Genomic DNA, 102552 nt, shown 5'->3' on the forward strand with positions numbered 1-102552 from the left:
AACTGTGTAGCAAATCAACTGTTGCAGAGTTTAATTCGTTCTTTTCATAGAATAATAAATGTAAGGGATTTCCGGCAAGACGAATCGTGACCGAAAATGCGCGATCACGCACGCGCACACGCACGGCGAAGATTGGCACCAGAAGGCCTATTTAAGGAGTGTCTCTGCTCATGTTCAGTGCTGACTGGTTTTCAGCTCCCCCGTGTCCTGCTTGTTCCTGTATGATTCCTTTGTTGCTGACCCGGCTTGTTCCTCACCTGACTCTGATTGCTCGCCTGTTACTGGTTCCTGACTTCGGCTCTGCTCCTGACCTTGGCTTTTCCTTCTGATTCTGTACCGTGCTGCCCCACTGTTGATGACCCTGGCTATTCCATGACATTGCTCCTGTCTCTTGTCCTCACTACCTGCCTTGCTCTGGTGCACGCCTGGCAATCTGCAAAACCTGCTCTGCCTACTACTACTGTGCCAAGATCAGAGGATCATCAGCCTTCCAAGGTTTTCATCAGCAAGAGCTGCAAACAACAACTACTGGCACTCTTGTTCCCCTGGGTCCTAGACTCCCTCTGTTCCTTTTCCAGCTGGGTCAGGACTAGAGACACAATTGAGGCCGACCTCGTCATTTCAGTCTCCCATCAGGTACGTGACAATAAGTCCTGGCTGCGTCCTGGAGCCCGGAGGCTTTGTAGAGCTTTGGGTGGGAATAAGCCTCCATTCTTAGGTCTACATCTGGGGTAGGTATTGAAGAGCACCCAGTACACAAAGTTCATATCACTCAGAGATCTTTTTTAAATGTTTATTGGTTAGGAGTATCAAGTAAAGCCAATGTGTTTTCAGGGAAAGGCCTCCCCCTTCCTCAGAGCTGTTCTGAGTCCTGGAGCGTGGAGGTTTTGTAGATCTTTGGGTGGGCATAAGCCTCCTTTCGTAGGTTAATGTCTGGGGTAGGTTTTGAGGAACCCTATCCCCCCTTTTTATTTATCTTCTCTAATCCTCTCTCTGTAACCCTTTCCCCATCCCCTTTTCTTCCTTTTATATCCTAGCCACCCCACATTGGGAATGTGTTTGGGTTTCTGTGTTTTCCAATGTAGCACCCTCCTAGTGTAGAATGCTAGGATAATTTAGTTTTTTGACCCCTTCTGTAGTCAAGGGTGGAGTGAATGATTGTTCTGGTCTGTTCAGGGAGTGTCAGGTGTTCTATTAGATTTAGGTCAGGCAAGCGTGGGGGCCATTCAATGGTATCAATTCCTTCATCCTCCAGGAACTGCCGGCATACTCTCACCACATGAAGCCGGGCATTGTCGTGCACTAGGAGGAACCCAGGACCCACTGCACCAGGGGGAAACAAGGACCCACTGCACCAGGACGAACCCAGGACCCACTTCACCAGCGTATGGTTTGACAATGGGTCCAAGGATTACATCCCGATACCTAATGGCAGTCAGGGTGCTATTGTCTAGCATTTAGAGGTCTGTGTGTCCCTCCATGGATATACCTCCTCAGACCATCACTGACCCACCACGAAAATGGTCATGCTGAATGATGTTACAGGTAGCAGAATGTTCTCCACAGATTCTCCAGATCCTTTCACGTCTGTCACATGTGCTCAGGGTGAACCTGCTCTGATCTGTGAAAAGCACAGGGTGCCAGTGGCGAACCTGCCAATTCTGGTGTTCAATGGCAAATGCCAATCAAGCTCTATGGTGCCGGGCAGTGAGCACAGGGCCCACTAGAGGACGTTGGGCCCTCAGGCCACCCTCATAAATTTGTTTCTGATTGTTTGGTCAGAGAAATTCACACCATTGGCCTGCTGGAGGTCATTTTGTAGGGCTCTGGCTGTGCTCATCCTGTTCCTCCTTGCACAAAGGAGCAGATACCGGTCCTGCTGATGGGTTAAGGACCTTCTACGGCCCTGTCCAGCTCTCCTAGAGTAACTGCCTGTCTCCTGGAATCTCCTCCATGCTCTTGAAACTGTTCTGGGAGACACAGCAAACCTTCTGGCAATGGCACGTATTGATGTGCCACCCTGGAGGAGTTGAACTGACTGTGCAACCTCTGTAGGGTCCAGGTATGGCCTCATGCTACCAGTAGTGACACTGACCCTAGCCAAATGCAAAACTAGTGAAAAACAGTCAAGAAAGATGAGTAGGGAAAAAATGTCAGTGGCCTCCACTTGTAAAACCATTCTTGTTTTGGGGGTCTTCTCATTGTTGCCCATCTAGTGCACTTGTTAATTTCATTAAGACCAAAGTAGCTGAAACTGATGAACAACCCCCTCTGCTACTTACCTGAGCAGATCAATACCCCGGGAGTTTCATGGATTTGATGCTAGACTTGGATTACAAAGTCTTCCTTTCATATTTTGGAGCAGTGTAGTTCAAAGCCCTAGGAAGATTTTTCTTTTCTTGGCAAGGAGGTTTCCACAGCCTCTGCCCCTTAGAAAGCCTGTAGACTGATTTGCTGCTGTTTGAGATCTCAGCTGTGGCAGCGCTGGGGACATGAAGTGGTCTTCAGAGGAGATGGCTGTAGAACTTCACCAGGAGGTGCGACAAACGCGGTGCCCGACCCCTGCCCTTTTCACCAACTCTTGACAAAGAACCGGCCAATCTCACACCGTGCTGTCACGTAACAATGCCACTCTCAGCTGCACCATACATAAGGATTTTCCAGCTCATGGGACAACTATCTAGGTGCCAGCAGCCATTAAGCAGTTAACTCTTTAAGCCACCACCACCTCTTGACTGAGAAGGAGGAGACTCAGCATCGTAGCAAGAACTAATATGAAAAATAAACGTCTGCACGCACATTGTCACCGCAGACAGGTATATTCAAAGATTTGTCATATACAACAGCACTCTTCGAGAGACAGGGATTCTTTTAGTTTGCATTAGCACAGTTAGAGACAATTTCCACACTTTCCAAAATAGGGTTTAATCATGAAAAGGTCAAAATGGTGCCAATAAAATATTTACGTAAAAAAAGGGTGTTACAAAGAAAAAAACAATAAAGCAACAGAGAATTAAAAAGTAGTTGAACATGAAGAATACTTGCAAGGTCCTTCGTTTTAGCAGAGTTCAGTCAATAAGCAATGTGTTATCAGCTCTCAAAACTTGACAGACTTTCCTTCGTTGACGGTACACGAGAGCTGTCAAAAGGTCCTGACATTTCCTTTTTCTGTGGTGTCAAACGGGTGTTGACAAAAGACCATCTTACCAATCATCCGGTTTAAGGGCTGGTTGCTGGGAGGTCACCACATTTATGACCAAGTCTCAAATCCAGTTTCTTATACAGTGGGGCAAAAAAGTATTTAGTCAGCCACCAATTTTGCAAGTTCTCCCACTTAAAAAGATGAGTGAGGCCTGTAATTGGCATCATAGGTAGACCTCAACTATGAGAGACAAAATGAGAAAAAAAATCCAGACAATCACATTGGCTGATTTGGAAAGAATTTATTTGCAAATTATGGTGGAAAATAAGTATTTGGTCAATATCTCCTAGATTGTAAGCTCGAAAGAGCAGGGCCCTCAATCCCCTCATGTTTTGCATTGTATTGGTATTGTTCTGTCACATGTTCTGTCCCCCTCTGTAATATACAGCGCTGAGCGAACTATTGGCGCTTTATAAATACTGTATAATAATAATATCAAAAGTTCATCTCAATACTTTGTTATATATCCTTTGTTGGCAATGACAGAGGTCAAACGTTTCCTGTAAGTCTTCACAAACTTTGCACACACTATTGCTGGTATGTTGGCCCATTCCTCCATGCAGATCTCCTCTAGACCAGTGATGTTTTGGGGCTGTCTCTGGGCAACATGGACTTTCAACTCCCTCCAAAGGTTTTCTATGGGGTTGAGATCTGGAGACTGGCTAGGCCACTCCAGGATCTTGAAATGCTTCTTACGAAGCCACTCCTTCGTTGCCCGGGTAGTATGTTTGGGATCATTGTCATGTTGGAAGACCCAGCCACGTTTCATCTTCAATGCCCTTGCTGATGGAAGGAGGTTTGCACTCAAAATCTCACGATATATGGCCCCATTCATTCTGTCCTGTACATGGATCAGTCGTCCTGGTCCCTTTGCGGAGAAACAGCCCCAAAGCATGATGTTGCCACCCACATGCTTCACAGTAGGTATGGTGTTCTTTGGATCCAACTCAGCATTTTCTCTCCTCCAAACACGACGAGTTGTGTTTCTACCAAACAGTTCTATTTTGGTTTCATCTGACCATATGACATTCTCCCAATCCTCTTCTGGATCATCCAAATGCTCTCTAGCAAACTTCAGACGGGCCCGGACATGTACTGGCTTAAGCAGGGGGACACGTCTGGCACTGCAGGATCTGAGTCTCTGGCGGCGTAGTATGTTACTGATGGTAGCCTTTGTTACGTTGGTGCCAGCTTTCTGCAGGTCATTCACTAGGTCCCCCCGTGTGGTCCTGGGATTTTTGCTCACCATTCTTGTGATCATTTTGACCCCACGGGGTGAGATCTTGCGTGGAGCCCCAGATCGAGGGAGATTATCAGTGGTCTTGTATGTCTTCCATTTTCTAATTATTGCTCCCACAGTTGATTTGTTCACACCAAGCTGCTTGCCTATTGCTGATTCAGTCTTCCCAGCCTGGTGCAGGTCTACAATTTTGTTTCTGGTGTCCTTCGACAGCTCTATGGTCTTCACCATAGTGGAGTTTGGAGTGTGACTGCTTGAGGTTGTGGACAGGCATCTTTTAAACTGATAACAAGTTCAAACAGGTGCCATTGATATAGGTAATGAGTGCAGGACAGAGGAGCCTCTTGAAAAAGAAGGTACAGGTCTGTGAGAGCCAGAAATCTTGCTTGTTTGTAGGTGACCAAATACTTATTTTCCACCATAATTTGCAAATAAATTACAGGCCTCTCTCATCTTTTTAAGTGGGAGAACTTGCACAATTGGTGCCTGACTAAATACTTTTTTGCCCCACTGTATGCCAGGGCAGGTGTTCATTGGGTAGAGGGTCTTTCACATGCGTAGAATATGTAATGGTGTAAATGCTGATTAAAAGGTACCTGTGTGACTGCCTGTTGATTGTGTGCATGCATATGACTTGCTTTTAGTTATTGCACCCAGCATTTGCTGTTACAGGAATCTATGACTCAATATCTGGTAACTTTCCAGTCATTGAAGTGGCTACATCAGACCCTTTTATGGGCCTTGTGATGTATATTGGGGGCTAGATTTTGCTAGTCCTACTACCAGGCTGATAAGGGGTGTCTGACAGCAACTAAGATTTGGATGAGCTCAAAGGAGGTGGGAGGGGAAGAGAGAAAAATGACACATTGACCATTTCTCCTGACAATATGGCATGGAAGACTTGCGACCTAAACAAGATGGATGCCACCTACATCTTTCATGGGTCTAATGCGCACAACCATTACAGAAGGGATCTGGTCTGGAGCAGGATTGTCTCGGGAGGAAGCTGGAAGATGTGCATCTGTCTTGAGGACTTGTGAGTACTGACCCTGAAATGTGATCCCTGGTTATTGTGTGCTTTTGAGATGGTAGCTTGGACTGAGACTCTCAGAGTACTGACCATTCCACTGTCCTCAGCAGAATTCTGGAGAGTGAGTCTAGAGAAAAGTGTCTTCCAGTTTGTTGTGCAAGCAATTTGGAGTATCCCATGGCCTCACCCATCTCCTGTTTCAAAGTTTGCCAAACAATAAATATCAAAAAGACATTCCCTAGACCAGGGGTAGGCAACCTTAAAGAGGTGGAGGTCTACCTGAACATCATGGGAGAAGTCAAAGATCTCCGGGCACAGCATTGCCTCCTCATACCGGATTTAAACCTCTAATTGCCGTACTACCGTGACACAATTGCGGGCGTTGCACAACAATCATGGGTTTAAATCAGGGGCTGAGGGGCAACATATCGCCTCCTCATCAGCTGTCAAATGCACAGAAGAACGGCAGTGCCTACTGCGCCTGTGAATGAGCCCTTAGTTGTCATCGGCAGTGGCACCCTAAGGGCTTGTTCACATGTAAAGTTTGAGGGGAGGTGTGTGTGTGTGTGTAAAACCCTGCGGTTGAACCACAGTTTTACCATCCCCAAATCCCTACCCCCTTTAGCTGCTGAGGCACATGCTGCAGCAGGCATTACGCCTCCTGTTGCTTTTGGCGGGTGCTACAGCCTGTCAACCGAGACCCATTCAATTAAATGGGCCACTCTTTAAGCGCCCAGCAGCTGCATGCTTCTGTGGGGTCCAAGGGCCTAAAGCAGGTGGTGAGAAAGCATCACAACGCTGCCTATTTAACCCCTTGTTTGCTGTGCTGCACAAGTTTGCAGGGCTCTTGAAGAGCAGCCTCATTCACTTGAATGGGTCATGCTTGGCAGGTTCTGCACCCGCCCACCATGACAGGGCATAGGAGCCGACGCTAGAGAGGAGACACCGACTTATGCGGCTCTTGCTGCTTACTCCAGCTCTAACTTTACAAGTAGTCCTTCTGCATTCCACTCGGTTTGATGCTCTGGGATGGCGGGTCAACGAGCCCCGACCAAGATCTACCAGTGACCTGGCCAAGATCTACTGGTTGCTGACCCCAGCCCTAGACCGAGTTATTGGAGCCAACATGTATGGACTGGTTCTTGTGGGGACGGGCAGCCTCTCCACTATTTGGGAAAAAACAGCTATTGCCAGTGGCCCAAACAGCTATTTCTGCAGAATAACAACAGGTAGGAATCTGCAGCAAAGATTGTTAACCCCTCGCCCTCCAGAGGATTCCGCCTCCACTTCCTGACCAGGCCATTTTTTGCATTACGGCGCTGCGTTACTTTAACGGACAATTGCACGGTCATGCAACGCTGCACCCAAATGAATTTTACGTCTTTTTTTTCCCACAAATGGAGCTCGATATAGCGGATATAGTGAATGCAGTGTCCGGGGAGAGCGGATATAGTGAATGCGCGGTCCGGGGAGAGCGGATACACTGAATGCGGGGTCCAGGGAGAGCGGATACACTGAATGCGGGGTCCGGGGAGAGCGGATACACTGAATGCGGGGTCCGGGGAGAGTGGATACAGTGAATGCGGGGTCCGGGGAGACAGGATATAGTGAACGCGGGGTCCGGGGAGAGCGGATATAGTGAACGCGGGGTCCGGGGAGAGCGGATACAGTGAACGCGGGGTCCGGGGAGAGCGGATACAGTGAACGCGGGGTCCGGGGAGAGCGGATACAGTGAACGCGGGGTCCGGGGAGAGCGGATACAGTGAACGTGGGGTCCGGGGAGAGCGGATATAGTGAACGCGGGGTCCGGGGAGAGCGGATATAGTGAACGCGGGGTCCGGGGAGAGCGGATATAGTGAACGCGGGGTCCGTAGAGAGCAGATATAGTGAATGCGGGGTCCGGGGAGAGCGGATATAGTGAACGCGGGGTCCGTAGAGAGCAGATATAGTGAACGCGGGGTCCGGGGAGAGCGGATACAGTGAACGCGGGGTCCGGGGAGAGCGGATATAGTGAACGCGGGGTCCGGGGAGAGCAGATATAATGAACGCGGGGTCCGGGGAGAGCGGATATAGTGAACGCGGGGTCCGTAGAGAGCAGATATAGTGAATGCGGGGTCCGGGGAGAGCAGGTATAGTGAATGCGGGGTCCATGGACACCATGGAAATAAATGGTCACACTTCGTCCTGTGGTGGGGATTGTACACCACTTGGGGCTATCTACTCCCTTCCATGGCAAATATGAGGCTTGTGGGGTTGAAGTTGTTCCTGGGGATTCTTAGATCTTTAGGTTCCCGAGTCTGCATAGCCATTGAGGGCCTACCACTCCACTCCACTGTGCCAGGCACGTTCCAGCACCGGGGGTCCCCAAACAATAGAACTCAAGAGAAGACTGGGACCATCAAACTCAACCTAGGAGTGAAAGGTCACTTTTGTCAGGACGTCCCCCTTATTATCACAAAGAGCTCCACCTGTTAAAAACCATTGTGCGTTTCTCAAAAAGCATCAGCAGGTGCCTTCCTTAGGCTTCTTTCTCTTGTCGAACATTTCCCGCACTCTGAACACAGTGAGGATGCTCCACAGCGTGTCTTCTTTTGTGTGCAGCAAGGTTTCCTTTCCGAGTGAAACATTTCCCGCACTCAGTACAAGAATAGGGACGCTCACCCGTGTGACTCCTGTGGTGTTCGATAAGTTTTCCCTTCTCAGTGAAACGTTTCCCGCACTCTGTACACGAATAGGGACGCTCTCCCGTGTGAATTCTCTGGTGTACAACAAGGGGGGTTTTCTGAGCAAAACATTTCCCGCACTCTGAACAGGAAAAAGGGCGCTCGCCCGTGTGCGTTCTCTGGTGCAGAATAAGTTTTTCTTTTTCAATAAAGGACTTCCCACACTCTGAACAAGGGAAAAAATGCGCGCCCGTGTGAATTCGCTGGTGTAAGATAAGTTTTCCTTTATGAATAAAGCTTTTCTCACACTCTGAACAAGGGAAAGGACGCTCACCCGTGTGAACACTCATGTGTTTATTAAGTGCTCCTTTCCGAGTGAAACCTTTCCCACACTTCGAGCAGGAATGGGGACGCTCACCAGTGTGAACTTTCTGGTGTTTTTGAAAGTATCCTTTTGAAGAAAAACATTTTCCACACTCTGAACAGAGAAAGGGGCGCTCTCCTGTGTGCATTCTCTGGTGTTCCGTAAAATCCCTTTTCTTAGTGAAATATTTCCCGCACTCTGAACAATGGAAAACACGCTCTCCTGTGTGAAATCGCTGGTGTTCTGTGAGTGCTGCTTTCCGAGTGAAACATTTCACACACTCTGAACATGGATAAAGACGCTCGCCAGTGTGAATTCTCTGGTGTTTAAAAAAATTTTTGTTTTCAGTGAAATGTTTCCCACAGACTGAACATGAGAATAGATTGTCCCCTTGGTGAGCTCCTTCATGGGGTGCGGAAGATTCCTTGGGATCAGATGGATCTGTTGGTCTATCTGCAGTGTGAAATCCTAAATGGACATTTGCACTCCTAGTATGTGATTGGTCAGAAGATTCCCCCTGATCAGAGGGATCCATTGATGTCTCCGGACAGGAAGGTCTGTGATGGATATTGGGTGTATTTGGATTCACTCCTGGAGAATCCTGCGTGATGGAATTATCTTCTGACTTCCAATCAGCAGATAATAGAAGACGTCTCTCCGAGGAATTACTGACATCAGCACCATCTGATGGAGAGAAATGGAAGAAATGTAAATAGGACAGTCATAGGAGTCATGTCATAGCAGTCAACAGTTTCCACTAATGATGGCTATTCGGAGTAATGGAAATGGACCTTCCATATGGTGTCCAGTATCTCCTCCTCATTTGTTGGGAACATGACGTTATATTGAGGAATGGAGATGGACCTTTCATATGGTGTCCAGTATCTCCTCCTCATTTGTTGGGAACATGACGTTATATTGAGGAACGGAGATGGACCTTTCATATGGTGTCCAGTATCTTCTCCTCATTTGTTGGGAACATGACGTTATATTGAGGAACGGAGATGGACCTTTCATATGGTGTCCAGTATCTCCTCCTCATTTGTTGGGAACATGACGTTCTATTGAGGAATGGGGATGGACCTTTCATATGGTGTCCAGTATCTCCTCCTCATTTGTTGGGAACATGACGTTATATTGAGGAACGGAGATGGACCTTTCATATGGTGTCCAGTATCTCCTCCTCATTTGTTGGGAACATGACGTTATATTGAGGAATGGAGATGGACCTTTCATATGGTGTCCAGTATCTCCTCCTCATTTGTTGGGAACATGACATTACAGTGAGGAATGGAGATGGACCTTTCATATGGTGTACAACGTTTCCACCTCATTTCTTGGAAACATTGAGTAATGTGGCAAAACAAAGATAAAATATATCTAAGGAAGACTGGAGATTGGTCTACCATATGGTTTTCAACATCTTCACCCTGTTTGCTATGAGCATTAGGTTGAAATGTAAGGACATCTTTGGTCATGTCAACAAAAATAGGTTTTTGTACCCAGTATATAAACTCCCATTCTCCTGTAGTTCATTGGGTGTCACAGCATTGGAATTCTGGATTTATCTCTTGCCTCTAAAAAGCCAGAAACTGGAAAAAGTCAAAGGTAGAGCTTGATGTAGCTGCACTTTCTCCTGTACACACTGTGCAAGCCCGAACAAATGACCAGAAAGAAAAACAGAATTCTGAAAGGATTAAGGCCAACAGGCAGAAAATACTAAATATTATGGGCTTGGTTTGTGACCCCCAGTGATGGTGATGTGCCAGGAACCTGACTGGTCAGCAAGTGGTTAATATGAATTGAACCAAACATTTTTCCGCCCCCCACCCCTCCCCTATGCAATTTCACTGTCCACCTGCTCTGAGACATACAATTAATAGCTGCTAGACTTAAAATCAGTTTACTGTGGCAGATCAGGCAGCGATTGGCTGCTGGAGGTTACAGCACATCATTCCTGCTTGAGGATTGGTTGCTAGAGGTTACTGCACAACACTATTGCTCACTGACTGGTTCGTAGAAGTTACTGAACATCATTACCGCTCACTAACTGGTTGCTAGAGGGTACTGCACATCACTCTGGCTCACTTACTAGTTGTTAGAGGTTACTGCACATCCCTACAGGTCACCGATTGGTTGCTAGAGGTTGCTGCACATCATTACTGATCACTGGTTGCAAGAGGTTGCTGCACATCATTACATCTCACTGATTGGTTGCTGCACATCATTACATCTCACTGACTGGTTGCTAAAGGTTGCTTCACATCATTACTGATCAGTAGCTAGAGGTTGCTGCACATCATTACATCTCGCTGATTGGTTGCTAGAGGTTGCTGCACATCATTACATCTCACTGATTGGTTGCTAGAGGTTGCTGCACATCATTACATCTCACTGGTTGCTAGAGGTTGCTGCACATCATTACATCTCACTGGTTGCCAGAGGTTGCTGCACATCATTACATCTCACTGATTGGTTGCTGCACATCATTACATCTCACTGACTGGTTGCTAAAGGTTGCTTCACATCATTACTGATCACTGATCAGTAGCTAGAGGTTACTGCACATCATTACATCTCAGTGATTGGTTGCTAGAGGTTGCTGCACATCATTACATCTCGCTGATTGGTTGCTGCACATCATTACATCTCACTGACTGGTTGCTAAAGGTTGCTTCACATCATTACTGATCACTGATCAGTAGCTAGAGGTTACTGCACATCATTACATCTCAGTGATTGGTTGCTAGAGGTTGCTGCACATCATTACATCTCGCTGATTGGTTGCTAGAGGTTGCTGCACATCATTACATCTCACTGATTGGTTGCTAGAGGTTGCTGCACATCATTACATCTCACTGGTTGCTAGAGGTTGCTGCACATCATTACATCTCACTGGTTGCCAGAGGTTGCTGCACATCATTACATCTCACTGATTGGTTGCTGCACATCATTACATCTCACTGACTGGTTGCTAGAGGTTGCTTCACATCATTACCGATCACTGATTGGTTGCTAGAGGTTACTGCACATCATTACTGATCACTTATTGGTTACTAGAGGTTACTGCATATATTGAGCAGAGGATAACAGGAGGTAAAGTGAGGGCAGCATGCCAGCATTGGACACAGAGCTCAGCACTCAAAGGAGTTAAACTCACAAATTGTCTCTTTTTCTAACAGTTATCTGCACTTTCTCTCCTTGGCTCATGGTGTCTGTGGCAGGCGGCAGCATTGACACCTATCATGCCATTGGGTGTCCTCCAGCTCCTCCCTCTTCAAGGTCAGCTGACCTATAGCTACCACCTCCACGGCCCCAACGGTTGAACTGAATGGGCCGACCAGCCATGGAGAGGCCGGGTGGGTGGTTGCTTTGCTTTAAGCACTGAGGACATGCAGCCCGGCGGCCTTGATGTCTGAACTGAATGGACTGGCCAGCAGCTGCTTTGAGCCCAAAGATATGTGGCCCAGCGGTCCCGGCCCACCATGAAATTTCCTGGTGTGCCCTAAGGCCAGTCCGGGCCCGCTCTCTAGTATTAGTAAATAACCTCCATAATGTCTGTTACTTACTTGTGTTGATAGGTGGAAAACTTTGACCCTGTTCACTTTTCTTCTCCATCCCAACCTCCTCCTTGGACGTCTGATCACCCCTCACACACATCTGCGCTTCTTGCTCCTTAACCTCACCTTCTATATTGATCAGCTCTTCACTCTAAACTCCAAAATGATACATTAAGATATCATACATCATTAAGTGCATTTTTGTTTTTGTGTATGTACGTAAATGTGAAAAAAGCGCATCAGTCAGGGGAGGCACAAGACCAAGAGGTGTAAATGACCTGCAGCAGAGCAAAATCAGATCTTCCACCCAGTTCCTCTGAGATAAAGTAGCCAAGCCTTCACACCTTGGGGAGCATGGCATTACACCAGCTTGGACCCATGGGAGAAAAGGACAGCACCATGTCATTTAGAATACACCCAATGTTGAAGGAACAGAAGGTAGAGGAATACCCATGGTGTCAAGTAAATATATCAAAGACCCAGAAGAAAGATATCTATGTTGATAAATAAAACACATTGACACTTGGAGGTTCTTCCAACCTTGTAATTTGGAAGCTTTCTAAGGGGGACTGGAAACCTGAGACTAGAGAAAAAGACATTGCTTTAGATTTAAAATTAAATGATAAAACAATAAACTACAAAGAATATTCTCTCACAAAGTTGTGAATCACTTCTGTGTTCCATACCTGATGATGGTGGGGGATGGTGTGACCTTCATGTGTGGAGTCCTGGGAATACAGAGGCCGGGGAAATCTCTCTGGTGGGTTCCCATTACTGGATCCATCTACCTGATGATTGTGAGGGATGGTATGACCCTCCTGTGTGGAATCCCGGGAATACAGAGGACAGGGACATCTCTCTGGTGGGTTCCCATTACTGGATCCATCTACCTGATGATGGTGAGGGATGGTATGACCCTCTTGTGTGGAATCCCGGGAATACAGAGGATGGGGACATCTCTCTGGTGGCTTCCCATGACTGGATCCATCTACCTGATGGTGAGGGATGGTGTGACCTTCCTGTGTGGAACCCTGGGAATACAGAGGACGGGGACATCTCTCTGGTGGGTTCCTATTACTGGATCCATCTACCTGATGATGGTGAGGGATGGTGTGATCTTCCTGTGTGGAATCCCAGGAATACAGAGGACGGGGACATCTCTCTGGTGGGTTCCCATGACTGGATCCATCTGTAGGAAACACACACACTGACTGAATCCATTGTTTCTATGTGTTTATCAGATGATGGGGGATCTAGGTGGACCCTCCGTACTGCTCTCTCCTTTACAATAAAGTCTCCTCTTACCCGGTGATGTGAGGGGCGGCTGATTCTCCATCATGACGTCCTTGTAGAGGTCCTTGTGTCCTTCTAAATACTCCCACTCCTCCATGGAGAAATAGACAGTGACATCCTGACACCTTATAGGAACCTGACACACACAATGATACAGTCACCATCCAGACACATCCCTTGTCTGTTACTGGAGAATGTCCCAGAATTCCTGGCACCGCTCACCTCTCCTGTCAGCAGATCAATGATCTTCTGGGTGACTTCTAGAATCTTCTTGTCATTGTTTCTCTTGAGTTTCAGGGAATGAGGTGGAGGAACTGTGATGGTTAAATGGTCAGCAGACTTCACTGGAGGAAAATCCTGTTTTGAAAAAAAAACAATGTCATGTGACCTCCCAGAATCCTCCTCACCTCTCCGGTCAGGTCTGTGTTTTATTAATAGAAATGAGAGTTATGTCCTGTGACCTCCCAGAATCCTCCTCACCTCTCCGGTCAGCAGGTAGATGATCTCCAGGATGAGGTCCAATATCCTCTCAGTCATGTGACTCGGGTCCTCCTCCATCCTCACTGATGTGATCATGTGATCCATAGAAGACTCTGATCTCTATAGACAGATCATATAACAGCCTTGTTGGTCATTATAACACATTCCCATTCTCTGTAGATGAAACTGCCCGTGAATGTATTTTAAAAGACAGTGATTCAATCGCCACCAGTGAATGTTTGGTGAAAGTCACATTCAGTGCTTTATAAGTAGGCCAATATATGCGAGGTCATATAATAGGTTTAAAATATATATTTAACATTATTATTAATACGAAATTCTATTTGTGGTGACAATATATATATATATATACACACACTATAATGCCAAAAATAATCCCCTCCAAATCATGTGATTCAGGTGTTCCAATCCCCTCCATGGACACAGGTGTATACAATCAAGCCTCTAGGCATGCAGACTGCTTCTACAAATATTGGTGAAAGAATGGGTCGCTCTCAGGACCTCAGTGACTCCAAGCGTGGTCCCATGATAGGTGGTCACTTGTGCAATAAATCTATCCGTGACATTTCCTGGCTACTAAATATTCCACGCTCAACTGTTAGTGGGATTATAACAAAGTGGAAGCAACTGGGAACAACAGCAACTCAGCCACCAAGTGGTAGGCCACATCACATGACAGAGCGGGGTCAGTGCATGCTGGTAGGCCACGTCACAGAAGTCGCCAACTGTCTGCAGAGTCAATAGCTAAAGACCTCCAAACTTGGTGTGGCCTTCAGATGAGCACAACAACAGTGCGTAGAGAGCTTCATGGAATGGGTTTCCATGGCCGAGCAGCTGCATCCAAGCCTTCCATCACTAAGTGCAATGCAAAGCGTCGGACTCCGTGGTGTAAAGCACACCGCCACTGGACTCTAGAGCAGTGGAGACGTGTTCTCTGGAGGAACCAATCACGTTTCTCTGTCTGGCAATCCGATGGATGTGTCTGGGTTTGGCGGTGGCCAGGAGAACGGTACTTGCCTGACTGCATTGTACCAAGTGTAAAGTTTGGTGCAGGAGGGATTATGGTGTGGGGGTGTTTTTCAGGGGTTGGGCTTGGCCCCCTAGTTCCATTGAAGGAAACTCTTATGGCGATATTTTGGACAATTTCATGCTCCCAACTTTGTGGGAGATGTTTGGGGATGACCCCTTCCTGTTCCAACATGACTGCGCACCAGTGCACAAAGCAAGGTCCATAAAGACATGGAGGAGCCAGTTTGGGGTAGAGGAACTTGACTGGCCTGACTTCAACCCCATAGAACACCTTTGGGATGAATTAGAGCGGAGACTTCGAGCCAAGCCTCCTCCCCCGACATCAGTGCCTGACCTGACAAATGTGCTTCTGGAAGAATGGTCCAACCTTCCCATAGACACCCTCCTAAACCTTGTGGACGGCCTTCCCAGAAGAGTTCAAGCTGTTATAGCTGCAAAGGGCGGGGCCAACTCAATATTGAACCCTATGGACTAAGACTGGGGGGCCATTAAAGGTCATGTGCGTGGAAAGGCTGGAGACCAATACTTTTGGAAATATAGTGTACAGTAACACAGTATGTGTGTGTATCAGTATCTGTTGGAGATAAAAGACATCACAGTGATTATGGAAGAAGAGGGCAGACATGACAATGGAGGAAGAGGACGGACATGATGATGGAGGAAGAGGACGGACATGATGGGGGGGGTTACTGAATGTAAATATAAAATAAGATCTTATCACCTCCTCTGCTGCCAGTTCCAGCAATGTCTCCTCTCTACTTCCTCCCACTGTACTTCTCACCCAGAACGTCCCATTTATACCTGACATCACTTCCTGTCTGTATTACATCACTTCCTCCCTGTGCTATCTTGGGTCAGCTCCATCACAACCTTTCTTTTTGTTCCACTCAGCATTATTAAACCCCCCTCCCCCGTAATGACATTAAAGGTAGAGTCCCATCTCTTTTCAGCATGCAAATATTAAAAGATAACATGACTTTGAGGCCAATTCTGACACTTTTTCTTTACAGTTATAAATCAGTGCTTTTTTGATAGAACATTTCATAGAACCCCCAAACATTCTACTTTTTTTTTTTTTTTTTTTAGCAGAGGCCCTAGAGAATAAAATGGTGGGTATTGCAATTTTTTATGTAACACGGTGTTTGCACAGCGGTTTTTCCAAACGCAAGATTTTGGAAAAAAATACACTGTTTTTCTTTTTTGATGCGAGAATACCGTTAGCAAATAGCCGCAACATTTGTCCAGTAGAAGAATACAAAAAGTGAAAGCATACAGTTTGTCAGTATAGTTTGAGGACCAGGCAGTGGTGTATTTTGGTTTTGTGCTGCCCTAGGCAAGACTAAAATTGGGCACCCCCCCCCCCGCATCTAAATGTGTCCCACCCCTTTATCTGCAAACTCCACCCTTTCCTCTTTAGGCTCCACCTCTTCCTATAAGAGCTCCGCCCACTGACAACGATGGGGCGCTATTCCTCCCACTGACACCAATGATGGGGTATGATTCCTCCCACTGACACTAATGATGGGGCACTATTTCTTCCACTGACACCAATGATGGGGCATTATTCCTCCCACTGACACCAGTGATGTGGCACTATTCCTCCCACTGACACCAATGATGGTGTCCCATCATTAATGTCAGTGTGTGAGGAATAGTGCCACATCACTGGTGTTAGTGGGAGGAATAGTGCCCCGTCATTGGTATCAGTGGGAGGAATCGTGCCCCATCATTGGTGTCAGTGGGAGGAATCGTGCCCCATCATTGGTGTCAGTGGGAGGAATCGTGCCCCATCATTGGCGTCAGTGGGAGGAATAGTGCCCCATCATTGGTGTCAGTGAGAGTAATCGTGCCCCATCATTGGTGTCAGTGGGAGGAATCGTGCCCCATCATTGGTGTCAGTGGGAGTGTGATGGATTTGGTAAAATGCCTATTTCGTTTCCTATTGAATATATATATATATACGCTATTTCTATAAGTTTTATAAATATTTACTTTTATACTTTAATACATATGTTGTGTGAATATTTTCTGCCTGCTGGGCTTTGTGGTACTTTAAGAAATCCTTGCTTAAGAAATATTTGCTCACAGGAACAGACCCCCTCCCATCGTGTGATTTGGAAGACAAAAGAATGTTTTTCTCTTTTTAAGATAAGACTGAAGAAGATCACACCTATACCATGACGGAGATTGTTTTCGTGTAAAGTGACCAATCAAAGACTAATATAATGCTTATGCTGTTATCACGTGATGTTCGCATCATTTTTCATATATAAGCTCACGGTTTCATTTCAATAAATTAGAGAGAAGTTTTCACAGACCAAACGTTGCAGTGTGAGTTTCTTAATGTGCGCACATTCCAAAAGCTGGCCAGCATCATAAATTAGGACAGGAACAGATAAGCACTGAACAATTAAGTCCAAGACTAAATCAATTTGGTGCCAAGAAACCCGGGAACTGAGTAATGAACCTGCAGCCAGCCGCCATGAAAAGGCGTTCGGTGTCAGTCAAACTGGACAGGCCGGAGAGCTTGATCACCTCTCGGAGCATGGTAAGATATATTTTGCTATCTTACCATTGCTTATCCTGTCTTTGTTGTTGATTCATACCTGTGCCTAGTATGGCTGCTAAAGATCAATAAAGGCAGGTAACCTTGTATGCCCGGAGTTTATTTACATATACCTGCATGTGCTTATCTGTTACCTGGGTCTCTGTTGTGTGTTTTTATGTATCAGTCTTGAGGTGGAAGAGGAGTGGACCTACTGAGGGTTTTGACACATAATTTCTCTGGGTGTGTGGTAACCTTGTGTGTTGACCACAACAGAGGAGGTGTCGGATATGCGTCACGGTAGTGTGACAGCGGGTGCCGTAACTGTTTGTGTGGGTTACGATGAGTTACTCAGTGATCTGTACTCAGAGCCCACCAAGATAGACTGGCATGTTATGTCCTAAATGTGTGTCTGTAAGCTAATGTTTGCCATTCATAACAGAAGGTTGGGGTTTGTTAAGGGTTAAGGAAAGTCTGGACAGCAGCCTGTGAAGTGTCTTAGATTTGTTAGGAAGGACCAGGGACAGGAGGAGATGGGTCAGACGCTGATAAGACCCCTAGAAAGGAATGTTAGCACGTGACCTGGTTGCACAGAGGGAGGGGGAGCAGTATGTTAAAGGGATTAGTTAAGTTAGAAAGTGTGTGGAATCAAAGATAAGGAGGTATGAGAAAAAAAAAAAGAGAAGAAAGATGTCTTAGTTGACAAACATGTGCTGAAGACAGCAAGAAGTTTGGTATAATGTAGCCGAAGTTATCCACAAAGAGTAGTGGACAGAACAGGTATTGCTACAGGGAAAAAAAAAAAAAAAAAACTGTTTATGTGTACCATTAATGTGTTAAAATATTGAAAAGGATTACTGGCATGTCATATTGTGAAGGAAGTGAAGCAGTTAAAAAAGTTATCTAAAGTAGTGAAAGTTTGTAAGCTGAAGGTCAGGACTGGCATAAATCATTGTAGGAACAGAGAGGAATGTTATGTGAAAAAAGGTTTGCTGAACGTGACAGAAGTTTGGTACAGAACTGGAAAAGTGTTGTATAAAGAAGGATAGTTGGAAGAAATTCAGGAAAATGGGAATTGTATAATGTATTTGTATCACAAAATTGTAAATGGAAGTGTGTGCTAAAACCACCGCCCTATGTTGGAATGTGGGGTGGAGGAGGGGAGGGACAGCACTGCCCTTCATCTAACGCCTACTTTATGCCCACCACCCCAGCCCTGCCCAGCCCACTTCCTGAAGGCAGCCATCTTGCTGCTCCTGTTTTGTCCCTTCCTGCCCTGCCCAGTACACTTCCTGATGGCAGCCATCTTGCTGCTCCTGTTTTGTCCCTTCCTGCCCAGCCCAGTACACTTCCTGGAGGCGGCCATATTGGTACACCAAAATTAGACAAATGGAAGGCCAACACCTTGAGTGAGCCGCCTCTACCCAGTGTGTCCGGTCTTACAAGTCAATGGTACATTCTACGTGGCACCGGATGTGCTGAGCAGAATCCCAAGTTGTCTATGGTCCACAGGACCCGAAGATATTGGACGTTTAAAAAGGTACCCCCAATTATGGTGGAACTGAAGCCTGGAGCTCCCCTACCCAGGAAACCACAGTACCCACTGAAACCAGCGCAATCCAAGGCCATTTCGAAGCAGGTCAAGTCCCTTGTGGCAAATGGTGCACTCATACCTTGTACTTCTCCATGTAATACGCTTTTGTTCCCGATAAGAAAAGAAGACACCCAAAGGAGAACCAGAGAAGTACAGGATGATACAGGACCTCCGAGCAGTGAATGAAGCCACTGTCTTAGAGACACCTATCGTTCCACATTCCCACACTTTACTCACAGGGGTATCTCCAACAGCAAAGTATTTCACCGTGGTGGACCTGGCAAATGTATTCTCCAGCGTTCCCTTGTATCCTCCCTGCAGATACTTCTTCATTTTTATCCATGAGGGGCAGCAATACACCTGGGCAGTTATGCCACAAGGGGGTGAAAAATTCCCTGAGCCAGTTTGCCAAGGCCATGACCACCATACTGGACACGTGGCAAAAGGAACATTTGGCAGTGGTCCTTCTTCAATATGTGGATGACTTTTCCTCTGTGCTGATGACCTGCCCACGGCTGAAGAAGCCTCAGAGAGTTTACTATGTTACTTGGCACACCAAGGCTGTAAGGCCTCTAAACCGAAGTTGCAATGGTGCTCTACAACAGTCGTATTCTTGGGCCACTGTCTCTCACATGGAACAAGGCATCTTATGGAGGAAAGAGTTAAGGCCATCCAGAACTTGCCACTCCCTTTAGGCCAGAAGCCACTCCATGCCTTTCTTGGCCTCATATCCTACTGTAGGTCATGGATTCCTGATGCTTCTTGGTTTATGCAACCACTCTACGATGCTCTCAAGTCTGAGCCCTTCCATCTGTCCGAAGAGGCCGACTCCAATTTTTTGGCTCTAAAACGCTTATTTTCTTCAGCCCCAGCCCTAGGTCTACCAGACTACGAGAAACCTTTCAAACTGTTCATGTCTGAACGCCAAGGCCATGGCACAGGAGTATTGGCCCAGTCCCACGGAGACTGCCTACGATCCGTAGGCTACTACTCATGCCGTTTGGACCCAGTGGCTAGAGGAGCACCGTCGTGTCTGCGTGCAGTTTTCGCTGCTCAAGCTCTGCTGGATAAGACCTCTGATATCGTACTGGGACATGAACTTGTTCTTCTGGCGCCGCATGACATTGCTGCCATTTTAAACCAAGTCCAACCTAAACATTTGTCCACAGCGAGGCATCTTAGACTACAATGTTCCCTCTAACTTCCTGATAACGTCACTCTCCTACGTTGCCAAACCCTGAATCCGGCCACTCTCCTCCCAATTGCTGAGGGGGGTAATGAAGGTAATGAAGAAAGTGGAGAGGATAATGGAGCCACTGAGCCTCATAATTGTCTTGAAGTGATGAAAATGGAAATCTTCCATCTCCCCACAGTGAGTGAAACACCTCTGCAGGATCCAGACTTCACTTTCTTTGTTGATGGTTCCAGATATGCAGATGAAGGAGGCACATATTACAAAGGATTTGCGGTCACTACTGCAGACACAGTCCTACAGGCAAGAGCCCTATCGCCAGCAATATCTGCACAGGGAGCTGAACTTCAAGCACTCACAACAGCATGCCAGATGGCGGAAGGAAAAAGGGCCAATATCTACACAGACTCCAGATACGCCTTTGGGATGGCCCATGACTTTGGACCCACATGGAAGGCAAGAGGATTTATGACTGCGGCAGGTACGTCCATAAGACATGGAGCAGCCATTGGACGACTGTTGGAAGCACTCCTTCTACCCATTCAAGTGGCTATTCTGAAGGTAAAAGTTCATGGGAAAATAAACTCCTCAGAAGCCAAAGGCAATAATCTGGCAGATTTGGCGACAAAACGAGTGGCCATGGGACCACCAGAAATTGAAGGAGAGGTGACCGGAGAGTGGGAACCAATGTTCACCTTACAGACCTTACCTGTGGACAGAAGCTACCTCAAGGAACTCCAAGAAGCAGCAAGTCCAGAAGAAAAAGAGAGCTGGAGACGGAGAGGAGCTATTCTCAATGACGGTCTGTTTGAGTGCAACAAGAGGCTTTGTTTACCCAAGAATATGTTTCCAGCTGTAGTCCAGTGGGCACACGAAGCAGCCCATCTGTCAAAGAGCCTCATGAACTCTCTCATCAACAAGTACTATATAGCGCCTGGAATCACCACATTGACGAACAATTTTTTGCAGAACATGTGCCATCTGTGCAAAGTGCAATCCGGGACGCACAGAGAAGACACCACAGAAATATTGGCCAAACCCCTATACCCTTTTCAAAGGATACAAATTGATCATATCCAGATGCCAAAGAGTGGGCGGTTGAGTACACCCTAGTGGTGTTGGACATGTTTTCCAGTTGGCCAGAGGCCTTTGCTGTAACTAACAGGACTGCTAAAACAACTGTGAAGAAACTCCTCACTGAGGTTGTTTGCAGATATGGGCTTCCAGAGGTGATAGAGAGTGACCAGGGCCCCGCTTTCACAGCTTCAGTAACCAAAGAAATATGGGCGGCATTAGGAGTCACTCTGGCGTTCCATACCCCCTATCACCCCCAAAGTAGTGGGAAAATAGAAAGAATGCTAAAAGTAGCCCAAGAGACTGGCATGAGTTGGCCAGACAGTCTGCTTATTGCCCTATTTAGTGTCAGATACACACCAAGAGAGAACACTCCCTATCCCCTTATGAGATTTTGTTTAGCTCAGCCCCCAGATTTGGTTGTTATTTTCCACAACAGTTGCAATTACAATTTGATGTGTTAACTGATTATGTAACTGTATTATTACGTGAATTAACCCGTATCCATGTCCAAGTGTTTTCTCCATTCCAGATTCTGAGTCAGATACAGGAACTCACAGCCTATTACCCGGAGATTGGGTATTAGTAAAGACATTTATGAGGAAACATTCCCTTGAGCCAAGATATGATGGTCCATTCCACGTTCTGCTGACCACAGCCCCTTCTGACAAGGTGGCCAGGAAGAACACTTGGATACACGCCTCCCAAACCAAGAAAGTCCCGAACCCTGAGGGAAAGGCGTCATCTACACCATGACAACTATGTTGTATATCCTTTTTCTAATGAGTCTGACAGAGGCTCAACAGGTGGATATCACCGAAATAGGTGACACCACTATATTTTGGTACAACTCATCCAACACTCATGTAGCTATTTTCACCTTTGATTTCTGTAGTATAGATCCCATGTGGTGCTATGACCATGATCCATATGATCTTGATACAACGAGCATGTTCCGATAGTAGTGACCAGGTATACATATATGTCATGGATGAATACTGGGGACCAAAAGATTAGAACCAGATTGGAAGGGATTTGGACTGGTGAGTATGCCCTTGCAAAGGCCATTATGCCTCTCCACATCCTAGCAGAGAATACCCTGACCCAACGCCTGGCCGTAGGAGGAAACAAAAAGCTCCTTCTGGCAGTTTTGACCCACATGTGTATAGATGCTATTGGAGTCCCAAGGGGGGTGCCTAATAAATTTAAAGCCAGAGACCAAGTAAAGCAGGTTTTGAATCCCTGATTCCCATGATAGCTGTTAATAAAAATGTAGATTAGATAAATTACATATACTACAACCAACAGAGGTTTGTGAATTACACCAGGGATGCCCTTCAAGGAATCGTTGACCAGTTAGCCCCTACATCCTACATGACATTACAGAATAGAATGGCTCTGGACATGATTTTAGCAGAAAAAGGAGGTGTCTGTAAAATGATAGAAGGAACCGGAACATGTTGTACATATATTCCTGACAATACTGGCCCGAATGGTAAAATTACTCTGTCTATAAAGAAATTGGAAGATCTGTCAGTTGAGTTGAAAAAGAATTCAGGGATCACTGACTTGTGGGATCAATATTTCAGTTGGATGAGTGGGTGGCAAAAGATACTTGCCCAAATAGGGGTAACTGTACTAATAATTCTGATTCTCCTGGTCCTGGTTGTATGCTGTGTTATACCATGTGTGAGGAAATTGATGAGCAAAGCTGTAGACAACAGTACACCTATCTTCCTGAACCAGGAGCAAGAGGATCCCCACATGATAGATGAAGAAAAACCTTATACCCCATTACAGTCCCTCCCCGCCAATAGTAATCTCACAATTTTGTAGGGATAGCATCTGACTTCCTTATGTACAAAGTCTGTGGCAAGGGGGGTGATGAAATAGTCATCACTTGTCTAACGTACAGCATAAAAGAGTTCCAAGGTACATAAGGACAGATGAGCTAGGCTTTATAGGGACAGAGGAAAATAGTCATTTTAAGGGGGGACTGTGATGGATTTGGTAAAATGCCTATTTCGTTTCCTATTGAATATATATATATATACGCTATTTCTATAAGTTTTATAAATATTTACTTTTATACTTTAATACATATGTTGTGTGAATATTTTCTGCCTGCTGGGCTTTGTGGTACTTTAAGAAATCCTTGCTTAAGAAATATTTGCTCACAGGAACAGACCCCCTCCCATCGTGTGATTTGGAAGACAAAAGAATGTTTTTCTCTTTTTAAGATAAGACTGAAGAAGATCACACCTATACCATGACGGAGATTGTTTTCGTGTAAAGTGACCAATCAAAGACTAATATAATGCTTATGCTGTTATCACGTGATGTTCGCATCATTTTTCATATATAAGCTCACGGTTTCATTTCAATAAATTAGAGAGAAGTTTTCACAGACCAAACGTGTCAGTGTGAGTTTCTTAATGTGCGCACATTCCAAAAGCTGGCCAGCGTCATAAATTAGGACAGGAACAGATAAGCACTGGACAATTAAGTCCAAGACTAAATCAGGAGGAATAGTGCCCCATCATTGGTGTCAGTGGGAGGAATAGTGCCCCATCATTGGCGTCAGTGGGAGGAATAGTGCCCCATCATTGGCGTCAGTGGGAGGCCTGGAGGCCCACTTGGGACAAGTGAGGGGCAGTGGGACAGGAGGAGCGCAGAGGGACAGGTGAGGGGCAGTGGGACAGGAGGAGCTCAGAGGGACAGGTAGGGGGCAGCGTGACGGGGGGCATGGAACAGGATCAGGGCAGCGGGACAGGAGAAGTGCAGTGGGACAGGAGAAGCACAGAAGAATAGGTGAGGGGAAGTGGGACAGGAGGAGCGCAGAGGGACAGGTGGGGGCAGTGTGACAGGGGTCATGGGAAAGGATCGGGGCAGCGGGACAGGAGGAGAGCAAAGGGACAGGTGAGGGGCAGTGGGACAGGAGAAGCGCAGAAGGATATGTGAGGGGAAGTGGGACAGGAGGAGCACAGAGGGACAGGTGGGGACAGCGTGACAGGGGTCATGGGAAAAGATCGGGGCAGTGGGACATGAGGAGCACAGAGGGACAGGTGAGGGACAGCTGGACAGGAGGAGAGTAGAGGGACAGATGGGGGGCAGCGTGACGGCAGGGGGGGGGGGGCATGGGACAGGATCGGGGCAGCGGGACAGGAGGAGTGCAGTGGAACAGGTGAGGGGCAGTGGGACAGGAGGAGCACAGTGGGACAGGAGGAGTGCAGAGGGACAGATGAGGGGCAGATGGACAGGAGAAGTGCAGTGGGACAGGTGAGGGGCAGTGGGACAGGAGGAGCGCAGAGGGACAGATGGGGGGCAGCATGACGGGGGGACATGGGACAGGAGGAGCGCAGAGGGACAGGTGAGGGGCAGATGGACAGGAGGAGCGCAGAGGGACAGGTGGGGGGCAGGTGGACAGGAGGAGCGCAGAGGGATAGGTGGGGGGCAGTGTAACAGGGGGCATGGGACAGGATCGGGGCAGCTGGACAGGAGGAACGCAGAGGGACAGGTGGAGGGCAGTGGGACAATGTGGGGGACAGGAGGGGAAAGTAGAACAGGTGTGGGGCAGGGTGACATGTGGAGGAAAGGGGCAGTGTGATGGATGGGGGGCAGTGTATCGGGACAGTGAGACAGGACCAAGGGAGCACCAGTCCTGCAAGCACTTACCTGTCCAGGAGCGGCTCCTGCAGATGGTGTCAGGATCACCAGGTGCCTGTGTCCCTTCTCCTCCAGGATCTCCGGCGGCGTCGGCGGCTGTAAAGGAGTGGGCGGGCTCCGCCCCCGACCCCGACCTTGTCCTCTTCTGCTTCCTCCTTCTGGCCTTCCTGCACATCCCGGAACTTACAGCGGACCCGCCCCTCACGTGCTCCGAGCGCACACCAGGGATCCGCCCACCACTTGTCTCTCCTCTGCAGCCGGTGACATGCGCAGATGTGTTAGGGGAACAGATCTCCACAGGGGGACAGATCTTGCTGCTACACCGGTCCCTCAGCCATGGCGGCCCTGCCCCTGTCCCTTTCCTATGGAAGTGTCCCTTCCGTGAGAAAGGGGGGGGCGGCACTGCCGCCGTGCCACCCCCCTGAAAAGTGCCGCCCTAGGCAAATGCCTAGTTTGCCTCGCAGGGACCAGGGATCAGTGCTGGGCTGAAGGATGAACATTACACCCTGGTCACACCCATTTGACTTCCAGCGAAGTCGCACGATTTCAAAGTCTGGGGGTATTCTGACTTGCGATGCAACTTGCAAGACTTCTGCAAGTCGCACCTAAAGTAGTGCAGGCACTACTTTATTTCTTTATATTTCTTTATTATTTTTTTTTTCTAATATATTCTTCATTTTAACATATATTTTTACATATACTTGTAAATGCATTCCAAAAATGCAGATTTATATTTTTAAAGACATACAGTATACTTGAAATGTATTTTTAAAAATATTTTTCATATTTTGTAATAAAAACACATTTCAACATACAGTATATATTTATTGAAATATATTTTGAAATATATTGAATATGGCCAAAATTTTAGCATTTCAAATATATGGCAATATATTTGAGAAGAACATTTTTTAAATATATTTCAAATATATTTTTCTTCCATATGGGCAGGGTCTTAAGAAACAAAAAGACGGGTGGCAGTTGGTCTAACGACTAGCAGATGGAGGAAAGAGGAGAGGCTTTAGCTGTTAAACAATTTGAATGGGAGGGTAGGATATTTATATATATATATATATATATATATATATATATATATATATATTATATTATATATGATGGAGTGCGAAGCAGTTAAACACAGCAGTTGAACTAAAGCAGGAAGACACAACAGCAAGAAACTCTACTGCACGCTGGACAGACTGCAAGCATACACCCTGGGAAACATCTCTTACATGCCTGGGTCCCACTCTGTGTACCTTTATAATATGTCCCCTCTTCTCCTTTCCATATTACTATCCTCTGTTCCCAAATCTCATTTCTTTACCCCTCTGCTTCACCCCAAAACTTGTACATCTCCCCCTCATTGCTATCATCTCCCTACTACTGCTCTCATCACCTCCTGCTGACCCAAACACCAGGACTGCTGACCACTACCAGATCTGCTTCCCTGCTCCTCACTTTGTATCACACAACTGTGCCCCTGCCACCGCACAGCCCCGAGCCCTGTCCAATCCGGCAGAGGCGAGCCTGGCACGCAGCCTCCTGCACCCACTGACGCCTGACGCTTAGCACCCTCAGTCGCTGGCCCGCAGCATCCACATGCACTGGCCCACGGGCCTTCAGCACCTCCACTCATACCAATCCCCGGCTCAACTTGACCTAAAGACTTGAACCCTTGTTGAAAGCCACCACACCGAGAGACCCCTCTGCACCCCAGACTTTCACCACTCAAGCTCCCCTGGAAACCGTCCATCCACACCTGATCCCCTCCCCCTTCTCCCCTAAACTCCAGCCACCAGAAGACATATCGACAAGATACGCCTCTGCCCGCTGGACTATCGACAACCAAGCCTCCCACCACTCCTATCCGCCCTTCCGGGCACCTCCCCAAAATGCCTCTTCCACTCCTCCTTCTCATTTTCCTCTCCTCCGTTCCCAAAATCCATTCACTATATCCCTCTGCTCCTCCCAAACAATTGTATATTGTGTCCTCACTGCTTCCCTCACCCCTCTACGGCACCCACCACCTCCTCCTATTACTCCACTCTCTCACTGACCCGAAAAACCTCCACTAGTAGTTTCTCACACTCCTGCACATCCCGCTCCCATGCCACCTTTCTCACCCTTCTCCTCCTAACCGCAGGGGACATCTCCCCGAATCCTAGCCCTCCACCACCTCCCTCACTCACACAACATCCTCCCTCCTCCACGTCCTGCTGCAACCCCTGCAACTTAGTATCTGTCCCCCTGCTCCCTAAAATCTCCCCCCCATTTTCATGTGCACTCCAGAACGCCCGATCGGTGTGCAACAAGCTTACCGCCATCCACGACCTCTTTGTTTCCCGCTCCCTCAACCTCCTAGCGATCACGGAAACCTGGATCCAGCCCACTGACTCTACCTCCCCTGCTGCACTCTCCTACGGAGGTCTCACCTGGACCCACTCACCCAGACCTAACGGTCGTAAAGGTGGTGGGGTTGGTCTGCTCCTGTCACCGCAGAGCACCTTCCGAGTCCTCCCAAACCCCCCCTCTCTATCCTTCTCCTCCTTTGAGGCCCACTGCGTCCGACTATTCTCCCCAACCCCCCTGAAGATTGCTGTGATATACCGGCCTCCTGGATCCATATCCCGCTTCCTGGATGACTTCTCCTCCTGGCTACCCTTCTTCCTCTCCTCTGAGCTATCCATCATCATCCTTGGGGATTTCAACATCCCTGTCAACCTCGACAACCCGGCCACATCCCATCTCCTCCACTTAACCTCCTCCTTTGCACTTGCACAGTGCATGCAATCCACCACCCACTCTGACGGTAATATCCTTGATCTTGTCTTCTCCAACCGCTGCACTCCCCACAACCTCACTAACTCCCCCTTCCCTCTCTCTGACCACAACCTGATTACCTTCTCTATGTCCTCATCCTCCAACGCCTACCCCTCCAAATGTCACACTACTACCAGCTGTAACCTCCGCAACCTTAACCCTGCATCCCTCCACTCTGCAGCTGATCAACTCCACGACAGCATCCTCCCCCTGTCCTGCCCCGACTTGGCTATGACTGCCTACAACAACGCGCTGTCAACAGCCCTTGACTCACTAGCGCCTTTAACCACACGCAACATCAGACCCCGACCGCTCCAGCCCTGGCAGACTGATCACGCCAAAACCCCCAAACGACACAGTCGTGCCCTGGAGCAACTATGGCGCAAAACCAAATCCCAACAAGCCTTCACCCGATACAAATCTGCCTTCCACATCTACACCTCCTCCCTCCACGCAGCCAAACAAGCCTACTTCCTGACCCTCATCAAGGCGCTCTCCTCCAATCCTCGCCGACTCTTCTCCACCTTCAACTCTCTACTCTTGCCACCCTCACCTCCACCCAGCACCTCACTCACCGCCCTTGAGATTGCCAATCACTTCAAAAACAAGATTGACACAATTCGCAAGGACATCACAGTAACTCACACGCCCTCTCAACCCGTCCCTTCTCACACATCTACCCCCTTATCCCCCCTCTCCCTCAACATAACCCGCAGGGACTTCGTCGCTGCTCAAACTCCCTCCAACCCCGTTCCCCCTCACTCAGCTACCCCCTCATCACCCCTCTCCCACAGCCCCACCACTGCTCTGACCTCCACTTCCACCCCACCCTTCATTCCTCATACTGAAGCCCCCCCAACACTCCGCACCTTTTACCTTACTACCATCGAGGAAGTCTCCAAGATCCTCTCTGATGCCCGCCTCACCACCTGCCCCCTCGACCCTATCCCCTCACAACTCCTACGACCTCCCTCCCCCTCCATCCTACGCTCCCTCACCCACATCTTTAATCTCTCCCTCTACTCCGGCACTTTCCCCTCTCCTCTGAAACATGCACACATCACCCCCATACTTAAAAAGCCCTCCCTGGACCCCAATGACCCGAACAACCTCAGAGCCATCTCCCTGCTCCCATTTACATCCAAACTCCTTGAGTGCCTAGTCTACACCCGCCTAAGCTCTCACCTCAACGACAACCGCCTCGATCCCCTACAGTCCGGCTTCCGTCCCCTACACTCCACCGAAACTGCCTTACTTAAACTCTCCAACGACCTGCTAACTGCCAAAGCAAATGGCCACTATTCAGTGCTCCTACTCCTTGACCTCTCTGCGGCCTTCGACACAGTCGACCACCCCCTCCTCCTCAAAAAACTACACTCCCTTGGCCTCAGAGATTCTGCTCTCTCCTGGCTCTCATCCTACCTGTCACAACGCTCTTTCAGCGTTACCTATAATGCTACCACCTCCCCCTCACTCCCCCTCTCTGTTGGGGTCCCTCAAGGCTCCGTCCTCGGGCCCCTTCTCTTCTCCATCTACACCTCCTCCCTTGGCCAACTCATACACTCTCACGGCTTCAACTACCACCTATATGCCGACGACACACAAATCTATCTGTCAACCCCCCACCTCACCACCTCAGTCTCCGTCCGAATCACACACCTACTGAGCAACATATCAGACTGGATGTCGTTCCACTTCCTTAAACTGAACCTCTCCAAAACCGAGTTTCTTGTCTTCCCCCCAGCCCGCACACCACCCCCCATTGACTTCTCCATCACATCCAACAACGCCACCATCAAACCCGCCCCGCAGACCAGAGTACTTGGTGTCATTCTGGACTCCAACCTATCCTTCCAGCCCCAAGTCCAATCTTTAGCAAGCTCGGGCAGACTCTACCTCCGCAACATCGCCAAAATACGCACGTTCCTAACCCCAGAAACCACTAAACAGCTCATCCACTCCCTCATCATATCACGACTCGATTACTGTAACTCCCTCCTTACTGGCCTGCCTCGCCGCTGGCTATCCCCGCTTCAGTCCATCCTGAATACGGCTGCCAGACTCATTCACCTTTCCAACCGCTCCGTTTCCACCACCCCCCTCTGCCAATCCCTCCACTGGCTTCCGATTGCGCAACGGATCAAATTCAAAATCCTAACACTGACGTACAAAGCCGTCCACCATACTGCCCCAAATTACATCACCGACCTAATATCCAAGTACCACCCAGCACGCACACTCCGCTCCTCACAAGACCTCCTTCTCTCTAGTTCCCTGGTCTCCTCTTCCCATGCCCGCCTCCAGGACTTTTCCAGGGTGTCACCCATCCTCTGGAACTCCCTGTCCCAAGCCATCAGATTATCACCTACTCTCCTCTTCTTTAGGCGCACCCTGAAAACCAATCTCTTCAGGGAAGCATACCCCACCCCCTGCTAACTTGCCAACCTCCTCCACTCTTCCTACCACCCCTTCCCTCACAGCTATCTCCTCCTGTGCTACCATCCCCTCCCTCCTAGATTGTAAGCTCGAAAGCTCGTAACCTCATGTTTTGCATTGTATTGTTATTGTTCTGTCACATGTTCTGTCCCCCTTTGTAAGGTACAGCTCTGAGTGAACTATTGGCGCTTTATAAATACTGTATAATAATATATATATATATATATATATATATATATATATATATATATATATATATATATATGCACATATACATACACACACACACACTGCATGTTAAAATTCAGTTTTATATATATTTCAAAGTATCTGAAGAATATTTTTAAAAATATATTTTTTTAAAATGTATTCTTTAGATTTTTTTTAACACATAAAAAAGTAATTTTAACATATATTTTTACCTATATTTGTAAATGCATTCCAAAAATTTAGATTAAATGTATTTTTAAAGACATACAGTATATATGAAAATGTATTTTTAAAAATATTTTTCATATAGTATATAATAAAAATGCATTTCAATATGCAATATATATATATATATATATATATATATATATATATATATATATATATATATTTTTTTTTTATTATTTTTATTTTAAATATATTGAATATGGCCAAAATTGTAGTATTTCAAATATATGGCAATATATTTGAGAAGCATATTTTAAAAATATATTTCAAATATATTTTTCTTCCATATGTGCGAGGTCTTAAAAAACAAAAATTTTAATTTGAATGGGAGGGTAGGATATCAATTGGAGGGTCATTGCTTAACAGTCTGGTTTGGAACGAAAAAAAAATAAACTTGAATGTAATTTAATGTACAAAAAACACAATATAATACCCAATTGTTTGCTAAAAAAAAATAACAGATGATGTTATGAGGAGTAAGCCCACATGGAAGAAAAATATATTTGAAATACTACAATTTTGGCCATATTCAATATATATATATATATATATATATATATATATATATATATACACACACACACACACGCAACACACTGCATGTTGAAATGCATTTTTATATATATTTCAAAGTATCTGAAAAATATTTTTAACAATATATATTTTTTAAATATATTCTTTAGATTTTTTTTTTTACACCCCTGGGTTACATTTAGCAATGACAAAAAAAAGCAAAGTGCACATACTCATAGATTTTGTGACTTTTTTAAAAATAAACTTTGCATATATACATATATAAGATTTTTTCAGAGATGTAATACGCTATATTGCCCCAAGTATTGGTCGGCCGGCCTTTCCACGCACATAAAATTTTATAGCCTCCCAGTCTTAGTCCATAGGGTTTCATATTGAGTTGGCCCCGCCCCTTTCCACCCACATGATCTTTAATGCCCCCCCCCAGTCTTAGTCTGTAGGGTTCAATATTGAGTTGGCCCCGCCCTTTGCAGCTATAACAGCTTGAACTCTTCTGGGAAGGCCGTCCACAAGGTTTAGGAGGGTGTCTTTGGGAAGGTTGGACCATTCTTCCAGAAGCACATTTGTCAGGTCAGGCACTGATGTCGGGGGAGGAGGCCTGGCTCGCATCTCCGCTCTAATTCATCCCAAAGGTGTTCTATGGGGTTGAGGTCAGGACTCTGTGCAGGCCAGTCAAGTTCCTCCACCCCAAACTGGCTCCTCCGTGTCTTTATGGACCTTGCTTTGTGCACTGGTGCGCAGTCATGTTGGAACAGGAAGGGGCCATCCCCAAACTCTTCCCACAAAGTTGGGAACATGAAATTGTCCAAAATGTCACCTTAAGAGTTCCCTTCACTAGAACTAGGGGGCCAAGCCCAACCCCTGAAAAACAACCCCACACTATAACCCCCCCCTTCACCAAACTTTACACTTGGTACAATAAAAATATAAAAAAGAAAATTATATATATGTACTCGGTGGTCAGCTACGGCTAGCCACAAAGAAAGGGCTCCGTCAGGCCTTTTTGGTTAGGTGGACCATGTGGAAACCCTTTGTCCATGTCAGGAGTAGAGGTCCCACCCCTTACGGGTTTTTGTTTTTCGCACCTCCGCAGACTTAAAAAAAAAAAACTGGACACACATTTCTCAAAATAATCAGCAGCAACATTCTATATGACCTCCATGACTAAGCTCCGAGGGTGGGACGAAACGCGTTAGCATGCTTCGGAGGAGCCAAAGTTGAGGACGCTTCACATAGCTTTCACATCGCGTACCATTCTCTATGATGTCTTATTAGTCTCTTTTAGGTCAAACATTCCCGGCAGTCTGAAGACGCTCACCCGTGTGTCTTTTCTGGTGTTCAACAAGGTTTCCTTTCTTAGTGAACGCTCTTCCGCACTCTGGACATGAAAAAGGACGCTCACCCGTGTGGATTCTCTTGTGTACGATAAGATCTCCTTTCTGAGTGAAACTTTTCCCGCACTCCGAACACAAATAAGGACGCTCGCCCGTGTGCACTCTCTTGTGTACATGAAGTTTTCCTTTTTCAGTGAAACGTTTCCCGCACTCTGAGCACGAATAGGGACGCTCGCCTGTGTGACTTCTTTGGTGTACAAGAAGGGCGATTTTCTGCGTAAAACACTTCCCGCACTCTGAACAGGAAAAAGGACGCTCCCCGGTGTGACATCTCTGGTGTTTTAAAAGGTTTCCCTTCTCAGAAAAACATTTTCCGCACTCTGAGCAATGGAAAGTACGCTCACCAGTGTGACTTCTCTGGTGTTCTATAAGTTTACCTTTATAAAGAAAACATTTGCCGCACTCTGAACAAGAGAAAGGACCCTCACCCGAGTGGATAGTCTGGTGTTCAATAAGTGCTCCTTTCCGAGTGAAACATTTTCCGCACTCTGAGCATGAATAGGGACGCTCCCCTGTGTGAGTTCTCTGGTGTTTAAGGAGGTTTCCCTTATCAGAAAAACGTTTCCCGCACTCTGAACACAAATAGGGACGCTCACCCGTGTGAGTTCTCTGGTGTATAAGAAGAGCAAATTTTTGTGCAAAACATTTCCCGCACTCTGAACAGGAAAAGGGACGTTCACCCGTGTGACTTCTCTGATGTATAAGAAGTTTGATTTTCTGTGAAAAACATTTCCCACACTCTAAACAGGAAAATGGACGCACGACTTTGTGAATTCTCTGATGCACTATAAGATCTCCTCTGTGTGTGAAACATTTCCCACACTCTGAACATGAATAACGATGTTCACCAGTGTGAAATTTTTGGTGTACAAAAAGTTTTCCTTTGTCACTGAAACATTTCCCGCACTCTGAACATGTATAAGGACAATCACTCGTGTGGATTCTCTGATGTTTAAGAAGGTTTTTGTTTTCAGTAAAGGATATCTCACACTCTGAGCATGAGAATAGATTGTCCCCTCGGTGAGCTCCTTCATGGGGTGAGGAAGATTCCTTGGGATTAGATGGATCTGTTGATCTATCTGCAGTGTGAGATCCTAAATGGACATTTGCATTCCTAGTATGTGATTGGTCAGAAGATTCCCCCTGATCAGAGGGATCCATTGATGTCTCCGGACAGGAAGGTCTGTGATGGATATTTGGTGTATTTGGATTCACTCCTGGAGAATCCTGTGTGATGGCATTATCTTCTGACTTCCAATCAGCAGATAATAGAAGACGTCTCTCCAAGGAATTCCTGACATCAGCACCATCTGATGGAAAGTTTTTAAATGAATATAAAAAGGACAGTCATGAGTTATATATGTTGGTCTAGCAGTCAACAGTTTCCACTAATGATGGCTATGAGGAGTAATGGAGATGGACCTTCATATGGTGTCCAGTATCTCCTCCTCATTTGTTGGGAACATGACGTTCTATTGAGGAATGGAGATGGACCTTTCATATGGTGTCCAGTATCTCCTCCTCATTTGTTGGGAACATGACGTTATATTGAGGAATGGAGATGGACCTTCCATATGGTGTCACGTATCTCCTCCTCATTTGTTGGGAACATGATGTCATATTGAGGAATGGAGATGGACCTTTCAAATGGTGTACAGTATCTCCTCCTCATTTGTTGGGAAGATGACGTCTATTGAGGAATGGAGATGGACCTTTCATATGGTGTCCAATATCTCCTCCTCATTTGTTGGGAACATGACGTCATATTGAGGAATGGAGATGGACCTTTCATATGGTGTCCAGTATCTCCTCCTCATTTGTTGGGAAGATGACGTCTATTGAGGAATGGAGATGGACCTTTCATATGGTGTCCAGTATCTCCTCCTCATTTGTTGGGAACATGACGTTATATTGAGGAATGGAGATGGAAATGATGTAATACATCCTTCTACTTCTCGGGCACACTGGTTAGGTCCTGGTGTCTCCACAACTTACCTGTGTGGATAGGTAGAGACATTTCTTCATGTTCGCTTTTCATGAACATCCCAACCTCCTCCGTGGACGGTCGATCCCCCCCCACAGATGTCTCCACTTCTTCCTCTTTAACCTCAGCTTTTATATAAATCCATTCTTCACCCTAAACCCCAATATAATAGAATACATTCATGAACATTGAACTTTAATATAAAAAAAAACCCACAAATGAATAGCAGCTCTGTTCATTAAATGTTTTTTTTTTTTTTTTTTATGGATAGAAGAAATGTAAGTACCTGAATGTGATCTGCTATGTGACTCTTGCAATCCCTATACAGCAGAGCTCAGATTTTGGGAGGAAGAATCAGCACAACTAGCCAATAAATTGCATTACAGTAATAACAGGGAGGGAGAGCAGGGTGACAGAGGGATGAGCGTATCAGTCTTCTGCTTCTCCTTTCACTGTCCAGTCACTGGCTGGGGGGGAAGAACCAGTAGGTGTTACTGACCTGCAGCAGAGAAAAACCAGGTTTCCTTCCCATTTTCCATGAACCTAGGAAGCCAGAGACTTGCCCTTGGAGGATTTATCATGATGGCCTGGACTCCCAGGAGCAAAAAAAACCCCATTCAATGCATGCCAACTGTTAGACCAGGGTTGTCAAACTGGCGGCCCTCTAGCTGTTGCCAAGCTAAAAATCCCATCATACCTCTGCCTTTGGGAGTTGTGCTTGTAACTGTCAATCTTGCAATGCCTCATGGGACTTGTAGTTTGGCAACAGCTGGAGGGCTGCCAGTTGGACACCCGTGTGTTAGAGTGACATAAGAGGATGTTATGTGACTGGACCTAAGACGCACGGATGAAAAGTACACATAACGATTTCTAACAATGACGTAGGTTTGCTCCACGGGGGGACTGGAAATGGAGGAGGAGTGGAGCAAAGACAGGAGTTTGGTATTTGTAGAATTAGGCAATGAAACAAGAGCAGACATAGAAGAATGTCCTCTCACAAAGTTCAGAATGACTTCTGTGTTCTATACCCCGAGGTCACCTACCTGATGATGGTGAGGGATGGTGTGATCTTCCTGTGTGGAATCCCAGGAATACAGAGGACGGGGACATCTCTCTGGTGGGTTTGAGTTACTGAATGGCTCAATTGCAGCATCCTTGAAGGGGTCTTTATGTGCTTCTGAAAACTTCTCCATCACTTCCTCCTCCTCTTTTATCTCCTCTTTAACAGCATTATTAAACTTGCTCTGGTTTATACCCTGAATATTTAATTAAAATTAGTTTTGTTGGAACAATATAGCCAATGAAGAGGTCAAAGTTAAGTATCAGCTAAGAGTTATTTTCCTACTTAACCACTTCCCGACCGGCCGTTGTATATAAACGGCCGGACGGTGGCAGTGCAGGGTCGGGTGGCTGTTTATAAACGGCCTCCCCGCACCCTGCTTGTGCGTGCTCCCTGGGAGCGCGCAGCACCGCGATCCGGTGTCTGCTGTGTCCTCCGGACACAGTGAAACACCGATCGTTGAACGGAACCTCTGTACGAGGTCCCGATCATGTGATCATTGATTGGCCAATCAGTGATCACATGCAAAGTAGTAAGCAAGATGTCACTTGTGACATCGTTGCTTACTACATGTGAAATCTGTGAATGATCACAGAGGTCACATGGTACAAGGCTATTCACAACAGCCTTGTACCACGTGACAAGCTGTGACCAATCACAGCTCACTCAGTACTTCTCAATGACTGCAAGAATGCAGACAGAGAGAAAGAGAAATGATTGCTTTTACATCCTATATGGGTATAAAAGCAATCAGTGTAAAAAAAAATTTTCATCACCCCCAAGTAGTACAGTGTCACCATGGTGACACTGTACTGCTAGGGTGACAGTATGTAAAAAAAAAAAAATAATAATAATATAAAAAAATAAAATAAAAATGTAAAAAAAATGTTTAAAAATTATAATTTTTGGTTATAAACTAATTTGGATTTTTTTTTTTACAAAAAAGATAACGGAATAAATTTTGCCCAAGATTTATGATAAAATATTATTTATTTGCAAAATTTTATTAAAAAAACACTTTTTTTCAAAGTTTTTGGACTTTTTCATTTACATAGCAAAAAAAATAAAAATCCCAGCGGTGAATAAATACCACCAAAATAAAGCTTTATCTGTCTCAAAAAAATGGTAAAAAATTAATTTGGGTACAGTGTTGCATGACCGCGCAATTGTCTTTCAAAGTGTGATAGCGCTAAAAGCTGAAAATTGCCCTGGTCAGGAAGGGGGTAAAAGTGTCCGGTCTGGAAGTGGTTAACCTTATACAAGATGGTGTGACCTTCCTATGTGGAATCCCGGGAATACAGAGGATGGGGAAATCTCTCTGGTGGGTTCCCATTACTTGATTCATCTACCTGATGATGGTGAGGGATGGTGTGACCTTCCTATGTGGAATCCCGGGAATACAGAGGATGGGGAAATCTCTCTGGTGGGTTCCCATTACTTGATTCATCTACCTGATGATGGTGAGGGATGGTGTGACCTTCCTGTGTGGAATCCCGGGAATACAGAGGATGGGGACATCTCTCTGGTGGGTTCCCATTACTGGATTCATCTACCTGATGTTAGTGAGGGATGGTGTGACCTTCCTGTGTGGAATCCCGGGAATACAGAGGATGGGGACATCTCTCTGGTGGGTTCCCATTACTGGATTCATCTACCTGATGTTAGTGAGGGATGGTGTGACCTTCCTGTGTGGAATCCCGGGAATACAGAGGGCGGGGACATCTCTCTGGTGGGTTCCCATTACTTGATCCATCTACCTGATGATGGCGATGGATGGTGTGACCTTCGTGTGTGGAATCCCGGGAATACAGAAGACTTGGACATCTCTCTGGTGGGTTCCCATTACTGGATCCATCTGTAGGAAACACACACACTGACTGAATCCATTGTTTCTATGTGTTTATCAGATGATGGGGGATCTAGGTGGACCCTCCGTACTGCTCTCTCCTTTACAATAAAGTCTCCTCTTACCCGGTGATGTGAGGGGCGGCTGATTGTCCATCATGACGTCCTTGTAGAGGTCCTTGTGTCCTTCTAAATACTCCCACTCCTTCATGGAGAAATAGACAGTGACATCCTGACACCTTATAGGAACCTGACACACACAATGATACAGTCACCATCCAGACACATCCCTTGTCTGTTACTGGAGAATGTCCCAGAATTCCCGGCACCGCTCACCTCTCCTGTCAGCAGATCAATGATCTTCTCAACGTCATTTACAATGTTTTGGTCTTTGTTCCTCTTGGGTTTTAGGGAATGAGGTGACGATAATACCAGAGGTAAATAGTCACCAGGCTTCACTGGAGGAAAACTCTGTTTTTAAAGAGGAACACTAATGTCATGGGACCTCCCAGAATCCTCCAAGTCTCTGTATTATTAATAGAAATTAGAGTGATGTCAAGAGTAACCCTCCCAGAATCCTGCTCACATCTCTGGTCAGGCCAATATCTTGTAACCCTCCCAGAATCTACCGCACCTCCCTGGTTGGGTCAATGTCCTAAAACCTTCTCATTGTCCACCTTGCTTCTCAGGTCAGGTCAATCTCATGTAACCCTCCCAGAATTCACCTCACCTCTCTGGTCAGGCCAGTGTCTTGTAACGCTTCCAGAATCCACCTCACCTCTCAGGTCAGTTGAATCTCATGTAACCCTCCAAAAATTCTCCTCACCTCCCTGGTCGGGTCAATGTCCTAAAATCTTTCCAGAATCCACCTCACTTCTCAGGTCAGGTCAATCTCATATAACCCTCCCAGAATCCACCTCCCCTCTCTGGTCAGGTCAATGTCCTATAACCTTCTTAGAATCCACCTCGCTTCTAAGGTCAGGTCAATCACATGTAACCCTCCCAGAATCCTCCTCACCTCTCTGGCAGGCCAATATCTTGTAACCCTCCCAGAATCCACCTCACCTCTCTGGTCGGGTTAATGTCCTATAACCTTCCCAGGATCCACGTCGCTTCTCAGGTCAGTTGAATTTCATGTAACCCTCCAAAAATCCTCCTCACCTCTCTGGTCAGGCCAATGTCTTGTAACCTTCTCAGAATCCACCTCATTTCTCAGCTCAGGTCAATCTCATGTAACCCTCCCAAAATCCACCTCATCTCTCTGGTAGGGTCAATGTTCTATAACCTTCCCAGAATCCACCTCACCTCTCTGGTCAGGCCAATGTCTTGTAACCCTCCCAGAATCCACCTCACCTCTCTGGTCTGGTCAATGTCCTATAACCTTACCAGAATCCACCTCACTTCTCTGGTCAGACCAATGTCTTGTAACCTTCCCAGAATCCACCTCACTTCTCAGCTCAGGTCAATCTCATGTAACCCTCCCAGAATCCACCTCACATCTCTGGTCAGGACAATGTCTTGTAATCCTCCCAGAATCCACCTCACTTCTCTGGTCAGACCAATGTCTTGTAACCTTCCCAGAATCCACCTCACCTCTCTGGTCAGGCCAATGTCTTGTAACGCTCCCAGAATCCACCTCACCTCTCTGGTCAGGTCATTGTCTTGTAACCCTCCCAGAATCCACCTCACCTCTCTGGTCTGGTCAATGTCCTATAACTTTCCCAGAATCCACCTCACTTCTCATGTCACCCTCCCAGAATCTTCCTCACCTCTCTGGTCAGGTCAATGTCACGCAACCCTCCCAGAATCCTCCTTACCTCTCTGGTCAGGTCAGTGTCATGTAATCCTCCCAGAATCTCCCTCACCTCTCTGGTCAGCAGGTAGATGACCTCCAGAGTGAGGTTTAATGGCTCCTTAAAAGAAAAAACAAATAAAAAAAATACAATACCCAAAATGGTAAAAATGCAATGCTTCAGAGATAAAGCTCCATGGCGGTTCTAAAATAATCCTTATTATGTGAAAAAATGTGATTGCTTGACCGTAGATTGGATATCTAGCAACCTTATGCATCTGAGTAGATGTTTACCACATTATTTGCTATATAGGATCGGTCTCTTGGCTTTTTATCTCTCGTTTTCTCTGCTCCCTCCTACGGACTTGGAATTCTAAAGGCTCATCTATCAATAAATATTTTTCTACTGGTGTGTATGGCATAGAATATATAAAATAATATCTTATTACCTCCTCTGCAGCAAGTTCTGACAACGTCTTCCTCCCAACTCACTTGGACCTTCCTATTTAAATCACTTCCTCTTTGTATGTAACATCACTTCCTGTCTGTACATCACTTCCTGTCTGCTTTTGACATCCCTTACTGTCTGCTCTTGACAACCTTTCCTCCCTCTATGTGGTATCACTTCCTGTGTCTGTACGATCACACTTTTCCCACGTGTCCCACCATGAATCATCTTTTTGTTCCACTGGATATAATTGGAAAAGTTCTCCAGCTCAAGATCAATGTCATTAAAGGGGGAGTCCAGTCTATTTTCACTGGGGCAGCATAGTGGCTAAATGGTTAGCATTTCCACCTGGCAGTACCAGGGTCATTGGTTCAAATCCCAACCATGGCACCACTTGCCAAATGGTTAGCACTTCCACCTAGCACCACTAGGGTCATTGGTTCAAATCTCAACCATGGCACCACTTACTAAATGGTTAGCACTTCCACCTGGCAGTACTAGAGTAGTTGGTTCAAATCCCAACCATCGCACCACTTGCTAAATGGTTAGCACTTCCACTTGGCAGTACTAGGGTCATTGGTTCAACTCCCAACTATGGTACCACTTGCCAAATGGTTAGCACTTCCACGTGGCAGTACTAGGGTCGTTGGTGCAAATCCCAACCATGGCACCACTTGCTAAATGGTTAGCTCTTCCACCTGGCAGTGCTAGGGTCGTTCGTTCAAATCCCAACCATGGCACCACTTGCCAAATGGTTAGCACTTCCACCTGGCAGTACTAGGGTCATTGGTTCAAATCCCAACCATGGCACCACTTGCCTGGAGTTTGTATGCTCTCCCTGTCTTCTTGGGTTTCCTCACACACTCCAAAGACATGCTGGTGGGTTAATTGGCCCTATTATGTGAGTTACGGACCTTAGATTGTACGCTTCTTGAGGGTTAAGATGTGAATGTACAATATATATGTAAAGTGCTGCCTAAATTGATGGTGCTGTATAAGTACCTGTAATTATATCATAAGATAACGCTGCAATGTTTAAAATAAATACCACCAAATCCTGTAGACATCTTAAAAAATTGCAGGTCAAGATAGTTACATAGTTACTCTGGCTGAAAAAAGACAAAAGTCCATCCAATTCAACCATTACAAAAAAAAAAGTTATAATCCTATACCCACAGTTGACCCAGAGGAAGGAAAAAAAACCCAGCAAAGCATGATCCAATTTGCTCCTGCAGGGGAAAAAATTCCTTCCTGATCCCCCGAGAGGCAATAGGATATTCCCTAGATCACCTTCACCTATAAATGTTATATCCAGTTATATTCTGTGTATACAAGAAAGAATCCAGGACTTTCCTACAGCAATCCACTGAGCTGGCCAGAACCAACTCTTGAGGGAGTCCATTCCACATTTTCACAGCTTTTACTGTGAAGAAACCTTTCTGTGTTTGGAGATTAGGGTCAAAACTGGATTAAGGTCAAAACTCAGAAAAAGTATAGTAAATGTGCCATGTTTTTACTTTTCATAAATTACTTTCCTGGTGTCAACATGGCAGCATACATGTGGTAATATGATGCCCTGGATTGGCATCAGGGAAGGAAAATTATGGTAAGTATTTTTTTTCTATTATTGACTTGCAATATTTATTTATTTCAGGTACTTATTTAGCGCCATAAATTTATGTAGCACTTTACATATATATTGTACATTCATATCAGTCCCTAACCCTCAAGGGGTGTACAATCTAAGGTCCCTAACCCTCAAGGGACATACAATCTATGTAATGTAGTGTGGAAGGGGGGGAAGCTGTCAGAGAATGTAGTGTGGATGGTGGGGGAGGAGAGCTGTCAGAGAATGTAGTGTGGATGGTGGGGGAGGAGAGCTGTCAGAGAATGTAGTGTGGATGGTGGGGGAGGAGAGCTGTCAGAGAATGTAGTGTGGAGGAGAGCTGTCGGAGAATGTAGTGTGGATGGGGGAGGAGAGCTGTCAAAGAATATAGTATGGATGGTGGAGGAGAGCTGTTAGAGAATGTAGTGTGGATGGTGGAGGAGAGCTGTCAGAGAATGTAGTGTGGATGGTGGGGGGAGGAGAGCTGTCAGAGAATATAGTGTGGATGGTGGGGGAGGAGATCTGTCAGAGAATGTAGTGTGAATGGTGGGAGGAGGAGAGCTGTCAAAGATTGCAGTGTGGATGGTGGGGGAGGAGAGCTGTCAGAGAATGTAGTGTGGATGGTGGGAGGAGAGCTGTCAGAGAATGTAGTGTGGATAGTGGGGGAAGGAGAGCTGTCAGAGAATGTAGTGTGGATGGTGGGAGGAGAGCTGTCAGAGAATGTAGATTGGATGGTGGGGGGAGGAGAGCTGTCAGAGAATGTAGTGTGGATAGTGGGGGAAGGAGAGCTGTCAGAGAATGTAGTGTGGATGGTGGGAGGAGAGCTGTCAGAGAATGTAGATTGGATGGTGGGGGGAGGAGAGCTGTCAGAGAATGTAGTGTGGATGGTGGGGGAGGAGAGCTGTCAGAGAATGTAGTGTGGATGGTGGAGGAGAGCTGTCAGAGAATGTAGTGTGGATGGTGGAGGAGAGCTGTCAGAGAATGTAGTGTGGATGGTGGAGGAGAGCTGTTAGAGAATGTAGTGTGGATGGTGGAGGAGAGCTGTCAGAGAATGTAGTGTGGATGGTGGGGGGAGGAGAGCTGTCAGAGAATGTAGTGTGGATGGTGGAGGAGATCTGTCAGAGAATGTAGTGTAGATGGTGGGAGGAGAGCTGTCAGAGATTGTAGAGTGGATGGTGGGGGAGGAGAGCTGTCAGAGATTGTAGTGTGGATGGTGGGGGAGGAGAGCTGTCAGAGATTGTAGTGTGGATGGTGAGGGAGGAGAGCTGTCAGAGAATGTAGTGTGGATGGTGGGGGAGGAGAGCTGTCAGAGAATGTAGTGTGGATGGTGGAGGAGAGGTGTCAGACAATGTAGTGTGGATGGTGGAGGAGATCTGTCAGAGAATGTAGTGTGGATGGTGGAGGAAATCTGTCAGAGAATGTAGTGTGGATGGTGGAGGAGAGCTGTCAGAGAATGTAGTGTGGATGGTGTGGGGAGGAGAGCTGTCAGAGAATGTAGTGTGGATGGTGGGAGGAGAGCTGTCACAGAATGTAGTGTGGATGGTGGAAGAGAGCTGTCAGAGAATGTAGTGTGGATGGTGGAGGTGGAGCTGTCGGAGAATGTAGTGTGGATGGTGGAGGAGAGCTGTCAGAGAATGTAGTGTGGATGGTGGGAGGAGAGCTGTCAGAGAATGTAGTGTGGATGGTGGAGTGTCAGGGAGCGAGGAGCCAGACACACATCAGGAGGTGCAATTAAAGGTAGGTTTATTAATATAAAAATAAGACAAGAGTCTATGCAAGCCCAACAGCGGAAATCGTAGCCAAAACTGGGGTCAAGAGCCAGGAAGAATCGTCGCAGAGCCGGGATCAGGAGCCAGGAAGAATCGTCGCAGAGCCGGGATCAGGAGCCAGGAAGAATTGTCGCCAGAGCTGGGATCAGGAGCCAGGGAGAATTGTCGCCAGAGCTGGGATCAGGAGCCAGGAAGAATCGTCGCCAGAGCCGGGATCAGGAGCCAGGAAGAATCGTCGCAGAGCCGGGATCAGGAGCCAGGACGAATCGTCGCAGAGCCGGGATCAGGAGCCAGGACGAATCGTCGCAGAGCCGGGATCAGGAGCCAGGAAGAATGGTCACCAGAGCCGGAGTTAGAAGCCAGGAGGAGTCTTAGCCAAAGCCAAGTCGGTATCCAGGAAAGCAATGAGTAGCTAAACAGGAGCTTGCTGTTGTGCAACAGACAGGACACGAATGCAATGGACAGCCACAAACAGCAGACTTATATGTGATAAGCCGCCACCTCCTGAGGGAGGAGCTGCAGAGGGCTGAAAGCATAAAGGATCCCACAATGCTTTGCAGACACCTAAGATGGATGCCAGCACATGGAGCAGCACAAGGTCTGAGGAAAGGTAGGACCTTGACAGTACCTCCTCCTCAAGGGCCCCTCCGCGGCTCAACATAAGGCTTCTGTGGAAAGCGGGCGTGGAAAGCGCGGAGGAGGGCAGGAGCATGAACATCCGCGGAAGGAACCCAAGAACGCTCCTCGGGACCATAACCACGCCAATGGACCAGGAACTGCACCCGACCGCGGACCAACCGAGAGTCCAGGATGCGGCTCACCTCATACTCCTCATGACCGTCGACACGGATAGGACGAGGCCGAGGCGGAGAGGCAGTAAAGCGATTACAGACCAGAGGCTTCAACAGGGATACCTGGAAGACATTGGAGATACGCATCCCAGGAGGAAGAGCAAGGGCATAGGCAACCGGGTTCACCCTGCGGAGGATGCGGAAAGGACCAACAAAATGGGGAGCCAGTTTCGGTGTGGGCACCTGAAGATTGAGGTTACGAGTGGACAACCACACCCGATCTCCGACCTGGTATGAAGGAGCAGGCAACCGTCTACGATCAGCCTGGAGCTTCTGGCGCTGAGCTGAGTCCTTCAAGGACCTCTGGATCTGCCCCCACGAGGAACACAGGGCAGCAAGATGGTTATCCACAGCCGGAATGTCCTGTGGCGAGAACAACTCAGGCAATACAGCGGGTTGGAATCCATAGTTGGCCATGAAGGGAGACATCCCGGAGGAGGAGTTGACAGCCGAGTTCCTCGCAAACTCTGCCCATGGCAGGAGATCGACCCAATTGTCTTGATGGTCAGAGATATAGCAGCAAAGGAATTGTTCCAGGGCCTGGTTGGAACGCTCCGCAGCCCCATTGGACTGCGGCTGGTAGGACGAAGAGAAGGAGAGCTTGATACCCAACTGGGAGCAGAAGGCGCACCAGAACCTGGACACAAACTGGCTCCCACGGTCCGAGACAATCACCTTAGGCAACCCATGCAAGCGAAAGATCTCCCTGGCGAAAACCTTAGCCAGTTCTTGCTCAGTCGGCAATTTCTTGAATGGAACACAATGGCACATCTTGGAGAAACGATCAATGACCATAAGAATGACCGTATGGCCTCAAGACGCAGGGAGGTCTACAATAAAATCCATGCCCAGGTGTGACCAGGGACGCTCCCGATTGGGAATGGGTTGCAGAAGGCCCAAAGGAAGATGCCGAGGAGATTTATTCTGGGCACAGTTAGAAATGCCGCTACATATGAGGCGATGTCGGAACGGAGAGATGGCCACCAGAATAAACAAGAAATGACCCAGGACAACTGGTTCCTCCCTGGATGACCGGCGGTCTTGGAATTATAGTAGGTATGCAGCAAGCAGGTGCGCAATCCCTCAGGTACAAAACATCTACCAGCCGGTCTCTCAGAGGGAGAATCAGTTTGAGCCGCCAAAATCTGCTCCCCAAGGGAATAAGTCAGGGTGGTACGAATGGCAGCCAGGATCTGATCCGGAGGTATGACCGAGGTCGGCTCAGAGTCCTCCCTGGACAGCTCAGAGTATTGCCGCGACAAGGCATCAGCCCTGACATTCTTGGAGCCAGGCAAATAGGAGACCACATTGTTAAAACGCGACAAGAACAGAGCCCATCTGGCCTGACGGGGCGTCAACCTCTTAGCTTCCAAGAGATACATCAGGTTCTTGTGGTCAGTGAGAATGAGAACCGGAACTGCAGAACCCTCGAGCAGGTGCCTCCATTCCTTGAGAGCCTGAATAATAACCAACTCCCTGTCTTCAATCTGGTAGTTGCATTCCACAGAGGAAAGCTTCCTGGAGTAGAACCCACAGGGAAATAGGGGTCCAACGGGCGACCGATGCTGAGAAAGGAGGGCGCCTACTCCCGTCTCAGATGCATCAACCTCGAGGACAAAAGGCAACCCAGGATTGGGATGAGACAGTATCGGAGCCGAAGCAAAGGCAGATTTTAGAGCTTCGAAAGTTAAGATGGCCTCGGATGACCACTCGTGGGGATTACTGCCCTTCTTGGTCAGATCTGAGAGAGGCTTGGCTAGCGTGGAGAAGTTCCTGATAAACTTCCGATAATAGGTGGTGAATCCCGAAAAGCACTGAATCGACCGAAGACCACTGGGACGAGGCCACTGCAGAACCGCCGAAACCTTCTGAGGGTCCATGGAAAATCCCACAGCGGAAATGCTGTAGCCCAAAAAGACAACCTAAGATCGGTGAAATTCACACTTCTCGAGCTTACAGAAAAGCTCGTTCTCACGTAATCGTTGCAGCACTCGCTTAACATCCTGGATATGAGACTCCATGGACGCAGAGTAAACCAGGATGTCATCCAAGTAAATCACCACGCACTGCTGCAACAAGGCACGAAAGACATCATTAATGAACTCCTGAAAGACCGCGGGCGCGTTACACAACCGGAAGGGCATAATCAGGGATTCATAGTGGCCGGTTCTGGTGTTGAATGCGGTCTTCCACTCGTCGCCCTCCTTGATCCGTACGAGGTTGTATGCAGCCCTAAGGTCAAGTATAGTAAAGACCGTTGCTCCCTTGAGGCGGTCGAACAACTCGGTTATCAACGGAATTGGGTAAGCATTCTTAATCGTGATTCGATTGAGACCCCTAAAGTCAATGCAAGGCCTCAATTCACCTCCCTTCTTTTTCACGAAGAAAAAGCCAGCTCCTGCTGGAAAGTAGACTTGCGAATGTGCCCCCGGGAAAGCGCATCCGCAACGTACTCCTCCATGGCCTGATTCTCCGCAACTGAAAGAGGATACACCCTGCCACGCGGAGGAGTGGTACCGGGTTGTAAGGTTATGGCACAATCGTATGGACGATGAAGAGGCAGAGCACCGGCGCGCACCTTGTCAAACACGTTCAGGTACTCCCCATAGTCAGTGGGCAACACAGAGTCCGAGGAGGCACAAAACACCTTAATAGGTCCACGGATGCAACTGGCCCCACACTGTGGAGACCACGAGAGAATCTCGGCCGACCGCCAATCAAAGGTCGGATTGTGCTTCTGAAGCCAGGGATATCCCAAAACCACGGTGTAGTGCGGGGAAGAAATTACCTGGAAACAGGCCAACTCCCTGTGAACAGCCCCAATAGCTACTTCCACCGGCAGGGTCTCGTGGGTAACCTGCGGCGGTTGCAGGGGCCTGCCATTTATCGCCTCGAGGACCAATGGAGTAACTCGAGCCTGCAGAGGAATGGAGTACTGGGCAGCAAACGAACTGTCCATAAACAACCCGCCAGCACCAGAGTCTACCAACGCCTGGGACGTCACCGAGCCTTCCGCCCAAGAGAGGACAATGGTGAGTAGCGGTTTATCTTTGCTGGAAACCGGGGACGAGGAAACTCCACCCAAGATCTGCCCCCGACAGGTGCGAGCGTTTCCCGGACGGACCGGACAGGACTGCCGAAAATGCCCACCGAGACCACAGTACAGGCAGCGACCCTCCCGACGCTGAGAGGCCCGCTCCCCCTCGGAAATGCGATCAAACCCCAGCTGCATGGGCTCACCGCCAGACAAGCCATCCCCAGGAGGCGTGGGAGGAGAGGGAGGAACGCGTGGGATAGAAAACGTAGGCGCCAATCGGTTAGGAGGCCTCCGCAGATGCTCCTTTAGTGAAGGCCTCTCCCTAAACCTGGTGTCAATCAGGATTAGGAAGGAAATGAGTGTTTCGAGCTCCACAGGCAGTTCTTTGGCTGCAATCTCGTCCTTCAACGCATCTGAGAGACCACGAGAGAAAGCAGCCACCAGAGCCTCATTGTTCCAGCCAACCTCTGCCGCCAGGGTACGAAATTCTATGGTGTACTCGGCAATGGTTCATGCACCCTGATGCATGGACATGAGCAGCTTAGCAGCAGAGGTGGAGCGAGCAGGCACATAAAATACCGTACGGAAGGAGGCAACAAAACCGGCAAACTCGTGAATCACAGGGTTATTGTTCTCCTATAAGGGATTTGCCCAGGCCAAGGCCTGTCCAAGAGCAGCGAGATTAGGAAGCCCACCTTTGACCTCTCAGTAGGAAAAGCGTTGGGTATCAATTCAAAATATATGCCCACTTGGTTAAGGAAACCCCGACACTGACTCGGTTCACCCCCAAAGCGCTGTGGAAGGGGGGCTGAACCAGTCATACCTCTGGGCACCGCAGGTGCGGCAGCAGATGTGGAGGTAGGCGCAACAACCGGAGCAACAACGGGAGCGACCACAGGAGTGACAACCGGCCTAATAGCACCAGGAGCAAGGTGCGCTGTGCGTGCAAGCAGCGTCTGCAATGCCTGAGCGAACTGAGCCAACAAGAGATCCTGCTGACCAAGTCTGGCAACCAACATAGGGAGCAGGGGTGTACCTGCACCGTCAGGATTCATGGCATTCGTGTAGTGTCAGGGAGCGAGGAGCCAGACACACAAGGAGGTGCAATTAAAGGTAGGTTTATTAATATAAAAATAAGACAAGATTCTATGCAAGTCCAACAGCGGAAATCGTAGCCAAAGCAGGGGTCAAGAGCCAGGAAGAATCGTCTCCAGAGCCGGGATCAGGAGCTAGGAGGAGTCTTAGCCAAAGCCGAGTCGGTATCCAGGAAAGCAATGAGTAGCTAAACAGGAGCTTGCTGTTGTGCAACAGACAGGACACAAATGCAATGGACAGCCACAAACAGCAGACTTATATGTGATAAGCCGCCACCTCCTGAGGGAGGAGCCGCAGAGGTCTGAAAGCATAAAGGATCCCACAATGCTTTGCAGACACCTAAGATGGATGCCAGCACATGGAGCAACACAAGGTCTGAGGAAAGGTAGGACGTTGACATGGAGGAGATCTGTCAGAGAATGTAGTGTGGATGGTGGAGGAGAGCTGTCAGAGAATGTAGTGTGAATGGTTGGGGGAGGAGAGCTGTCGGAGAATGTAGTGTGGATGGTGGAAGAGCGCTGTTGGAGAATGTAGTGTGGATGGTGGAGGAGAGCTGTCAGAGAATATAGTGTGGATGGTGGGGGGATAGCTATCAGAGAATGTAGTGTGGATGGTGGATTAGAGCTGTCAGAGAATGTAGTGTGGATGGTGGGGGGAGAGCTGTCAGAGAATGTAGCATGGATGGGGGAAGGAGAGCTGTCGGAGAATGTAGTGTGGATGGTGGGAGGAGAGCTGTCGGAGAATGTAGCGTGGATGGTGGGGGGAGAGCTGTCAGAGAATGTAGCGTGGATGGTGGAGGGAGAGCTGTCAGAGAATGTAGTGTGGATGGTGGGGGGAGAGCTGTCAGAGAATGTAGTGTGGATGGTGGGAGGAGAGCTGTCAGAGAATGTAGTGTGGATGGTGGAGGAGAGCTGTCAGAGAATGTAGTGTGGATGGTGGAGGAGAGCGGTCAGAGAATGTAGTGTGGATAGTGGAGGAGAGCTCTCAGAGAATGTAGTGTGGATGGTGGGGGGAGAGCTGTCAGAGAATGTAGTGTGGATGGTGGGAGGAGAGCTGTCAGAGAATGTAGTGTGGATGGTGGAGGAGAGCTGTCAGAGAATGTATTGTGGATGGTGGAGGAGATCGGTTAGAGAATGTAGTGTGGATAGTGGAGGAGAGCTGTCAGAGAATGTAGTGTGGATGGTGGGGGGAGAGCTGTCGGAGAATGGAGGAAAGCCCCAACAGCCCATCAGTCCCCGCCCCCAAGGGGTGTACAATCTAAGGTCCCTAACTCACATTCATACATACACATACCAGGGACAATTTAGACAGGAGCCAATTTACCTACCAGCATGTCTTGTGGGAGAAACCAAAGTACCCAGAGGAAACCCACACAGGCACAGGGAGAATATGTAATCTTCAGGCAGGTAGTGCCATGGTTGGGATTCAAACCAACAACCCTACTACTGCCAGGCAGAAATGCTAACCATTTAGCCACTAAATATTCCTTGACGTGGGGACTAAAGATGGCTTGTAAGTGCCACTAAACTAATACCTACCCCCCATACTTAACCTAAGTTGCCACACTGACAACAAATGGAATTAATGGCCCAAAACCGACCTTTTATTACAACCATCAATAAATAAAAATTTTTAAATAACAAAAAACACAGTATAAACATACGTTCTTTCAAGATCCCACTAGGCATAGAGAAAAGCAAATATCTGCGTCCTGCTTAACTAGGCCTCCAGCCGCAACATCACCGACTCGCAGACACCACCGCAGATACCCCCACCAGAACAACTGGAAGCCGTACCTCAGACAGGTTCCTACAAAGTGTCTTTTCTTGTCCCCACATTAACCAACAAGGACCTAGCACCCCGCCGGACGTCCCCCAGCACTAATATGGCACAACCACCAGCAAGACAAACCATTAAACGGGTGGGAGGGATATTTGCCCTGGGAAAACTCTTTTCAGACTGAAAGAGGCTCAGGTTGGACAGTTGGATAAACGGTTCTATATTTAGGATGTATCTGGTCTATAAACCAGAGGCTCTGGATGGACGGTTGGATAAATGGTTCTATATTTAGGACGTATCCGGTCTATAAACCAGAGGCTCTAGATGGACGGTTGGATAAATGGTTCTATATTTAGGACGTATCCGGTCTATAAACCAGAGGCTCCGGGTGGACGGTTGGATAAATGGTTCTATATTTAGGACGTATCCGGTCTATAAACCAGAGGCTCTGGATGGACGGTTGGATAAATGGTTCTATATTTAGGATGTATCCGGTCTATAAACCAGAGGCTCTGGATGGACGGTTGGATAAATGGTTCTATATTTAGGACGTATCCGGTCTATAAACCAGAGGCTCTGGATGGACGGTTGGATAAATGGTTCTATATTTAGGACGTATCCGGTCTATAAACCAGAGGCTCTGGATGGACAGTTGGATAAATGGCTCTATATTTAGGATGTATCCACTCTATAAACCAGAGCCTCTGGATGGACGGTAAAATATTAGTACTTTCACGATCTGGCTGATGCGTTGGTGTCGGGAAGTTTATCCCTGACCCAATGATTCGAACCGAGAGATTGGGTACTTCAGAACACAACATCCTGTGGGCTGGTACAGGAACACCCCCCCCCCCCAGGGTTGATTGGACAAGGGCTAAAGTCCAGCCCACATCCATATTTCAATAAATTGAGGACCCTGAAATATGGACGGGGTGATTCGTACGGAGCTGGTTCCATTTGACTGGTGAATCATGGACTTTCTTTGACTTGCTCCAGTCACAGGATAACTCTTGGTAAAAGTTTTATTTCTGTTTTAATTCCCTTTTTATCTTATAGTGAATAGCCAATTGTGTGTTTTTTTGTATTTTCTGTAACTGTTTTTTCTTTGTACATATTTTATGCTCCGCCCACTTTCGGAATATTAAATCATAACATGAATAAGTGACTTTTGTGTACTAAGCTCGGGCTCATATCTCCGGAGAGATTGTTGTATTGTAGTGTCTATATGCTCAGTCTAAGTTCATTGCCAATCTGTATGCAATTGTACTGTGTGTTGGCAGATTGCATGCAGATTGTAAATTAGCAGATCTGCCAGATGGAGATCTGTGTGTGTGTGGTGGCCCAGCAGACCAAACTGTAGGGTGGTGACAAGCGTATGTTGTGTGTCTGGTGCGGGGGGGGTGTGGACAGTGGAAGAGTGGTTAACACCGGGGTTCTAGCTTGTAGGATAGCTGGAGAATTTTTTATTAAAAGAATCTTGCAACCAGCAAAAAAACATTTTTTTTTGTTTTACAAAAATACAAAAATATATACAAATAAATAAATAAATACAAAATCCATACTTCTGGTTACAACTAAATAGAAAAAACTATCTGGTTACATCACCATCCTAACTAAAAAAACATACCAACACAGGAAAAATAAGCAAGAAGGACTACAAGTCTCCAAAAGAAGCAACTAGAGGCCTTGCTGGTCCTATACATAATAAAACAAATAATATGTACAAAATATTCAAAAGAAACAAAGCAGTAATTAAGCCATTGGGCCCATCAGGCAAAATATCAGGCCTTTATGGCCTATTGATGGCGACTGCATCAGAAAAATACCCAAAAACCCATACTGAAAGGAACATTAATCCAGGCCTTTACAGCCTATTGGGCAAAGAGGCCTTTATGACCCTATCCAATCTAATATAAAAGGGTCACTAACAAATACATATTGCAAAGGCTAAGAAACATAGGTCTTCAGATGCATGTAGCCTCTTTTCAAAAGGACTTCTTCAAAATCTAAGAGAGTGAAAAACACAGAGGAAAAGAACAGCATCCTCACCCAGAGATCAACAGATCGCGGCTACAGACCTGATATTCCTCCACGCCTCTATCCAGGCCCTTCGCCGCAGTCTGTCTTTCTCAAGACCCCGAACTTTCCCAACTTCACCAAGAATGTCATACACCACCACCGAAACAGGAAGGACTTTCTGCCGAATGGAAACCTGACACCGCGCGTTCCAAGTGTAGTAACGGACCACTAGACAAACTAGAAAAAGAGTGTCAAAATCAAAACCCACACGTCTTTCCAATGCCCCATATACCCACTCTGAATAAGACATGCAGTGCAGGAAGGGGATGTCTAGAGCCCTCCCCACCTCTTTGTATACCTCTATATTAAAAGGGCACTGAAGTGGTCCATAGTCTCCACTTCACCTCCCCTTGGACAACCACGGTTATCCAGAGAACGGTACTTCAAGTTCCCTCTCACATATAGCCTGCCATGGAACGCGAGCCAGGCCTGGTCCCTAAACTTTAAGGGAATCCTTTCCATATTTATCAATCTCAGACCCTCCCGCAGACTATGGCCTGGGCAATCCTTCAAGGCCAGAGGTGCGTGAAAGGCGGTGGCCACGATCCACTCCCTGAGAAATTTCCCAGGAAGCAATCTGACCTCCTCCGTAGTCACACACCACCGCCTAAGTATTTTCAAGCTCTGGGCGACATAAACCGGGAGCTTACCGTGCTTAACTCTCAGGCTTCTCACTGGCCCGCCACTCTCCCAACAGCTCAGAAAGGGTTTAAACCAAGTCCAGAACAGACCTACCCATGCAGGCGGCTTCTCTTTCAGCATATTACCAAAATTATGTTTTACAAACATAACAGAGAAGAAAACGATCGGGTTGACCATCCCTATGCCACCCTCCCGCCTGGATCGGTAGGTCACATTCCGCTTCACGAGGTTCAGCCTGTTCCCCCATAAAGCTGGAAGAAACAGCTGTAGACCCTCGTATAGAGAGACTCTGGCAAGAGACAAACGTAACTGACGTACAAAAAGACCGGAATCAGGTAGGTCTTGATCAGATCGACCCTTTTCCTTAAGGAGAGCCGCCACCCCTTCCAGCATCTCACTTTAACCTCAGCATCAGACAACCTGGATTCCCAGTTTTGTTTACCATAATCATCGGGCCCAAATGTGATGCCTAACACTTTGATCTTTGGCTGGGGCACTGGGAAGGCATGCGGAAGCGAGAAGTTCTCACCTTCCCTACCCATCCAGAAAACCTCACACTTGTCATGATTGATCTTGGAGCCTGATGCCTCCGCATACTGCTCCATCTCTGAGACCACCTACTGCGCCTCATCAGTCCCAGAGATGAAAACAGACACGTCATCAGCATAGGCCACAACCCTCAAAGTCAGCCCACCAGTAGTGCCCACCGGCACCCCACCCAACGCCCCGCCATCTAGCATTCTAACGAAAGGGTCAATGGCAAAGGCATAGAGCAAGGGACTCAGAGGACACCCCTGACGCACCCCTGAGCCAACCTCGAAAGGCCGCCCAACCCAACCACTGACCAACATGAAGCTCTCCGCCCTTCGTACAATGTCTTCAACCAGCCAATAAACCTCCCCTCCAGGCCATACCAGTCAAGGAGATGCCAGAGGTACTTGTGGTCTACCCGATCAAAGGCCTTGGCTTGATCCAGCGCCAGCAAATACTTCCCACTGCCATCAGCCCTGCATCACTCCAGAACCTCCCGGACAGCTAACACCGCTGAGAGTGTACTTCTGCCCTGAACCGAACAGTGCTGATGCTGTGAAAGCAACCCATCTGCCACTGACGACAAGCGCCAGAAAAGGATCTTGGCCAGAATCTTTCTAAAAAGGAAAGGCTTAATCCTTGTAAAGAGGCATTTCCTATCCCAAGTAGACTGGGGACCATAGATGTTAATGAGCCTTAGCTCTTGCCCCTTCACAAGGACGTCTAAGACCATACATCTTCCAACCTCCACCTCGATGACCCGCCAACACGTTACCATGCCGGTAAAAAGCACCGCAACTCCGCTGTAAGGCTCGGCCGCAAGAGACCAGAAAGAGGGGCCACTCCTCCACTCCCTTTTTGCCAGATAGACATCCGCAAGACTGCTGAGCCTGGTCTCTTGCAAAAACAAAACATCAGCACAAATACTACTGAGCAAAAATAAGGCCGTACTTCTAGCACCTACAGACTTTATGCTGGCAACATTAATGGTTGCCACATTTATCGGAGCGGGAACTGCCATCAAGGTAATTGAGATGGTCGTTTCTTAACCTTAGTCTTCCTCGGCCTAACCGGAGACCTGTCCCTTTTTTTACATCCTGCCTCCACATCCTCCATAGGGGAAAGGGCATCTCCAGAATCACTCCCACCCCCTGAAAGGATCCCAAACCTATTGGAAAAAAATTCATCCTCCACCTCCAAAGAGAATATGGAAGATGCGGGGGTCAACACCACCCTATTCTTCTCTTTCCCCACCACTGACCATCCCTCCCTCTCAACTCTATCTGTCCTATTTCTTCCAGGATCAGGAATCGCCTGATCCACCCTCCCTTGACCTCCCTCAGAAACCGCCTTGCCCTTTACAGGGTCTTGACGGAGTGGTAGTAAAGTTGGAGGGGGTGTTACAGAAGGCGCCCTGGGCACACTCTTAGCCCCAACACCCCGATTCTTCCGGGCGGGGGGCACAGGAACACTAGGTGTAGGGGTAAACGACACTGGGGGAGACACTTGGGGAGACACAGAGACATGAGGAGACTTTACAGAGGGGACAGTCACAGGCACACTAGGGGATACAGTAGATGTTACAGGTACCTGGGTACCTGTCTTGGCAGAATCGCCAGGGGGAGGAGCTTCTGTGCCCCTTTCCTCGGTCTCCATCCTATCCAGCTCTTCCTCTAGCCCAGGTAAATTATGAAGTGCCTCTGGGCACCGATTGTACGAGTGCCCTAACTGTAGGCACAGATTGCACCGAATGATATTGCACTCACGGGCTGTGTGACCGATACTCTGGCACAGCGAGCATTTTATGACCTCGCAAGTTGCAGCAAAATGCCCTTTATTACCACATCTGTGGCAGACCTTCGGTTGCCCGGCATTGAAGACAATAAGTCGGTCTCTACCAATAAAGGCTGATGTGGGTATATGTTTCACCCTGCCTTCTTCCACATGCAATCTAACTGTAGCAGTCCACCCCCCAGTTCAAATTCCCCTATCATCCACTATTTTTCTAAGGGGAAGAAGTACATCCCCACACCCCCCTAGCCACACTGCTATATCCGCCGGTGGGATCGACTTATTACGTACCATTATAGTTACATTTTTAACCAACGCCTGTCTGGATACCACCTTTGGTACAAGCCCCTCCCACCTGGGGGTCCCCTTACATTCATGCTCATATTTTTTTCAGAATGTGTCCAGCCTTTCAGCCCTCTGGAAGGAGATGTCGTACTCCCCCGTCCCTACTGGAGCTATGAAAGCAAAAATGTCAGCAGCTCGGAACCCCATCTCAATTATTCTATCAACTACCCTCCCACCGCAGCTGCACCACATTTCTCCTCTGTGCCTGCACCCCTGATCCCACACCCTGCGCAACAGGCGCACTCACAGAATTCCCTCCCCTTCTCAGGGCAGCTGAGTAGCTCAAGACTCTTCCTGCATCAGGAGCTGGGGGTTGGGGGGGGAGGATGGAGCCGGGGCCGCGGTGTGGGCGGGGCCTGATGCCGGAGCTGAAGCCATGGTGTGGGCGGGGCCTGCGGGCAGAGCCGATACCTTGGAGTGGGCGGGGCCTGCGGCCGGAGTCAGAGCCGCGGGGTGGGCGGGGCCTTTGGCCGGAGCCAGTACCTTGGAGTGGGTGGGGCCTGCGTCCAGAGTTGAAGCCGTGGTGTGGGCGGGCCCTGCGGTCGGCGCCGCGGTATGGGTGGGGCCTGCAGCCGGAGCCACCATAGTGTGGGTGGGGCCGAGGCTGTGGTGTGGGCGGGCCCGGAGCTGGGGTCATGACTGGGAAAGAGGGGAGGGAGTGAGAGGAAAGGCTCACCCCCTTCACAGGACCTGACAAGCTGGCATCACCGCACCCTGCATGCTGACAGTTCACCGGTTACAGTACTCACAGTCCCCGACAGTCCTGACGGCTCCTCCCCCTCCTTTGGAAGCAGAGAGCTGGGGATCCACTCCAGCAGCACGTACACTCCCTTCTCCCGCATTCTCTACTTCACAGGCTTCGGCGGCTTCTGAGTGCCATCACCCCTCTCCTCCGATTCCTCCAAGGTGAAGGCAAAACGCCGACCTCCCAGAGGAGATTCCATCTCCTGCACAAAGCTCAGCCCAGCCACGCCATCACTGTGAGTCTCCTGTGACTCCCACACTAGCTGCTGCTGAGCAGGGACCCTGCACTTCCTCTTCCACTCTCACTGCTGCGCTCCCTCCGGCTTGCTCTGGGACTTCCTCCTCTGCTCTCACTGCTGTGCTCCCTCTGGCTTGCTCTGGGACTTCCTCCATAGCTGTCACAGCTGCACCGGTGGGATCCGACTGATCCCCTGATGAGGATCCTTCACATGGCTGCCCTCTTGCTGCAGCTAGTGACCACTCCCTGGCCATCTTGAAACGCTCCTCGTTGGAGTACTTCTCCCTGAGGATTCCACTGGCTTGCTTCAGGGTACTCACATAAGAGCTTTTCCGGCGGACTGCCAGCTCCATGGAGTCAAGTTCAGGCCGCATGAGTTGCCTTTTAGTACTCCATACTCTCTCATAGCTCGCTTTCATTCTCTTCAAATCCAGCTTTAGCTTGCTCAGCTTCTCCTCCTCCCTCTTGATCCTGGCCACATGAGCCGTCACCCGTCCTCTGTAGGCAGCATACGATTCACCCTGTTTGGGAGCATTTCCCAGGTCCTCGGTCTCCTTTGGACCGGTACTCTGCTCCCCTGGGGGGGTACCCCCGCCCGGATCATGGCCGGGCTCCGCCATAGTTTGCCGGGCCTAGGCCAAAAATTTAGCCCCAGGCCCAAATGAGGCCTCCAAGCCTCACCGAGCTTCACACGCTCACCACTCTGTGTCAGCAGCACCACACCCACTTCCTCTCTCACAGGCTGCTGGGACCAGACTGTAGGATAGCTGGAAATATTTTATTGAAATAAAATCTTGCAACCAGCTTTCATTTTATACAAAAATACAAAAAATAAATACATACAGTATTCAATAAACTGGAAACATAAACAAGAACAGGATACATCTCCCTAAATCAGATATATACTTTCCACTGAATAATAACAGCCTTTATGGCTTTACTAACTGGGCAGGTAAGAAGCAGAAAAAAAGTAAAAAAACATCACCAAGACCCTTATGGCCTACTTATCAAGTATAAAATGTATCCTCCCCTTGTAGGGGAAGCAACTTCCACTAAACAACAAAAGCCTTTATGGCTTTAAAAAAACACTACTTGTCTACTCAACCAAAGCTAAGAAACCTAGACCTTCAGGTGCACATAGCCTTTCTTCAAAAAGACTTCTTACCAAAATCTAGGGGAGTGAATGAAGAGGAAAAACAGGAAAGCAACCTCACCAAGAGATCAACAGATTGCAGCTACAGACCTGATGTTCCTCCACGCCTCTATCCAGGCCTTTCGCCGCAACCTGTCTTTCTCTAGACCCCGAATTTTCCCAACCTCACCAAGGATGACACACACCACCACCTGAACAGGAAGGACCTTCTGCCGAATGGAAACCTGACACTGTGCATTCCATGTGTAGTAACGGGTCACTAGACAAACTAGAAAAAGAGTGTTCAAATCAAAACCAGTATGACTTTCCAATGCCCCATATACCCACTCTGCATAAGACATGCAGTGTAGGAAGGGGATGTCTAGAGCCCTCCCCACCTCTTTATACACCTCTATGTTGAAGGGACACTGAAGAAAGAAGTGGTCCATAGATTCCACCTCGCCCCCACACTCCGTCCTCGGACAACCACGGTTATCCAGAGAACGGTACTTCAAGTTTCCCCTCACATAGAGCCTGCCGTGGAACGCAAGCCAGGCCTGGTCCCTAAACTTCAAGGGAATCCTTTCCATATTTATCAAACGTAGCCCCTCCTGAAAAATATGGCCTGGGCAATCCTTCAAGGCCAATGGTGCATGAAACGCAGAGGCCACGACCCTCTCCTTCAGGAGTCTCCCAGGGAGTGATCTCACCTCTTCCTCAGTCATACACCACCGCCTCAGTATCTTCAAGCACGGAGCGACATAAGCCGGGAGCTTACCATGCCTGACTCTCAAGCTTCTCACTGGCCCGCCTCTCTCCCAACAGTTCAGAAAAGGCTTAAACCAGACTTGGAAAAGGCCTACCCATGCAGGCGGTCTCACTTTTAACATGCTACCAAGATTATGTTTAATAAACATCAGAGAGAAGAAAACAACTGGGTTGACCATACCTAGGCCACCCTCCCGTCTGGATCGATAAGTCACATCCCGCCTCACAAGGTTCAGTCTGTTCCCCCATAATAGCTGGAAGAAGCAGCTGTAAACCCTCGTGTAGAGAGACTCTGGCAAGAGACAAACGAAACTGACGTATAAGAAAACAGGGACCAAGTAAGTTTTGATTAGGTCAACCCTTTCCCTTAGGGACAGCCGCCACCCCTTCCAACATCTCACTTTAACATCAGCATCTGCCAACCTGGACTCCCAATTTGTTTTGCTGTAGTCATCAGGGCCAAATTCGATGCCTAGCACTTTTACCTTCTGTCAGGGCTCAGGGAAGGCATCCAGAAGCTCGAAGCCTTCACCTTCCCTGCCCATCCAGAAAACTTCACACTTGTCATGATTAATCTTGGAGCCTGATGCCTCTGCATACTGCTCCATCACCGAGACCACCTCCTGCGCCTCACCGGTCCCAGAGATGAATACAGATACATCATCGGCATAAGCCACGACCCTCAAAGGTGGCTCACCAGTAGTGCCCACCGGCACCCCGCCCAACACCCCGCCATCTAGCCTTCTAATGAAGGGGTCGATGGCAAAGGCATAGAGCAGAGGGCTCAGCGGACACCCCTGGCGCACCCCCGAGCCGACCCCAAAGGGCCGCCCAATCCAACCATTGATCAACATGAAGCTCTCAGCCCCTCTGTACAAAGCCTGAAGCCATCCAATGAACCTCCCCTCCAGGCCATACCTGTCAAGGAGATGCCAGAGGTACTTGTGGTCGACCCGATCAAAAGCCTTAGCTTGATCCAACGCCAGCAAGTACTTCCCACAGCCATCAGCCCTGCACCGCTCCAGAGCCTCCCGGACAGCTAACACCGCTGAAAAAGTACTCCTGCCCTGGACCGAGCAGTGCTGCCGCTGCGAAAGTAGACCGTCTGCCACTGACGACAAGCGCCAGAAAAGGATCTTGGCCAGGATCTTTCTATCGACATTGAGCAGGCTAATGGGGCGCCAATTCTCAATCATCGTAGGGTCCTTACCTTTTGACAGCAAGATCACAGCTGACTTCCTCATGGAGGGAGGGAGCGAACCCTCATCCAGACAGCAGTTAAACACCTCCGCTAGGTGAGGTGCTGTCTTGGAAATTCGCTTTAACGAATTTCTCCTTACCGTGAGTACTCGCAGTTGGATGCGCAGAAATCCCCCATAAAGCTGTGTGAATCTCGCTTACCACGACTGTAGCTAAACTACACGATTCCTGCCCATCCAACTACTTTTAGCTTCTGTTGAAATGTGGGGATGATGGAGCTCCGTTACCCTAGAATGATCAAACGACACTCTCAGGATGATGGTTGAATTCACATAAGGGCCGGTTTCAGACTCAGCCCCTGGTTTTATTAAAAATACACACATGCCCCCCACATGAATAAAATCAATCCCCTCCCACCGAACAATGCAATGGGGAGTGCCTATACACAGGATGTACATTCCGATTGGAGCATAGCCTTTCCTATTATCTATCACTGGTCCTCCCCCATGAGCCTTCTGAGGTCAGCAGACTTCCTCCCCTTCCTCCCATGAGCCTTCTGAGGTCAGCAGACTTCCTCCCCTTCCCCCCCATGAGCCATCTGAGGTCATATTTCCTGTCCTACTAGCTCCCATTGGCATGCAAATCCTTTGTACAAGTATTCCCTAAGCTAAACACCAGTCTGTACCTGGATGGGCCCGGTACGATCTTTATTAAAACACATCCATCCAAGATACAGTTTCAAGTTGGTAATGGGTTGTAAGATATGCATAAGCCTACACGTGGAGTTCACACCGCTTGGCGCCTTGCGTTATGAAGCCCATGTGGTACTATGCTGCTGATATGTGGATACAGGCCCACGGTCTACTGCCAGCGACATTCGCATCGAATGCCGTGGTGGTATACACGCCGGTCTATAAGCGCAGATCTGCCATCTCATCCATTACCAAGCTGAGTACTGTAATACATACATTGTACATGCGCATGGCCCAATTGCAGCCTTCAGAGCTTTAATTAAGCCACACGAGAGACATATGAATAACACTCATATATGACACATTTAAAGTTCGACCAACAATACAAAATTTCCATGACATTCCCTCCTGTTTTATCATATTCTCCTCGTGTCCCTTCTTGATCTTCTTCAGCTTGATGGGTGTAGTCTCAAACCTCAAAGAGTTCCTGTAGTTGTCCCTGAGAATAAAGCTCCACGGGGTACCTGAAACAACAAGACCCGACGCAGACTCGACGCAAACAGGCTTGATTGAAGCAATGATCCTCAAGAGCGTTGGAACCTTCACTACAGGAAGGCTCTTGCAAAAACCACAAACAGACTTGTGGTATGAATAAGGCTTGTGATCCCACGGTGGTCTGGGGAGATCCAGCAATAGATTCTCAAATTGCCCCTGCAGACGGGGCCACACAAGGCTGGTCTCGACCCAGACAGTTTTCCAAATCGCAGACACAAACCATGATGAGGCTTGAAGCTTGCTTGAAGGTCTTGGAGAATGTGGTCTTCAGAGAGATAAATTAGAGGGAAGCCAGGACGTAATCTGTAGAGAAGGTGGTTGGTTGGTGAGGTCTTCCTCCGTTCAGTGGTTGGAGTGGAATCCCAGAAGCGGGCATGGAGATGTGGTCGTCTGCCCGAGCTTGGCTTACACGGTCGATGAGGCAACAGGAACATCTCACCGCAGCATATAAAAGGCAGATGAAAAAGAGAAGCATCTGGACATACACTCCCACTTCCTTCAACCAAGATCCGATGGAGAACAGGAAATCTCCCAATCCTCCCAAACCCTTGAACGGATTCCAACCCTCACTAGCTATAACTCTAGCTTTTCCCTGTAGTTCACTAACTTTGTCCATATGGGCCTGGACCTTGTCATCGGTGTCTTCTATCCAAGTACAACAATCCTCTCCGATGAACTCACAGAACCCCCCTTTGGCGGCTAAAAGATAATCAAGGGCCATCTTCTCCTGAAGCACTAAAATTCCCATCTGCCGTTGTTCTTGGGCAATTTCTCTGACAGCCTCTACGGTCTCGTTAAACATACTATCCACGATGACAGAAAAATTGTTCAGGCGCTTCATAAGTTCTATTCCCCATCCTGTCCATGAGGGGAACCAAGCCCATGCCTGGTCACCCTCAGAGAACAGCTCTCTGCGAACTCTCCCTGCCATCCTTACCTTCTTGTGGACCATCAACTCTTCATGATCCATCACTACATAGGATGCGGGGACTAGCTTTATGAGGGCACACGAACCTTTCGCGTTCTGGGGAAATGTTCTATAGGCTGCCGAACCACACAGAAAATAGTATGGACTTGTCAGAGCAGAGCAGGAGGAGTTCCTCGTTCGGCCTCTGGCACTGAGCAACAGTTGCACAGACTGGGGGATTGCTCCCTCAGTCTGCACATCACATCCGTCCTTCCAACACACGTGGTCTGGTCGGTCAATGTGGTTACTCAGAAGGGAAGTCTGGTTAGTCAGATTGACAGTTATACCTCCCTCACAGGTGGTAGTCCCAACAAACTTGTTACCTGTGCCAAAGCTGATGTTAAAGCACACCTGAGGGCTGCCTAGCTGTCCAGTTACCCATAATGGACTGACGAGGGTCCTACAGGAGCTAGAGCTAATATTGGTGCTAAAACTGATGTTACCTGCTAAAAATGTGTCATTAAGTTCTACCGACAAATGTCTACGTGGGGGCTGACCAGGGGTCCCTTGCTTTTTCATGCCGACGCGGATGTCATATAGGGCATGAACAGCGGCCATTGCGGACATGTGATGACTGGGTGGGGGCTTAGAGCATACCCAACAGTTGGTTTTGTTGGCGGTTCTGGCTAAACGCAGGTGCATTTTAAATAAAAGGTTGGGGTATCTGCCGTCTTTTCCTCCGTTCACACACATGTATGACATACAAACAAAAAGAAAAAGGAAAATGACACCCCTCATTCTCTGGTGTAGCTGAAAAGCTTCTTGCAGTGGCTTGCGTGCACCCAGTTGTCTCGTCCCTCGAGTTTGAGTGAGGTAGGTGTCGTCAGCTGGACTTGGTATGGTCCGGTGAACCGTGGCTCGAGTCCGGTTCTTTGATGTTTCTTTAGGACGACCCAATCACCTGGCTCAATAGAAAGAACACCTGTTATTGCATTTGGATCGGGGAGCGATTCGCGAACCCGATGGTGTATCTTCTGCAGCTCCCGTTGCAGAGATTGCACATAACCTGTAAGCTGTGAATGCAAAGACGACAACTGTTGAGGAAAGTACAACCCTGTTTTTGGGAGGTCCCCCAAACAACACCTCGTAGGGTGACAGCCCATGTGGTTGCCGAGGGGCATTCCGGATGGAATAGGGGGCAATGGGGAGACACTCAGGCCAAGGTTTTTGGGTATCGGCCATGATGTTGGAGATCCTGTTTTTAAGGATTCCGTTAAGACGTTCAACCTTACCGTTACTCTCGGGATGATATGGGGTGTGTCGCCGCTGACTCCAGTTCCACCAAAGAAATGCAGTCGTGTCCTTTGGAAGAGAGGTTAGTAGTGGACAAAGAAGACATGTTAGCAGAAGAGGTGTTAGTATTGTTAGTCGTGTTGCAAAATTCAGCACTGTCATTGCTGTCCTCCCCCCCCTTCTCATCTTCCAACACAGGAAGAAGAGAAGCTGGGTTAAGAATAGTGCATCGTTTGATAGTGAGGTTAGTAGGGGTTAGGAGGGCTTTCCCCTGAGAGGGGTACCTTGCCTTGGATGTCCTGTTTTCGCAGGACCGTTCTTGCTGCACCGGTGTCGGTGAGGCAAGGGAGGGGATATTTTAATTCCTCTAGAAAAAGATGGATCTGGGCCGACACCGATTTGTCAACTTCCTATGAGAATTCATAGGAGTTACTTACCATGGTGGTCATAGGGGCGGAGGACTCATCAGGAATGAACTGCCACCGACCTTTAGGTAATTGGGGACAGCTCCTCCTCATGTGCCCCGTTTGGTGGCACTGGAAGCACCTGGGTGGGGGCCTATCCTTCCTGTGACCCAGATCCCTTGGTTTTTCGTGTGGGGTCTGGGACATAAGAACTTTGGCCTTGTCTTGTTTTCTTCTATCCATTTCCCTCTCTATTGCCGCAAGAGTGGAAAGGATAGCAGGGATAGACATCTCATTATATTCGGGTCGGGCCAGAACCAGCCTTTCCCGAATTTTAATATTGATGCCTTCCAAAAATTTGGCCCGCAACAGAATGTGTGTCGCGGTCACCTTTACCCCTTCAGTTGGAGCATCAGGTCCAACTTCCAGATCCGCATCCAGTGCCGTCTGCTTGAGACGGCGCCAGAAGCAGGCGCTTTCCTCATTAGGACCCTGGGTGAGCTTCATCATGTCCGTAGTAGAGGTAGCACCATACATTTCTGGAAGCTTTGCCTTTAGCTGTGTACAGAACTCTTTGCCCCCTGAAGTCATCTCCTCATGCGTGGTTATAGAGCACCCTGCAATCACTGTACTGGCCACTTCCATGCCCACCTTTGCCCGCAGGATCTGCGCACAATCTGACCCGCTCATACCATAGCTGAACTGGTTTTGTCCAAACATTCGAGCAAATCCTCTCGGATTGACTCGATAGTCCGGGAGCTCAGCCAGAATAGTGCGGATCTCTGCCGGGGTGAAGGGGACATGCCAAACTACCCGTTCCCCTAAAGTCCGTTCCCCCTGTGCATTGGGAGGACCTTCAAATTGCTGCACCCTGACTGGATAGGCCTCGGTCCGGGAAGAGTGCAAGGGCTGGCCCAGCTTCATCGGTGGGCTTAGATTAACCACCTCGCTTACTGCACCTTCAGGTTTGAGGTCCCTCAGATCAGGGTATAGCTGGGGGGCAGGGGTCTGATCAGTGGTTCGTAGCGCTTTGATGCAATCCGCCCTGTTTCTTAACCGGGTGTCTATTCCCCTTGATTCACAGATAGTCTGCAAATCGGTTGTTGAGTAGGCTTCATAGTTGGAAACAGAAGGAGCTGGGGTGAAGCAGGAAGAAGGGAGAGGTAGAGGTAGAGGCTGAGGCATAGATACAGAAGACACAGAAGGTACATCAAGAGTGACGTCACTAACAGAAGAGACAGGTGCAGTTATACTTCTCTCAGCCACTGTTGGTTGTTCGGGAACCCCAGCAGACCCTGATCCTGCCTGCCTTAGTAGAGTCAGCCCTGAAAGAGCTTCCTCCACCTCTGACACCGGATCCTCCTGTTTTATTCCCTCTGGAGGCCAGGTATACATCACCTGGTTCTTCCGGACAGACACCAGTTTATGTATGCCCTGCTTCCCTAATCGGATTGACCTGTGAAGCCATAGCTGTGCGATCTCTAGTTCTGACGCCTGCATTCGTGGTCCAAATTCAGAGATGAATTTTTCCCACCTCCATGCGTCAAATGTACCTTCCCGGGGAATTTCCCATCTGGTACCCTTCGACAATTTATTCCACCTTTTGAGGGGTTCTGTAGACTTCCCCCCCAAACTCACCTTCATCAGTTGTGCAGCTGTCCTTACCCTGAAGAGGGCTGGTTCCCCCTCTCTCTTCATGGACTGACTACTGCCCATCGTGACTAGTCACTGGTATATATCCCGCGTCCGGGTACCTGTTTACCCCCTGGAGCACTCGGTGGGATCCTACCGAGAGGCCCGATTCCACCACTTTCCCAGCACAGCGTAATTTATGTGATACTTATCGATCACCCGAAGCGCATCAAGTGGCGGTCAGACTGAGAGCACACCTCCCACTCCCACAGCGCAATTTATGTGATCCTGACCACCCGAAGTGTTTGTGGTAACCAGGCTAAGTGTTATACTTCCCTGGACAGCCCACTCGCACAGCGTAATTTATGTGGTTCTCATCACCCACTGTGTTTGGCAGGCCACACCGCACAATGATGAAAGTGGCTTTTCTCTCCCTGCACACAGTAGCTAACACAAGTCAAAACAAAAAGAGGGGTTCTTGGATGTTACTTAGGGGTCACTGGTTGGCCGGAAACCTGCTAACTGACCTGTAGGAAAATTGTGTAAAGAAAAAACTTTCCTAATACACACAGAAAAACCCTTTTTCAACCTGAAAAACTGTTAAAAAGGACAAAGTGGATCCTTATGAAAAACACGGGACGTGTCACAGTAAAACAATTACACAGAGGTGAACCAAAAAACTGCGCCAAGAATAACCCGTTGCTGACGCGAAAATCAATCCTATCAGCGCCGTTAAACGATCTGCGCTACACACGCGATCTTCACTGCAACCACCTAAAACCGTTTACACAAAAAGTCTGCTGGACGCGAAACACGCAACGCAGCAGCTTTAAAACAAACCCGCTTTACAATAAGGAACTACTTTTAACAAGAAAAACACAAGAAAAACATAATCACTATACAAGAAATCTATGTGCAAAAACCCAGACTTCACTGCGCTCACTAAATGTGGAACACGTGAGGGAAAAACTCGCTTAACACACTTTAAATTGGCCGGCAATACGCAAATTTAAAGCTAAAAGCAAACAAATGAAACTGTAAAAAATTTGGATTAAAAACACAATATGGGTCAAATGCATATAGGAAACTTCATGCACATTGCATAGAGATTACTGCACATGTGGTAGTCAACAAAATGGCCACCAACAGGGAAAGCACATGGTCATTAACAAAATGGCCACCAAACAAAAGGAGTACATGTGGTTAGTCAAGAAAATGACCCCCCACAGGGAAGCACATGGTAACACTAGAATGGCCCCCCACAGAGGAGCACACGGCAGACTCTAGCCTCAAAATTGCCTCTAACCTCTTACATAAAACAGACTTTTGGACAGAACATACACCGGACAATTGCACAACAATATGAAGTACAAATACAACACAATTTGGCACAATCACAGAACAGATATAAAACACCAACATGTCACACTAACATGCACATGTAACAGAAAGGACCCCCTGCTGCATGCTTGCTGGGAGCAGTAGTACCACAAAACATTGCACAGACTACATACACACAGAGATCTTACAGCAGTTAACAATTAACCTAAACCTTTCAGCACTGTAATAATTACCTCACGTGGAGGGGGGTAGAGCAATCACCACAGTACCTACAACCCACAAATACTTACCTAACACTATGCAACAACTTTTACCCACTAAAACATATACCCGTTTAATTTTTGGTTGGAAGATTTTTAAACTTGACCAAATCCAGCCAACCAAACCCACCCCTCTGTTGCTCTCCGCAGAGACAAACCCTCGTCTTTCACCCACAAATCAAGAGTTTAGGACAAAAAACTAGGTCCTTGCTAAGCGGTAATTCTTGTTAGCTAACAGAGAACGAAATCAGCCACACGAACACGCAAAAAGCGATCCTCTTAATGGCAGAGAGACCTGAAATGTGCCGGCATACTTTTTGCTAGTTCATGATGGCCCATTCCCCCCTCGTGCTTGGTTAGCTATGCAAGAATACGCGTTAGTATCCACCAGGCTCGCCAAACTGTCTTGGAAATTCGCTTTAACGAATTTCTCCTTACCATGAGTACTCGCAGTTGGATGCGCAGAAATCCCCCATAAAGCTGTGTGAATCTCGCTTACCACGACTGTAGCTAAACTACACGATTCCTGCCCATCCAACTACTTTTAGCTTCTGTTGAAATGTGGGGATGATGGAGCTCCGTTACCCTAGAATGATCAAACGACACTCTCAGGATGATGGTTGAATTCACATAAGGGCCGGTTTCAGACTCAGCCCCTGGTTTTATTAAAAATACACACATGCCCCCCACATGAATAAAGTCAATCCCCTCCCACCGAACAATGCAATGGGGAGTGCCTATACACAGGATGTACATTCCGATTGGAGCATAGCCTTTCCTATTATCTATCACTGGTCCTCCCCCATGAGCCTTCTGAGGTCAGCAGACTTCCTCCCCTTCCTCCCATGAGCCTTCTGAGGTCAGCAGACTTCCTCCCCTTCCCCCCCATGAGCCATCTGAGGTCATATTTCCTGTCCTACTAGCTCCCATTGGCATGCAAATCCTTTGTACAAGTATTCCCTAAGCTAAACACCAGTCTGTACCTGGATGGGCCCGGTACGATCTTTATTAAAACACATCCATCCAAGATACAGTTTCAAGTTGGTAATGGGTTGTAAGATATGCATAAGCCTACACGTGGAGTTCACACCGCTTGGCGCCTTGCGTTATGAAGCCCATGTGGTACTATGCTGCTGATATGTGGATACAGGCCCACGGTCTACTGCCAGCGACATTCGCATTGAATGCCGTGGTGGTATACACGCCGGTCTATAAGCGCAGATCTGCCATCTCATCCATTACCAAGCTGAGTACTGTAATACATACATTGTACATGCGCATGGCCCAATTGCAGCCTTCAGAGCTTTAATTAAGCCACACGAGAGACATATGAATAACACTCATATATGACACATTTAAAGTTCGACCAACAATACAAAATTTCCATGACAGTGCCAAGCTAGATTTGAAAGTCTTAAAAAACTCCGCTGTCAACCCATCTGGCCCTGGTGTCTTTTTAATGGCCAGACTGTCTATCGCTTTGGCAACCTCTTCAGCTGTGATCTCACTTGTCAAACTTGTGGGCGGGGTGTTATTCTCCAAACCTGGTGTAGAGTCCAGGAAGCTTGACATCCCTGCCCGGTCAAGGTGCTTCTCTTTCAAAAGATCCTCAAAAAAAGCCCTTGAGACCTCCAAGATCCCTGACCTGGATTTCGTCAGGGATCCTGTACTATCCCTCAGGCCGCTGATCGTCTTAATTGCTATGCTCCGTTTACAATTCTGGTAAGGGTCGGGTGAATGGTACTTCCCGTAGTCCCTCTCCAGAACCAAAGAGGCATGCCGATCATACTGATACTTCTTCAAAAGAAGCTTAACCTCTGAGATTGCCCCAGAATCTCCACCCTCTGAGACAAGGCGGTCAAGCTTTCTCCGTAACTGCTGATAGGCAATGTATTTCTCAAGTTGTTTCCTCTTACCTAGGGCCTTGAAAAACCTGCCAATCCGCACTTTGGTAAGCTCCCACCATTCCGACTTACTGCCGCAGAAATCCAGGATGGTCTCCTGAGCCTGAAGAAACTCCTCAAAGGATCGTCTCACCTCTTCGTCCTCCAGCAGAGCCGAATTCATCCTCCAGACACCCCTTCCCTTCAGCGGTGTATCTGAGGCATTCAAAATCAGTTAACAAAAGGTGGTCGGAAAACTCCACCGCCTGACACTCAGGTGCCGAGAAAGCGGAGTCCCCCTTTAAAAAAAAACCTATCTATTCTACTCTCACTTCTACCTCGCCTAAAAGTGAATCCCGTGCTGTCCGGGCTGCGCTTAATTAAGGCATCCTCCAGACCTGCTTCCCTAACTATCGCATTCAAAAAAACGCTGTCATACTCCAGCCTGTCAATGGAGCCCTTCCTGTCCTTAAGCCTAGTGACAGTATTAAAGTCTCCTCCAAAGACAACTTGCCGGGATGTAAAAAGGAAAGGCTTAATCCTTGTAAAGAGGCATTTCCTAGCCCACGTAGACTGGGGACCGTAGATGTTAATGAGCCTTAGCTCCTGCCCCTTCACAAGGACGTCCAAGACCATACACCTTCCAATCTCTACCTCAATGACCCACCGACACGTTACCATGCCGGAAAAAAGTACCGCAACTCCGCTGTAAGGCTCAGCCGCAAGAGACCAAAAGGAAGGACCACACCTCCACTCCCTTTTTGCTAGATGGACGTCAGCTAGGCTGGTAAGCCTGGTCTCTTGCAAAAATAAAATGTCAGCTCCAATACTGCTGAGCAAAAATAAGGCTGTACTTCTTGCACTTACAGCCTTTATGCTGGCAACATTAATGGTTGCCACCTTTATCGGAGCGGGAACTGCCATTAAGGTAGTTGAGATGAGCGTTTCTTAACTTTGGTTTTCTCAGCTTTAGCTGGGGGTCTAGTCCTTTTAAGGGACCCTCCAGCCTCTTCCTCCTCCATGGGGGAAAGAGACTCTCCAGTGTCTCCCTCTTCCCCTGAAAGAACCCCAAACTTATTCTCAAGAGATATAACCTCAACCTCCAGTGAGGAAACTGAAGAAGAAGGGGACAGCACTGCCCTATTTCTACCTCCCTTCCCCACCAAAGACCACACACCCTCCTTATTCTCCTTAGATGTTCCATCCTTCCTAGGGACTAAGCTCTCCTGCCCAGCCTTCACCTGACCCTTAGATGCCGCCGAGCCCCCTGTCCGACCTCTGCGACGCTGCGGGAGCAAAACTGGCGGGGGGACCACAAATAGCTTACACACCCCTGCCCCCTTAGCCGCCTCACCCAACTTGGAACAGGGGGGGGCACACGAGGAGGGGCAGACAACACCTGGGAGGATACAGAGACGGGGGAAGACACCACAACAGGGGGGGTTACAGGCACACTAGGGGTTACACACGGTGCACCTGGCACCAGGGCATCCAGAGCAGTTGCCCCATCAGGAGCTGGGCCTGCACCCGCCTCCTCTGCATCCATCCTGGCCAACTCCTCAGCAATATCAGATAAATTATGTAATGCTTCAGGGCATTGGTTGTAGGAATGCCCCAATACCTGACAGAGGTTACACCGAATTTGATTACAATCACGGGCTACGTGACCAATACCCTGGCATAATGAGCACTTCAGGACCTCACAACTTGAGGCGAAGTGCCCCTTGTTGCCACACCGGTGGCAGACTTTTGGCTGCCCGGCATAAAAGACTATTAGTCTGTCCTTCCCAAGGAAGGTCGAAGATGGGAGATGCTTCACCATGTTATTCTCCACCTGCAGCCTTACGGTCGCCGACCATCCCCCAGTCCAGATCCCACGATCGTCCAAGATTTTCCTAAGGGGTGCTAACACTTCCCCAAACCGATTTAGCCATACAATAATATCCGCCGAGGGGATCGACTCATTCCTGACCAGGATTGTAACGTTTTTGACAAGGGGCTGCCTAGAAATAACTTTTGGTGCCAGGCCCTCCCACCTGGGGGTCCCCTTCCACTCATTTTCATATTTTTGCCAGAACAAGTCTAGGCACTCCGGCTTCACAAATGACACGTCATACTCGCCGGTCCCCACCGGGGCTATAAAAGCAAATATGTCTACTGCTTTGAAGCCCATATCCAGAATTCTGTCAACAACATCTCTTCTATTTGGGGTGGTGCTTCCTCCGTCCCATTTTAGCTGGACAACGTTCCTTCTTTTTATAGTTGGTGGTGATACCCCTGCCTGACCCTCCGGTGGTCTTGCTACCCCCTGTCTATTTTTTAAAGCCGCTGAATAGCTCAGGGCTCCCTTGGCAACCGGGGCTGAGACGGGGCCTGCAGCTGGGGCTGAGACGGGGCCTGCAGCTGGGGCTGAGACGGGGCCTGCAGCTGGGGCTGAGACTGGGGCTGAGACGGGGCCTGCAGCTGGGGCTGAGACTGGGCCTGCAGCTGGGGCTGAGACGGGGCCTACAGCTGGGGCTGAGACTGGGACTGAGACTGGGGCTGAGACTGGGCCTGGAGCTGGGGCGGAGACTCGGCCTGCAGCTGGGGCGGAGACTGGGCCTGCAGCTGGGGATGGGGCTATACTGGCCGCAGCAGACACTGCACCAACCAAATTGGCCTCACATGAAGCACCCATAATATCAATATTTGCATTTGCTGCAGATTTGTCACACACAACCACACAAGTGTCCGACACATCACTTACAGTCCCCGCAGCCGGAGAGGCTTTCAACTGCGGCTTCACCACCTTCCCCTCCTGCGGTTTGCAACTGTTTTCCAGCTTGCTGGGAAGTTTTTCCCGCATTACAAAAACCGATTTCTCAGTCTTTTTTGGCTTCAGTGGCCTAGGGCACTTGTCTACCTCATCACCAGTGTCATCAATTGAAAATGCGAACTGCCGTCCGTGCAGGGGGGACTCTAATGCAGTCACAAATTCCATGGCACCAACCTCCTCCTCCTGCTCCACCTGGGATCCCCAATCTAGCCGCTGTTGCTGAGGGGGGATGGGTTCCGACTCACCCTCCACTTTCAAACATTCTCCAGCACGCTGAGAAGTAACTTTGCTGCTTTCTCCAACCTCAACTGGGGGGTCGGACAGGTCCCCGGATGACACCGCCTCTCCGATCTGGCCCCTCGCGACCGCTAGGGATCTGTCACGGGCCTGCCTGAAACGCTCCTCATTCATGTATTTCTCCCGCATGAAACCGCTGGATGCTTTCAGGGTCTCCATTAGATCACATTGCTGGCGCACTGCCTGCTCCATACGCTCCAGCTCGGGCTTCATAGCTTGCCGCTTCGTGCTCCACACACGATCATAAGATGACTTGAACTTCCTGAGGTCATTTTTCATTCTGACCAGCTTGTCTTCCTCCTTCCCGATCCTTGCCACACGGGCGGCCACACGGCCCCGATAATCCGCATACGATTCCCCTCCTTTTGGGCCTTTTCCCAGGTCCTCAATAGCTGGCATGTCAAGACCGGTACTAGGAGCCCCAGGGGTCCCTCCTCCTGGATCATGGCCAGGCTCGGCCATCCTCTCCTGGGTAGTGCCAGAAATGTAGTCCCTGGCTCAGACTGAGGCCTAGCAGGACCTCACACAGCATACACCACACACTGTCTGTGCAGCACCACGCCCACTTCCTCCTAACGACACTCAGCTGTAGGATAGCTGGAGGGACTCTAGAAGGGTGTGCCAATTGCTAGACTGCTCCCCAACCCTTAGAGTGCACCAGATTGTATATAAGATTCGTATCTTATATACAAGATATAGAAGGTTTGATCTGAGACAATCTCATTAAGGTGCTGCCTGCTTCTGAGCATCAGGTTGTAAGGAGAGCAGGCTTAACTGGTAATGGCAGAGGTAAACCATTCAGGAGATAGGGAAATCCAGGTAAGTCCAGGTAGGTTTGTCCTTCATGAATGAAACAATTGCTCATTTGAGCCAATAACTAAACTCATGTCAGTTCCCAACTAGGATGCCCACCTGGTTACAAGATGTGGACCTAGGGTTGGAGGCTTTACCCCGGCCAAAGCTCTACAAAGCCTCCAGGCACCAGGAACCTCATTAGGACTTACTACATTTCTCAGATAACAACATATCTCTTTACACCATATCAGTAAAAAAATCCTACAGCTCCTCACCATGTGTATGTGAGAAACCTTGGCAACACATACACAAATTTTAATTTATTTTTACAAACAATTTCAATGGGTTGGACATCATTACAATACATGGTCACATAATAGAGTAGGGTTTCTCAACCAGGATTCCTCCAAAGGGAGCTAGGGGTTCCTTGAGCAATGACCAGTTTTTGCCTCTCAGATACGTTCCCACTGACACCATTGATCTTTTTAGCTATCTGAAAGGTAGTAACTCTTCCCAATGACCACAAGTGTAAGGGGCATTCTTTCTACCGACTATATAGTCATCTTTACCAGGGGTTTCCTGAGACCAAAAAGTTATTTCAAGGGTTCTTCTGTGTTGAAAAGGTTGCAAAAGTCTGTAATAGAGGAATGGATTATGAGGAAGTGGGCAAAATGCTGAAACATAACATAGATTGCACTATTTACATTCAACACAAGGCAGTGATTTCTGTTGGAACACGCAGGCAGGAAGTGATATAAAAGTTGAAACTGGAAGTTCCGGGTCAGAGGTGAGTTGGGAGGAAGTAGAGAGGAGACATTGCTGGAACTGGCAGCAGAGGAGGTAATAAGATCTTATTTTATATTTACACCCAGTAACCCCCCCTGTTATGTCCATCCTCTTCCTTCATTGTCATGTCCGTCCTGTTCCTCCATAGTCACCGTGATGTCTTTTATAGTTTATATTAAAGATATTTTCCAAATATAAAGCCATTTATTCTATTGTCCATCCAGAGCCTCTGGTTTATAGACCTGATACATCCTAAATATAGAACCATTTATCCAACCGTCCTTCCAGAGCCTCTGGTTTATAGACCGGATACGTCCTAAATATAGAACCATTTATCCAACCGTCCATCCAGAGCCTCTGGTTTATAGACCGGATACGTCCTAAATATAGAACCATTTATCCAACCGTCCTTCCAGAGCCTCTGGTTTATAGACCGGATACGTCCTAAATATAGAACCATTTATCCAACCGTCCATCCAGAGCCTCTGGTTTATAGACCGGATACATCTTAAATGTAGAACCATTTATCCAACTGTACATTAGGAATAAGGTGAACTGATCTGGGTTATGTTCAGTTTGACCTGCAAAGGTCTAGGAAAAGCAACTTTAATTTTGGGGCACACAATTGCAATAAATTATCCAATTTTTTGGTAAAATATTTGAGATGAGATTGCACCCAGTAAATAGATACCCAACATATCAAACCTTAAATTTATGTGCTCCCATGAAATGGTGCCAAACTTCACTACCCTATATTTTTTACATTTCATTTTTTTTTTTTATTTGTCTTTTTTTCAGCACATGGGGGACAATAAGCCCCCTATGTGATGACTTTTTGGTGACAGGTTCTCTTTAATGAGACATCTGGGGTCTAAAAAAATCCCAAAAGTCTCACCTGATGCATGTCCACTCAGCTCCCTCTCCTCTACCTGGTGGCACCCACCATACAATGCAGGGACGTTCATTACCGGAGGTTTGAAAGCAATCGGCAGCTGAGGATGCACCGGATTCCTTACATCTGACAGCCAGAAGCTGGCTTGGCAGGTGTCTACCCGATCCCGGAGGCTGAAGTCACCAGAGCTATACACACGATGGATGGGAAATGGGTCCCCATCTGTCTGTTTTTAGCATACAGGGTCAGATCTGATGCCGGCAGGTGTCAGTGGACTTGTGTTTGGTGACACCCGCCGGTCCATAGAGAGCTATGGATGGCCCTATCAGGTCCACCTGAAAAACCAACCATTAGTATGAAAGGGGCCTAAATTCTTTGGCTTCCACTGTTAGTTTGAGAGTTGATATTGCTTGTTATTGATAGAAGACTGTTTTTTTTTTAATCATTTTTGGTAGATGGTTGATGTGGTGGCAAACGGCTGCATTCGTTTGTCAGATTGGATTCGCTGCAAATCTTTCGCTCGAGCCAAGCTCAAAGCTTATTCCTAGTTATAGTATATTGACCATTGAGACCGGTATGTGATCTGTCTTCAGAGATCAGAGTCTTGAATTACATGATCACACCGATGAGGATGGAGGAGGACCCGAGTCACGTGACTGAGAGGATATTGGACCTCACCCTGGAGATCATCTACTTGCTGACTGGAGAGGTGAGGAGGATTATGGGAGGTCACATGACATCACTCTTGTCTCTATTAATAAAACACACACCTGACGGGAGAGGTGAGGAGGATTCTGGGAGGTCACATGACATCACTCTCATCTCTATTAATGAAACACAGACCTGACCAGAGAGGTGAGGAGGATTCTGGGAGGTCACATGACATCACTCTTATCTCCATTAATAAAACAGACCTGACCAGAGAGGTGAGGAGGATTCTAGGAGGTCACATGACATCACTCTTATCTCTATTAATAAAACACAGACCTGACCGGTGAGGAGGATTCTGGGAGGTCACATGACATCACTCTCATCTCTATTAATAAAACACAGACCTGACCGGACAGGTGAGGAGGATTTTGGGAGGTCACATGACATCACTCTTATCTCTATTAATAAAACACAGACCTGACCAGTGAGGTGAGGAGGATTCTGGGAGGTCACATGACATTAGTGTTGTTTTTTCATAACAGAGTTTTCCTCCTGTAAAGTCTGGTGACAGTTTAACCATCGCCTTGCCTTCACCTCACTCCTTGAAATCCAAGAGAAACAATGACAAGAAGATTGTAGAACTCGCCAACAAGATCATTGATCTGCTGACAGGAGAGGTGAGCGGTGCCGGGAATTCTGGGACATTCTCCAGTAACAGATAAGGGATGTGTCTGGATGGTAACTGTATCATTGTGTGTGTCAGGTTCCTATAAGGTGTCAGGATGTCAGTGACTCTGAGGAGGAGTATTTAGAAGGACACAAGGACCTCTACAAGGATGTCATGATGGACAATCAGCTGCCCCTCACATCACCGGGTAAGAGGAGACTTTATTGTAAAGGAGAGAGCAGTACGGAGGATCCACCTAGATCCCTCATCATCTGATAAACACATAGAAACAATGGATTCAGTCAGTGTGTGTGTTTCCTACAGATGGATCCAGTAATGGGAACCCACCAGAGAGATCTCCCCGTCCTCTGTATTCCCAGGCTTCCACACATGAAGATCATACCATCCCTCACCATCATCAGGTAGATGGATCTAGTAATGTGAACCCACCAGAGAGATGTCCCCATCCTCTGTATTCCCGGGATTCCACACAGGAAGTTCACACCATCCCCCACCATCATCAGGTAGATGGATCCAGTCATGGGAACCCACCAGAGAGATGTCCCCGTCCTCTGTATTCCCGGGACTCCACACAGGAAGTTCAAATTATCTCACATAAGTTTAAAAAAGAGATAAAAGAGGAGGGTGATAATGTTGGTGTCATGGAGAAGATTTCTGGACACAAAGCCCCCTTCAAGGATGTTATCATGGAACTATCAAACCCACCAGAGAGATGTCCCTGTCCTCTGTATTCCCGGGATTCCACACAGGAAGGTCACACCGTCTCTCGCTATCATCAGGTAGGTGGACTCGGTGTATAGAACAGAGAAGTAATTCTGAACTTTGTGAGATGACATTCTTCTATGTAATGTGGTCGCTTTAATAGATGTTTTATGTTATTTTGGGGTTTAGGATGAAGTACGAATTAATATAAAAGTTGAGGTTAAAGAGGAAGAAGTAGAGACTTTTGTGGGGGGTGATCAGCCATCCATGGAGGATGTTGAGATAATTATCAAAAGTGAAGAGGATGACATTTCTCTACCTATAGACACAGGTGAGTAACAGACACTATAGAAGAGCAGATATGATGTCAGTGAATTGGAAACTGTTGCAGGGAAAGGTTGGGGATAGCTGACAAACTACATGGGAGAGATTGGGGTCATTTAGGAAACTGTACTATATTTCTGATTGCTATCTCTTTAGGAACTCTACTCCTTTGCTGCCTTTTATTTTTTATAATCATGAGTTTATTTGTCTTTAATTTTACTTTGCGGTTGACTTAAGGTTAGTAGTCACTTCTACCACTTCACAATATGTCACTGTCATTCACCTTCTCTCCATTACAAAAATAAAAGTTAGGGATTCCCAAGTTAGGTCTATTATCCCTTTATCCTTGATTAGAACTGTCCTACTTCTGGACAACTTTACTCTGCTGTATCCTTCGTAGCATTTTAATTCTTGTAGTGAAACCCTATCTGTGCTGTTTTTTTCTAGAAATTGTGGGCCTAGCCTTGCTCATTAAAATTGTCCTGCTGCTGACCACTGTTTCAAGGCTGTGTCATATGCGGTCTCCCATCACTAAATGACAGATCCCCGGTTGCAGTAATGTAAATTGACTGCTGGAATTTGGTCAGTGACAATCAGGATTCGTGGTTATATATTTACATTACCACAGCTGACACCTTTTTCAGAAAAAAAGATTCTGCATTACCCTGTTACTGTAAGTGCTGAGATAAGGCGGAGGAGGAGATACTGTATACCATATGGAAGGTCCATCTCCATTCCTCAATATAACGTCATGTTCCCAACAAATAAGGAGGAGATACTGTACACCATATGAAAAAGGTCCATCTCCATTCCTCAATATAACGTCATGTTCCCAACAAATGAGGAGGAGATACTGTACACCATATGAAAGGTCCATCTCCATTCCTCAATATAACGTCAACAAATGAGGAGGAGATACTGTACACCATATGAAAGGTCCATCTCCATTCCTCAATATAACGTCATGTTGCCAACAAATGAGGAGGAGATACTGGACACCATATGAAAGGTCCATCTCCATTCCTCAATATAACGTCATGTTCCCAACAAATGAGCAGTAGATACTGGACACCATATGAAAGGTCCATCTCCATTCCTGAATATAACGTCATGTTCCCAACAAATGAGGAGGAGATACTGGACACCATATGAAAGGTCCATCTCCATTCCTCAATATAACGTCATGTTCCCAACAAATGAGGAGTAGATACTGGACACCATATGAAAGGTCATTCTCCGTTCCTCAATATAACGTCATATTCCCAACAAATGAGGAGATACTGGACACCATATGAAAGGTCCATCTCCATTCCTCAATATAACGTCATGTTCCCAACAAATGAGCAGTAGATACTGGACACCATATGAAAGGTCCATCTCCATTCCTGAATATAACGTCATGTTCCCAACAAATGAGGAGGAGATACTGGACACCATATGAAAGGTCATTCTCCGTTCCTCAATATAACGTCATATTCCCAACAAATGAGGAGATACTGGACACCATATGAAAGGTCCATCTCCATTCCTCAGTATAACGTCATATTCCCAACAAATAAGGAGGAGATACTGTACACCATATGAAAGGCCCATCTCCATTCCTCAATATAACGTCATGTTCCCAACAAATGAGGAGGAGATACTGGACACCATATGAAAGGTCCATCTCCATTCCTCAATATAACATCATGTTCCCAACAAATGGGGAGGAGATACTGGACACCATATGAAAGGTCCATCTCCATTCCTCAATATAACATCATGTTCCCAACAAATGGGGAGGAGATACTGTACACCATATGAAAGGTCATTCTCCATTCCTCAATATAACGTCATATTCCCAACAAATGAGGAGATACTGGACACCATATGAAAGGTCCATCTCCATTCCTCCATGCATGTTTCTCTTTTTACTGACTTTTTTGTAATTATTTATAAATTTCTTTCCATCAGATGGCGGTGATGTCAGGAATTCCTCGGAGAGACGTCTTCTATTATCTGTTGATTGTAACTCAGAAGATAATGCCATCACACGGGATTCGCCAGGAGTAAATCCAAATACTCAAAACAGACCGTACTGCTGGGAGACATCAATGGATCCCTCTGATCAGGGTGAATCTTCTGACCAATCACATACTATAATTGGAAATATTCATTTAAGATCTGACATAACAGACAAATCTTATCCCAAAAAATGTTACTTACCTCCCGACGGTGAGAATCTATTCTTATGTTCAATTTGTAGGATATCTTTCGCAGACAACAAAAACCTCCTTGAACACCAGAGCACTCACATGGGTGAGGGTCCTTTCCCTTGTTCAGCATGCGGTAAATGCTTTATAGAAAAAGAAACTCTTATTTTACACCAGACAATTCACACAGGTGAAGATCCTTATTCATGTTCAGAGTGTGGGAAATCCTTCCCTCACAAAGGAGCGCTTTTTGAACACCAGAGAAGTCACATAGGTGAGCGTCCGTTTTCCTGTGCAGAGTGTGGGAAATGTTTCACACAGAAAATCACCCTTCTTATACACCAGAGAAGTCACACGGGTGAGCGTCCCTTTTCCTGTTCAGACTGTGGAAAATGTTTTTCAGAGAAAGGAAAACTTCTTATACACAAGAGAAGTCACACTGGGGAGCGTCCATATCTATGTTCAGAGTGCGGGAAATGTTTCACTCGGAAAGGAGACCTTGTCAAACACCTGAGAATTCACACGGGTGAGCGTCCGTATTCATGTTCAGAATGTGAGAAATCTTTCAGTCACAAAGGAGACCTTGTGAAACACCAGAGAATTCACACAGGGGAGCGTCCTTATTTATGTTTAGAGTGCGGGAAATCTTTCACTCAGAAAGGAAACCTTGTTATGCACCAGAGAAGACACACCACGGAGCGTCCTCAAAGCGTTCAGAGTGCTGGAAATGTCTTACACGTAAAGGAAGTCCAGCTAGACATCAGAGAAGACTCACCAGGTCGAACTGTTTAGTTCTAAAGTGTAGGATGAAAAAAAACCATTGTTTATAAAGGGCCGTATGCTGGCAAAATGCTGGTTTCCAAAGAAATGCGAGTTTGAAGGTAGGTTAAAAAGCGTTTCCTGAAATTATCGAAACACATTGGTTTGATGTACTTGCGGCTACCTTCTTGTTCAATATGTTAAGAAGGTTAGACAACCCAAGACATCAGAAAATCTAGATTCAAGAGTAAAAGATCAGTAGTACAGCATTAAGAAACACGTAAAAGAGATACAAAATACTGTGTATCAGTATGACATAATCTAAACATACACTATATTGCCAAAAGTATTGGTCTCCTACCTTTCCACGCACATGACCTTTAATGGCCTCCCAGTCTTAGTTTATAGGGTTCAATATTGAGTTGGCCCCGTTCCTTTGCAGCTATAACAGCTTCAACTCTTGAGGGTGTCTATGGGAAGGTTGGACCATTCTTCCAGAAGCACATTTGTCAGGTCAGGCACTGATGTCGGGGGAGGAGGCCTGGCTCGCAGTCTCCGCTCTAATTCATCCCAAAGGTGTTCTATGGGGTTGAGGTCAGGACTCTGTCAAGTTCCTCCATCCCAAACTGGCTCCTCCATGTCTTTATGGACCTTGCTTTGTGCACTGGTGCGCAGTCATGTTGGAACAGGAAGGGGCCATCCCCAAACTCTTCCCACAAAGATGGGAGCATGAAATTGTCCAAAATGTCACCTTAAGGAACTAGGGGGCCAAGCCCAACCACTGAAAAACAACCCAACGCCATAATCCCCCCTCCACCAAACTTCACACTTGACACAATGCAGTTAGGCAAGTACCGTTTTCCTGGTGACCGCCAAACCCAGACACTTCCATCGGATTGTCAGACAGAGAAGCGTGATTGGTCACTCCAGAGAACACGTCTCCACTGCTCTAGAGTCCAGTGGCGGTGTGCTTTACACCACGGCATCTGACACTTTGCATTGCACTTGGTGATGGAAGGCTTGGATGCAGCTGCTCGGCTATGGAAACCCATTCCATGAAGCTCTCTACGCACTGTTGTGCTCATCTGAAGGCCACACCAAGTTTGGAGGTCTTTAGCTATTGACTCTGCAGACAGTTGGCGACTTCTGCGCACTGTGCGCTTCAGCATGCGCTGACCCCGCTCTGTCATTTGACGTGGCCTACCACTTGGTGGCTGAGTTGCTGTTGTTCCCAGTTGCTTCCACTTTGTTATAATCCCACTAACACTTGAGCATGGAATATTTAGTAGCCAGGAAATGTCACGGATGGACTTATTGCACAGGTGGCCACCTATCACGGGAGTCACTGAGGTCCTGAGAGCGACCCATTCTTTCACCAATGTTTGTAGAAGCAGTCTGCATGCCTAGGGACTTGATTGTATACACCTGTGGCCATGGAGGGGATTGGAACACCTGAATCACATGATTGGGAGGGGAATGGAACACCTGAATCACATGATATGGAGGGGATTAAAACACCTGAATCACATGATATGGAGGGGATTGGAACACTTGAATCGCATGATTTTGAGGGCTGGCCCAATACTTTTGGCAATATAGTGTATACAGTAAAACTGCTAGCTGGGTAGATCATGTCTTCCCAATCTATCAAAATCACTGGAGAAATCAAACATCGTATCGGCAAAGAACCCATATTCAGAGTAAAAAGGAAGGAAGAAGAAAAAAGGAAAAGGCAAGAGGAAGCCAAGAGGGAAAAAAGAAAGAGAAGAGTATAAAAGGAGACATAGGAAACTCGCGGGGAGGACTCGGTGAACTCTAAGGGTGGACGTAAATGAATGCACATGAATTTAGCCCAATGGTCCCATGTGTCCTCAAACTGTCATACTCTGTCATTGATTTTACTTGCCATTTGTTCATGAATCATAATGCAGGAGATCTTTTGCTTCATCCTCCGGTGGAAGACCAAGGATTTTCTCCAAGCTCTCGCTATTGTAATCTTGGCAGCAAGAAAAATAAAGAAAATCAGTCGTTGAGAGCCACACGGTACCCCGGGGTGATTGAGGTCTAGGAAATGCAAAATTTCACACTAAGGCTACGTTCACACTAGCGTTGTGTGCAGGCGACAGAGAGGCATTTGGGAAGCGTTTTTACCGCTTCCCAAACGCCTCTGCCAATTCTGCACATTACAGCACATGGTGCTGTTCTAACGGGAGCGTTTGCGTCGCGTCGCGGCAAAACGGACGCCTCTGGTTGAGTCAGGAGGCGTTGAAGCCTCCTATTCTCGTCTATGGTGCCGCTCCGCAAACACCCGGCCGGCTGTGGGGCGTTTGTGGAGCGGTAACACCACTCAAACTGCATTATAGGCGTTTGTGGGGCGTTAACGCTCGGCAACTTCCGCTAAACCGCGCATGCGGCGTTTGCGGTGCATTTGCCGAGCGTTAAAAAACGCTCCGCAAACGCCGGACCAACGCTTGCCAAACGCTATAGGGGCATTTGGCAAGCGTTGGTAAAACAGCCAAGTGTGAATGAGCCCTAAAGTGAATTTTAGGGCAAACAAACGCGATAAATGACCACATATTTGGTAAAATACAAAAGACGAAGTTGAGCTGAGTAAATAGATACCCAACATGCCAAACCTTTAGTTTGTGTGCAACAAACTTCAATACCCAATATTTTCTATAGGCGACATTTCAAGTGTTACGGAGGAGGTCAGGTGCTAGAATTATTGCTCTCACTCCGGTGTGCGCGGCGATATGTAATGTGTATCGCAATGGACGTTTTCATGCGTAGGTGCCCTGACATGTGCATTTACTTTGTACAAGCGTATATGTGGGGGTGGGAGGGCATCAACATTTTCTTGGATTTTTTTCTTAACTTTTTTTTCATCACATCTTGGACACAAAGTCTCCTATGTGATGATTTTTATGTGACAGGTTCTCTTTAATGAGACATGCAGGGTCTAAAAGACCACCAATGTCTCTTCTGGGCCCCGCTGGATGTATTGCAATGCAGAGAAAGTGTCAGCGGTGACCCGGAAGTGACATCACACACGTCGCCTTCTGGATCACAGTCAGAAGGGGAGGAGAGCGGATGTTTGTCCACTCTCCTCCACCATGTTGACCCTGGGCTTGCAGATGGGCAGTTGGATCCCAGAATACATGACGGGAGTGCGCGCGCGCGGGACTGTTACCAGGGGCGAATGTTTGTCCTCTCTCCTCCAAAATGTTGACCCTGGGCTTGCAGATGGGCAAGTGGATCCCAGAATACATGGCGGGAGCGTGCGGGACTGTTACCGGAGGCTTTGGAAACAATTGGGCGACGGGGTCTAAAAGACCACCAATGTCTCTTCTGGGCCTCGCTGGATGTATTGCAATGCAGGGAAAGTGTCAGCAGTGACCCGGAAGTGACATCACACACGTGGCTTTCCGGGTCACAGCCAGAAGTGGAGGAGTGCAGATGTTTGTCCGCTCTCCTCTCTCCCCTGCATCTGCCATGTCAACCCCAGGCTTGCAAATGGGCAAGTGGAACCTAGAATACATGGCGGGAGCACGGGCACGCACGCAGAGGGGGTCACCATTACCAGGGGCTAAGAGTCCGCCTGTTAGTTTTATAGACAACCCCGGCGGATTGTGTATAGAAACCCTCCCCCCCTTGCTGTCAGGTCCGTATGACGTGTGGGATTAGAGGGTTAAATTGGTGGTCATGAGGAAGAAGGACCATTACAACGGTTGAAATTTGGATGGTCCCTGCCAAGCTGGCCAAATTTTGATCAGTGTTCATACACTGTTCGAAATTTTGGCCAGCTTGGCAGGGACCATCCAAATTTTCAACCATGGTAATGGTTCTTCTTCCTGATGACCACCAGCTTTGCAATCCATGGACAATGGTGTGAACAGCTTGTCAGGACTGATTACTCAGATCTGGGCTCCTCTCTGAGCCCTGAATCCCTGGTGATCAGTGGAAGTTCTAAGAAGATCGATTATCCATGAAATAGAGGAACCATTCGAGAATAATTTACAGTGATGTCAAATGTGTAAATTTAGTAGGAAGGGGCGTAAGAAATATTCAATAAACGAGTCCTGTGTATATTGGTAAGCATTTTACAACGTTTTGCCAGCCGTTCATATATTTATACAACTGATGTGTGTACTTTATAAATGTGTACATCGATTTTCAGTTTATTTTTTAACCTTTATCAGAAAGCAAAAAAAAACCGGACAGCTGCCTGTTGAACAATATCCATAGAACGTCCGTAAAAACAAACAAAGACCAATAAAAAAAACACAGCGAAGGGGGTGAAGGATCAGCGACGCGGTTCATGCTTAAGCCTGAAACGCATTGGTCTCTCACACCTCCACTGTGTATTTCTTGGTCTCTGTTTGTCTTTATGGACATTTTATGGATATTGTTCAATAAAAGCGATTTCAGTATGTGGCTGTCTCGTTTTTTTTTCCTTCTGGTATCTCCAGTTACAAGCTGGGCTGGCACCTGTGTCGGGCGACTGCGGCAGACTAAGGCGGACCAGCCTGGAGTGGTGTTCTCTTTTCTACTGTTTCGAATTTTTCATTTTTTTTTTTCTGTTTTGCCGCAATAAAAATAAATATTAACAAGCAGGTGAAGTGTGATCCTCAAGATATTTTCCCATTCTTTGTATTTTAACCATGTGTGATAATAAAGTTGTATATCGAAGATCGTATTGATCCTGTCATTCTTGAAAATGAGATATACAGAAAGTAAAATGCAGAAAGTGCACATCTCCTCTGTAGTTCCAGCCTCACATACAGTGGGGATCGAAAGTTTGGGCACCCCAGCTAAATATTTGTATTAATGTGCATAAAGAAGCCAAGGAAAGATGGAAAAATCTCCAAAAGGCATCAAATTACAGATTAGACATTCTTATAATATGTCAACAAAAGTTAGATTTTATTTCCATCATTTCCACTTTCAAAATAACAGAAAACAAAAAAATGGCATCTGCAAAAGTTTGGGCACCCTGCAGAGTTAATATCTTGTACTGCCCCCTTTGGCAAGTATCACAGCTTGTAAACGCTTTTTGTAGCCAGCCAAGAGTCTTTCAATTCTTGTTTGAGGTATCTTTGCCCATTCTTCCTTACAAAAGTCTTCCAGTTCTTTGAGATTTCTGGGCTGTCTGTCACGCACTGCTCTTTTAAGGTCTATCCATAGATTTTCAATTATGTTGAGGTCAAGAGATTGTGAAGGCCATGGCAAAACCTTCAGTTTACGCCTCTTGATGTAATCCCCCGTGGATTTCGAGGTGTGTTTAGGATCATTATCCATTTGTAGAAGCCATCCTCTCTTTAACTTCAGCTTTTTCACAGATGGCATCAAGTTACCATCCAAAATTTGCTGAAATTTTATTAAATCCATTTTTCCTTCTACTCGTGAGATGTTCCCTGTGCCACTGGCTGCAACACAACCCCAAAGCATGATTGATCCAACCCCATGCTTAACAGTTGGACAGAGGTTCTTTTCATTAAATTCTGCGCCCCTTCTTCTCCAAACGTACCTTTGCTCATTCCGGCCAAAAAGTTCAATTTTAACCTCATCGGTCCACAGAACTTGTTTCTAAAATGCATCAGGCTTGTCTATATGTTCATTTGCAAAGTTCAAACCATGATTTTTGTGGTGAGGACGTAGAAGAGGTTTTCTTCTGATGACTCTTCCATGAAGACCATATTTGTACAAGTATCTCTTTATAGTGGAATAGTGTACCACAACTCCAGTGTCTGCCAGATCTTTCTGGAGGGATCGTGCAGTCAAACGTGGCTTTTGAATTGTTTTTCTCACAATCCTGCGAGCTGTTCTGTCTGATATTTTTCTTGGTCTTCCAGATCTTGCTTTAACTTCCACTGTTCCTGATGACTGCCATTTCTTAATTACATTCCGAACAGAGGATATTGACATCTGAAAACGCTTTGCTATCTTCTTATAGCCTTCTCCAGCTTTGTGAGCGTCAACTATTTTCAGTTTCAGTTTTCTAGACAACTGCTTAGAAGAACCCATGGTGCTGATTGTTGGGGCAAGGTCAGATGAGTCTGGGCATTCAAAACCTTTGAGATTGACATCACCTGGTCTTCCCAGACGATGATTGAGAACAATCCATGACACTGGCAGGTCTCAGCTTTGCAAGGGGGGCAGTGCATGCTATAAATTCTGCAGGGTGCCCAAACTTTTGCAGACGCCATTTTTTTGTTTTCTGTTATTTTGAAAGTGTAAATGATGGAAATAAAATCTAACTTTTGTTGACATATTATAAGAATGTCTAATCTGTAATTTGATGCCTTTTGGAGATTTTTCCATCTTTCCTTGGCTTCTTTATGCACATTAATACAAATTTTTAGCTGGGGTGCCCAAACTTTCGATCCCCACTGTACATGTTGCAACTCCGAAATAATTCTGTAAGTGAGCGGAGCGACATTTATTTAAAGCACTGTGTGGAAAATGTAACTGCTCTGACCACAAACTAACGCGTTTCGCACTAACTGGGGCTTGATCTCAGAGGCGTCTCTGTGATCAAGCCCCCGTTGGAGGGGCAAAATGCATCAAAGGGTGTGGCCGGAGCGGTGGCTGAGGCTATTTCCAATACATCCGACTCTCTGGGCGGGTATGAGCGGCGTCCGTCCTTCTTCTACTGTATACTGGAGCTACTGGAATCACTATGGGACGCTGCTCCCTCTCTCTCATGCTGGCAGGGTGATTTCCATCCTTCTGTTCAGGTTGGGGCGGCGCGGCCTACGTTCATAACGCAGAAAGGCTTGATCTGAGGTGCTCATGCCAACGGGGTGATTTCCAACCCGGTTGGTGGTGCGAAACGCATCAGTGTGGATTGGCTGAGGCCTTTTCCTGTATTGGAAATGGCCCCAGCCAATCCACAATTGACGTGTTTCGCACCACCAACCGGGGCTTGATCACAGAGGTGCCTCTGTGATCAAGCCCCCTTGGAAGGGTCAAAATGCATCAGAAGGTGTGGCCAGAGCAATTGCTGAGGCTATTTCCAATACATCTGACTCTCTGGGCAGGTATGAGCGACGTCCGTCCTTCTTGTACACTGGGGCTACTGTAATCGCTATAGGACGTTGCTTCCTCTCTCTCATGCCGGTGGAGTGGTTTCTATTATTCTGTTCAGGTTGGAGTGGCGCCACAAGCCGACTTTCATGACCTAACAGAAAAATTAAACCACACATGCCTTGATTCTTCTGTTGCTATGATGGCAGTAAATGTAGAAGAGAGTGGTGGCCCCTCAATGTAGGCTATGCAGACCAAGGAACTCAAACATATAAGCGTACCAGTGAACAGTTGCAACCCTCCCAGGCTCCGATTCTAGGGAATCTGGCTCCAACATAGTGGGGCGGATAGTGTTGTCCAGAGGAAAAGAAGACAGCACAGAGAACAGAAGATGGTGGCGGACTAATGTAGGTTCCTATGCAGTCCCACCACAGCCATGAATATCTAATTCACCCCAGTGACACCGACTGATGGAAGAAAAAATGGTTTGCGGATGGCCCTCCATCTAATAAGGTCAGAGATCTTTCACAAGAAAATGGCAGAAAAAACCCATGTCTGAATGTCAGGAAACTAGTGCAGCTCATGCGAATTCTTCTGCAGCTCAGAGGCTGGCCTCTAACTATTCTCTGCCTGATCTCCTGGTGGTGACCTCAGCTTGCCTCTGACTATTCTCTGCCTGATCTCCTGGTGCTGACCTCTGCTTGCCTCTGACTATTCTCTGCCTGATCTCCTGGTGCTGACCTCTGCTTGCCTCTGACTATTCTCTGCCTGATCTCCTGGTGCTGACCTCTGCTTGCCTCTGACTATTCTCTGCCTATCTCCCGGTGCTGACCTCAGCTTGCCTCTGACTATTCTCTGCCTATCTCCCGGTGCTGACCTCAGCTTGCCTCTGACTATTCTCTGCCTATCTCCCGGTGCTGACCTCAGCTTGCCTCTGAATATTCTCTGCCTGATCTCCCGGTGATGACCTCAGCCTGCCTCTGAATATTCTCTGCCTGATCTCCTGGTGATGACCTCGGCTTACCTCTCATTACTCTCCTGTATTGGAAATGGCCTCAGCCAATCCACAACTGTCGCGTTTCGCACCACCAACTGGGGCTTGATCTCAGAGGCGCCTCTGTGATCAAGCCCCCATTGAAGGGACTAAATGTGTCAGAGGGTGTGGCTTGAACAGTGGCTGAGGCTATTTCCAGTACATCTGACTCTCTAGGCAGGTATGAGCGGCGTCCATCCTTCTTGTACACTAGAGCTACTGGAATCGCTATAGGACGCTGCTCCCTCTCTCACATGCCGGCGGGGCGATTTCCATCCTTCTGTTCAGGTTGGAGCGGCACGGCAAGCCTACGTTCATAGCGCAGAAAGTCAGATGTATTTGAAATGGCCTCAGGCGATGCTCCGACCACAAACTGATGTGTTTCGCACCACCAACCAGGGTTTGATCACAGAGGCCCCTCTGGCAAGCCTACATTCATAACACAGAAAGTCAGATGTATCGGAAATGGCCTTAGTCAATGCTCCAACCACACTGATGCGTTTCGCACCACCGACCGGGGCTTGATCTCAGAGGCGCCTCTCTCTGGCAAGCCTACATTCTTAACGCAGAAAGTCAAATGTAATTGAAATATCCTCAGCTGATGCTCCAACTACAGGCTGACGCGTTTTGCATCACCAACTGGGGCTTGATCACAGAGGTGCCTCTGTCTGGCAAGCCTACGTTCATTACACAGAAAGTCAGATGTATCGGAAATGGCCTCAGCTGATGCTCTGACCACAAACTGATGTGTTTTGCACCACCAACCAGGGCTTGATTACAGAGGCGCCTCTGTCAGGCAAGGCCAATGTATTGGAAATGGCCTCAGCTGATGCTCCGACCACAGGCTGACGCGTTTTGCACCACCAACTAGGGCTTGATCACAGAGGCGCCTCTGTTTGGCAAGCCTACGTTCATAATGCAGAAAGTCAAATGTATTGGGAATGGCCTCAGCTGATGCTCCAACTACAGGCTGACGCGTTTTGCATCACCAACTGGGGCTTGATCACAGAGGTGCCTCTGTCTGGCAAGCCTACGTTCATTACACAGAAAGTCAGATGTATCGGAAATGGCCTCAGCTGATGCTCTGACCACAAACTGATGTGTTTTGCACCACCAACCAGGGCTTGATTACAGAGGCGCCTCTGTCTGGCAAGCCTACGTTCGTAATGCAGAAAGTCAGATGTATTGGAAATGGCCTCAGCTGATGCTCCGACCACAGACTAACGCGTTTTGCACCACCAACTGGGGCTTAATCACAGAGGCGCCTCTGTTTGGCAAGCCTACGTTCATAACGCAGAAAGTTCGATGTATCGGAAATGGCCTCAGTCAATGCTCCGACCAAAACTGACACGTTTCGCACCACCAACCGAGGCTTGATCTCAGAGGCACCTCTGTGATCAAGCCCCTGTGGGAGGGGAAAAATGCATCAGAGGGTGTGGCTGGAATGGTGGCTGAGGCTATTTCCAGTACATCTGACCCTCCGGGGCAGGTATGAGTGACGTCTGTCCTTCTTGTACACTGGGGCTACTGTAATCGCTATAGGACGTTGCTTCCTCTCTCTCATGCCGGTGGAGTGGTTTCTATTATTCTGTTCAGGTTGGAGTGGCGCCACAAGCCGACTTTCATGACCTAACAGAAAAATTAAACCACACATGCCTTGATTCTTCTGTTGCTATGATGGCAGTAAATGTAGAAGAGAGTTGTGGCCCCTCAATGTAGGCTATGCAGACCAAGGAACTCAAACATATAAGCGTACCAGTGAACAGTTGCAACCCTCCCAGGCTCCGATTCTAGGGAATCTGGCTCCAACATAGTGGGGCGGATAGTGTTGTCCAGAGGAAAAGAAGACAGCACAGAGAACAGAAGATGGTGGCGGACTAATGTAGGTTCCTATGCAGTCCCACCACAGCCATGAATATCTAATTCACCCCAGTGACACCGACTGATGGAAGAAAAAATGGTTTGCGGATGGCCCTCCATCTAATAAGGTCAGAGATCTTTCACAAGAAAATGGCAGAAGAAACCCATGTCTGAATGTCAGGAAACTAGTGCAGCTCATGCGAATTCTTCTGCAGCTCAGAGATTGGCCTCTAACTATTCTCTGCCTGATCTCCTGGTGGTGACCTCAGCTTGCCTCTGACTATTCTGTGCCTGATCTCCTGGTGCTGACCTCTGCTTGCCTCTGACTATTCTCTGCCTGATCTCCTGGTGCTGACCTCTGCTTGCCTCTGACTATTCTCTGCCTGATCTCCTGGTGGTGACCTCAGCTTGCCTCTGACTATTCTCTGCCTGATCTCCTGGTGCTGACCTGCGCTTGCCTCTGACTATTCTCTGCCTATCTCCCGGTGCTGACCTCAGCTTGCCTCTGACTATTCTCTGCCTGATCTCCCGGTGATGACCTCAGCCTGCCTCTGAATATTCTCTGCCTGATCTCCTGGTGATGACCTCGGCTTACCTCTCATTACTCTCTGCCTGATCTCCTGGTGATGACCTCGGCTTACCTCTGACTATTCTCTGCCTGATCTCCTGGTGATGACCTCGGCTTACCTCTGACTACTCTCTGCCTGATCTCTGCCTGATCTCCTGGTGTTGACCTTGGCTTGCCTCTGACTATTCTCTGCCTGATCTCCTGGTGCTGACCTTGGCTTGCTGCTGACTATCCTCTGCCTGATCTCCTGGTGCTGACCTTGGCTTGCCTCTGACTATTCTCTGCCTGATCTCTGGGTGCTGACCACGGCTTGCCTCTGACTATTCTCTGCCTGATCTTCTGGTGATGACCTCGGCTTGACTATTCTCTGCCTGATCTCTTGGTGATGACCTCGGCTTGACTATTCTCTGCCTGATCTCCTGGTGCTGACCTTGGCTTGCTGCTGACTATCCTTTGCCTGATCTCCTGATGCTAACCTCAGCTTGCCTCTGACTATTCTCTGCCTGATCTCCCAGTGCTGACCTCGGCTTGCCTCTGACTATTCTCTGCCTGATCTCCTGGTGCTGACCTCGGCTTGACTATTCTCTGCCTGATCTCCTGGTGCTGACTTCGGCTTGCCTCTGAATATTCTCTGCCTGATCTCCTGATGCTAACCTCGGCTTGCCTCTGACTATTCTCTGCCTGATCTTCTGGTGATGACCTCGGCTTGACTATTCTCTGCCTGATCTCTTGGTGATGACCTCGGCTTGACTATTCTCTGCCTGATCTCCTGGTGCTGACCTTGGCTTGCTGCTGACTATCCTCTGCCTGATCTCCTGGTGCTGACCTTGGCTTGCCTCTGACTATTCTCTGCCTGGTCTCCCGATGCTGACCTCGGCTTGACTATTCTCTGCTTGATTTTCTGGTGCTGACTTCGGCTTGCCTCTAACTATCCTCTGCCTGATCTCCTGGTGATGACCTCGGCTTGACTATTCTCTGCCTGATCTGCTGATGCTAACCTCGGCTTGCCTCTGATTATTCTCTGCCTGATCTCCTGGTGCTGACCTCTGCTTGCCTCTGACTATTCTCTGCCTGATCTCCTGGAGCTGACCTTGGCTTGCCTCTGACTATTCTCTGCCTGATCTCCTGATGCTGACCTCAGCTTGCCTCTGACTATTCTCTGCCTGATCTCCTGATGCTGACCTCAGCTTGCCTCTGACTATTCTCTGCCTGATCTCCTGATGCTGACCTCAGCTTGTCTCTGACTATTCTCTACCTGATCTCCTGGTGCTGACCTCATCTAATGTGTTTTTTTATCCTTATTTTTTTTACTTGTCGAATTTTATCTGAAGTATAATCTGCGTGTGTAATCATACACGTAACATGACAGAGGACCACCATGCAAAAACTAAAATATGTAAACGTAACATGGACTGCAGTATTTATATTCAACACAAGGGGGTGATCTCACTGGGAGCACACAGAAAGGAAGTGATGTAAGGGAGAGACAGGAAGTGATGTAGGAGTATAAATAGGAAGTTCTGGTGAGAGGAGAGTTGGGAAGAAGTAGAGAGGAGGCATTGCTGGAACTGGCAGCAGAGGAGGTAACAGGATATTATTTTATATTTACACCCAGTAACTCCCCCGTCCTCTTCCTCCATCATCATGTCCGTCTTCTTTCTACATATTTTTTCTGCTGTTTATTTTGGTTCCTCCATAGTCACCATGACGTCTTTTATAGTTTATAGACCGGATACGTCCTAAATATAGAACCATTTATCCAACCGTCCATCCAGAGCCTCTGGTTTATAGACCGGATATATCCTAAATATAGAACCATTTATCCAACCGTCCATCCAGAGCCTCTGGTTTATAGACCGGATACGTCCTAAATATAGAACCATTTATCCAACTGCACATTTAGATCCATTGGTCATCACAATGATCACAAGGTACAAAGCCACTCAGATCTGCTCTGTACATTCTTTGTGATTGGGGCCATCAAATGAATACTAGGTGTTACTGACCACCATGAAAATGCATCATGCAATACTGGGTGAGAGGTGAGGAGGATTCTGGGAGGTCATGTTATTGTTGCTCTTCCAATGCAGAGTTTTCCTCCGTTGAAGTCTGGTGACCATCTAACCATCAGAGTGCTTCCACTTATTTCCCTGAAACCCAAGAGTAACAATGGCAAGAAGATTCTAGAAGTCACCCAGAAGATCATTGATCTGCTGACAGGAGAGGTGAGCGGTGCCGGGAATTCTGGGACATTCTCCAGTAACAGACAAGGGATGTGTCTGGATGGTGACTGTATCATTGTGTGTGTCAGGTTCCTATAAGGTGTCAGGATGTCACTGTCTATTTCTCCATGGAGGAGTGGGAGTATTTAGAAGGACACAAGGACCTCTACAAGGACATCATGATGGACAATCGGCCACCCCTCACATCACCGGGTAAGAGGAGACTTTATTGGAAAGGAGAGAGCAGTACGGAGGGTCCACCTAGATCCCCCATCATCTGATAAACACATAGAAACAATGGATTCAGTCAGTGTGTGTGTCTCCTACAGATGGATCCAGTCATGGGAACCCACCAGAGAGATGTCCCTGTCCTTTGTATTCCCGGGATTCCATACAGGAAGATCACACCGTCCCTCACCATCATCAAGTAGATGGATCCAGTAATGTGAACCCATCTGAGAGATGTCCCCGTCCTCTGTATTCCCGGGATTCCACACGGGAAGGTCACACCATCCCCCACCATCATCAGGTAGGTAGGACTGAGGATGTAGAATGTAAATGTATTCTAACCCATGAGAGGACATTCTTCTATGTCATCTCTTGCTCCTTTTTATACATACAGTATATTCTATCATCTTCGGGGTTTAGGGTGAAGAACTGAAAGGCATCAAAGTTGAGATTAAAGAGGAAGAAGAAGAGACATTGATAAGTGGAGATCAGCAGTCTATGGGAGGGGATGGTCCTCTGTATCCCCAGGATTCCTCACAGGAAGGTCACACCATCCCTCACCATGGTCAGGTAGGTGGACAGAACACAGAAATGATTCTGAGCTTTGTGAGATGACATTCTTCTACGAAGTTTTGTTCCAATGTTGACTGCTACATCTGCAGTGCAGCAATTGCTCCATCCTCCCAACGGCTCCATCATGTTTTTCAACACAATAATTTTTTTGCTTTTTAAAATGATACTAGTGATGCACTGATATATCAGCCGCTGAAAATTATTGGCCGAAAATAGGGTTATCTGCATTTTGCTGATAGAAAAAAAAAGAAAGATGCCGATAATGATAATTGACTTCAATGCAGAAATCACGTCTCATTGACTTCAATGCAAAAATCACGTCCCATTGATCTCAATGCAAAATCACGTCCCATTGACTTCAATGCAAAAATCACGTCCCATTGACTTCAATGCAAAAATCACGTCCCATTGACTTCAATGCAAAAATCGCGTCCCATTGATCTCGATGCAAAATCGCGTCCCATTGACTTCAATGCAAAAACAACCCCCATTGACTTCAATGCAAAAACAACCCCCATTGACTTCATTGCAAAATCGCAACCCATTTACTTCATTGCAAAATCGCATTCTATTGACTTCAATGTAAAAACAACCCCTATTGACTTCAATACAAAATCACATCCCATTGACTTCAATGTAAAAACGCTCCTTATTGACTTCAAAGCAAAAAAGCTTCTATTTAAGTTTTTTTTCATTTTTATATATATTTCATTTTATTTTCTGTCCAATTTTTTTGTATGTTACTTTCAGTTTACGTTACTGGATTATATTTTTTGAAAATTCATATTCATGATATTCATTAAAAAGTTGAATATTATACAGATATATAAAAACTGTCCATTGCGGTTTTCAGCCAAGCGCATCCTGAATTTTCATTTCGGTGTACCACTGCAATATACATTTTCTTCCAAGGGATTTTGGTCCAACCCACGCTATCATGGGTCCTCCTTTCCCGTGTGTTCCTCCATTGATGGGCATGCGCTGAATGACATTGAGATTTTTTGCACCCGAGATTGAACGCCAGCATGAACAAAAAATTCCCTCCTAGCACAATCCCCAGTTCCCAACCGCCCCACCACCATATTATCTTTTCTTGCACAAACCCCCCACCCCCAAAAATGTCCTTTCTTAGCTAAAATACCCCCAATCATTCCTGCTAGTACACCCCCCCAAGAAAAAAAAATTCTGCTCCTAGCACAATCCCTCCCACACCTTATTATCTTTTCTTGCACAATCCCCCCTGCCCCTCAAAATTTCCCCTTCTAGTACAAATACTGCCAGTTATCCCTGCTAGTATAAATTCCCCCCCCCCCAAAAAAAAAAAATTCCCCTCCTAGCACAATCCCCAGGTCCCAACCCCCCCACTACCATATTATCTTTTCTTGCACAAACCCCCCACACCCCAAAATTTCCTCTCCTAGCACAAATACCCCCAATCATTCCTCCTAGTACAAATACCCCCCCCCCCCCCACAAAAAAAATAAAACAAATTCCATTCCTAGCACAATCCCCCCCCCCATACCATATTACCTTTTCTTGCACAAACCCCCCGCCCTCCAAAATTTCCTTTTCTAGCACAAATAACCCCAATCATTCCTCCTAGTACAATTCCCCTCTGCCCTCCCCCCCCAAAAAAAATAAATTCCCCTCTTAGCACAATATCCCCCCCCAAAAAAAAATTTCCTCTCCTACCACAAATACCCGCAATCATCCCTGCTAGTACAAATTCCCCCCCCCCCCCCAAGAAATACATTTCTCTCCTAGTGCAAAACATTTCTCTCCTAGTAAAAATCCCCCTACCCCACACCATATTACCTTTTATAGCACAGCCCCCCCCCCCCAAATTCCCCCTCCTAGCACAAATCTTTTGAGACCATTCCCTCTTCCAACACAAATCCCCTCAAATCACCATTCCTAGCACACCTCTGCAAATTTCCTCTCCTAGAACAATTATTATCCCCTGCCGCCCCCCAAATCCCCCCCCAACACAAATCCCATCCCCCCACTCTCCTTGCGCTGTGCCCCCAGGGCAGCTGCCCCTCCTGCCCACTTATTGTCCCAGCCCTGAGCGTGATGACTTCCTCCACGGGGTGGGTCCCTGGTGTGACGGGTGTGGCGTCAGACCCCAGCCCTTCTCACCAAACTCGTGACCGAAGGACTAGCCAATCTAAAACTGCGTTGTCACGTGCGTAACAATTCCACGTCCAGCTGCACCCTGCACAAAGATTTTCCAGCTCACTGGACCACAATCTGCCCGCAACCTGAGAGCGATTGTTACTGGGTCAGGTTAATTACGCAATTAACCCTTCACACTGCCACCACCTCCTTTTTACAGAGAAGGAGGAAACTCTGCAATATTAGCAATAACACTATGATGTTTGAATAATCGTCTGTATACCACTGTCACCGCAGGCAGATGTATGCAGAAGTTTAAAAACACACAGTAGCGCTCTTCAGAGACAGGGAATCTTAGTTTGCATTAAAGAGCTTTAGAAACAGTTCAACACTATATATATATATATATATATATATATATATATATATATACATATACATAGAGCAATCCCACAACAGAGAGCTAAAGAAGAAGTTTAGAGAGGGAGAATACTTGCCAGAGTCCTTGGTTAAGCAGATCAAGTGTCCTGAACAAAAGGGTACCGTTCTCCCAAGTTGGTTCCTGATGTTAAAAATGGAAAATCTCTCAGCTTACCTCTCTCCAGGCATGACAGCTTTTTGTAGGGTCCCAGCAGGGGGTGTCTCTGAAGCCAAGGGCCAATCACCTCATGTAGGCAGGGGGTTTAGGCGGAGACCCCAGCAGTGACCCAAATCCCTCCCAAGTTTATACCAGGGTCAATAACCTTCCATAGGTACATATAGCATCCTATCCACTGGTAGGATAATATGCAGAATCATCTGCTGAAGGTCCAGACATCAGATATGACATATCTGCTTGGGACGGTTAAGGAGATATCACTTTCTGCTCTCGGGTAGACGTAATCTAGGGGTGTAAGGTATCAGGTGACTCGCATTAAACCGACCTATCTGAATATATGTTTTGTTTTATTGTACGCATTTCCTGCGAGCAGTTATGAAAGTGTTTGAAAAAGTGGTTTACAAATGAGATATGTTTTACTGCTATTCCAGAATGCTTTCAAGTCCAGTGACTGGCGGGTTTATAGCTTTACGAGCAGCTCAGAGCAAGAGTGGGATAGACACCATGGCATCAGCTAATTGGGTTTACAACCATGAATGGTATCCAGCTGTGCCCTGTGCACTCCTGAACTCGGTACGCACCAGACCATTTGCCATTCAACAGAAAGGGAGGGGGGCTGATTTGGAGTGAGAATGTCACAAGATGGAGGATCTTTAGCAAAATGGATGTTCGTGTCATACCTGTACGTACAATTGATACACCTGGCTTCCCAGGCTCACAAAAAATGGCCAGGAGACCTGATTTATCTCTGCTACACGTCACTAATATCTGCCAGTCTTGTGCCTCCCCCAGCCTGTTACTGGACGGTGAAAGGAGAAGCAGCAGACTAATGAGCTCACCTCTTTCTCTTTCTCTCTCTGCTCTCTCCTCCAACCAGCATGTCTCTTGTTAGCACTACAGCTGATGGGCTCTTTGTGCTGCTTCTCCCTCTCCCAGTCTGAGCTATGCTGTACAGGGACTGCAGGAGGCTGAAACCAGGTCACGTTAAGGTACTTGAAGAAAACAAAAAACCCACCATGATGCAGTGATGAGTTCAGTGCTGCTGTCATTTTGTGTTTTTTATATTAAAGTTCAACTTTATTGAATGTTTTCTATTATTTTGGGGTTTAGGGTGAAGAACGGATTACTATAAAAGCTGAGGTTAAAGAGGAAGAAGAGGAGACGTCTGTGGGGGGGGATCAACCGTCCACAGAGGAGGTTGGGATTATGATGAAGAGTGAACAGGATGAGATGTCTCCACCTATCAACACAAGTAGGTACAGGCACTCTGGAAGAAACAGTTCATATTTGGGAAGAGATTCAACTGAAAAAGTCCCCTACCCCATTGTAAAATGAGGGGGTCGTTATTTCCTGATTAGTGTTGGGATGGTTGGGGTCATTTGCAGCTCGAATCCAATGATCTAGATCAGGGGTCTCCAAACTATGGTCCTCCAGGTGTTGAGGAACTGCAAGTCCCATGAGGTCTTGCAAGACTAACAGCCACCAGGCAAGACTCCCAGAGGCATGATGGGACTTGAAGTACTGCAACAGCTGGAGGGCCATTATTTGGAGACTGCTGAAGTACTACAAGACCCATCATGCCTCAGGGTGTCTTGCCTCTGGCTGTCAGTCTTGCAAGGCCTCATGGGACTTGCAGTTCCTCAACACCTGGAGGACCATAGTTTGGAGACCCTTAATCTAGATACGAATGTTTGGACCATGGTTATGGTAAAATGATGGTTTTGAAGTCTTGTCAATCACATTTCCCCTGGCCTAGATGATTGTAGTGGAAGTGGAAGCAGGTACCTGTGAACCCACTCCCCCGGCTCCCCAAAGGTGCCAATCCTTAATGGGGAGCAGGGGGCCAGTCTTTAAAGCAGAACATCCCCTTTTGGGTGGAGCTCCTCTTTAAGTAGTTGAATGTGACCTGGTATCAGTCACTTGTAGTCCCGTTACAGCAGACCTCAGATTGGGGTCACCAACACCTGGAGGACCATAGTTTGGAGACCCCTGATCTAGATACGAATGTTTGGACCATGGTCATGGTAAAATGATGGATTTGAAGTCTCGTCAATCACATTTCCCCTCAAAGGAAGAAATGTCTCTACCTATTGATACAAGTAGGTACAGGCACAATGGAAGAAACGGGTCACAGTTTCATTTTCCTTCCAAGAAGAAGGTTTGTAGAATAAGAAAAATGTTCGATAATTTTCAGATCCTCACATCATCAGATGCAAAGATGAGACTGAATTATAAATTGTAGACCATCAAAAGTTGGGAAGAGATTCAACTGAAAAAGTCCTCTCCCCCATTGTAAGATGAAGGGGCCGTCATTTCCTGATTAGTGTTGGGATGGTCGCAGCAAAAAAACTCGAGTCCAATCATCATAGATCAGGGGTCTCCAAACTATTGCCCTCCAGCTGTTGAAGTACTACAAGTCTCATCGTGCCTCTGCCTCTGGGAGTCTTGCCTGTGGCTGTCAGAGTCTTGCAAGGCCTCATGGGGCTTGCAGTTCCTCAACACCTGGAGGACCATAGTTTGGAGACCCTTGATCTAGATACGAATATTTGGACCATGATCATGGAACAATGGTGATTTTGAAGTCTCGTCAATCACATTTCCCCTCAAAGGAAGAAATGTCTCTACCTATTGATACAAGTAGGTACAGGCACTATGGAAGAAATGGGTCACAGTTTAATTTTCCTTCTGAGTAGAAGGTTTGTAGTATAAGAAAAAATGTTCGATAATTATCGGATCTTCACTTCATGAGATGTAAGATGAGACTGAATTTTAAATTATAGACCATCAAAAGTTGGGAAGAGATTCAACTGAAAAAGTCCTCTGCCCCCATTGTAAGATGAAGGGGTTGTCATTCCCTGATAAGTGTTGGGATGGTTGCAGCAAAAAAACTCGATTCCAATCATCTAGATCAGGGGTCTCCAAACTATGGTTCTCCAGGTGTTGAGGAACTGCAAGTTCCATGAGGCCTTGCAACCATGGTTGGACAATAGTTTGGAGACCCCTGATCTAGATACGAATGTTTGGACCATGGTCATGGTAAAATGATGGTTTTGAGGTCTTGTTTCTTCCATTGTGCCTGTACATACTTGTATCAATAGGTAGAGACATTTCTTCCTTTGAGAGGAAATGTGATTGACAAGACTTCAAAACCATCATTTTACCATGACCATGGTCCAAACATTCATATCTAAATCAAGGGTTTCAAAACTATGGTCCTCCAGGTGTTGAGGAACTACAAGTCCCATGAGGCCTTGCAAGACTGACAGCCACCAGGCAAGACTCCCAGAGGCATGATGGGACTTGAAGTACTTCAACAGCTGGAGGGCCATTATTTGGAGACCCCTGAAGTATTACAAGACCCATCATGCCTCTGGGAGTCTTGCCTGTGGCTGTCATAGTCTTGCAAGGCCTCATGGGACTTGCAGTTCCTCAACACCTGGAGGACCATAGTTTGGAGACCCTTGATCTAGGTACGAATGTTTGGACCATGGTCATGGTAAAATGATGGTTTTGAAGTCTTGTCAGTCACATTTCACCTCAAAGGAGGAACTGTCTCTACCTATTGATACAAGTAGGTACAGGCACTATGGAAGAATCAGGTCAGTTTCATTTTCCTTACGAGAAGAAGGTTTGTAGTTTGAGGAAACATGTCCATTAATAAGCAGATATGATTCTCAGAGATCCGTGAAACTGTTGGCTGCTCGACCAACATCCACGCCTCTCTTATGACTGTCCTTTGTATAGTCATTGAAACATTTCTCTCCATCAGATGGCGCTGATGTCAGGAATTCCTCGGAGAGACATCTTCTATTATCTGATGATTGGAAGTCAGAAGATAATGCCATCACACAGGATTCTCCAGGAGTGAATCCAAATACACGCAATATCCATCACAGACCTTCCTGTCCGGAGACCTCAATGGATCCCTCTGATCAGGGGGAATCTTCTGACCAATCAGATACTAGGAGTGTAAATGTCCATTTAGGATCTCACACTGCAGAGAGATCAACAGATCCATCTACTCCCAAGGAATCTTCCTCACCCCATGAAGGAGCTCACCGAGGGGACAATCTGTTATCATGCCTGGGGTGTGGGAAATCTTTCAAGGCAAAATCTGAACTTCGTTTCCATCTTAGATCCCATACCAGTGTAACGCTTACATGTTCAAAATGCGGGAAATCTTTTACGGAGGAAAGCGAATTCCTTACACATCAGAGACTTCACAAGGGTGAAAATCCTTATGTATGTTCAGCGTGCGGGAAATGTTTCGCTGAAAAAAACGAGCTCCTTACACACCAGAAAGTTCACGTAGGAGTGCATCCTTTTTCATGTCCAGAGTGCGGGAAATGTTTCAGTGGGAAAAGCATACTTTTAACACATCAGAGAGTTCACACGGGGGAACGGCCGTTTATATGCCCAGAGTGCGGGAAAGGTTTCACCCAGAAAAAATGCCTCCTTTCACACCAGAGAGTTCACACGTGCGAGCGCCCTTATTCGTGTTCAGAGTGCGGGAAATGTTTCACCCAGGAAAAATCCCTTGTTAAACACTGGAGAATTCACACAGGTGAGCGTCCCCATCTGTGTTCAGAGTGCGGGAAACGTTTTATTCATAAAGGAGACCTTGTCAAACACCAAAGGACTCACACGGGCGAGCGTCCCTATTCATGTTCAGAGTGCGGGAAATGTTTCAACGCGAAAAGCGTACTTCTTTCGCACCAGAGGATTCACACTGGCGAGCGTCCTTTTTTATGCACAGAGTGCGGGAAAAGCTTCACTCAGAAAGGAAGCCTGACTATACACCAAAGACTTCACAAAAGCGAGCGGCCTTTTTCTTGTTCGGTGTGCGGGAGATCTTTCACTGTCAAAGCCAAGTTTCTCGCCCACCAGAGGAGTCACACTGAAGAGAGTCTTTTTTCTTGTGCGGACTGCGGGAAGTCTTTCAGTCAGAAAGCCCAGTTGCTGGCTCATCGGAAAAGCCACACGGGCAAGCATCCTTTTCCATGTCCAGTGTGCGGGATATGTTTCTCCGACAAAGCAAACCTTCATAGACACCAGATGAGTCACTCGAGCGAGCGCCCTTTTGCATGTTCAGAGTGCGGGAAATGTTTTACACGTAAAGAAAATCTACTTAAGCATCAAAGTGCACACACCTGATGATACTGGTAATAAGTGTAGTGGGAAAAACACTGGCTGCAGCTGCACTCTGTAGCTGGTGCCCTGCGGCGCTGAACTGCCTACCAGCTATTTCAACAAAAGGAGCAGGAACAGTTGAACGGGAACTGTAGTCCCAAGGAGAGACTCGAGAACTTTCCAACTACATTCTCTAGGGAGGATTTTTCCGGGAGGAGGGGAAAGAGCGGCAATTACTGGGCTCTACAGGACACCACTTCCTCTTGCCCTGAGGGACACCTGAGAATGCACATCGCTGTCCAGTGTGCACTTTCACCACTGGCCTGAGAAGGATCCAGAGTTCTGATTTCAGGGATGCCGACAGACAGGGTCACTTGGGTGCAGAGCAGAGAGTGGACTGGGGGGGTGAGCAACAATGTTGCTGCGACTGGGGAGCTGCTGCTGCAGGGATTTACTATGTGCTGCGAGAGAGAGAGAGTGGACCCTTTAGGAATTAACCATACAACCATCTAGTAGCCTTTATTGATACCTGCAGGTTTGCCTGGGACTATTCTCAAGTTCATCCATGAGTACGGCTGGGCCCCAACACTAGCCGGCTGAAGAGTTTGGTCTAAAGCCTGCCCCTTTACAGCTGCTGCACAGGTACCTTTACCTATTGCTTATGCTAAGAGGTACCTCTCAGGGGACATTGCATCATATCCAAAAATAGAAGAAAAATATATTTTAAAAATATTCTTCCCAAATCTATTGACATATATTTGAAATGCTAAAATTTTGGCCACATTCAATATATTTCAATAAATAAATAATTTATACTACATGTGGAAATGTGTTTTTATTACAAACTATATGAACAATATTTTTAAAAATAAATTTAAAATATACCGTATGTCTTTAAAAAATACAGATCTACATTTTTGGAATGCATTTGCAAATATATGTAAAAATAAATGTTAAAATGAGTTTTATTTTTTTATGTTAAAAAAAAATCTGAAGAATACATTTAAAAAAATATATTCTTCACAAGTAATCTGAAGAAAATATTAAAAATATATATATTTTTAAACTATATTCTTCAGATTACCTGTCAAGAACCGTGGGAGTGTCATGGTCGGGGGCTGCATGAGTTTTGTCGGCACGGGTGAGCTACAGTTCATTGAGGGAACTATGTCCTGTGGTCTGATGACACCAAGACAAAAGTTGGTGTCAAGTGTGTGTGGCTGCAACCAGGTGAGGAGTACAAAGACAAGTGTGTCTTGCCTACAGTCAAGCATGGTGGTGGGAGTGTCATGGTCTGGGGCTGCAGGAGTGCTGCCGGCACTGGAGAGCTCCAGTTCATTGAGGGAACCATGAATGCCAACATGTACCGTGACATACTGAAGCAGAGCATGATCCCCTCCCTTCGGAGACTGGGCTGCAGGGCAGTATTCCAACATGAGAACAACCTCAAACACACCTCCAAGAGCACCACTGCCTTGCTAAAGAAGCTAAGGGTAAAGATGATGGACTGGCCAAGCAAGTCTCCAGAACTAAACCCTTTTGAGAATGTAGTGTGGATGGTGGGAGGAGAGCTGTCGGAGAATGTAGTGTGGATGAGGGCAGGAGAGCTGTCGGAGAGTGTAGTGTGGATGGTGGGGGGGAGGAGAGCTGTCAGAGAATGTAGTGTGGATGGTGGAGGAGGAGAGCTGTCAGAGAATGTAGTGTGGATGGTGGAGGAGGAGAGCTGTCAGAGAATGTAGTGTGGATGGTGGAGGAGGAGAGCTGTCAGAGAATGTAGTGTGGATGGTGGAGGAGGAGAGCTGTCAGAGAATGTGGTGGAGGAGGAGAGCTGTCAGAGAATGTAGTGTGGATGGTGAGAGGAGAGCTGTCAGAATGTAGTGTAGATCAGTGTTTTTCAACCTTTTTTGTGCAAAGGCACACTTTTTTCATGAAAAAAATCACGAGGCACACCACCATTAGAAAATGTTAAAAAAATTTATTGAAAAACTTTTTGACTTGAGGGCCGCAATGGGTTCATATA

General features: G+C 47.3%; 3 protein-coding genes and 1 pseudogene across 4 annotated transcripts; 1 reads left to right on the forward strand and 3 right to left on the reverse strand.

Annotated features, from left to right (window-relative positions):
* Positions 1-2906: 2906 nt before the first annotated feature.
* Positions 2907-15711, reverse strand: LOC149453374 (uncharacterized; annotated as a pseudogene). Its single transcript, XR_016314701.1, has 7 exons — positions 15604-15711; positions 13833-13952; positions 13575-13709; positions 13365-13488; positions 13151-13248; positions 12069-12210; positions 2907-9183 (listed from the first exon to the last, which is right to left on the reverse strand). The product of XR_016314701.1 is annotated as an uncharacterized LOC149453374 (transcript).
* Positions 15712-31396: 15685 nt separating this feature from the next.
* Positions 31397-55568, reverse strand: LOC149453375 (uncharacterized). Its single transcript, XM_089688246.1, has 8 exons — positions 55477-55568; positions 39282-39377; positions 37801-37935; positions 37591-37714; positions 37377-37474; positions 35603-35815; positions 34571-34712; positions 31397-33885 (listed from the first exon to the last, which is right to left on the reverse strand). Exons 4-8 carry the CDS (start codon positions 37673-37675, stop codon positions 32468-32470), a joined length of 1956 nt encoding a protein of 651 aa, XP_089544372.1. The 5' UTR covers positions 37676-37714; positions 37801-37935; positions 39282-39377; positions 55477-55568; the 3' UTR covers positions 31397-32467.
* Positions 55569-59627: 4059 nt separating this feature from the next.
* Positions 59628-65140, reverse strand: LOC149453376 (uncharacterized). The gene is made up of 2 exons (XM_089688425.1): positions 62758-65140; positions 59628-62426 (listed from the first exon to the last, which is right to left on the reverse strand). Exon 1 carries the CDS (start codon positions 64876-64878, stop codon positions 63169-63171), a length of 1710 nt encoding a protein of 569 aa, XP_089544551.1. The 5' UTR covers positions 64879-65140; the 3' UTR covers positions 59628-62426; positions 62758-63168.
* Positions 65141-72976: 7836 nt separating this feature from the next.
* LOC149453377 (uncharacterized) lies at positions 72977-101350 on the forward strand. The gene is made up of 12 exons (XM_089688633.1): positions 72977-73025; positions 74457-74572; positions 75057-75191; positions 75278-75389; positions 75608-75981; positions 76094-76235; positions 78182-79206; positions 91972-92101; positions 92218-92417; positions 92537-92686; positions 96513-96654; positions 99172-101350. Exons 2-12 carry the CDS (start codon positions 74477-74479, stop codon positions 100554-100556), a joined length of 3891 nt encoding a protein of 1296 aa, XP_089544759.1. The 5' UTR covers positions 72977-73025; positions 74457-74476; the 3' UTR covers positions 100557-101350.
* Positions 101351-102552: the final 1202 nt, after the last annotated feature.

Source organism: Staurois parvus, unplaced genomic scaffold (genome assembly GCF_062004578.1).
Source record: "Staurois parvus isolate SC_StPar_1 unplaced genomic scaffold, SC_StPar_1.0 ptg000449l, whole genome shotgun sequence".
NCBI classification, from domain to species: Eukaryota; Metazoa; Chordata; class Amphibia; order Anura; family Ranidae; genus Staurois; species Staurois parvus.

Excerpts from the sequence above, each read along its gene's own strand:
- LOC149453375 (XM_089688246.1), bottom strand. The coding sequence starts at position 37,675 with ATGAAGGAGTGGGAGTATTTAGAAGGACACAAGGACCTCTACAAGGAC. Across the intron at positions 35,816-37,376 it reads CCATCCATCGCCATCATCAG|GGTATAAACCAGAGCAAGTT; the intron begins GTAGATGGATCA and ends TTAAATATTCAG. Across the intron at positions 33,886-34,570 it reads GTCTCTACCTATCCACACAG|ATGGTGCTGATGTCAGGAAT; the intron begins GTAAGTTGTGGA and ends ACTTTCCATCAG.
- LOC149453376 (XM_089688425.1), bottom strand. The coding sequence starts at position 64,878 with ATGGGCAGTAGTCAGTCCATGAAGAGAGAGGGGGAACCAGCCCTCTTC.
- LOC149453377 (XM_089688633.1), top strand. The coding sequence starts at position 74,477 with ATGATCACACCGATGAGGATGGAGGAGGACCCGAGTCACGTGACTGAG. Across the intron at positions 75,192-75,277 it reads TTGATCTGCTGACAGGAGAG|GTTCCTATAAGGTGTCAGGA; the intron begins GTGAGCGGTGCC and ends TGTGTGTGTCAG. Across the intron at positions 75,390-75,607 it reads GCTGCCCCTCACATCACCGG|ATGGATCTAGTAATGTGAAC; the intron begins GTAAGAGGAGAC and ends ATCATCAGGTAG.